Source organism: Chionomys nivalis, chromosome 1 (assembly GCF_950005125.1).
Source record: "Chionomys nivalis chromosome 1, mChiNiv1.1, whole genome shotgun sequence".
In the NCBI taxonomy this organism is placed as follows: Eukaryota; Metazoa; Chordata; class Mammalia; order Rodentia; family Cricetidae; genus Chionomys; species Chionomys nivalis.
The window spans coordinates 97,841,902-97,986,080 of NC_080086.1; the positions used below are offsets into that span (position 1 = coordinate 97,841,902).

Below are 144,179 nucleotides of genomic sequence, written 5' to 3' on the forward strand. Positions count from 1 at the left end.
AGTGAACCAACAATACAGATTAAGTGTGATGTCTCTAAATAGAAACCATGGCTGTTTGCTGGTGTGTGAATGAAACAACTAGAAACTTATAGGCGCCCAATCCCATGTCTCCCCTAGACACTATGGTCCAGTTTGTGCCTCAAGCTCAAATGTGGTGACTTGATAGAACACGGTTATTGTGAATAAGGAGAAATGACAGTTTGATCAACTGCTGCCCCAAGCACAGCTAAGTGGGGGTGACTATGAGGGTATGAGGGCAGCATTATGGAAAAAGTCATTACAGAGGGGTCGCTTTAAACATATGAGCAGAAGGTCAATGGATGATCTTGGATGGCAGGTCATTCAAGGATGGGAGAGCTGTGTGTAAGAAGGGGGGATATGAAAGACCTGACCAATGGAGCAGCTGAAAGAGCGATATGTCAGTAAGCTAAGGTACAGGCAGGGACTTTTAGCCACTACAGTTTCTCTGCATAGTTTAAGCTATAGTTTTTGTATCAGGGAAATATGGAGGATGTCAGCTGTGAAAATTGGCTCAAGATGCATAATCAAATCTATTATGCTCCCTCTGAAGCCTGGCCCATGTTTCCGTAGAAACCCCTAGTTACACAAAGGGATCCTAGTCAGTCATTGGCAAGACAACTCGACTTTCCTGGAGGTCACTAGAGTAATGTCAGAGGGGAAAGTACAATGTACTTCCTGGTGACAGCAATAGCACTGTTAGCTTGTAGCATATAGGACAGAGGAGAGAGAGCACCCTGGGGAAAGGACACAGAATCCTTCAGTCTCCACCTATGGAAGACCCTGCCTAACAGTAAGTCCGAACCTAGAACTCATTTGACATCCAGTACATTTTAGGGCACACAAGAGGATGCCATTCTAAAAAGTTTCTCTTAGCCTGGTAGTGGTGGTGCCTTGGATTCCAGCACTCAGGAAGCAGGAGCAGTCAGAACTCTCTCTGTAGGTTCAAAGCCAGCCTGTCTACACAGTGAAACCCTACCTCAAAAAAGTAATTATTAATTAATTAAAATAAAATAAATAAAAATAAAAAGCTTTTCTTTCACAGTTCCAAAGCAATTGATATATGCCCACATATCAGCCTCCTAAAAAAGGGGCTTCCTAAATCCCACCTTGTAGAAAACAATTCAAACGACAGAGTAACCTATTTTAAGTTTACACTGCTTGTCCCAAGGACTCTTAAGGAATCATTAGTTTCTCTATTAAGGCTTGCAGGTGGGGAACCCTCCTCAGTTCGCCCTTCTGGGTCTCCATTCGGCTTCAGTTTGCGTAGGGCGCTGTCCTGTGGCATCTGCCTTGTTCCTCAGTGTGAACTGTTCTTGGCCTATTCACTGCCTGTTGAAAGCTAGGTCACCTCCGTTTAGCAAGACCCCCAGAAGCTTCTTCTCCCATGATAAATTCCTTCTATTCCGGGTCTAGATGGGCAACATCTTTGTTCTAACCTCTTTTCGGTTCCTACTCGTCCTGGCCTGGGCTGGCAGCTTTTCTATGTCATCAAAGGTCTGTGACAAGTTCTCATTCCATCTTTTGGTAAAGTTCCTAGCATTCCATTGGTGTGGTCCAGCAAAACAAAAACTCCACCACCCAAAGAGGATGTCCTTGAAGTTAATTGAATTGAGATAGTAAGGTTCACGTAAACAAGCATGTGCTGTAAATGAATACCATCGGGAATACAATCTGAACTTACCTGCCCCTAATTGACAGTTTAATTTCACTGTAATCTTTATTATGATAACTTCTGAACTTGTCATTAGCGTTACTGATAAAGTTGAAAGACTATTCCATCTGATTATTGTGTCTTAGGAAACACTTAATTATTAAATTTCATACCGATAATTAGAAAACCTTATTATTTCACAATGGGCTCAGCAATACTTACACCGGTACCCCTCAGTGACTGAGACAGAAACCACCGCCAAACACGCTGAAGTGAAATCCCAAACATCCAGTCATCTCTTCTCACCAATATGAGCTGTACTACTAGAGATGGAGGGTGTAAAATATAAAGTCTGCTCAGCTTAGAAAATGCTAGTGCTCCGGGTGTGAGTGACAGCAGGGTCTGATTCATTCATGACCTTCCCTATGGTGGCTGGCCCAAGGTGAAGGTAGACAGAATAAGTAAAAGAAAAAAGAAGCTGGGATAGAGGTGTGTGTGTGTGTGTGTGTGTGTGTGTGTGTGTACGTGCATGTGTGCGTGCATGTACGTGTCTGGGAGAAACAAGCCAAGGCTAAGGTCATAGCGAGGAAAATATATCTAATAGAACCATAACAAAATAAATTGTTGGATTAACAATAGAGGTTAGTGCAGGACAGGGGAACTTGTCCTAGTAACCCAAGGACCATTTCCAACTGAGTCTGTTATTCTAGCTAGACCATGCCTGCCCAGACCCTGACTGAATTCTTGCCAAAACTGACCCCCAAACTCCACGAAGCAGTCCCTGGAGTCTGTCAGAGACACTTGCGGTCAGAGCCTCAGGGAGACTTAGGCAGAGGAAATTTCTTCTTGGGGACTCATACTGACCTCAGGAAGATGACAGTGCCCGAGGACACTCTCCCTGAAGCTCCTTGTTTTGTGGACCCCAGGCTTTTCCTCCTGTCCACAGCCCACAAGCCCACTATCCAAAGAAGCTATGGCGGACAGCACAGAGCCTGACACACTGTGAAGGTTTAATATTACATGAATTTCAGAACCATCTTCCCTGGTTGACTGAAAAGAGCAGTCGAAGGGGGAGGGAGGTCTGCAAGGCACAGACACTATTAACAGGGGCTCTGACTCACAACCTGTTCAGCATGGCTCTGTCCTCTGGGCTTCCGGAAGCTCCCTTTCGTTAATGCACAGAGCCTCCTCCAATGATAGATGTTTTGAAACAATAATCCCATAATTATTAATATAGCATAATAGTTTAAGCTACTTTCTCCTTTCGCTGGAAAATTTTAGACTTACTGTTTAGAAGACCATTGCATTTCAAAGGCTAAGCATTTGGGAAGACGTTTTAGGAGATCCAATAACAGCGACCCTTGAGGCTGGGTCCGTGTCACTAGGATAGACGGGGAAGTGGAAGGTTCGTAATCCAAAGTAATTTGACAGCGGGGACTAGAGCTTTGGGGTGATCTGGCGTGGGCACTAGTTTCAGTGTGAGTGTATGCCTGTAACTTGTGGGGATTGTGTCTTTGGAGGATCTTTTTGTTTGAAGTGGAAAGGTGGGTATGGAGGAATTCAAGCTTTCTAGTGAGTAACAAGGCAAGTGGCCCAGGCCGAGGAAACGGCAGGGTTACTATGAGCCCAGGGACAATGTTAGCTCCTGGGTTCAACTCCTAGTTAGTGCCTAGCCTGCCTATAAGAAGGGCATCAGGCTGCCTGGTGACAGCGGGGTGGGATTCCCGGGCCAGAGATGGGCGGGGCGGGGGCGGGGCGGGGCGGGGCGGGGCTGGAAGCAGACTCTCGGGCTGCGGCTGCCGCGGGAGAGGCTTCCACAGCTGTGGAGCGAGCGGCCAGCGCGAGCAAGGCGGCGGCGGCGGCGGCGGCCGTGGGGACAGCAGCGGCAGCGGAGGCGGCGACTCCGGTGAGCGTGAGGCGGACGCGGCTGGGGCGCGGCAGGGAGCGCGGGTGGGGACCCGCCGGGAAAGGCACTGTGGAGGCGCGGGGGCCTCCCGGGCTCGGGGCATGGTGGAGCGGGGCGATCATGGCCCTCCTCGCCTAGCTCGGAATGCCCCACAGCCCTGGGCAAGGGAGGCAGGCAGCTCAGACTCGGTCTTGAACCCTTCATCTTGATTCCCGAGCCAAAGGTCTGTGGGTCCGTCCGGTGCTCGCGCTCGCTGGGACTCTCTCCTAATTTTATTTCTTTTCCTGACGGCTCCCTTCACCCCCCAACCACTCCCACCCCCAAGAACCTTCATCCCCAGAGCTATTCTTCAGGAGATCCCAATCTTACCCTCTTGGGGTTCCTTTGCGAGGGCCTCTGCTCCCCATATTTCTGCAGACCCAAGGCGTGGATGAAGCCCGCCCCAGGCCCATGCACCCCTGGCCCCCTCTGCTGCCACCTGCCACACAAGTGCTTAGCCAGCACACAAACTGCTGTGCCCAGGACCTCGCCTCTGCTGTATCCACTCCTCCTCACACCAGAACTCCTACCTGGAGTCCAACAGGAGGAGACTTTTCCAAGCTGGAGCTTTGGGAACAATTTGACACACTTCCCAAGGCGCTGGTCTCAGGCCAGCCGTCCTTTTTGGTAGACACACCTGTCTTGTTTGCCAGCTGAGGGACTGACAGGAACACCTCCTGTCAAAATGTACCAGCCCATCCTGAGTCCTTCTCCAAGCTGCTAAACTTTCTGGCCTCTGGCCTCAGAGACAAGATCCAGGGCCTTTGCCATTTACATCTGCTAAAGCTCCAACCCCCAGCCCTGTAAAGATCCCAGAATTCTGTCAGCCATCCTTGGAAAGGAAGGGTCCAGTATTGTTAGGGCCACCATTCTGGGTTCTGGGCAGATTTCTTCTCCTCTGTGGGTGATTCCCTGCCTGCTCCATAGAGAACCCCAATCACAGTCACAGGCTCCCACAAACTCAGTGGTTTCCCTATTAGAAACTTTCCCTGTGGGCAGCAGTCACCACCTCCTCTGGATTGGCCCAGGCCATCTGCAGTGTTGAGTCCCTGGGGCATGGAAAGCTGGGCTGGGACCATGCATGGCTAGGACCCGTGCTGGGCAGCAAGAGGAGGGTGTTGCCTGGCCAGGCCTCTACTTGGGAAGACCAGCCTGTTTAGGTTGTTCGCAGTTGGACTGAATTTCACATAGCTCCTAGGGAGGGTTGAGGATTTCTTGTCAAGAGAGGAGGCAGAACAGGGGCTGTTTTCCCTGCCTGTTTCTGACTGTCTTGTGTTGCTATGGTGACACTTTTGCCTCTTCCTCCCCCTGACTCTTCTGGGAGCTGGTTTTTATTGGTCTGTTGTCCTGTCTTTTATGGCTCTAATTTCTTCTTTCTACTTGCTCTGAAATAAACAGTCATAAACATGGGCACTGGGCCCAGGCTGGGGGCTGGCAGAACTTTACCTCCTGCAGGCCCCAGGCTCCTGAAAGGAGAGAAGACTGAATGGGGAAGGGTGGGATGGAACTACCATGCTCCTTCTGCCTCTCAGACAGTAGCATCCCAGGTTGGGTGCATAGTTGGTAGCACACTGCTGGAGGTGCCAAACACTTGTAGTAGCTCACTGGGGGTACCGTTCATGTTCAGGACAGCGTTCTAGGGCAGGAAGAGCCCCCACCCCACTTTGCAGATGTAGCAACTAAGCTCAGAGCAAGTTGTTTTCCATGGGCTCCCGGTGCTGGAAGCACACAGTCAGGCCTCAGGGCTGATGAATGAAGAGATGTCATGGAGCTGACATATGGGTCTCCTACCTCCCATTCTGTTGTACCCCCTGCTGTCTCCTGGAGGACTTCTGTGCATCGGGAAGTTAATTAGAAAGGGTTCCAGTCCCTTAACCTGCTTGAGCCACTGCACCCCCCTGGGGACACAAGCTGCCTTCCATGCCCTTTGTGCATCTTGAACCCTAAGTGCTGGAGACCCAAGTTGACAGCAGAGTGAAGCCACTTGTGACTTCCTGTTTTTACTCAGCATTGAGAAGAATTCAATTTGCTTGTGTTCCCAGAGCCTAGATGCAACCGGATGAGTCAAGGACACAGAGCCAGCCCTGAGTGAGGAGTTCCCAGAGAGCTAACCCACCCGGGGCCAGAGTATCACCCACTGTCTCTTGTCAGTGACACTCCTGGTTCCTTTTCTCTTCCTTGCATTTTCTATCTCCTCTTTTGTATGGCAATGCTCTGAACTTGTCGTGTTAGAGCAGCATGAGAAGACAAGGGCGTGAATGGCCTGCCTCGCTGCTGTCGGCCGTTGAGCCAGAGGAAGTCCGTTCACTCACACGGATCTCATTCTGTCTTTAAAGTGGACTTGACAGCATCTTTATCTTCCCTGCTTGATATTGCTCCTTCTTTCATGATGGCATGGATTAGCCTATCAGGTACGTTTTGATTGGTTGGAAGGCCTTTACTTCCCTAGTTTATGTCGGGAGATCTCAGATTAAAGAGATGCCTTGAGCCACTATTGGCAGGTTGAAAAATTTAGGATTTTAAGCCATAATCTCTCAAGGCTAGTGGCATTTTCACAAGTTATTTGGTGGCGTGTTCACGGAATGCACGTCTTCATTTCTCCACCTTATGTTTATATACCAAATACAGTGTGGGTGTCTTGGAGCCACTACTCCCATTTGTAAACAATGTGGTCGGTAGAAGAGGGAGACCTCGGGATAGAGGCTTGTCATGCGGTAGGAGGAATGATTTGACAAAGGGGACAGGTGATGTGGGTTCTAGAGATTGCTCTTGGTCAGGTAATTCCTTAGGGTTGACTCGGGCAGTCTGGGCTTTGTGGCTGGAGAGCAGCTACTGTTCTCTTGGGAAGCCCTCACTTAGCCTTCACAGAATGGGATTATTATCGAAGAGAGCACCTCCTTTAGTTCTGGTGAGCACACATCTAGGAGCCTGCCCTGCATACCTCCGGGACTTTTGACTCGTTCATAGTAGCCTCTGGTTCCTACTTCATCTTAGTTAAAAAAAAATCCTGGCTGTGGTGTCACAAGAACTCCAAGATTAGGTCTTAGGATGGTCGGAAATAGGGAGGATGTTGGCAGTCAGATGTGAGTTGAAGCTCCGTTCTGGTGTGCTCTGGCTCCTGTGACAGTTAAACTCCAATACTTACACTTGCCTTCTTTGGGATTCAATGGTCTTATGTGTTTACAGGGCCTGGCGGGGTGCCAATCTAACAATAAACTAGCTGTTATGTAGTTGTATTGATTAGAAAGGGGGTTCTCTCATTACTGGGCCTCTGGGACCTCTTAAAATCCCAGGAGGTGGCTGTCTGGATGGGTTCAGGCCCTTGGACATCTATCTATTCATTATTTAGGAAAGTTAATGATTGCCCACCCTCAGACTCTTAACATTGCCGGTTAATCGAGTTGTATGTCCCCAGATAAGCCATGTCCTCCACCACCAGGGCAAGTGCCAGTCTCTAACAGTTTTTGAAATGCAAACAAACTTCCAGAGTTGCAGGAATGCGTTTTTATCTATGAGAATCCTTTAAAATAAATATTTGCAAAAAAAAAAAAAAATCCTGAACCTATCTAGCTGCCCCCTTATTTTTTTTTTTTAAGGGAGAATATGTTTATGTATTTGCTTGTCTCTATTCTGTAGTTAAAGAAACGGGGGCAGGGAGGCAGAATCGCTTGCATGGTGTTGTCAGCTAGTAAGAGGCAGGGCCAGAATTTAAAACTAAGTTCCGCTTACTCTTGGTGCCATGGCATACAATTTTGTCATTTTCTTGGCTGGCATGTCAGTGACCTAAAATAAGTGTGTTTGGAGACTACGAGTGGATTTTAGTGCGGGTGGAACTTGTCTGTGCCCTAACTCAGACTCATAGTAAATATTTAGAGAGTTTATTAGGGTTTTGCTCTCAGTGCAGCATTAACGAGGCTTTCTGCTGCTGGCTGCGGGCTGCTTTCTACAAGTGGTGAATAGAAGAGGAGGTTGACATGTCTTAGTTAAAAAAGAAGGGTTGATGGAATTCAAAGTAGTTTTGTTCGCACAAGAATGGATCGTCAGTTTGTTATTAAAATAGCCCAAATCATTGGGCAGGCCAGGATTTTATCACCAGACATATGAATGGAAAACCTCACAAGTGTTTCCCTGGAATGTAGATCTAGGGACAGATTATCCGACAGAGTTCGAATAGTTGATGGCAGGCATGGGGACAGGGAGCTTTTCAAAGGCGAAGGTGATGCGGATGTAGTCTGCAGGTACAGCTCATGTCTAGGAAGATAAGAGTGAGAAGTAGTTTGAGAATTGCTCCCTAGCCTTCCCTAGGTGAGATAGAAGCCAGCATTTCCTTAGGACCGCTGCTGCCCCAGCTGCCCCAAGTGCTGAAGACAGGGACCACATTTCCCAGCAGTCTGCTTACCAGGTCCAGCTGAGCACTGTAGACAGATGTGTTTCTATTTGCAATTATCTCAGGGCCTGAGCCTAGTGTCTGCTTCTTTAATGACTTCACTTTCTAATAAAAATTCTGTATGGCATAGATAATTAGATTTTTAAAATGAAACTGGGAAATAGAGTGCCCCAAAGAGTTTAATTGCAGTTTTATGATGGATCAAGCATAAAAATGGGACCATTCATTCCTATAACAAATGCATACCATATGGGTCCTTGCCCTTTGCTTGCACAGGGTTGAGAGCATACAGATCAGTATGGTATCATCCCTGCCCACATGTAGCCCTCTCTCCAAAGGCAAAAGCCCCTGCGTAAGCATGGCTAGAGTCAAAAAACAGTTATCTAGAGGAAGAGGCAAAATGACGCAACAGAGCCCATTCTCCTCTGCCAGTTAGGTGCCATCTGAGGGCATACCAGTTCTCTCTTGAATGCTGAAACACAAAAGCATGTGTCCAGGAATAACAGCTGGGTTCAGCAGTCAGCATCCAGTCTAACGTCCAGGATAAGGGAGGAGCAAACCCATGGGCTTCTATAAAACAGGAAGGATTTGATGGCTTGAAAGGACTTTTCCACATCTAGTCTGATGGTCTTCAAACCCGTGTTTGTTTTGCCCAGTGACCAGTGAGGAAGGGAGACCTAGAAGCCTTAGTGAGCCAGCTTTGTTGAGAGAGATCTGGAACTGGGGAGAGTCAAGAGTGCTCCCAGGAGTGCTCTTACACCAAAGAAACCTGCTCCTTCCAAGAAGGGAGCCATTTCTAATGGAGCACCGCCCCTACCAAGCAATTGAAAGTCAAAGCTGATGAGAGCAGAATATCAAGTGTGGTCACTGGAGCGGAGCTGAGCTAATACCATATTCCATAGCTTCCATTACGGTGAGTGGAGAAGGGAGTGGGTCTCACAGATGCCTTACCCCTTAGAGTTGTTTTCTATTATAGTTAATGCCCTTAAAACCTTTGGTGGGGAAGCTCGATGAGTCTCACCTTTTTAACTAAATTAGAAGGCACACGAGGAGCAATGTCAATATACTTACCCCAGGGCCTTCAACTTCTTTTAAGGTCATTGGCAACTAGGTCTTGGTCCATGCAGGAGCAGTGATACAGGTGATTCCTAGCCAGCCAAAGTGGAGAGGCAGGTGACAGGGGCATCAATAGAGAGTCAGAAAATAACAAGAATCTTATGTCTGCACCTCTATTCATTCACGTGCAACCTGGGCTTTGACAAGTTGCGCCCTCTCCCCCAGTCTTCTGTTGCCTTTGGTACTATGTGGGCAGCAGCATTTACGGAGCAATAGAAGATCTTGTTAGCAAGATAATACCAAGCATTTGATAACCATCTGTGCAAAGTTCTGAAGAACATACACAGCAGATATTAGCTCTGCCTCGTGGCTGGGGAAGCTGATATCCAGAGGTATCTATGGGAACTTCCATAATGTTACCTCACTAGGAAGATGACTGATTTCAGAGCCATTTTCTTACCATCACCAAATGGTAAATAAGGACCACATATGTGTGAGGAATGTGGTACTCGTTAGGAAGTGTCTTGGTAAAATACTTACCTCACAAAAGTAGCAATTCCATGCTAGCCAGAAATGTAGCCATACTTTAAAACTGCAGTACAGCTAATCAAGCTTGTGTTTTAAGTATTTCCCTAGGACTGACTGGTATCTTTCAGGGTATCCCTTGCTCAGCCTGCCTTGTCAAAGGATGTGATCTGATAGCAATGAGCTGAGCCTGAGGCTGAACTCAGCCTTGCTGAGTGGCAGGGGCGCTTCCCCTCTGGGGCACGTGCTGTGCAGTGGAGTTCTTCATCCTCTTCCCTGGGACAGCTGGCGACCCTGGGAATACAACAGAACCATGTTCTCAGCTTACAGAATGACAGGGTCTCATGTGCATGAATACCTCTGGTGTCTTTCTTTATTCTGGTTTGAGGGGGTATGGATGGATGATGGATGAATGGATGGATGATAGATGGGTAGGAGATATTAGAATGGGGGAGATGCAGAGGAGAAAGAAAGTAGTGAAAGTTGAAAGAGGAGATGGGCAGAGAGAGGGAGAGGCGGCAGGACACTCAACAGCTCTGAAATCCAGAGTCATGCCGTGTGCATGTACCTGGGAGTCCTTGAGCTGCTGCTGCTGCTGCTGCTGCTGCTTCCTCTTCTTCTTTTTAGCAAACAGATATGATTTGGAATCTGGGCATTTCCCTTGGTCAGATTCCTTAAGTCTGTAACGTTTTCCACCTTGTAAATGGCAGCTGATGATGTTTGTGTCTCATGGATGGTACGGGAATACGTGGATTAAATATTTATCAGGTTCTCTTTTTGCTCTGGCTTTGAATAGAATTTGTTTGAAAAGTTTTGGTAGCTCTTGTAGGTTCCTCTTCAGGGCTCTGAGGTGACGAGCAGCCACAAAACTCCCCAGGCCACAACCCATCAGTGAATGTCCCTTGAAAAGTCCCTTCCAACTGGCTCATCATGTCTGTAGCCTTTAAGCCTTCATTCCCTAGCACACACACAATAATAATAATAACTTTGTGGTACTGATGAATCCTAACAAGGAAAACTGAGATTTGGTCTATGCACATTTTATTACCACCCTCCTTGCTCATTTCCTTGTTTCTCAAACATGTCCCTCCCACTCCTGCCCCCCCTCGTGTATTGAGATTTCAAACCCGTGTTCCTGAATACTTTTCACAAGTAATAAAAAGGGTCAAAAGCGATTTTCCGAAATATCCACATCCTCTTATTATTGAGTCCAAAAATCTAAAACCAGGGTTATTTTTCCATCATTCTTTTGGAAGTAAAAGCTAGTCCAATTTTACATGAGACTATTTATAACTCTTATTAGTCTTTCTTGGGATAAATGAGTTTTTTTGGTGGAAAGATGAGTGCTTTAGACCGTCCTGGGGGGGGGGGGTGCACATAATAGGTAGCTATGTACTTTGTTCCTTTCTGAAGTATAGAGAACTCTGAAGTCAGAGGCAACATCTGATCTGAGAAAAGCATTTTAGTGAGGACTGGTGGGGCTCTACTACAAAATGCCTGCAGGAGCTCACAGTATAGGCCACATGTCCACCTCGAGGAGAGTGTGGTGTGCCAGTTAGGTTTATGGCGTCTTGACACAAGCTAGAGTCGCGGCAAGATAATCGTCCAGGAATAGGGACCCTTGGTTGAGAAAATGCTTTTGTCAGATGGACAGGTAGGCAATTCTATTAGGGTATTTTCTTGATTAACGATTGGTGTTGGAAGTACTATTCACTGTGGGCACTGCTACCCCAGGGTTGGTGGCCCTGGGTGGTATAAGGAAGCAGGTTGAACCATCTAGTACGTGGTGTTCCTCAATGGTTTCAGCATCAGTTCCTGACTCCAGGTTCGTGCCTGAGTCCCTGCCCCTGACTTTCCTCAATGATCGGCTGTGATTGGGACATGTAAGCCAAACAAACCCTCTCTTCCCCACATTGCTTTAGGTCATGGTGTCGGTCACAGCAATGGAAAGCAAATTAGAATAGATAGAATGGTCACACAGTTCATTTCATTCTAATCGAAAACATCGATGGACGCTCTCATTTTTTTCCACTTTAAATAATTAGAAATGTATATATGAACTTACCATCGGAATAAAGGAGTAATGGCAATTTGTTCAAATATGGCTTCCAAAAGTTTCAAAAGGACTCAGTAGTTTTCAAGGAGAACTTTCTTAGAAGTATAAATAAGTTGGAATTTTGTTGTTGTTTTCTTACCAAGTGTGGCATTAGGGGAAGATAGAAGGGACTTTTTTTGTCTGACTCATCACTTTAGCCTTGTGAGGAGGAACCAGACTTGACAAGGAGCATGAGGAAGTGAAAAGCCCCAAGCCGTGCGAGCGTGAGAAGGTCTCCGCTCTCACTTTGGGCTGCTCTTAACTCTCTGAGTGACCTTGGCCTTGTTACTTCCCTCCTCTGCCTCCTAGGAACCAAGTTGAAGTAAATCCCCGTTATCTCCTTGAGCCTGGGTGTGGATGTCAGGGTCCCAAAGGATAGGGATAGAAGATGTAAGCCCTAACTGCCTGCCATTTGTCTCTTGTGGCCTCCTTTCAGATAGAGGGACACAAGGCTTCCAGAGTGTTGTCTCAGTATCTTCTGGAACTTTCCTTTTCTCTTAACAGTGATCATTCCATGCTTTTCTGATGCAGTTTGTCCCCAGAGCCTCCATTGTCATTCACTGTCATTCCTTGGGACAGTACTATCAAGGTCTTGCTGGCTGGTGGACCAAGGAAACAGTGACCATAGCCTCAATGCGGTCATTGTCAGTGTTGCCTTGTTCTCTATAATAACAAGTTAAAACACACGGGGCACTGGGGTGCCAAAGAGGGTTGCAACAGTCCCCTGTTATGGAACGGAGCTAGGTCTGCTCAGGAAAGTGAAAAGCTGTAAAGTCTATGTTTGTAGTCCATATCTGTGTGGGGGACAGTTAGGCAAAGAGATTGTGTAACTGATGCCCAGGGAATCCCTCAGCCTCTCTCTTTCTTTGTCTTTTGAGTTTATGCTTAGTGTGTATCATAATTCTGACCTTTGCCCTGTTGGAAGTTGAACCTTATTCCAGGGTCCACGAGGTGTGACAAGCTGTAGTTCTCCATTCTTGGGGGGCCTCACCTGATCATCTGGAGGGAATTGTTCCCCAGCACGAATTGTGACAGGATCTGGGGCTACAACATAGCAGGGTGTTTTCACGGGACAGAAATGACAGTAGGGTCAGGGGTCTTCAAAGCCTTTGACTGGTACCGACTATGGAGTCTCAGGGGGGCTATAAACAAGGCCCATTTCGGAGCACAGTCTAGCGTGTTAGACTTAATGTGTCACAGAAGCCTGTGTGTGTGTGTGTGTGTGTGTTATTATATACAAGTTTGTTTGCTTCTTTAGAGTGTGAGCTGTGTGTGTTACTCATATATAAGTGTATTTATTGTTTGCTTATTTTGTGTGTGTCACTCATATATAATTTTATTGTCTACTTATTTACTATATGAGTATGTATGTCTTACTTATATACGAGTTTATTTACTTATTTAGTGTGTGAGTGTATGTGTGTATGGGGGGTGGAGAGAGAGAGTGATATGTGTATGTGTCTGCCATGACACTTCGGTGGTGGAATTGACAGGAGACCCTATGGGAATTGAATGTAAACCATGTGGTTTACAGGGATCAAGCTTAGGCCACTGGACTCAGTAGCAAGAGCCTTAGCCTACTGAACCCTCTCACCAAGCCTGTAATGCTCATGTAATGTGGTATATGTGGGAGGTGGATAAGTGTGTAGTGAGTGTGTGTTTAAGCGTGGTTACTTGAGTGTGTCATTTACACAATTGTAATTACAATGTGTGCTCACATTCAGTTAATGGATGTCCTGTAATGGGTGTGTGCAGGCTGGGAGCACACATGCCATGTGATGGGTGTGTGAATGTATGAGAGATGAGAGTATGGATGCACTGCACGGGTGTGCTTTATGTGTGCTGGGTGTGAACACAGGAGTGCATATTGGGGGTGTATGTGGTGTGCACGGGCACGTGTGTGTTCATTCAGATCTACGGCAGTCCTGCTTCAGGCAGGGTCCTCCTAGGTTTTATAGGCGTGACTTTGGCTCAAGCCAAACCCTTGCTTCTGTGTGGCTGATGAATGGAACTGACTTCTCAAGAGCTCCTGCAGCTGAAGCAGAGAGACCTTCTGGGACCTTTCAGGCACCAGTGACTACAGCAAAAGGCAAATGAAGTGGCAGAATGTAGTTAAATCAAACTTCCTGGGAGACATTTCTAAATCCTTCTGCGAAAGAGACAGACCCTTGTAAGAATTCATTCTAAATGTATTTAAAAATTCAAAGCATTTTGAGTATTGCTTTAAAAAATAAAGAAACTCGAACACAGGCTTTCAAAGAATAGGGGACTAAGTTTCTATTCCATTTCGGGGAACACAGACTATTGGCAGAAGTGGGAAAGAAAGGGGTAAGGGACACGCAGAGGAGAAACTGTTGAGTTGTCTCTGCCCTATGGAGTTTTGACTTACTCTATCTTTGTCTCCTGCATGTTCTCACAGGTCAAACCAGCCAGGGCTGGGTGGGGGAGCTTAGCAGAGTCTGTGGACCAGCTGTGATGGAGACGGAACAGACAATGATAAACCCTAGCTACACAGTTCTGCTCACTGAGCTGCTGGTGATAGGGAGGGGTTGTGGGCAAAGAAAGGCCTGTGTGGATATTGACCCAGAATGCTGAGCCTGATTCTGCTGATGGTCTGGCCCCGCCTCGTGTGGTCCACTTCCCTCTTTGAACCTCAGCTCTTCCTCCTCTAATGAGAGAGTTTGATACTCTGTCTCTTGAAGCTGGACAAGCCTAGCCCTGCCCACCAGTCCCAGAGGCTCCTGAGATGGGGGGTGGAGGATGAGGCGCCGGAGGCAGATCTCTCTCTAGCCTGAAGCTATTCTTCTAGAGAGCCTCTTTGTGTGGGGGTAGAAACTGAGGTTCCCTTTGAATGTGAATGTGGGGATGGATGTCAACATTCCAGTATGGATACCGCATTATATGTTATCTCCTGCTTGCTTCCCACTTTAACCCATTGTGTGCTGGAGCCTTCTCCTCCCCTCCCCTCCCCTCCCCTCCCCTCCCCTCCCTCCCTTTCCTTCCCCTTCCTTCCCTCACTGTACTTTCTGTAACTTTCCAGTAAGGTAGTAAGTTTTGTAACTTTATCTGTTAACCTCAAATTCAGCAACTAGTTTGATTAACCCATATAAACTAAGATAGCTACCATGTGCTCACTGTTATGTGGTGTATACACATGAGTTATTTATTTTTCTTCTGGGCTAATAATTTTCAGGTTATCCAGACCCAAGCTGGCCCCTGAGTTTTCAAAGAACTCTTAAATCTCCTATTGTATTAATTAAGTTATGTTCTTCAGCAACCATTAGTGACTGTTTATTGTCCTGCGGGCAGTCGTTTGTATATTCCTCTCAAGCAGCAGATACTTGCAAGGCATGTCTCTATCTGTTTTTTAAAAATCAAGACCCCGAGCCTTAGAAGGCATTTTTTTTTTCTGAAATCTCATGAGGACGTAATACCCAAAGTGAGCAGCATGATTGGGGTACAATCTATCTGTCTCTGAATATTATCTGCATTGCCATACCCCACAATTCACAATGGTTCTAGGTCACAGAATTTTTTTCTTCTCAACAAAAGAAAATCCTGTGTGCCATCCATGACTAGTCCCTTAAGCTTCAGAAAAATCCATCCACAGCTTGATTTCCTTGCCTTTCTTCCAAATGGAGTTTCATGGTCCCCCCTACCTTAATATATGTAAATTTCATGCAAATAGTATCTTCTGTTTGCCATGTGCTTCCAAAGTGCCAGACGCTGCTCTGGAAACTTTCACATGTGTCAAGTACTGGGAGAAGATGCTAGGCGCTCATTATATAGAGAGCAGAGCTTAGATGCAGAGTGTTGCCCTTGCTTTAGATGCAGAGTGTTGCCCTTGCTTTAGATGCAGAGTGTTGCCCTTGCTTTAGATGCAGAGTGTTGCCCTTACTTTTGATGCAGAGGGTTGCGCTGACTTACTGGAAGGCGGATCACATAGCAAATACTTGGCTTGTTTTATGCAGGGGTCATTCACAGAGCCCTGTTTAGAGAACAGTTGATATTTTGCTCTGACCTGGAGTGCAGGGACCCTTATTAAATCCTGGGATCAGGTCCTGATGACTCTTCAGTTCCCAATCTCACGGTACTGGGCTTCCCCAGCTTCTTTCTGTGGTCAAAACTGAGGCCCCAGATGTGGAGAAAGAATGATTCCCTTTCGCTTTCCCCATGTTTCTTCAGCCCACATGGTGGTTGGCACTTCTTTTTTTGCTAGCCAGAACTCCTCTTTTTAGTTTTATGGCTCATCATAGACTTGCATATATTTTCTGTTAGCTTCATCTTACAGAAGAAAAAGATGGAATATGATTTGCCCCAAACCACACAGGAGTTGCATCCTCTTTCCAAGGTTCTGTCTTTACCTCCACACATCCTTGGGGGTTCACTTCTTATAGACGTTTCTTCTGAAAACCTTCCCATTCCTCACCATAGTCATCTACCCATTCATCCATCCACTTGTTTAATAGATAGTCATTGAGTATATATAACCAGGTATATTCTGGGGATTAAACCATGAGCCAGACAGATGCAGCTCCCTGGCCTCCCAGATAACTATATTCTGATGGGGAAAGATAGACCGTGGCACATAAGCAAGTAAAATAAGGGTAGTAAGTTCCGGGAAGAAAAGTAAAGCTGAGATGGATGTAGACCAGTGGATCTCAACCTTCCTAATGCTGCACCCCCTTTAATACAGTTCCTCATGTTGTGGTGACCCCAATCATAAAATCATTTTCATGACTACTTCATAACTGTAATCTTGCCACTTTTATGAATCTTAATGTAAATATTTGTGCTTTCTGGTGGTCTTAGGTGAACCCTCTGAAAGGGTCATTCAGCCCCAGAGGAGACACAGTCTACAAGTTGAGGTGCTCGTGTCAAGGCTGAGACTTAGCTGGGAGGAAGTGTAGTCACTATTTTGAGCAAGATGGTCAGGGAAGGTCTCACCAGAAGGTGGGGACTGTGTGAAGACCTGAAGGAAGTGAGAAAGTGAACCTCAGGTGGAGAGTCATGGGAAACTATTGTCTATATCGAGCCCCAGCTGATACCAAAGCAGTGACCCTGGCCTGAAGGTAACCATAGCTGAGTGAACAGGACGGTTTCAGTTGTGAGGTTGCCAGGCAGCCTGTGATTTTAGTACCTGCTGACTCCCTCTGACCAGGAACGTAGACTTCACATTCACCGTCTCTGCTTCACTGCTATGTCTATGCACTAGACTATGCACCCAGAGGGCAAGCCTGGGCTGGCTTATAATCGCATCTCTAGCACACCACGGAGGCCTGGGGCTGGGGGAGAGTTCAGCTTTTGTGACTTTTTTTTTTCAAAGCCCAACGTCCCAGTTAAAGATGATTTGAAGCCTGGGAGTTTTGGTGGTGTGTTGGCTGCATACCCCACTTGTCTAGAGTTTTGCTTAAAGAAAAAAGAAAAGAAAAAGAAAGAAAGAAAGAAAGAAAGAAAAGAAAAGAAAAAGAAAAAAGAAAAGAGAAACCATCATTAAACAGTATTGCGGAGAGTCTAGAAGTGAAGTCTGGCGGGGAGAGTGTTAACTGGAGTCCTGAGGCTGGGGAAGAGCCCCCAGGAATTCACAGCACAGGAGGTCCCTGCTGGGGACTGGTGTTTATAAAGTGTGACCACAGGACTGGACAGAGAAAGTTCTCCAGAAACGCTCAAGTGTGTTTGGATTTCATCCAGAACTCCCATTCACCATTGGGGTGACTCAGAGCATAGCAGGGGAGACCTTTCCTGAAAGAAAAGAATCTTCTCTGACGGTGGGACCCTTCTTCTCCCAAGCGGAGCACTGGTATTGGAGAGGCCTGGCTTTATTGTTGGGTGGGAAGCAACTGGGAATGCAGGCGAGCTGGCTGGAGAGAAGAGAGCTGTGGACAGCATCATAGGGGGAGGGTGCCGCTCTGCGGTCTCTTCCACCTCCCTGTGCCTCCCATCTGAGGCCTGCATCCTTAGGGCAGAAAGCTGTGTTAACAACTCTTGCCAGTGCGAGCCAGTTAGAAGGTAGTGATGAGGTGAAATCGAAGAGAAAGGACATCAGGAAGTGCCAGGGAGGCCATTATGGTGTTTGTACAAGGGGATGATGAGCTTGGGGTTTCAACCAAAGTGTGTGTGTATATGTGTGTGTGTGTGTCTGTGTGTGTGCGCATAGACATATATGAACATGCATACATGTTTGTGTATCGGTTATTACATTGCTGGAACATAGACAAGCGAGGAAAGGTTTCTTCTGGCTCATGTGCCAGAGAGTTCCAGTCTTCATGAGGGAAGGCACAACATCGCAGTTCAGCTTGTGGTAGCAGTGAGAGCACGTGACTAAGGCATCACACAAGGTTTTCATACACTGAAGGACTCGTCCCGGTGACCCATCTTCTCCGAACGGGCCATAGCTTCTACAGTTTCCCTCACCTCCCCGAGTAGTACCATCTGCTGGGGACCAAGCTTTGGGGAAACAAGCTTACATGGGGCATATTTCAGATCCAAATAACAGCGGTGTGTATGCCGTGAGTGTAAAACGGTAGCGTATTCTCTCATGCATGTTAGGGAGAAAGTAGTTCTTTTTTAACCGGTGGAAGGCTGACTTAAGTAAAACAGAAAGGGAAAAGGCAAAGTGTTCCTATTTTTAGTTAAATAGCTGTTTTTGAGGGATGAACTGACTCTACAGGCACCTTAAGAAGCCTGGGGTGTGGCAAGACTGGAGAGATGGTTCCCTGATTCAAAGCATACACTGTTCTCGCAGAGGATCCAAGTTCGGTTCCTAGTGAACAGATTGGTGCCTCACAACTGCCGGGTGCTCCACATCCTGGGGGTCCGGCGTCATCTCCTGTCCTCTGTAGTCACAGGCAGTCAGTTACACATACCTCCCCCACAGACACAGACACACCCGCACATACTTGCACACACCCACAACTCACACCTGCATACACACACCTGTACACACACACTCACACACATACCTGCCCACACACTGCACACATACATTGCACACATTCACACAGACACACATACACACACACTTGCATGACACACACAGACATGGATACATCTGCACATACTTACACAGACACACAGACACACCCACACTCACACATACACAGATGCAGACACACACAAACACCCTGGCACATACACACACACATTAAAAATAAAATAGATCTCGAAGAAGCCTGGGTAGGTTGTATAAGCCCTGGCCTAGGGAGACTGGATTCTTCTGGACTCCAACACTTTTGATAAATAGTTTCAATTTTCTGATTCAAATGCACCTTTCAAGTTTTTGAAGTGAAGATGTTATAAAAAAAAAACTATTTCTGGTACCTGATATTAAAGAAGGCGAGTTAATTCTGTGTCTGCTGGTGATGTTCCATGGGCTTCCTCCCCTCATGCTCCAGTGGGGTTGACCTGTCCTGCTTTCCTCCCTCTCTAGGGCACTTTACAGTTACAAACAAGCTTTGACATAGGTCAACGTTCCTCACAAAGGGCGGTATGTGAGTCGCATGCCTGTCAGGGACCTCTGTTCACCATGTGATGCCTGGCTTCAGATGAAGTCTTCACATTTGTTCTGAACTCAATTTGTGTCAACTTTGCTCCTCTCGGTATGTCTCCAGCTGCCTGTTTGGGCTTTCTTCCAGCCTTCAGAATGACTTCTCGTGATTTATATTAGTATTTGGTCTCTGTAGTTGAATGTAATGCTTTAATAACACACACATGGGCACACTTAGCTGATTACCAGGAGGTGACTGTTTGATTGTTTTTTTCTTCAGTTGCTATTACAGTAATGAGGGGGGTGGGGGAAAGCTCAGAGGAGGCGGGCCTGGTACTGCATGGAAACATCATCTGTGGGCAGAAGGGGAGGGCGGTGTCAAAACTCAGCCCAGCCTGGGTTAGCATTGGAAACCAGTGATGTGAACTGTGGTGGGAAACCGCATGCAAGGTGCCAGTGCCCCTAGAAATGTCTGCTGAGAACCAAGTTTGCACGCAGAGAGCTGAACTGCTGCAGAATGCCTTCCCTGGCTGCTAGCAAGCTCAATTGGGAAACCTGGGGGTCAGGGTGAAGGGTGTCTAAACTGAACAAACTGACTCACCCCTGTTGAATAGGTTGTCTGTGTGGGTTTTTTTTTTTTTAAATTGAAAGTAAAAGGGAAAGGAGAATTAAGAAAGAAAAAAGAACAGTGAGTTTTGAATCAACAGGAACAAGAGAACCTTGTGTGAGGCACTGGAGTCAGACAGGGTCTGCGAACTTCTGTCCTGACTGAGCGCCTCCTTGAAGAGACGCAAAGGTCAATGCTCTTCACGTCCTGCTGAAATCACACGCTCTATTACCGTTCTCTATCCTCACTCCAGGCATGTGGTAGGCATCCTGGGAACTTTTGTCAAGGAATCTTAGAGCACCCCCCATCCTGAGCTCAGGGAGCTTTCCCAGGGCGTCAGAGGAGCAGCACCAGTCTTCCCTTCTCTCAGTGTGGCCACACGGCACCATTCAGCACTAGGGTGAGAGCGGTGGAGCTGGCTCAGAGTGCCTAGTGGGACAAGGAGCTCTGCACTTTGACTTTGGTCTCTTCCATTGCAGGCTTCTTACTCTCTTGCTAGAGCACCTGATGCTGGGAAATATCACAAAGGCCAACGAAAACTATGGGTTTGCTGGAGCTTTAGTTATCTGCAATTTGTACAGGATTTACTTAATACAGGCAAGACAGTCTTTTCCTTGCACTTGGTTATTAAAATGAGCATGGGTTTATTTATCCTGCTTTTAAATCCTTCTGGTTTGATTTATCTTCCAGTTGAGCTTTGCTTACTGACTCTCAGGTCTTAGGGACGTTACTCCTAAAGTGGATGTTGTTCTCTTACCTATTCCATTATAACGGTTGTAAACACAAAATGATCTGGGAAAATGGAGTCTATCAGTCAGTTTTGCTGAAGTAAGAAATAAGACCCTCATCCCGATAGTTTATAGCAGCAAATATCCCCATTATGGCACATTTCAGAGGCTGTGATTGGGTTTCTATGGCTCTTCCCACATGTCTTGTTATAGCTGGGTCCTAGGCACAGGGACCAGATGCTTTATGTAATATGTCAGGCTCACTGCAGGGAGAAGAGGGTGAGGAAAGCATCACAAACTTAAGAGGCCTGCACAGGCTTCTGCTGGATTGCAACCTTCCGTGTGCTACTCAACTTCTTTCTGTTAAACAAGGCAAATGGCATAGTATTCTATCAGCTGATCCCCTCCCATGGAAGAGTAGATACGCCATGCAAGGCACACTGCAGCCAGTAAAGCTGTGTGCTCCTTTGGAGTCAGGAAAATAGTATGGACTAACTCCCACAGGGTAAACCTGTTATGTAATATGTTCTTGGTAAGACAGTATTTAATGGTATCCAAGGAATGGAGTGTAGTCTGATGTCAGTATTTTTTGAGGGAAATACCTAGACTGTTGAAGTTCCATGATAGAGGAAACTGTGTTATTTACCCTTAAGTCTTAGGAGCCAGCCTTGCATTCTGCCAGGTAAATCATAAATACAAGTTGTTCTGAATAAATCCATGAGATCACAGCTGCTCCAGTATTCTGTAAACTCAGGAAACTCAAACAGAGTAGGTCTTCTATATATACAGATTCACCGTCTGCAGATCCCGCTTACCAAGTGTAAAACATTTGAAAAGAGGTTGCGTTCTGGCTGGTGTATCCCTCATCAGTGTGCCCGGGAGGCCTAGAGGGTTGCAGGGCAGAAGGGGCACTCATGTTTTTCTTTGTCATTGTTTCCTAAGCAATGCATTACGCAGTGGCTAATATAGCATTTGCATCATGTTAGGTATTATCAGGGTGGTTTAAAGTAACAGAAAGCATATGAGTAGGCTATATATAAATATTAAGCCATTTTGTAGAAGGATTTGAACATCTGTGAATTTGTGTGTCCAGGGAAAACACATCCCCAGTAGATGCTGAAATATGACTATATAATTATGCCTGCTGCAATCTACTTATGATTAGAAAATTTGACAGGGCATGTATGTCAGCTGCACAATAGAAAGATACACATGTTTATCAACTTATTCCTTAAATTAAAGGGTAATCCAATTTCTGAAACATTTTGCCCTGTGCTAGAAATTCATTATCCTGTCCAAGAATATCAGTGCTGTAAACTTAACTCAGTGTCTCAGCATCTTCATGACCAATGTCCTTAGTAGGGACAGCAACCGCATAGTACTTTTGATTATCTCTCGTCTTTTGCTGACCAGGATTAATAGGTATGAGCAAGACCTAAGAATGCCTGTTTTAAATGGTGTGCCCCCTGCCTCTCTAAAAGGAGAAATAGAAAAGAAAGCTGACATGTGCGCAGTAAGCAGTTAGCAGTAAGGAGCTAGAGGCCTTATTTGTACATCAGTTCTTTTTAACTTCTGCTAATGTTAATGAGGAAACACTGCTCCGAAGATATGTGATGTGCTGAGAATCCTACATTGCTACCCTGATCTTCTTGGAAATTCATCTCATTATCATTACTGTCCCCATTTTATGCAAGAGAGCAAAGGAACTCATATATGTACATATGTGGCCCAGGTCACACAGCTGGTAACTGGAGGGTACAGGATTTGAACCCTTAGTGCTGAGTGTGTCCAGTCCATAGTATATGTTCTTGTCTTTGCTTAGGACAGTGGTCAGTGGCCTGATGTCCCCTGCATGGTACTGAGGAAGTTCATCTTTCTAGCTTCACGGGCCAATGTGACTGAGGAATTATGTTGACAAAAAACTCCATAATATAGCTTTAGGAGATTGTCAGGAGGTTCCTGGTGACCAGGAGAGGCCCCCTCTAGACTCCCCTGCCCTATCCCAGTTACCTGTTGGTATAAGGAACAACGAATGCTCTAACCTGGCCTCCCAGAGGATGACTTCCTCCCATGGACGCCTTGTTATCTTCTACCCACAGCTGAATACCTATCGCGATGCTTCTGGGCATACGCATTGCATCAGGACCATGGTGCTGGGCCTAGTTCAATCATGTGTGTATCTTCTCATTCAGTGAACAGATATTTATTGAGTGCATACTATGTTACTGGTATCTCAAGTAAAGTAAAAACTCTGACCTATCATCTATTTGTTTGTCTGTCTGTCCATCTATTCCAATATCTGCATGGTGTTAGGCAGTGATAAGCGCAATGGAAAGATATAGAAACGTTGGAGGGAGGGAAAAACACTTATAGGGTATTCAGGGAAGACAACTGGATGACTGCATACATGAAAGAAGTTGGCTAGATTGAACCATGTGAATATCTCAAGGGGCAGTGTAGAGTATACGTGGTAGAAGGAAAAGAAATTAGGGAGACCCTCCCCCATCCAAGGAGAATGTGGTTTGTAAATTCAGAGAGCTGCAGTGAAGGGCAGAGTATCTGGGACAGAATTAATGCAACCATCAGAGGTCATGGACAAGGCAGAGGCTGGAGCCCATCTGGAGAACCTCATAGGATGTGTATTGAACAAGAGAAAGCAACCCAACACAGAGGACACATTGTTTGCTCAGCTCTGGGTCAAATCCTTTTTAATGATTTTTCAAGAGAATCTGCTATGGGTAGTATATCTGAGGAAGCAGGACTGAAGGGCATGTCTGTCATCAGATAGCTCACCAATGGCAAAGCCAGCGTGTAGACAGCCTTGGCTTCAAAGACTAGTCTAGACCTACCTCAAAGTTACAAAACATATTTTTGGAAAAGAGAGTGTGGCCAATGTACTTCATTGCCTAAAATACTACTAGCACATTCTGTGTTACTTGGTCTACGTATTTTATCTAGATCCAGGTATAGTTGTAAATCTAGATACAGATTAAATAGATGGCAGATAGATAAATAGGTGATAGATGATGATGCCAGGGCGGGGGGGGGTCGCTCTTATGGAACTAACTCATACAGTTATAGGAACTCAGAAGTTCCAAGATCTGCAGTTGGCACACTGGAGAGCCAGGAGAGCTGATGGTCTGGCTCCGGCCTGCATCTGCAAGGAGAGCTCACAGTGTAATTTCCAGTTCTATTCTAAGTCCAAATGCATTAGCCCCATGTCCTAATTTAAAGGCAGAGAGTACTTGCTACTCAGGCCTTCAATAGACTGGAGCAGACCCACCCATTTGTGGGAGACCAATCTGCTTTACTTCATCTATAGATTCAAAGTTCTCTCTCTCTCTCCTCTCTCTCTCTCTCTTCTCTCTCTCTCTCTCTCTCTCTCTCTCTCTCTCTCTCTCTCTCTCTCCCACCTTTCTTTCTCTCTCTTTCTCTTCCCAACACCCCCTTGCACTCTCTCTCTCTCTCTCTCTCTCTCTCTCTCTCTCTCTCCCCACCTCTCTTTCTCTCTCTTTCTCTTCCCAACACCCCCTTTCTCTCTCTCTCTCTCTCTCTCTCTCTCTCTCTCCACCTCTCTTTCTCTCTCCAAACCCCCCTCTCTTTCTCTCTCTCTCCCCCACCTCTCTTCCTCTTCCCAACACACACACACTCTCTCTCTCTCCCCACCTCTCTTTCTCTCTCCAACACCCCCCTCTCTTTCTCCCCCACCTCTCTTTCTCTCTCTTCCTCTTCCCAACTCTCTCTCTCTCCCCACCTCTCTTTCTCTCTCCAATACATCCCCCCCCTCTCTCTCCCTTTCCCACCTCTCTTTCTCTTCCTCTTCCCAACTCTCTCTCTCTCTCTCCCCACCTCTCTTTCTCTCTCCAACACACCCCCCTCTTTCTCTCTCCCTCCCCCACCTCTTTTTCTCTCTCTTTCTCTCTCCAACACCCCCCCTCTCTCTCTCACACACACACCATAACGATTTCTAATCAACATATGGGCATCCTTGTGGCCTAGGCAAATAGAAACACACAGTTAACCATGATGGAAATTATTTTAAGAAGTATAACAGGATTCAAGAAAGCAGAAATAAGATTCATCTTTTTTTTTTTTTTTCTGGGGCTGCTTTGACCATGCAGGGAGGCCTGAGCTTGTTTGCCCCACAGCCCCATGAACTCTTAGTACTGACTGGCTCCTCTAGATTCCTAACATTCTTTGTTTCACTTATGTGAGCATGCGCCATGTTCAAGGCACCCCTCAAGCTGGAGCCAAGACCTCTGCTACTGGGGACACTTCTCTGCTTCCCTCCAAAAATGTTTGTGGGATAGCTATGCAAACCAAGAAGAGGTGGCTGTGTCCATTTAGAGGCTATCAAATGCCAAACCTAAGTCATTTGCAGTTTTTGTTGGTGGTTATGAAATTGCTGGCAAAAAAAAAAAAAAGCCGGTTCTCATGGATCAGTTCATCTCGCCTGCCAGCTCCCCTGGAACATCTGCAAGCTCGATTGAAATATGACTTTCAGATGAAAAAAGAATGTGATCATGCTCCAAGTATTCTTTCTCCCTCGATTTCTACTACACTGAAAAATAAGAATTAATCCTGTTCCATTTTAATGTTAATTGCTTTGCTAGATAAATCTTTAGGAGCTATATTCCTAATGAGCTCCCGATCTCTCAGAAGCTGAGTTGTGTTGTTGCGCGTGCCTGCATGCGCGTGTATAATATGCACATCCTGCTTTGTGTTTCTGCTCTACTTTCTTCTTATTTCCCATAGCAATAATTGACCCCCTTCCATATTAAAGACCCCCCAAAGGTAGAAGATAGCATACACAGTGATGCCGGAATCATCTTCCATGTGATTATCTGTGTGGCCTCCAAGGAAGTTCCTTCTGGAGCCCAGTTAATTCTTGACTTTAATCAGAGCCCAACAGCCCCTAATCATGTTTCTGCGCTTGGTAAAGGCAAGCCTTTTTACAAACATCTGGGAAGAAAGCATCGTCAGGGACACTTTTGATGGACAGCGGTAGTTGAGCACAGCAGCCGTTGGACAGCTGCCTCTGGAACATGGTGTGCTTCAACTCCCGGAAGACAGAACAAGGACAGTTCACAGAAGAAGTGGTCATCTGAGGCCAGGACATGGGCTCTGGTTCAGAAAGCCTTAAAAATCCTCTGTCAGTGAAGATAGATTCTTCCATGACCCATTCCACTTCAGGAACCGACTTAGATGAGGGACTTTATGACTTGCCTTGTAACCTCCAAATGTTAAAAGTAGACACCGTAATTGCCACAAGGTTGACTCGACTTTGCATTAGCCACTAGGACCCAGTGAGCTGCAAGGGTAAGAGAGTTAAGATGTTAAGATGTTCTCTTGACGACGTTCAGGTGAACAGGGAGATGAACTTTGACATTCAGTCATCAAATGTTGGTCAAGTAATTGCTGGTAGTCAGGCACTGTGCCTGGCACACGGGGTGGGGGAGGGGGATGCATTTCATGGCTTGTGTGCTTTAAAGGTGAGCCTTGTGATGAACTGTCTCTCAGAGCACAGGGGTCCATCATGGAACTGGTCGTGGCGGGAGATAGGTTGCAAGCGTCACACACCTCTTTACCCTTCCTTTATCCACAGAAGACTTTTAAGAACACCGTTTAGTTGAGCACTGGAGCCGTGATGATGAATGAGAGCCACATGGCTGAAAAATGCCTGGAAAGTGTGCGCACTGGAGTTCCAATTGTGGGAGAAGAGAGGGGAATGGAGGATATTGTTATCTTTGTGATATATGGGGAAACTGTGACATGAGCATTGTCGAGGGAGTGTTTATGCACAGTTGTTTATCAGCTTCGGTGTGTTTCATTCACATTTCGATTGAGCATGTTTAGGAGACAACACATAAGTCTGCACAGGAGTCCCTTGAAACTGCACTCCGTCGGACTGCGTACGTCTGAAGCTGCTTAACAGTGCTTCTTTTGTGGCATCTGGTAATCAAGATGTTGTTGCATGTTAAGGTGATGGAGAACTTTATGCCTTTACTACCTTATTTTCAAAGATCTGATGTCTATGAGGCCGCTTCACTGCCTCTCACTGTACCTAAATGCTATGAATTGTCCAAGCTACAGTTCAGATGCAAAAAATAATAACAAATAGTAACTTTAGCTATAGCAACAGCATCAATATAGTAATAAGTAACAGTTGTAAAAATAATTTGTATTGCTTATTATGTATAAAATAATAATGGAGTAATATTAACTTTAGTACAAAGTTAGAAAGTAATATTTTAAAATGGTGAAAGCATGTCCTTAGGTGTAGGAAATGTGTTCCGGGTAGGAAGGAGATATATTTGAGAATCAGCAAGGAATCAGTGATAGAGCGCCCTCCCACCCCACCTCACCTCCACCAAAAAGGGGAGGAAGGGAAAGCAGGGGTGACGTCAGAGAATCTTGGAGGAGGCATGAACCTTTACGTTTGAGCAAAGGGGGATCTACTAGAGAGCCTAGACCAGAGGAGGGCCCTGATGGCATCTTGATGTTACTATGGCTCAGACTGCTGTGTGAAAAGCACACCAGCAGGGAATGAAGATGGGACTCCAAAGGTCTGGTGAGTGGATATTCTAGCTAGACCGAGAATCGCGGAATGGAATTTCCAGAATGGTTGGATGTGGGTCATGAAATAAGTAGGCTAGATGACTCAGTGTTTGTCCTGGGATCTTGAATGTCTGGAATTGCTGTTAGCTGAAATGAGTACATCCGCGGATGAAGAGCTAGGAAGGATAAAGGCTTCTAGCCATTGGATCTAGAGTCACACATGGGAGTCCAGAGTTCACAGAGGCTTTGATTATGACAAACAAGGGACACCTCAAAGCTGGAAGTATAAATTTGGAATTTATCAAACTGTAGATAGTGGTTAAAGCACTAAAACTACAAAAAAAAGACCCCCCAAAAGGGCATGTCCTGGTGAACCTCATGAAGGCTGGAGGTTCCAGAGAATGCCGTCATTCAGAATTGGGAAGAAGAGAAGGAGTCGCTGACCTCAGTAGACTGATGAGAAGCAACCATTAGCTAGCGGACAATAAGAGACTGGGGTTCCTTGGAGACCAAGGAGATGAAGACCATGTAGAAATGGTGATGACCCATGTGTGTCTCACATTGGTGGTACTGTGGGGTTAGTGGAGATGAAGAGCAAGAGCTGGCCTTTCCCTTTGGTCTCCTGGAGCTCGCCGCATGCTCCCCCGGAACTCCTCCTTGCCTCCTCTACCAGCTAATGTGACTTCAGTTTATACAGCTGTGCCTCCTCCAGTCCCACAGACTGTCACTGGCTCACTCACTCATTCACAACTGATATACATGCTAAGTGTCTCCTGGGTATCAGAAAGAGTGCTTGCTAGAGTGGCCACAGAAATATAAACCAACGATTTGGGTGTCTTACAGTCTAGGGCAATGGTTCTCAGCCTGCCTATTGCTTTAAATACAGTTCCTCAAGTTGTGGTGACTGCCAACCATAAAATTATTTCATTGCTACTTCGTAACTGTAATTTTGCTACTGTTATAAATAATAATGTAAATATCTAATATGTCTTGACCCACAGGTTGAGAACCACTGGTCTAGGGACAACAATAAGGTGAATAGAATCCATGGCAGCAGAAAGGAAAGGGATTGAGATGCAGTAATATGATGAGAGCTCAAAGGGAAATATATTTTCTCTGGAGGTCACGATCTACTTCATGCCTGATGCGGCCCAAGTTTGGTCTTGAGGGATGAATAGAATTGGGAACTTAGGAGGCAGAGTGGAACAAAGAATATTTGACACAGAGAGAAGTTGTGGCCAAAAGCATTGTACAGATGAGAGTTGCCAGAGGACTTTTTTGCTTCGGGAGCAGATTCTGGGGAGGAGAACCAGGACTGGAGGTTGAGGATAGAATTTTGATCAGGGACCTAAGGAGAAGATCCTTGGGAAGGGAATGGGAGTCTGCGCCCTATTTCCAGTCAGTCAGGGCATCATTGAAAGGTATAGACCATAGAGATACGCTTTGAAGGTAGTTGGAGTACTCTTTGTTCTTTTTTAAAGCCTCAGAAGAACAATGGGAAAAAAGATAGTTCTCACCCAAAAGGTGACATTTTAGATGAGGGTGTGAAAATTCCTTATGTAGGGGAAATAATATATTCCAGGAAGGGGGGGTCCATGTGACTGATAGATTTGAGGAACCCAGAGAACAAAAGGTGAACATAGGGTGGCTTCAGGGACTCGGGGAAGAGGAGAACTGTTGCTCCTAATTTTGGACCAGAGGAGGGTCACAATGGCTTCTAAATATTAGTGATGCTACTCTAGCGCAGTAGGGGAAGTAGATTGGTCACTGGGTGATGAGGATGGAATGATGACCTAAATCGAGGCTGGAGAAAGATAGCAGGGACACACCACAGAGCCATGAGGTGGAGCCAGGGCTCTGAGACTCCCTGGGAAGCCACCCAAACATTCTGAATGTAGTATACTTGGCTTCTGCCACTAAAGGCTCTTGTACCCTTGCTGCCTCCCCACCTCCTGCCCAGCCTGCTCTTCAGACTCCATCTCACTGATGGCAGGAAGGAAGCCTGTTTATGTGAGGGAACTCTGTGATTAACACCATTTCACTATTAAAGAAACAAAGGATCCCTGTGACTGACTCTCCACCTGTACTCCGCCCACTTCAACAAGGCAAGCCTGGAGCCTGAGAGGCTGGCTGTGTGATCCCATCAGGCCTGACCTCTCTGGGCTTCTCTCACATCTGGCCTGATCAAGTGCTGGCAGGGAGGGGTCAAGAATTCTTGAGCAAAGCACCTCCTGAACCCCAGGGAGGGCAACACACAGCACCCGCAACCAACAGACAGTGCCATTCCGAAAATGATGGCCAACCAACCAGATGGGGCCCTCCACTCTGCCTCTGCTTATAACTCAGCCCAGGCAACCTGCCTGCTCATTCTGCCTAGAAAACCAGACCCAGGAGAACGGCCTGCATGCCAGAGAATGGAACCTACTCAGTCCTTGGCCAGCAGGGAATAGTGGGACATGGTGGGTAGTGGCCCACAAGGGCATCATCAAGGATTTCTGGAGGTTGGAACCCCAGCGTCGTGGGGGAAGGGTCTGGCCTGCAGCCAGCCCTCAGCATCCCCATTCCTGTGGCAGCTCAGGGAAAGAGCCCTTTGTGGCAGGCAGGCAGGCAGGCAGGCAGGCTGGCTTCCTCCTGAATCTGCCCATAAAAGGATAAAAGTGCTGTTATCTGGTCGGCATTGGGTAGGGTGGCTAATAATACATTTTTCCAAAGTGTGGCTCTTTCCCCCTTTGTGTGAAGACGTGTGCTCATGTGTGTGCGGGTGAGCCTGCTCCCGCACAGTTTGCCGTCTCTATGTGCTAACAGATGGATCCAGCCTCATCTTTTATCCGGTGTTACAGAAGATAAAACTGAAACTGAGTGGCTGGCTGCCTCTTCGATTTAAAGGAGGAGGGGGAAAAAAAACTAAAATAAAATAAAAAAGCTTTTCAAGGGAAGCCCTTATGCTACAAAAGAGTGATCCAAAATCTCGCCTGGCTTTGCTTGAACAGCAAAAACGCAGTAGAACCATTTCAAAGTGTGTTTCTTCCCTCCCCCTTCTCGACTGCTCCAAAATATATGATCTCTTGTCAGAAGTAGGCCAAGCTTGAAGGCGGTCATGAATTATATATCAAGGGACATCATTACCCAGGAGCCTTGAACAAATGCCCGACGGTTTAAATTTTACAGATTTTTTTTTTCTACCTAGCAGCAGCAATTTTTGCCCGAGATGGACTCGGAAAGTGTTTTTACAAAATGCACAATGAAACGTTATGTTAATAAAGGTGATTGTGCAATGGCTGGGAACTATTTCTTCCTGAAAGAAGGCTTTTCTCCCACACGCACCGCCTGCACTCCAGGTACTTAGGCCAGCATCCTCCACTTGTCTTGCCTTTATTTCCCGCGGGAGTCAAAGACGTCCAGAATGAAGGCTGATTGAGAGAGGGCAGCTGGAATCATCTGGCTATTCTGGGCCCGCCCTCTGTAGCAAAGACACTGCCATTTCATTTGAATATAAAATACGCTTCATCCACCTATTTATTCACGAAGATTCAAAGAGGCTTTCTGAGAATCGTCTTTCCACCCCAACCTGGAAACACTCATTCGGGTAAATAAGAAAGCAGGATTGGGGGACATTGGCACTGCTCCCTCCTTGCTGTGCAGGTGTTGGAGAATGAGCCCCCCACACAGGTGTAAGCAGTGGTTGGAGGACCCAGCGCTTCTCGACCGAAGCTGCTTTTACTGTCACCTTTAGGATTGTAGAACTGGATGTGGGGGTTCTGAAAAACTTGGAGACACCGAATGATCTGTGAATATGTAGCAACCAAAAGGTACACCTGAATCAGATGCATCATGCAGATGAGGTGTTTCAGTTGGCATGAGCCCATGGCACACTATGAGACCTGATGGCATGCTTGGTTTCCAGCATGTCCCTGAGATGCCAAGGTGAGCTGCTCAGATTGGAACTGCAGTGTTCATCCTGTCCATGCAAAGTTTTCTCATCTTATTGAAGCAAGGGTTCAATTAGGAAAAGCATAGACCTTTAATATTTTCTACCGTTGTCTTTTAGCATGTGTCAAACTAGTATATCTTTGGATTGGATTGTTTTAGAAAAACAGGTATGTCCACCTTTCTAGTGTGTATATTTGCTCTCATCTTTAATAAATGATAAGATTGTATATGTAATAAGATTATGTGTGCATATAAATCAAGGACTTGCTTTTAAAGTTATGTTTATGATTTATTATTGATAAATATTTGATTTGTATAATTATTGGATAACCCTATGTCCCTGGAGCTACATAGTAAAGGGACTGTGAGTAGAAGAAGCTCCAGAGCCCCTGATCTAGACAGAGCCATAGCTGCAGAAGTGGCCTTCTCCTTCTGAGAATCAGGGTTTCTTTCCAGTTTCTCTCTCTCTCTCTCTCTCTCTCTCTCTCTCTCTCTCTCTCTCTCTCTCTCTGTGTATGTGTGTGTGTGTGTGCGTGTGTGCATGCATGCATTATATGTTCATGCACATGAATATGGAGGCCAGAGAAAGAGGACATCAATGGTCTGTCACTCTCCTCCTTTCTTTTTTGAGCCCAGGTCTCTCACAGACCCTAAAGCTCACCATTCAGCTAGACTGTCTGGATAACAAGTTCCCAGGACTTGGCTGCCTCAGCTCCCTAACCTCAGCTGACAGATACCACCCATGCCTGGCTTTTTTTTTTTTTTTTTTTTTTTAACTTGGATACTGGGAAGTTTGAACTATGGTGTCGTCTTGTTTTCCCAGCAAACACTCTTACCCGTTCTCTGTCTCTCCTGCCCCTAGTTTCTCACGTTGTTTTATTCTAACACTGGGGATATGTAGGGTGCATGATGTTTTCCCATTTTAGAGACAGAAGTAATGTTAGAGCAGGGATGTAAATAATAACAAGTTAAACACATATATAAAGCGAAATATAAACCAGGAAGACTCGTCCCATCTAACCTAAAGAAAAGTGCAACCCTGTGTCAGAGTGTAGATTCCTCAAGCTTTCCTAGGGCCCTGTGTTCTCAGTTCCTGCGCCATGCTGCATCCCTGACCTCTCACATCTACCCCCATCATTTTCTCTTACTCCTGTGAGTTCCATTGTTTGTATGCACTGCTAAAACTTAAAGAAAATTAAATTACGTATATGGGGGCAATAGGAGGTATGTGTACATGGGAGGACAAAGGTGCTGGATCCCTCTGGACCTGGAATTAGAGCAGAGTGGCTTTTAACCACCGAGCCGCCTCTCCAGCCCACTTTTGCCTGGGCATCTTCCTCACATCCCTCATCAGCCTGGCAGAAGACTATGTGGCTCAGCTTAGGTTCCTCTAAGAAATCTTTCCCACCGGAGACTCACCACTGTGCAGGTGGAATTTCATGCACATCACTCTGCCTCCCACCTGCTCTGCCTCCCACCATGATGGCTGCCATGCTAGATTTAACTGCCGCGCCATGTATTCTTTTCTGGTAGCCTAACGGCTATTAGCAAAAGAAGGTGGGGTTGCCACATTTTGTTCTCAGAATCTCCCTGCCAGAGATAGAAGAAGCATAGGAAGTTACAATCTGAAGGTGTCTCTCAATGAAATTTATCCTCTTAAACCCCGTGCCTCTATCTAGACATATCTCAGAGAAAGACTCCATGTACTAATGGGACTCCATGATTATCCTATGTGGCTATACCCAGAACCGGAGATAAGGTCATAGTCACCTTGTGTATCCCCCATGACCCTGGTTCTCATTACCATGCTCAGCTGACATCCTGAAGGGGGCACCTTCCGGAGTCCATGGCTTGCAGTCTACCACCAAGTTAATACAATCCCTGGTAAAGAAGGAGATCCCGATATGAGAATGAACCCAGGATGCTGATTCAGACCCCCTCTGCCACTGGCTGGCTATGCACGCACTGATATTTGCCTATTCGCTCTGGGTCTTCATCTCTGCCTCAATAAAAGAAAACAGAAAGATGCTATGAGAAACTACTTTGATAAGGAGGGGACATTATTTTGTAAAGTGCTCAGTTGCGCATAGATATTGGTCAACATGAAGATGAAGAAATCACAGCTTCCAATTGAGTAAATCGTGGTATTAACATACAGCCAGCCAAGTGATTCTCACTGGGACCCATTGTCTTAGTTCAGGATGCTGGAACAGAATGCACAGCCCTGTGGCTTAGACAACAGAAATGTAGTCTTCATAGTTCTGGGGGCTAAAGAATCCAAGCAAGATTTGATGTCTGGTGAGGACCCAATTCCTAATGTTCAGATGGTGACTTCATAGGAGGAATGGGGAGTCCAACCCTTCCGAGTCACCCAGTCAGAGTTCCGGCCTTGTGGCCTGGTTCCTCCTAAGGCCTTATCTCCACAAACATGGCATTGGGAATTAGTGTTCAACATGTGGATTTTAGGAGATGTGATCATTAGTTCCTAGTGCTTCTTTTTTTTGTTGCTTTAGTTATTACAACTTTAAATTAGAGAGGGAGATGAGAGAGAGAGTTAGTTAGGCCTGAGCAGTCAAATCAAAGAAATCCATTTGCTGTTTGGCCAGGATATGTTTGTATTTCTATTGGCCTGGCTATAATAAGACCCACCTTGCTGGAATGTAAACTTGAAGGACAAGTGAGAGACGTGATGTTTGGAAACTGCTCTCTCTGAAGCTTTTACATCTCCATTCAGCGATCCCAAGTCCTGCCTGGGTTACAGCCTGCTCCTTCTGAGCTGTAGGGAAACCTTAGGGAGGGAAGGACGGAGGGAGGGAGGGAGTGTAGAGAATTTAAAAGCCACTCTCTCTGGCAAAGTGTGGTAATCAGGGTTGAATGCATTGAAGCCTGTGTTTAAGAGCCAGCAGGGAAGGCAGCCAAGTCTGCCAGGCCTGGGGCATCTGCAACCTCTCCCACCCCCACCTTGATCAAGCCACAGGCCTCATCCACAAGGGAAAGGGAGGGAAAGGTCCTTGCTCAGGTGACTTCAAGCTCTGGCGGTCAGGAAGTGTGTTTTATAGCTGAGCCAGCTGTCATTCATAGACCAGGAAGGGCAAAATCCTCTTCATTACCTCGCTCGCAGTGCTAGTGCCTGCTAAGCCACTGGATCCTACCCGGTCTAGAATTAGCTCTGAGCCCTTGGACTTTTAATTAAAGGGCTGCGAGAGTCGGGTGGTTTATGGTTGGCCTTAACTTCTTCAGGGAGACACGGAGGGAGGTCCTTGTTCTGTCATCTTCTTCTTTAGAAATCTACGCCTCTCGGAGTGAGGATGTGGATGAGTGTCCCAGAGACTTCCAGGAAGGGCCTGTGGCTAGGCTTCTCCCCCAGCTCTGCAGACGCCAAGCCCTGGAGGCTCGGTGACAGTAGGTTTGTAGCCTGCTATTGGTCTTTTCCTTGGGAGGGCCAGAGTTGAGCCAGCCCCAGGGGATTCTCTTGTGGTTCCCTAGGCTGGCTCAGCTTGTTAGTGTTTCTTAACCTAACACTGTGCTCCACTTTGGGTGGTTGGCGCTAAATGCGTTTTTTTTCAATCCTCAGCGGTGCCAAGAATAAAAGGATTGTCTTTTAAAACGTGGTTTTGAATGTGTTGAAAAGAAGCCTGCCTGCTGAGTGTCTCTGACAATTGCCTCCCTGGAGGAGGGCTGAGAAACCTTATCTTCCCAGATATCTCAACTCCTGTTTGAAAGGGGCTTAAATAAAATTGCCTTTCTGACCAACGCTGACAGGGTCAGCTGGGTGGTGATTATTTATCTAAGCTGAGTCTCAGGCTGCAACTTTATATCACGCTTCCCACTTCCTGACGCCTTCCAGAGGAAGAGACAATCTGATCGATCGTACTGGATGGAGAGTTGTTCAGTGCTAGGGTGTATGTCATGACTCGATTGGACCCATTCACCCTTTCCATAAGCATCTGTGGTGTGCCCGGCACTGTGGATACGGTGAGAGCTCTGCCTTCCGTGGGCATTCTCCATCCCTGGCCCACATCCCTGCTCTGCCCCTTTGGCTAACCTTCCAGGACTCCTGCCAAGAGACCTGGATCCTTTCTTTTCATTCTAGAGGCCAATGCTTGCGCAGACTTGCTTTACCTCCTGAGCGTGAATATCCTCACACCGAGATCCTGAGATCCCTCGGTGTGGTGGCTTGAATGAGAAATACCCCCCAGAGACTTACATATTTGAACACGTGGTCCTTGGTTGATATTTGGGAAGTTTGCAGAACTTCGAGCCTTGCTAGAGGAAGTGTGTCGCTGGGGCCTGGCTCTGGGAGTTTATAGCCACGCTCACTGTTGGTTCTCTGCTTTCTGAGTGTGGTTGGGGATGGGATTTCTCAGTTTCCTGCTCCGGCTGCCTGTGGTTATGCTTTCCCACCCTTATAGACTCAATCCCTCTGGAACTGTAAGGCAAAATAAATTCCTCCATAAGTCACTTTTGGCCATGGTGTGCTATCGCAGCAACAAAATATGTTATTAATATACTCAGCCTAATTATTGCTGGCATTCGGTGCAAAATATGCTCTTCATTGTAGGGCACTTAGCAGTTTTATAGCCAGTAGCACCACACACACACTTCAGTTTTGATGACCAAATATGTTTGTAAACATTGATTAATGTCTGGTCTGTATTGCTACCAAAGTACCTTTCTATTCTTTTCTTATTAAAAAAAAAAAAGAAAGAAACTTATGGCCAGAAGAGTAGGCATTTCAAATGGTTAATTGGGGAATAGATGTAGCTGTAATTAAAATGGCTTATGTTTGGGCTGGAGTGATGGATGGTTCAGTGGTTAGGTGCACTTGTTGATCTTCCAGAGGATGCAGGTTATGTTCCCAGCATCCCACATGGTGGCTAACAACTATCTGTAACTCTAGGTCCATTCGTAATGCAGACGTACATGTAGGCAAAGCAGCCTGCATGTGCATATAAAATAAAAATAAATAAGTTTAAAAGCAAAGAGAGAGAGAGACAGAGAGAGAGAGACAGAGAGAGACAGAGAGAGACAGAGAGAGACAGAGAGAGAGAGAGAATAAGAAACATCCCATCATCTCATGAAATATTCTGTACCATGGTAAATCAATGTTTCGTTAATTCTGTGGGATAATGAAAATAAAATTGATGAGCATATGTCCATTTCCATTGTGGGAACACTCGTATCATGGTTGATTTCTAGGTGCTTATATGACCTCATTGAACATAAAGTTGGGAAGAGATACAATTGACTTTGGTGACCTAGTCCTAGCGCTTCAGAGTGCCGTAGTCATATATGCTGCCATATGGTGACCAGCACTGTGCTCTTTACTCTCTTTTGTACCTTATTCTTCTCTTCCAAAGGCAGGCTCTTCACTATTGTGATGCTCTGTGAAGAACACGCCTGTCCTTTGACTTTGATCACCTCTCTGTTAAGTATGAAACAGCTAGGCTGGGCTGTTCTCCTTTGCCTGTAAAGTGACTGTCTCATTCTAGTCCTTGTAGCATTATGATGGCCCCGGTCATGGGTCATGGACAGAAGCCTTGGAATGTTCACCCCAGGGCAAGAGCTCCTAAAAAGAATGCACTCTGATCAGGGACATAGTGGTGTTTCCAGGTAGTCACTGTGCTGGGTGTAAGGTACTTGGGAGGGACCGTGTGGAATCTGACAGACAAGAAAGACAGCAACCGCTTTCACTATTATAAAGTGAACTCTTATACTTAAACTGCAAATGCCTCTTGCCCCCTTGTTCCTTGGTGGAAGTGGTTGGTTATCACATAAAGGTAAGCTAACTGATCCCGAGGACGTAGCTGGTTTTAGCTTTTTCACCGGGACCATGGCCCAGTGCCAAGTGCTCCCTGGGAACCTCTGTGCTTTGTTAACTAGGAGAATGAGAAGAACCATAGTTGGCCATCCAGAAGTGGCTGGTCTCCCCCTGTCTTTGATGTCATGCCAATGTGTAACCTTTGGGAGTAGCCTGTGACTGGAATGTGGATAGTGTCGGAGGAGATAGGTGCCCTGCGCATTCGGATTTTATCCCCGAAGGTGGCGGGAGATCCTTGAAAAGGGCCTAAGTCGGGAAGACACATCACCAGATCCATGCTTTGCCAGTTCCCTTTATGGGGTCACAGCCCAGGAGGGACAAAACTGGTCATGAGCTTGGAGGGACGGGCCCGTGGAAAATTGATGAGGCACTTGTGAGCACTAAATGCCAAAAGTTCAAAAGGGTAGAGACCAGTGTGAGCTGCAGTGTCAGTGGGAATCAGAGAAGACTTCCTGGAGGAAGTGACCATGGCCTGCTGCCTTTCAAAGGTGACATAAAAGGCAGAAGGAACACCTAGCCTGAGAGAGCGCAAAGCCTTGCTGATCTTTCAGGCTGATTGTTCACGAGCCACACTCTGTATGGGTTCCTTTATGGAGGGATGTGAATGATTGGCTGAGGAACTTGGATTCTTCTAGAAGATGATGAGTCTAGAGAACCGGTAAGAATGGAAGCTGTGTTTGGCTCTTGTCAGGAGACTTTATACCTGTCTCTTCTCTTATCTCTCTGCTTCCTCTTTCTTTCTCTCTACCACAAGGTGTGAGCTGCCAAGGGATCTTGTTCCCTGTTCTTCAGGAACAGAATACTCCCTTGGCTTCTTGGGGTGAGTGAAAGCCTGGATGCTGATCACGTGACTTGGGATTTTCCTCACAGCTGGAAGCCCAGAGCCCAGAGCAGCTGTGCGTTTGTCTAGAGCAAGAGCCAGTTTTGTCTGGGAGGCCAGGGCTGACTGTGTCAGTACCACAGGAAAACTGGCTCCCAGCTGTTCTGGGTAGGTGAGGCCTCTTTCTGTCTGCCCTTACCAGGAGTGATGTGATGGCCCTGTGTCCTGGTGCCTCCTTTGGGGCAAGCCCATACTGCCTCACCTGCATGAACTCTAACCTGGACCCGTGCTACAGAAGAGATTGACACAAAGCACCGGGAACAGCTTCCAGATGCCAATTTTTTGTAGTGGCACTGAGGCCAGGGCCTTCGCAGTTCCAGCATGGCTTATAGGATTCAAGTGGTGTTTACCATGTGGGACCCATGTGGTTTGGGGTTCCTGAGTGCTGGAACCTCTGCAAGAGATACTGGAACTTGGAGTCGCTGGTCTAGCTGGACCTTCAATAGCAGATGCCTCTCACCACACACTTTCAGCTGTGCTCAGTATAACACAAGCATGTGCTCTCTCTGACTTCTGCGCTTGAAAGTGGCACTGCCTTGAAATGCCCAAAACCTTTGTTTATACCAAATGGTCCAAGGTAGCTTTGCCTCAATAATCTAGGCCAAACCTGAAGTTTGCTGAAGTTCAATTGGTTGCTTGTTAAATGCCCTGATAACCCTGGAATGGAACTAGTAGTTCTAGTGTGGAAAAAAGGCCAACAAGGCTCAAAGGATAGATATTTGCATGGAGCTAGGGTTGATGTCTACAACTGTTTGCCCTGCTTGTACTGCATATAGTAGCTTCCCACTCTGTTACCTTTAAGTTTTCTCCAGGAGTCATTGAATGCTCCTTTCCCTCAGTGAAACTGTGTTTCATGAATGAAGACATCCACACTCCTCTTTTGTATAGACCTGTTGATCAGTCACAGTAAAGAGGTATAGGATGCTGAATCTTTAAGTAAGAACTGCCTATCTATCCCACAATGGGTGTAAAGAATGAACATAGATGGCTATGACTTTTGGAAAAGAAAACTCACTGGATTTTCAAAGTTACCCAAAGAGGCTTGCTGGAATGCCATTGCTCTGTGAACTGCATTCAGCTGGGGTTTTATTTTAATATCAGAAAATAATGACTAAGTACTGTCTGGTCAAGACCATGTTCAGGTATAGACCCAAGTCTCCGGTGGTATAATCATATCATCATCCGGGCTTGGATGTCTAGGAAGTAGTCAAGTATAGATGATTCTAGACTGTTCCTGTGTGTCTAACTGCTTACCTTCCCTGTGGAGACAGGATAGGATATCATCTGTTGACATCTCTGACTTACTGAAGTGGTATCTCTTACTGTTTCTGAAAGTTGACACTCTTGGAGTTTCTTCCCTAGGGAGAAAAGGGGCAGGCAAAAAAAATGTCTGATACCTGGCATTTAATTGTCTTATTACTCAGAGCTGCCAGAGAAAAAAAACCAGCTGCTTTGTCATGTGCCTCCCTTCCCCCTAAAACACCTGGAGTAAAGAACACTCTAGAAACTGTCTCCAGGACAAGGATTCATTCTGTCCTTTTGTTCAGGGAATGAGTTGTGGCCTTTCGACTCACTGAAAGGTCGAGTGGAGAGTTCTGAAGGTTCTAGCCTCGACAATAGGGGCATTCACTTTAATGGCAGCATAGAGATGACAAAGATCACAGGCCACATCAGAACCTATAATCAAACATGTGGTTCTTGTTCTGTTACCACAGGCCAATAGCCTCTCCTTCACCTGAGACTTGGATGACCAACCATGAACAACTCTTGGCTTGGCCTCCTCTTTCTGGAGCCCGGGGACAGGGGCTCCAAATGCACACTTCTCTACTCCAATATTAACACATAATATCAATCTCAGTCTTTCTCAGCTGCTCCCATCTGTATGGTGTGGTGGTATAGATAACAAATGTTATCTATTGCCAGGAAGGCCGATCTGAGTCTTGGAAAAGGACCCAGAGAAATAGTCATGAGGTTCCCACCATAGAGCAGTGGTGACAGGTGATGAGTTTTGGTAAATAGGACAGACTTCTCTGAATTAGGGAGTGTGCACATAGTATGTCCCTTTGCAAGTAGGGAAGAGTCACACTATGTGGTATCTTGGTATCTCAGGTGGAACCTGGAGCCCTGTACAGAGATGGGGGCTGCTCAGAGCTACAGACTTTCTTTGGGTCTCAGCCAGTCCCTGTCTGTAACTAGAAACTCGAGTCCTTCAGAGCATGCACGGATGGCTGTTGCTCCTTGGTTTCACCTGTATTGGTATGTGGGTTGAATTCATGACTGACTTCCTGGTATCAGAAGAAAAGCAGATGTCTTTCTCCTCTTGGCCTAACATCCTTAAGAAGGGGGGTTCTTGGGGAAGATGTGAAAACAGAATTGCTCCTTAAGTGATGGCTCCTTCCTCCACTGGCCCAGGGTGGACAGGAAAACTACAGTTTCTAACCCTCCAGGCGTGGTTGGACACTGCTTGCGGAGGGGAAAGGCTAGGATCTGTGGAGTTATATACTGATCTCAAACGAAGCTCGGACCCACATCCCTATGTAGGCTCCACTCTATCTAGTGGTCTTAGGCAGCATAGCCACATCTACTATCCCAGCAACTCATCCAATGGCCAAGTCTGTCTGATGTCGTAGAGCCACTACCAGGCCCCACTTCTAGAGGAATAGTTTATCAAGGAACACAAAACAAAACAAGAAGTGGTTCAATTTGTGGATGGCTGGGATACAAGGAACCTACCAGCCCTCCTTGGGTAGCTTGCCAAATCTAGTCCCATCTTACTTCTCCAATCACACGGCTACCTTGAGCTCATGCTACATACATGGCCTTATCAACTCAAGGAACAAAGGGAGGAACAATTGTTACAGAGGAAGGTTTGTGTGGATTGGGGAGTGGAGTTGTACAGCAGAATTCATGTAACTAGACACGAGAATGACCGGCCCATTGCAAGTATGAATTGCATGTGGGGGTCCATGTGTCTTCATGTGTCTGGGTCAGTTCTGGCTTCTGTCATTTGTCCCAGCCGTGTTACTAGCAAGACTACCTTTTGTTCACAGAAACATCAAAGTTTTGATGACAGATCATAAGCACACCTTAATTCCATGTGACCTATCTATGCAGAAGTGGTTAATAGGACAATAACACAAAGCGTAGTTGTGCAGGGTGGGCCACAACTTCAGTGAAGTCCTGGGCAGGGTCCCTTAACAGCTAAGAAGTGGGCTATAGTTTATCACATGGGCAGTTCTCTGAACCATGTGTTACTAATGTGGCTTCAAAGTGAGCCGGTATGCTGAAATGTCACACAAACAGTGGCTCCCAACCTTTCTCACAGCCTGCTACCTTTGACCTTTATGAAATTATTTAGTCACCTCAACTGCAAAGTAGGGCTATGCATACAGACCTTCAAGAGTTTAAATGGTGATCTCCTTAAAAGCATCTGGCTTGCATCCTGATGTAGGACAGACCACCAACTAACGGCAGCTGCTGTTACTGTCATTATGACTGTTAGTTGTCCCGGGGTTGGCAATGTTTGGGCTTTATTCTCAGCAACTGTGAAACAGTAAGAGATGACTTCTGTCCTGCCTTGTCCCTTCTTTCTTGTGAGATTGAAACCAGGCAGCCAGGAATCCTTGGGAGAATATGTGCCATTAGCCTGGGGACTGCGAGCAGAGAGTTGCCCACCTGCCAGCCCCAGCTGTTCCATTCTCTGGGCCTTGGGAACTGATTTCCCAATACATCGTCATCGCCCCTTCCACCCACCCAGATGATCCCTCTCAGGCCTCCAGGGTCCAGCCACTTCCTTCTCCTATGAGTGGGGCCATGTAAACAACGAGACCAGGATGCCATTTACTGGTGGTGGCTGACCCCAGCGGGCTGCTGGCCAAAAGGGATCAGGGACTAAATCCTCCAGTCAGCTGTGAGCACTTCATGCCATTCCCTGCCCGGAGAGCTTTACTGCCTCCTTCTCTGCTGAATGAAGAGTCCTCTGTTCCTAGGGGATTTGTTTTTATTCAGCTCTTTCCAGTGTCTTGCCCTTTAATATAGCTGCTTTGAGAGGGAGTTTTAGGAAGTGCTTAACAGCAAGAATTCCAGTCAGAGTGGCTGAGTTCATAAACTGACTCTCTCTCTCAAACACCAAATCTCTTAGACCAGAGGCTAAGCCCTGATGTATCTCAATTTTCTTAACTGTGAAAGGGACAGCAGCAGTGCCAAGCCGACAGGATTTCTGTGGGACTTTAGGGGGTGACAAGATGAACAACTGACGCTTGATTCACAGTTAGTCCCTGCTCTGACTCTGTTTTGTCCCCACTCCTGCCGCTTTGGGGAAAATGTCACATGAAGCACTCTGCACTAAAGGCCTCACTCTGCTTCAGAGAATGGGGAATTTTGAAGGAGCCCACTCCTGGATTGGCCTTTGGCTTCCCTATCTATCCGGTATGGAGTCACAAACGTGTTTTCTCAGGCCTTTGATCTTACCCTCTTTCTCCCCTTTGCTTCTGTTGGTCCCTACTCTGCCCCTCTGCCACCATAGACTCTCGGAGTGGAAGACCCACAGCTGTCAGCAGCTCCTTCTCTGGCTGGGAGGAGGAGGGATGATGTGAGAAGGTCACTGCACTGGATGTCACCAGTTAGATGCTGCCTGTCGCGCCTTAATTCTGTCCCATGGCCCTGGCTGAAATTTTTCCCATTTCTGGATTTTGGCTTCTCCAGTTTGTTCAACAGTCTTTGTAGCTCTTTGCAAGCTGAGCAAAGGTTATGGTACCGAAAACCACATTTTTTAGTCACCATGTGCTATGGAGGGCTAGAACCTCCTGCTGATCACAGCACCATAGGCTGTGGTGGCATTCGCAGAAGGATGGGTCTCAGAAGCAGATCAGGACAGTGGGATGCTAGGTTGTGTCGCCGTGGAGACAGAGACGGGCTGATGTTGCTTTCCTCGTTTCATCTCTGCTCTCCCTTGGATATGAGGTTCTCACAGTCAGCTATGAGCTACTACCTGAAAGAGCTTGGATTCCCCACAAAGATATGCTTATACCATGTTTGTTTGGATATTAACAAAATGAGTTACAGAATCTGGGACAGATCCCCAGAAGGCCATTTAATGTCAGACCTTGAGAAAATCCTCACTGGGGGCTTGTGATCCTGTCTAGGAAACAAGAGGAGATGGGACCACCCTGAGAGCCAAACCAATCCCCCTTGTGACTCAAACGCTAGCCCAGGGAGCCAAGCCACGTTGATGCCAACAAAAGCCGCCTAGACGCGAGCTTACCACTTCCTTCTCTGGGTTTGAACTATACTTTCTATTAGCTTCTCTGATGCGCAGTTTTGGGGAACCACTGGAGTGGTGGACTTGTGGACTAGTTAAGGATTCTACATTCTCTGCTCCTTCCTCGTGCCTGTGGTAGCATGAAGAGTAGTGCTAAGTACTATTGGGGTCTCCTCTCCCCCAGTCAAACAGTGATAATGTTAATAATCTTCCTACAAATGTCTCATCATTAAACCTTCACATTCAATTCTTCTGTTTTTCTTCTCTGACAGTTTCATATATGTGTATGGTGAACCCTAGTAACTTTCTACCCCACCCCCTGTGACTTTCTCTCCTCTTCCTTGGTCTTCCATGGAAATCCTCTCCCCAATAAGCCCCTCCCACACTTTCATGTATTTGTGTGTGTGAGAGAGAAACAGAGACATTCTGGGACAGGAAGACCTGCTGATTGGAATTTGGGTTCCTTATAAAGAGCATGGGTGAGTGTTTATTGACTAAGTCCTGGACCACTTGACCAATGACTAGACTCCACAAGAAAATGATGCTCGCTCAACAATAACCATTAACTGCCAACAGTGGCTGAGGGAGCAGAGGGTCCCACTGACCCTTTCCCTTAGAGTAAGACTGTATCTGTGAGGTTGTTGAGCTCACCAGGAGATGCCATGCTAAATGATGTGTATTTGAAGATGGGCAACTTCTGGAAGCATCTCTGGGTGAACAAAATAGACGGAAAGCATCAGGGCAGGATCTTAGCCATGCCATGAAGGCTTAGTGTTCTGAACCTCTGTGTTATCCGGTTGAAGGTAGCTGGTCCGGTTTTGGTAAATGAGATTCATGTATGCCTCCCAAACCACGAACAATCTGAAAGTGGCTGAGAAAGAAAGCAGATGGTGGGGGCCTGGGAAAGCTCTCCAGATGTCTAGTCACCTCAAGAGTTCCATCACCTCAAGAGTTCCTCTCTTATTTCTAGAACCTTCTTGGCTCACCTGCTCTCTCAGGCTTTGCCAAGAGGTGTGGGGGGAAGGGCCTTCCCCCACCAGCCCTTTGAAAATTCACTTTCTTTGGTGCTTACACCCAGCCTTGTATTGGACAGACCAGGCTCTAGGGCTGGAAATAGAATTTATAGGTACCCACCCACAGGACCCCCTTCCTCATCTGCGCCACACCCTATTTTCCAAAAACACAGCTCCACAGTCTGCTCTGGTGGAGGACGTTCCAAAGCGGCTGTTTTCTCTAGTGTTTCCTCCCCCACTTCACTTCCTGTTTTTTTTTTCTTCCTCTTTCTCCGCCCCCGCCCCATCTCTCCTGGCATGTCCAGGCTGTCTGAGAACAGGAACAAAGCCCGGAGCATTGATAATCATGATTTCCTGTGGTGCCCTCTGCCTGCAGCTGCACAGAGCCCAGGCCAGTCCAACCTCCCAGAGGCAAGCAGAGAGCTGGGCAGTAAGCTCTGGCTTCCAAAGGCCTCCTCCACCCTGCCCTAGGGGAGGAATAGGTTAGAGCTGGTGTTTTACTTGAACTCCCTCCTGCCTTTTCTAGCTAAGCATATTTAGACCAGCAGAAGTCCTCTGGTAGGCAGCCTCCCGAGGTGGGTCCCATTGACATTGGACAGCGTTTCTTTTCCTATGGGCAGTGCATGGCCACATCTATTTGAATTTCTTCCTTGAATTTGCATATGACGCAGGCTGACCCCTCCCTGTCTCTCGAACACTGACAGCTTCCAAAGCACTTTGTCCTGCATTTGAGGAGGACAATGGATGCATAGACAACTTCTGATTTTTGACCCCAATAAATGTAACCCAACTGATACGCACAGAAGGTTCTGAGAGTCAGTTGTGGCCTTGTTTTTTTTTTCTGTTTTATATTTTCACTTTTGACCAGTTTTATCTGGCTACTTTCTCTTAACCCCTCCCTCTGCTGGTGAACTCCCTTTTCTCTTTCCAATTAGTCTACCGCCTCTTTCTTTGAGGGCATGCACACCTGTGTGTGTGTGTGCGCGCGCGCGCTTGCGTATGTGTGTGCACGTGCGCGTGTGCAAGGAAGCTCTTTGCAGGTTGGGCTTGTCGGTGCACTTTCTTCACGCCTCAGCAAACAGTCTAGCTGTATGAAGTTTGGGGTTCTAGTTGTGGGGAAAATTGAAATTAGCAGTGCCTGACAAGACAGAGCTTAGGCCAAGTTGGGGAAATATGGGCACAGAGGTCACATGATGAGCCTGGGAACTATGATTTGGTTAAGCAATGTTAGATACGTGTGTTTCTTCTTTCAGTTCATTTTCTGTGTTGAAGTGTGGTTATTCAAATACACAGGAGAGCCAGAAAATCCCTGTAAGAGTTAGTACTCACCAGAAGAGTCTATATCTTTTCCTATTTTTCTGCAACAAGGAGAAAGAGGAGGAGGGAGAGAGGGAGGGGACAGAGGGATTAAGGGGGTTGGAGAGAGAGAAAGACTTGTTGCCACTAAAAAGCAAAGCCCACCTATGCTGTGTCCGTGGTTCACAGTCTTCTATAACAATGTTTTCCTAATGAGGGAAACATGGACACCATCCGAGTCACATGTCTGAGACGGACTGTTTTACCAATTTAGTTCCCTCGTGGCAAACCCATAAAAACTACAAAAACAGAAGCCTGGGGAAAATTTCACCTCTCTGTGAAATGTTTTTAAAAGGGAGAGGAGCTGCGACTTGCTTCAGTGTGTGTGCTTGCTGGGCAATTTCGTAAGGACCTACATTCCGATCTCCAGTACCCATATACATGCTGCACACATGTGGTGACCTGCTGAATCCCAGTGCTCAGGAGGCAAAGATGGACAGATCCCTGGGGCAAGCTGACTAGTGAGCTCTGGGCTCAGTGACAAACCCTGCCTTACTGTATAAAGGGGAGACTGACGGAAGATTCCCCTTGTCAACCTCTGGCCTCCACGCACATATACACACACACCCGTGTGCACAGGGCCCATACGTATATGAACACACGTACATGTATATATGCACACATACAGAAGAAGCCTTCTGTTCCGGGTCAGCAGCTACTCTTCGGTCAGCCTGACCACAAGGCTGCATTCTAAAGTTCCCCTTGCCAGAGAGTCCAAAGCCAATCTGGACCACCTCCCAAACGGATGGTCTCAAGGATGCTGTTTTCTTCTTCAAGCCTTAGTTTCCCCAACTACAGGATGAAGGAAGTGGACAAGTCTATCTCCTGGAAGTCTTTCTCTATTGGTGGTCCCTCATCCTGTAATTGTCTGCACATGGCTTAGAAACTCCAGTGTGGTAGGAGAAGTCCTAGAGATGGCCTGTCATCGTAACATGACTTTCGTTTCCTTTCCGCAGGGTACCACTCCCGTAAGGACAGGGACTCTCGAGGACCACAGACCGGATTTGGGGAGCTCCTTCCTGTGGCCTCATTGCTGCGCCCACTGGTTTGTCCCTTCAGCCTGGATTGGTGACACACAACCACTGGAGATATTTCCAGGTAACGACCTGCTGAGTTTGAGGACGGCGGAAGTCGGTGACTAGCATTTTGGTAGGAAGGGTGTAATGTGCACATTCGGAGACCGCACGGAATCACAGGGCTCACTCACCTCCCTAGGTCTGTCGTCTTTCATTAGCAGCTGTGCCTCCCAACGCTGTGTCTAAGGAAGGACTCAATGAAAGAGGACACAAATGAGAACTGTCGCGTTTTCCAGGAAAACTATGGTTAGGAGGTGGGCCAAGGCCCCTGGGCATGTTTAGCTGTATTCTCAATGGTGTCTGGGTCGCTCTGGGTGTCTGGAATATTTAGGCCTGAAGCAGTAGATTAGCATGACACTTAGGGGAGGAATAGGTTAGAGCTGGTGTTTTACTTGAACTCCCTCCTGCCTTTTCTAGCTAAGCATATTTAGACCAGCAGAATTCCTCTGGTAGGCAGCCTCCCGAGGTGAGGTTTAGGTGTCCTGGAAGAGGCCTGGTTTGCATCCTGTTTGCAGTATCTTCAGGGAGAAATGCAGTTTACAGTCATCCAGGGGCTCGTGTGTACCTCTCTCATCGCCCCTTTCCAGACTGCACATCTGTTTCTCTCACACCCCCTCCCTTCCTGGGTCCCATTGACATTGGACAGCGTTTCTTTTCCTATGGGCAGTGCATGGCCACATCTATTTGAATTTCTTCCTTGAATTTGCATATGACGCAGGCTGACAAGCCTCCCCATTTGACTAAAGGTCTATGGGGCTTCAGCTTCCTGGGCTCGCACTTATGAGTACATATCCCTTAGGCTGACCTGGGACACAGCAGGACAAGGTTAGGGAGGACGGAGGCAGCATTCCTTACCCTGAAATGATCACCCATGTCACTCTCAATAGTCAGTGGAGTTACCTGTCTCTACCTCCTACGCTCAGGGTCTTTCTTCTTCATAGAGCTTATGTCATTCCCTTAAGAGCTAATGCCAGAAGTGCTTCATGAGCGTTCGGCAGCCGATAGAGCCCAGCTGGGGGACCACTAAGGTATTTACCCACCTCGGTTCCCAGAATCTTCAGCCCCACACTTTCTCATTTGTTCTGTTGGTGGATAGCCTAGGCTGGGGTGCCCTTCCTTTCTTCTTCCTGTCTTTTTCCTCTAGCATGCTCCCTGAGCTGTGGGACCATCCAGAGGAGGGAGAAAAGCACCGTGAATTAGAACGACCCCAGGGTGTATTTGGCTCTGTATACTGACTCTGCTAAGGCCATTGCTAAATTGCTGAGCCTGTGTCTCTCCCTGTCGCATGGGGACGGTGATTATTTCCAAAGCTGCCCGTGAGGCCTGAAAGACTTAATCCATTGACATAGTTTCTTGCTCCCAGTGAGCCATGGCAAAGGTTAGCTCCTTTCCCCACCCAACGTTTGTAGAGCTACTTAATCACAGCTCTAGCCCCATAATGGATTCCATGAACTGTGTGACTATAATCTGTGGGCAGACGCTGTCCCCGACACCAGCAAGTCCCCAGCAGTTAAAGAAGGAGAGGCTGTCATCAGGCTTTATAGCCCAACGCTTTGACTTCGGCCAGGGCACCCCTCCCCAGTCTAGCCATTTGGAAGGTTTGCTCTCTCCACTGCCATAAGCAACTTCAGGACCCGCCCCTCTCCCAACCCCTTGACCAGATCCCCAGGTCCCTGAACTATCAATGATAAATTCTCTTCCTTCCAGAAGCTTCTTCCCTTTAGATCAGCACATTCCCGGGGTATAGAAGTACGTTCATGTGATTTGGGGCAGGCGTTCAGATCTGAGACTCAGAGAAAAAGTTCAGTTCCAGCTACAGTCTCCTCCAGACATTTTCCCTTGACTTAGCTGGTAGAGGCATTTGCCAATCCTCTCCCCTCCTCCCCCTGCCCTGGCCGTCCATTCCTTCAGCAAATATTTGTAATGCTTGTGTTATGTGGCATGCAGCAGGTGTTTCTTAGTGCTACGGCTAGCAGTGCAGAAGGAAACAAAGTCTCCATTTTCAGGGAGTTGCCATCTGGGTAAGGCCAGGGGTCAGGAACAATTAGCGCATGTGCAAGTATTAGAGGGCGCATTCAGCACAATGGGGAAAATACAGCAAACAAAAATCAGTAAATAAATCTGAGTAAGAGGGCCTGACTGTCCGGGAACCTGTATTGCTACAACAAGGGCTGGACTGGAGACTCCTGATGATTATCTCAGGAGGAAAATGAGGGACGGAGAAGTGAGAAGGAATTGCTGAGACAAAAGCTCCAGGGGACTGGGCTGGGCCTTCAGGGAGCTAAAAGTAGCCAGTGGGGTCTGAGCAGAGGAATGCAGGGAGAGCAGGAGGGGGTCAAAGCAGGAAAGTGTGGGCTGGGAATAGGATCCTTGAAGGCCACTGTCTGGAGGCCACTGGTGTTTCTGTCCTGGCTAACTTTCCCTGGTTCCTTTACTGTCCCTCTCTCCTCCCCAGTACTTCCCAAAAACCTCATCTCGAAAACATCCACACATAGACACAAAGGTAAGTGCTCTTACCCAATAGAGTGTCAATCATTCATTCAAAGAACCTTTTCTGGGCTCTGGCTCCTAAGACTTGAAGTCTCCCTGGTGCTGTGTTCAAGGCTCTGTGGAAAACCTCAGTGAGCGGTTAGGTGGAAATGAAAAGTTGCCCTACTATGATCAGAGTAGAACCAACTTGCTAGAGTAGGGATTTTTTTTTCTCCCAGAACCACCCAAAGGTCAGTTCCACTCATGCATCTGGAGTTCATTTGAATAATAGGCTTTCGCCAGGGCTTGCCTTCAGGCTAAGCGGAGGAGGAGGGGGGGGATCAATTTCATTCCTTAAATGTTTGGATCTTCTTCTCATCAGCACCTACACGCAGTCCTCAGCAGAAGTGCTGATTAGAGTCCACGCCCACGCTGAGGTTGCTTATGGTTTTATCAGACCCTGTAGCCTGCAACACTAGTTACCAGCACTAAGGCCCAAAGGGTGTCAGGGAACCTAAGGAGAGGTCACTGACTCAGACCCTGTGCAGCCAAAGGCCAGAGTAAAGGAACTCCCTGGGGGTGTTTCTCCTCTCAGACCCAGCCAGGAAGTCTACAGGTAAAATTGAGGGTAGGCCAAGAAACTTCAGGGCAGGGTGTGAGGAATCTCCGTGAAGCTGCTGGAGCAGAGGCCTAGGCTGCTGGTGTGGACTCAACCTTCCTGGTGGCTGTGACTGGAATCTGAGCGATGCTAAGCCGAGGTGTCAGATAGAGTCTCAGATGTGGGGCTAGGTGGTTGGAGTTTATGGGACTGTGAAGTACTCTTGACTGACGTTAACTAAAGATGGCTGCCCAGGGCTGAGGAGGTGTGTCTCAGCTGTGAAAGTGCTGGCCATGCAAATACAAGGACTTGAGTTTGACCCTCAGAACCCGTGTGAAGCAGATTCGGGTGTGGTGGCCCACATTTAATAACCCCAGCACTATGGCGTCAGAGACAGATAGCCCATAGACCCAGGTGTGGTGGCCCACACTTAATCTGAACACAGTGGGGTCAGAGACACATAGTCTGTAGGGCTTGCTGACCGGGAAGCTTCATCTACTTGGTGAGTTCCAGGCCAGGGGTAAATCCTGCCTCAGGAAAGTAAAAACGGAAAAGTAGGGTGGTCATTTATTGAGGAGTAGAACCCTCTGTCCTACACAGACCACACCCCCCTGACACACACATACACTCATACACACACACACAGAGGCACATGCGCACACATCCATAGATATGTGTACCCAAATATACGTGAACATGAATATACACACACAAACACAAATATATGTGCACCCAAATATGCATGATTATCCACATATTCATTCTCTCTCTCTCACACACACACATGCATACATACACTCACACTCACACACACTTAGAGACACACATGCACACACCCATAAAATATGTGCACCCAAATATACATGAACATCCACACTCTCATTCTCACTCTATCTCTCTTTTTCTCACACACACATACACACAGACACAGACAAACACACTCATACACACTTAGAAGCACACATACACACACAAATTTGTATACCCAGGTATGCATGAATGCAAATATACACACACACGCAAGCATATACATACAAACACAAATATATGTGAATTCAAACACCCAAATATGCATGAACATCCACACACGTTTGTCTGTCTGTCTGTCTGTCTGTCTGTCTGTCTCTTTCTCTGTCACACACACAGAGTCACACACTGGATGCCCTGATAGAATTGGGGTTTCAGAAAAGAAAAGCCTGCTTTCCTCTGTATCCCTCTCCCTACCACCACCACCCAGTTCCTTTGACTGCCGACTGCTCCTCTTTCTGTTACTGGGAGACACAGTCTTCTCAGCTCTAAAGGAGATTCTCTTGTCAGCCCCACACAGGTGTCACGGTGGTCGATGGTCACAAGGGCCCCTCCACCCCTGTGTGTAGTAGTGCTGCAATAAGGTTTTGCACACTGTCTTGGTGCACCACTTGCGGTGGGAGATGGGTGGACCTGAATCCCTCTTTCTGGTGGGCAGGCTGCCTGGCTAAGCAGAGACTAGAACTCTGGTCCTTTACATTTCCTTCAGTTAGAAAGCAAATGGATTGTTTCCACCTCTTAACCCTTTATCCACTCACACTAAAATAGAAGTTTCCTTTTTATCATTTCATGAAAAATGTACTGTGTTTTTAACTTTGGCAATGTCCTGAGCTCAGCCTGCGAGTGCCAATAACTGGACCCATTCTAGAAGTTTGCAGGTGATTGACAGAGACAACACAGCCAATAGTGAGAAGAGCAACCATAGACAAGAACCCCGGTGTGGACCAAGTGATGCGGGCAGGATGAGGGAAGGGCTTAGAGGGTCTGTATGAGCCAGGCATTGAAGAGGAGCTGGAAGAGACGTTCTCTCGGTACAGAAGCACCTATAAACCGGGACTGACTCTCAGAGCTCTATGCTAGGAGTCAGGAGAGCAGCAAGAGAGCTTGTCATATACAGATCATGCCTCGACTTGCTTTTTAAAAATCCATTAGGAGCTGCCTCCTCATCCTCCCACCTGTTCCCGACAGTGACTAACAAGCAGCAAACTGAATAATTTGCCTTGATCTCCTCTCTGGCCCTATGGAGGCATCCGTGAGCATAATGAGATAAGAGGCACCAAGAAGTAGAAAGTGGATGAGGAAAAGGAGGAGGAGGAGAGAGGAACGAGGAGGAGGAGGAAGAGGAAGAAGAGGGAGTGGCAGCAGCTGCATTGGCCATCTCTGTATTTCAGGCTGCACTGTAGTTCCCTGGTGGTAAAATGCAGCTTCCCAGAGGGAGGAATCTGCTGTTGCCTTGTGAGTGCACAAAGCAATCCTTCTCCCTTTCTCTAGGAGAGAGACAGAAAGAGAGAAACACAGATAGAGACAGAAACAGACTGAACCAGACAGACAGAGGCAGAGACTGAGAGAGACATACATATATCTGTATATGTGCATGTACATGAGAGGTGTGTGCATGTCCATTCTATATACATGTGTGTATATGAGTATATATGGGTGTTTATACACATCATATTAAATATATTCTAGAACCTAGCACAGAGCCTGGTTTAATCAACCTCCCACTGCCTTTGCTGGCTGGAGGATGAATAGGTGGTTGAGAATTAACCTTGCTACGCACATCCTTGTTTAACTGCGTCAAGGTCAGTGCACTTTGTGCTATTTTTATACCTAGAGAGAGCATTAGGTTGGGACCTGAAAAAGCTGAAGTTCAGAATGTTGAGATGGCTCGCCCAAGGTCAACGTCAGCATCCGAACCCTGGAATCATCTCCTCTTGTGCTGCGTGTCCTCCTTTCTATAACAGTAAGAGTTTCTCAGCAAATGAGGTCTTTTTGTGTCCTTGGGCCTGTCCCACCTCATGCTCTCAAATGCAGAACTGAATAGAGTAATGGCAGATGGAGACTTTTATGGAAACTCTCTGAAGGCAACACCTTGCTCTGCAGGTGTCCGCTCAGGTGCTTCCTGGCCCAGGGAATTCCCTCCCTTACAAGGAGACTGGATCTAGTCCCAGGAGCCCTGCAGCTTCCTATTGTAGAGTCACGATAAACCCAGCCGGGCCTCAGTCCTCAGGACCATAAACAGCTCACCAGAGAGGCTCTGAAGGCTGCCTGTGTTGCTGCCCTCATAGAGTTTCTTGGAAGACCCGTTTCCTTCCTTGTAACCGGGACATGCCTGGCTCTTGCTTCTTGGCATCCAAGTTGTCCTGGTGGGCTGAGCTTGGAGACGGGATACATGGCGTTGTGAATTTTCTTCTCTCAAGGGAAGACGTCAGACCAAAGTTTCTCTCACCCTCTGCTCCAGGGGGAGGGAAGACTTCCCTTGACAAAAGGATTTTGACAAAGAGAAAGAGAAGATGCCAGTAGGAAGGAGTGACCAGGAGAAAGGAGGGGCCAGTGCTCTCATTGGGAGTTCCTATGGAGACCTAGGGGAGACACCCCGCCTCCACCTTCACCACCCTGGCCTCCAAGCACCATGATTCCACACAAGCTCCTCCTGATCTGCCCTGTCTTGGTCCTTTAATCCCCTAAATCCACCCCAGATAGCATACCCCAAGTAACCCTTTCTTGATGACCCAGCTGCAAAGGGCTTCTTTATTTTATTTTTTTTCTAACGGTGCTGTCTCCTCATGATGCTTCTCAGTATTACAGGACACAGGTAGAAAAGAAATTGGAGGTCCCTGTCTTTTAGGGCTCTCAGACATAGTGAGGCTCCAGGTATGTTCCGTCTCTGGAATCGGAACTAGGAGAGGCAGATGGGGGCATTTGGCTAAGCCCTGAGGCTGAGTCAGTGTCTCTTTTGGGTCACCTAAAATGCTAACACTCTGGCCCTATGATGGAGATGTTACCTGACTTGGAATATAAAAAACATTCAGGGGTTGGGAATGGGGACAAGCTGGCAGAGATGCCACCTAGAATTGCTACAGCAGCATCTCAACTAAGGACTCTTGCTTGGCCATCATGGCCTCTCACAGGAGCACCCTGTGAGCACCCCAGCTCTTTGTTACAGGTGTGGAGCCTGAGTATGATGCTCATCTAGGAAGCAAGTGTGTGGCTGTCTAGCACCTGTCTGTGGTTGCAGTCACATGAGATACAGACAGCATGGAAACGGGATGGTGTTAGCCCGGTCATTTGCGCCTACTTTCCAGGATTTCCATATTCCAAATAGTGCGCTTCCTAGAGGCTAGGTAGAATTGGTTCAAATGTCAACCATTAAATAATTCATATGTAACGTGGCCTTCTGAGGAGCCCTCTTGAGTACGTTCTCCAGCCTCTTGAATCCTGAGCTTCTAAAGAGGTCCAATGAGAAAACGGTACTGACCATACATGTGCGCGCACACAGGCTCTGGTCCTTGAATGAGTTAATACCTGCAGATACTCCGAGTGCTGTCTGGATTACGGTAAGGACTCCACTAGCACTTGTTTGGGTTTTGACCTGGAGCCGCTGGGATTTCCTTCCAGAAGTAGGCTTCTGGGCCGCAAAGCCATCCAGCTTTTGAATGCCTGTTCATTCGGCAGCACCTGGGTGTAGGAAACTGAAGTCCTAGGTAGTGAACTCACAGAGGCGAAGTCGGCAACAGTGATGAGCCGGCCCCACAGGTCTCAGTAGCCTGTGACATCCAACCAAGGGAGGACCTTAGGCCACCACAGGCAGGAGTGTTCTTGGATGTAGTGATATTTCATTTGTATTTTAATAAATAAAGCTCGCCTGAAAATCAGAAAGTAACACAGACGCCCTGGTCAATGTTACAGACCAGGCAGTGGTGACACACCTTTAGTCCCAGTAGCCACACTAGTTTGACATAGAAACTGGGCAGTTGTGGGTCACGCCTTACATCCCAGCACTAGGGAGGACTATAAGCCGGGAGGAGACAGCTCTCGCTCACAGTCTCATCCTGAGGATTCTTGGAGGCAGAATCACCATTTCGGACTGAGGTGGGGTAAGAGCCAGCGGCTGGCTGCTTTGCTTTCCTGACCTTCAGGTTGAATCCCATTATCTGTCTCTGGGTTTTTATTAGTCATGCTACACTTGAACAAGGAAGTTCTCAGAGAACAGGGCTGGAGGTTGAGGGTCAGGACAGAATCAGAAGGCGAGGAAAGGGTGGATGAAGGGGGGTGGGCTAAGGGTGACTCAGGCATAGGGTGCTGTTGTGAACGAGAAATATCAGCTCGGAGGAGAAACTCTTCAGTGGAGAATTGTTGTCTCTCTTTGGTTGGTAGGGCAGCTGCCCTGGCTGTGAATCCCCCTTCACGGGGGGAGGAGAACATACCATGTAAAAGTGTGAGGAGAGGGAGTCCCCAGCAGGAGGGACTGCCCCAGAACTGGCCCTGCACAGGCCCCTTTTCTGTGTACAGCCTGAGCCTGGCTGGCCTGGTCCCCTTGCAGTGCTCAACAAAGACTTGCCTGTCCCTTCCTGACATCAGATCTTACCCTCAGGATTTCTCTGTCCTACCAGGGCAGATCTCACACAGTGGTTATAGAAGGAACGGGAAGCGATGAATCAAGCAAAGACTGTCTCAGACATCACCATGCCAACATGCCAGGCCTGCAGGGGGGAGGAAGATGGTGCCTGCTGGGGGCAGTGGACCAGCTCATGCCCGGGCCAGGTTCCAGGGGCTGGGCCACTGGTCTCGGTTCAGATTTTTTCTAGCTGCATGGTCAGTGAGTAGAAGATGCTCGGGTAGGATGAAATGATTGCTTCGTACAATGGGCTGAGTCTTCTCTGCTTTCTTAATTTGTTCTTAAAGTATTGCACTGAACAAATGTACTCGTTTCCTTTGGCTCCCCACCCGAACGTCTGGGGGCACATGATCAAAGCTGGTAGCCCTGACTAGCCCCAAACTTGATTTCTTTCAAGGTGTGTGCCTCCTAAGCAATGTGGTGATGGGCATGTGTTCCCCAGGACAAGCTGAATTTTCTCATATAGCAAAGATTTCAGTAGGGAGTTTTGCCTTGAAAAATCTCATAAAAGTATACTGTGTAGAGGACTGTGGAGATCACCTTGTCCCACTTCTATCTGATACGTACGTGAGTGTGTGCATGCGTGTGTGCATGTGTGTATGTGCATGCGCGTGTGTGCATGCATGCGTGTGTGTATGCATGTGCATGTGTGTATGTGTGCGTGTGCGTGTGTGTGTGTGTGTGTGTAGACACGAGAGTCAGCAGTGTTAGTAATGGGAAGGGTGCCGACTATAGCCATACAAAGCACAGCCCAGAGTGCCCACTCACGGATCTTATCCCCATGAACATTTTAATCTATGCAAAGCAAGATTAATCAATGAGCCTACTTATGAGGCTAGATGCAAACTCAGCCAGCATGGGAGCAGCTACTCTGCAGTCCAGGGAGACAAGGATAGCAAGGCAATTTGATGCTAGATTTCAAGTCCTTAATGGGGTGTAGTGGTCCCTGACTGTGAAGCACCTGCAGACAAACAGAGGCAGGGCTTGCTGTTCTGCTGTGTGGTGAGGAGTCTGGCAGTGGCTGTTGAGGCTGCTACCAGAAGCTCTACAGCAGCAAGAATCCAGAAAATTCTTAGAAGAGTTTTGTATGCATGATTGGAAACATGTTATAGTGAATTTCTGTTCTAAAATTCTTTGTGGACAACAAAAACTGGTTGCGAGCTTGAGGAACTGAGTTTGGAACCCAGAACCCACATGGATATTCTGGGTGCAGTTCTGTGAGCATGGAATCCAGTGGCAAGGGAGGTCCTTGGGGTTCATCAGTCAGCCATTCTAGCCCAGTTGGTGGACTAAAGACGTACTCCTGGGGATGACGCATAACAGAGTCCTCTAAGCTACACTCCTCTCACATACATGAACACCCACACTCATGTACATATACACATACATACACATACACAAAACTTTTTAAAAATCGACTTTTCAGATGGACTTGAGGACTCAGAGTCAGAAGAGAGATCTGTATCCAGCCAGCTTTCAGGTAAAGATGGCCAGAAAGAAAAATGAGAGATGCCCTGTGGTTCCTGGCCATGGCTCTGTGGTGGTAACTGGTAGATATCCCGGACCTTCATTGTCATCTCAGGCTGCAAGTACGTCCCTGTCTGAAAATAACGAGAGAGAGAGGGAGAGAGACAGCTTTAACAGGAAAGCGTCGACGCCTCTCTTGGGTCCATGGGAAGCAGCAAGGTGCCCCAGGCAGGACAGACCACCCCCAAGATGAGAGCATCTGTATATGAGAGTGGTACACTGTGGAGATGACAGTGGTCATAGCTCCCTGGCCTCCTTACAGGACAGCAGCTGAAGGAGTGGTGGCTGTGATGCCACCTTCGCCAGGACTGCTTGACTGTGCGTATTTCTTGTCACTGCTCCCCCCCCACCCGTTCTTCCTCTGTTTAGACCGAGGGCTCCTATCTGTACCCGAAGAGGAATTGCAGCCATTGGCCCGGTGTAGCTTGGTTCTGCTGCAGCCAGAGCTTTGCTCCAGAACTCTGATTACCAGGACGTTCCACCGAGCTTCACTCTCAGATAGGAAGGGCCCAGGGCCAGCTCCACATTTGGGGCTAGGATTTGCTTTTTTTCCAGCAGAATTAAAGAATAGGCCGGATAGCGGCCCATCTGTCTGTGCAGTCCGGAGGCCCTGCAGAGAGTGGAAGGCAAAATATTCCATTCGTACTGACTGAGTGCCCAGTGTGGCCCACAGACACCACCCTGAGAAGCCTCGCGGCTGGGGGTGTTTGTGATGATGGAGCATGACCAGCAAATCCTCAATAGCTGGGCGGGGCCTGAACAGAAATCCGGACATAAACTTTAAGGGTTTGTTTGTGGGTTTCCGTCATGGTCTTGGTTCAGTCATCTAAACAGGGAAGTTCCATGTGGACTATGTTGTTTCTCTTGTGTGTATGGTAAGCTTCCTGCCGAGGAGGCCCCTGGACTTCTGACCACCCTTCAGTGCAGACTTGGGGTAGACCACAAATGCAAAGGTCTCCTCTTCTTCTCATGGTGTTTCCCAGCAGATATTTTAAGTATCAATATTGTGTCTGTGTGTTGCATGCATGTGTGATTACATGTATGTGTGCTCGGGGCAGGGGTTCACATATCCTATGTTGAGGACAGAGATGGATAGCCTGTGTCCTCCTCCATCCACTATCCGTCCACCTTACTCTCTTGAGACGCTAAACTCAGAGCCGTTTTGCAGGTAGCCGGGGCATCTAGCAAGCGTGCAGTCGGCTCCAGCCAGCCACCTGTGGCTACAAGCTTCTGCGACCACGTTGGCCTTTCTGTGGTGCTAGGGATTCGAACTCAGGTCCTCATAATTGCACAGCAAGGGTTCTCACCACTAAGTCTATCTCCCCAGTGCCAGATCCCGATATTTCTCACATGAGTTGTGGAAACAGGCTTTGCTGGGAAGTGTCAGGTTGGCCATAAGACAGATGTTTTCCTACTTGGAAACACGATTTCAAAAATGTATCAAGGAGGCTGAAGAGAGTAGTCACTAGTCCAAATGGCTAAATCTATTCATTTCCCCTCTCAAAAGTCCTGACTCCATTTCTCGCAAGATTCCTGATTCTGAAATTACCTAGGAGCAGGAATCGAGTGTCCACACCAAGTATTGGGTATTATAGCTCTGAGTTCAAACACTTCACTTTAGAAGGAAATGCTATTTAGGAGAATATTGCAGGTGTTGAAGGGGATCCTGCTTTGTTCTCTTGGCAAAGAGCTTTTGTGAGCAAAAAACCGGAACTGTCATTTCTCATGTGAGGCAATGCCTCCCTCTAGTGGACACCGCCTATAATTGCAAGCTCCTCCATCTAAGGGCCTCATTGTAGCAGAACTATCGGGTATAGCCACGCCCACTTGCCTTGGAGGTGATGAGAAAATTAAGTGAGAAGCTTTGTGTGATGAACCTCACGAAGTATTGAGCACAGCGCTGGCAATCTGTGACTGGCCACCTGATCGGGGACACCTGGCTTTGGTGCAGGCCTGGGCGGAAGTAGGAAAATGAAAGAAGGCCTTTGGGCCTCTGGGATTTCAATGGCAAGACACCCGCTGTCATCTCTGATATGAGTTTGGGAAGAGACTGGAGAGTATGTGTTCTTACCTGGAACGGAGCTGTGAGCACTGCCCACTCACCCGAGGTGGGCATTCCTGAAGTGCCCTGGAGTCTCAGCCCGATGCTACCTCCCAGCACAGCTGGAGTGTGGCACCTGTTGACACGGTGCCATGGTGCTGTCATCTACGGAACATTCAGTTGATCTAGTCTGCGTGCAGAGCTGGGATTGCAGGGACCTCGTCTTTCTCCTTTCCTTCCGCTCTCTTGAAATGGTAGTCAGAGCTGAGTGAGCCCTACCCACGTCAAGCAACTCACCAGACACCTGAGGATTATTTTTGTTTAAAGGCAAGCATTAAAATCTGGGTCTCAATGCTGGATTTATATAAAGGAGGAGGTTAGCCCTGCCATGGAGACAACTGATAAGGATGAGGAGGGTACTGAAGTTACTGAGTGGAGGTGAGGGGTGGGTGGAGTTAAATATGAGCTGAAAGGTGTGTAGATCAATTTCAGTTATACTTACAATCTCTACACATCTGGGGAGAGATGGTGACTTCTTCCCAACTAGATGCTGCCACCCCTGGGCAATGTAAGAAGCTTCAAAGTCTCTGAGTCACCATTAAGAATGCTGTGGATGTCATGGCTTTGATACTTAGAAAACCCACCCAAGTTAGTGCCTTGATGTTACAGTTCACTCTTCATGTAAAACGGGGAGGCATGATTTGAGGTCCTGGGGCTGGGACTGTGGTATGTCCTCAATTTCCACAATCCTAAAGGGAGTGTGAGTTAGCCCTTCTATCAGCATTTCTCAACCTGGGGGTCGAACAACCTTTCCACAGGGTTCACCTATCAGATACTCTGCAAAACATATATTCACATTACAATTCCTAACAGTAGCCAAATTGCAGTTACTGAGTAGCAACAAAATAATTTTATGGTTGGGGGTCACCATAATGCAAGGAAACTGCCTTAAAGGGTTGCAGCCTTAGATGAAGCTGCCGGGTAGTGGAGCCTGCTTTATAGAATACATGCAAATGACTTGTGGTTAGCATATCGGTACCTTTGTTGGGTGAGGAGTTCTCCTCCTCCTCCTCCTCCTCCTCCTCCTCCTCCTCCTCCTCCTCCTCCTCCTCCTTTTCCTCCTCCTTCTCTTTCTCCTTCTCCTTTTTATCCTTTCTCCTCCTCCTCATTGGGTAAAGAATGTTAGTATAGGGAAGTGTTTCTGTGGCCACTTGCCACAAGGTTATAGATGATAAAGATTGAGACTCCGTGCAAGAAAATGACCTCCCCCAACATCAACTTGGCCAACAAATAACTGAAGTGAGATTTTTGGCACAGTTGAACTTTTTTTGACTTGGCAGCTGCTTAACTGCTGATGTCTTCCCAGTACCCAAGAGCTGAGCCACATTTCTGCCCTGCTTACTGGCTGAGATTTTCTGTGCAACCAATCCCTGGTCATCTCTCCCTGACTCTCCTTAGCCACCCAAGAATGGACCTTCTGTATTATGGTGATGTATTTATTACCCTCATGAATACCAGGCTCACAAATGACTTCTCTCTCAAATGAGCCTCATGTTACTCTTCTGAAATCCACATCCTAGTCTGGCATCCTGGGAGTTTGGGCAGCACCCTTACATAGGTTTTAATAAGGAACTGTGCTCACTGTCATACAGTTCAGCACACAATTGTTTGGGGCATGGCTTCTGCAGCCTGACCCTCACCAGAAGCAACAAGCCAGGCGTGAAAGCTGGTTTCTGTTTCTCTAAACACTGAGTTGTAGTTCTGGAGTGTCAGATAAGTGGGCTAACACAGTGGCTTAAAATGTGAGTTTTCTGGAATGCCGTGTGCATAAAGCCTGGCTTTGCTGGTTGCTGGCTATAACTATATGAGCTACTCAACACATGTCAGCCTTCCTGCTTCTAAGTCAGACAAGAGCAGTGCCTAGCCTTGTGGATGCGATTTGACAATATCTGTGAAGTATTTAGCACGGGGCCTATCACAGAATATATGCAGAGTGTGGGGCTGGGATCACTAACAAGATCCCTATGTAAGAATAAGTATTCAGTTTCATGTTTTCTTGGCTATAACTCAAGACGCACGAGCCATGCACTCTGACTGCCAAAACTTCCCAGTACCATCCTGGCCTCATCAGTGGAAATGGAGCACCCAGAGGGAGGAAAGATGAGGCCTGAGGCCTGCAGCTTGGACCACACCTGAGGGCCTGCACACTGTTCTGGATACTATAGTGGCAGAATTTTGCTTTGATATAAGAAAGAGAGTGTGTGTGTGTGTGTGTGTGTGTGTGTGTGTGTGTGTAGGGGGCAGTGAATCTCAGGAAGACTTGAGAATTTCTCCTTCCCTGTGATATGAAGGAAAGACCTGTTTTGTTTAAAAGGAGGAATTACAGCAGAATAATGGGTGGTATTTTATTTATTTTATGCTATGTGTGTATATAGCATATAAATAGAGATAGATGATAGATTATAATAGTAGATAGATAGATAGACAAGTAGGTAGATAGGTAGATAGATGTGTATACATGCATATAGACAGACAGATAGGTATTTACAGATAGATACACACATGCTGACAGACAGATAGGTAGGTTGATAGATATAGATAGATTTCCTATTGTGTCACAGGCTCTATTTGAGAAATTTAAGAGCATATAAATTAGTAGAGATAGGTATAAAAATAAAAAAAAAAGAACCCAGGTAGTGGTATATGGCAAAGGACTATTGTAGACATGACAGTTAGGCTGGGGTTCACAGAAAAGCAAACTGAACAGAGACCTGGAGAAAAGCATTTCAAACAGAAAGACCAGCAAGGGCAAAAGAGAGTTGGAACTGGAGGCATGAACTTGAACAAACAGAAGGAATAACATTGAAGACATCAAAGTACCTAACGCAGAATAGAGAAGCTTTAGAAGGCGAGCAAGCTACATAGATCTCTCCTGACTGGGACAAAATCACAGTCCCTTAAGTGGAGGTCACTGAAGGGACATAAGCTGAGGAGAGACCGGGTGTAATTTTTAATGCAAGGCTGTAGTAGCTAGATGGACAGCTAGCTGAGCGGTTGGGACTGGGCAAGAAGAGGGCTTGGGGACCTGTCGAGGAAGACACTGAGGATGTCCTAGCAAGGGATGGTCCATTCAGCTTGGTCTAGAACACTGTTGATGGATACAAAGGATTAAACTCAAGACCTGTCTCAAAGCTGAGCTATGGGATGTGTTGGCTTGAACATGGGGTGCGAGAAAGGGCCAAGTCAGCTCAGCAGCAGCAGCCTTCATACAGAGCAGCTGAAAGCTCATTCAGTTGCTACCTTCTGAGCTAGGTAGCACCTTGCAGGAGCTGATTTCCAAAGGAGAAATGAGCCTTTGAATTCTGGACTTGTTGAGGTTGAGATCCCCCTGAGAAGCTGAGCGTCACCGCTCCATGTGGGCTCTAGGAGATGGGGGCACAGTGAGTTATAAACTGGGGTGGCCGCAGCTCTTGTCCTTTGAGATCTCAGAGTCCTCGTAGATACCAGCCGTGAAGAAACGAGAAGTTCCCTCCTTAACCAGGACAGAACTCAGACTCGCCATTCCTAAGGGAGTGGCAATTGTGGCAAGGGCCACTCGTGTTTGGCAGCAGTTAAAAGTCTGGAATCCTGAGAATCAGTCTTCCAAGAGCTACAGGATCTCAATGTTCCTGGTATGCAGTTCCAGGCATGGCCAGCAGAGGGACGCATGCACCGAATTTCTAGGTCTCACTGCCTGAAGCCATGTTGAATGAGCCAATGTCTGCTCCTTGGACTCTGAGGTCTAAACGTCTCCTTGGCAGGAAATCCTCTAGGAGCAGGACGGGGTTGTGCAAACACCCTTACAATGTCCGTTTGTGTGTGAGCACATGGCTTCTCCTATGTCTCCCACAATGCTCTGTTTTGGGGGAGGATAATGGGCCTCTGTGGACCCCTCCGCCTTGTCATGCGAAGGGAGTGACCTGTGTTTGTCATAAATGGGCTCTTGTATGATTAATAGCCATGTGAATGAGCCCAGTGCAGCCGTTCAGCGCCCGCCGTCCTCTGGCGGTGGTCTGCATCGTCTTTCTTCCCTTGGCTGAAGCAGCTGCTGCGGATTTTCTTACTAAAAAAGAAAATGAGTTGCTTTCTCTGCTGCTGCAGTTCCACAGATGCAAGGCAGGGGGCGCACATAACTAGTGTTTGCTCTGGGGATGAGCAGGGGTCCAAAGGTAAACCTTTACCAACATTCTGTGTTTCAGTACCGAAAGGAAAGTATAATGGTTTGCTTTTTATGGACACGGAAAACCCAAAACTCTAGAGTAGGATGACACCCCCGTGGTCTCCTAACATCACAGTGTTTCCAAGAAATGATTTTTTTTAAAAGGCAGCTGAGATCGCAGGTTCTCTTTCACGCAACCTGTCCATCTGTAAGTTCCATTTCCCCATTTTAACGTAAATGAGGGATTCCATTCTTGGGCTCCAGTGTAGTTACTGCACATCTTGGAAATGTGTCTTTTTATACATGTATACATATTTAGTAGAAGGCTGGTTTTCATTGGATTTTCAAAATAGCCTTCTGAGCTCCCGAAAGGTTCAAACACTCCCCAAAATGTTGAGATCTGGGGGAATGCTGACTTTTTTCACCCATTCATAACAATGACTGTTGGATCTGTTTGTAGTCAATGCTATTGCCTTTATTATCCAGTGACTACTTAGCCAGTACTTGTGGTCCATCTCAGAAAACACCAGGAAAGAGGAATTGTCTGTCTGGACCTGGGCGTGATGCAAGGGCGGAGGTGTAGACAGGGGGCTATTGGAATGAGAAATGCACCTACAAATGAAGAAGAAACAGCCCCTTAAAAATGCATGACAACCAAGGTCGCTAATTCTGCCCTGGGGATCTTTGAAGATGCTTTGAGATCTGGTCCTCAGGTCAGACCTTCGCAGGCATGAGGGAAAAGAAGCAAAAACGGGGCAGAATTTTGTGCCAAGTCCATATTCCCATGAGGTTCTCTGGGTCTGGAATTTGGAAGAAAACTCTGAGCTAATTTTATGGGTTTTCGGGACACCAGAAAAGTCTTGGGGCATTTGTGCTGAAGTAGCCCTCTATGGGTTCTGCTGATTTCTGATCCCGCTTGCCTCATGGGGGTCTCACTCAGGGAGTAGGCCCAGGTGCCAGACTCACTTCTGCCAACTCTGCTCCCACTCCCTCTTCCTCTTCCAGGGTTGGGTTACTGTCCCCACAGCATGCTTGGGGCTCAAGCCAGGGTTTTTACTCTAAGGAGTTAGTTTTGTTTGTGGGAAGGAGCGGTTTCAAAATCAATGATATTACTCCTTTCAAGAACAAAGACATTAATCTTTCTTGGCTCTGAGATTTCATTACTTTGGGCATTCTTTTTTTTTTCTTTTTAAAATTATTTTTAAAAATAATAAAAAAATAAAAACTGTCTTTTTTATTTTACATACCAATCCCAGTTCCCACTCCCTCCTCTCTTCCCATTCTCTGCATCCCTCCACCCCACATCCATTCCTCAGAGAGGGTAAGGCACATTGTTTTGGGGGAAGGTCCAAGGCCCTCCTTACTATATGTAGGCTGAACAAGGTATTCATGCAACGAGACTAGGTTCCAAAAAGCCAGTACATGCAGTAGAGATAAATCCTGCTGCTACTGCCAGTGGCCCCAGCCATGCAACTGTCAGCCACACTCACGGGGATTAGTTTGAACCTATGCTGGAGTTGGTGAGCCCCCATTAGCTCAGGTAAACTGTTTCAGTGGTTGTACCTATCATGGTCTTGACCTCTTTGCTCATATTCTCACTTCTCCCACTCTTCATCTGGACTTTGGGAGCTCAGTCCAGTGTTCTAGTGCAGGTCTCTGCCTCTGTTTCCATCAGTTGCTGGATGAAGGTTCTATGGTGATATTCGTCAGTCTGATTATAGGGCAAGGCCAGTTCTGGCACCCTCTCCTCTATTACTTAGGGTCTTAGCTGGAGTCATCCTTCTGGTTTCCTGGGAATTTCTCTAGTGCCAGGTTTCTTGCTAACCCCATACTGGCTCCCTCAATAAAAATATCTCTTTCCTTGCTCTCATCTCTCTCCCTTCTTCATCTCAACTATCTCATTTCCTCAAGTTCTCCTCATCCTGTCCCCTTCTCCCCTTGTCTTTTCCTTCTACCCCCCCACTCCTCCCACCCCCATGCTCCCAATTTTGTCAAGTGATCTTGTCTATTTCCCCTTTCCAGGTGGATCTATGTATGTTTTTCTTAGGGTTCACCTTGTTACTTAGCTTCTCTAGGATCATGAACTATAGGCTCAATATCCTTTGTTTATAGCTACTATCCACTTATGAATGAGTACATACCATATTCATCTTTTTGGGTCTGGGTTACCTCTCTCAGGATAGGGTTTTCTCGTCCCATCCATTTGCATGCAAAATTCAAGATGTCATTTTTTTTCTGCTGAGTAGTACTATAATGTATAAATGTGTTATATTTTCTTTTTTCGGTTGAGGGGCATCTAGTTTGTTTCCAGATTCTGGCTATTACAAATAGTGCTGCTATGAACATAGCTGAACAAATGTCTTGGTAGTATGACTGAGCATCTTTTGGGTATATGCCCAAGAGTGGTATTACTGGATCCTGAGGTAAGTTGATTCCCAATTGACTGAGAAACCGCCATACTGATTTCCAAAGTAGTTGTACAAGTTTGCATTCCCACCAGCAATGGATGAGTGTTCCCCTTACTCCACATCCTTTCCAGCATAAACTATCATTGGTGTTTTTAATATTAGCCATTCTGACAGATGTAAGATAGTATCTCAAAGTTGTTTTGATTTGCATTTCCCTGATGGCTAAGGATGTTGAGCATAAGGATGTTGAGCATTTCCTTAAGTTTCTTTAAGCCATTTGAGATTCTTCTGTTGAGAATTCTCTGTTTAGTTTTGTGCCCCATTTTTAATTGGGTTATTTAGAATTTTGATGTCTATTTTCTTGAGTTCTTTATATATTTTGTAGATCACTCTTTTGTCTGATGTGGGGTTGGTCAAGATCTTTTCTGATTCAGTAGGCTGCCTTTTTGTCTTATTGACTGTGTTTTTTTGCTTTACAGAAGCTTCTCAGTTTCAGGAGGTCCCATTTATTTATTGTTGCTCTCAGTGTCTGTGCTACTGAGGTTATATTTAGGAAGTGATCTCCTATGCCCATCATTGAAAACTACTTCCCACTTTCTCTTCTGTCTGGTTCAGTGTGGTCGGATTTATATTGAGGTCTTTAATCCATTTGGACTTGAGTTTTGTGCATGGCAATAGATATGGATCTATTTTCATTCTTCTACATGTTGACATCCAGTTATTCCAGCACCATTTATTGAAGATGCTTTCTTTTTTCCATTATATAATTTTAGATTCTTTGTCAAAAATCAGGTGTTCATAGATGTGTGGATTAATATCTGGGTCTTCAATTTGATTCCACTGGTCAACCTCTCTGTTTTTATCCCAATACCAAGCTGTCTTCATTACTGTAGCTCTGTAATAGATTTTGATGTCAGGGATGGTGATGCCTCCAGAAGTTCTTTTATTGTACAGGATTGTTTTCACTATTCTGGTTTTTTTGTTTTTCCATATGAAGTTTTATGCATCTATGTTCGTGAGTGAGATTAGTCCTTAATTCTCTTTCTTGGTTGAGTCTTTGTGTGGTTTTGGTTTTAGGGTTACTGTAGCCTTATAAAGAGTATGGCAATGTTTCTTCTGTTTCTATTATGTGGAACACTTTGAGGAGAATAGCTCTTCTTTCGCGTTCTGGTAGAATTCTGCACTGAAACCATCTGGCCCCTAGGCATTTTTTTGGTTGGGAGGCTTTTGATGACAACTTCTATTTCGTTGCAGGTGATAAGTCTATTTAAATTATCCACCTGGTGTTTATTAATTTCGGTATGTGATACCTGTACAGAAAACTGTCCATTTCTTTTACATTACATTTTCCAATTTTGTGAAGTACAGGTTTTTGTAGTATGACCTAATGATTCTCTGGATTTCCTTAGTGTCTGTTGTTATGTGCCCCTTTTCACTTCTGGTTTTGTTAATTTGGATGTTCTCTCTCTGCCTTTTGATTAGCATGGATAAGGGTTTGTCTGTCTTGTTGAAAACCAGCTCTTTGTTTCATTGGTTGGTGCGAGAGAATTGTCTGTATTCTGTCAATCATGTTTTATATAAACGCTGATTGGCCAGGCAGGAAGTATAGGTGGGAAAACCAGACAGGAAGTAGAAATGATGTAATGAGAACAGGACAATTCTGGGAAGTAGGAAGTTTATTCCTCCCACTCCTGCCCAGATCACCGAAGCAGCAGGATGTGATCTGCCCCACTGAAGAAAGGTACTGAGCCACGTGGCTAACGTAGATCAGAAAAATGGGTTAAGATGTGAGAGATACCCAGTGAGAGGTTAGAGCTAATGGGCCAATCAGCTTATAATTTATGGAGACCTATGTCTGATTTTTTGGGGGGCTAAACAGTTGTGGGGTACCAGGCGGGACAAAAACCCAACAAACAAGCCAGCCCTCCATGTTACAATTGTTTCTTTGTATTGTTTTTTTTTTGTGTGTGTGTGTGTGTGTGTTTCCATTTTATTGATTTCAGTCCTCAATTTGATTATTTCCTGTCTTCTACTCCTGGGTGAGTCTGCTTCTTTTTGTTCTAGAGCTTTCAGGTGTGCTGTTAAGTCACTAGTGTAAACTTTCTTCACTTCCTTTATGTAGGCACTTTGTGCTATGAACTTGCCTCTTAGCACTGCTTTCATAGTATCCCATAGGTTTGGGTATGTTGTGCCTTCATTTTTGTTGAATTTTAGGAAGTTTTTAATTTCTTTTTTTATTTCTTCCTTGACCCAGGGGTGTTTCAATAGAGCACTGTTTAATTCCATGTGTTTGTGGGCTTTTTGAAATTAGTGTTGCTATTGAATTCTAATTGTAAACCATGGTGATCCGATAAGATACAGGGGTTTACTTCAGTTATTTTGTATCTGTTGAGATTTGCCTTGTCACCGAGTATGTGATCAGTTTTAGAGAAGATTCCATGAGGTGCTAAGAAGAAGGTATATTCTTTTGTGTTTGGGTGGAATGTTCGGTAGATGTCTGTTAAGTTCATTTGATTCATAACATCTGTTAGTTACCTAATTTCTCTGTTAATTTTATGTCTGACAGACCTGTCCACTGGTGATAGAGGAGCATAGGGTTTTGCCCCAGTATGGAGGGTCTAGAGAGTGGGGTGTCTCACTGGGTGGTTGGTCACTCACCTCTTGGTCCTCTCCTGTAGTAGCAGGCTGTGTTTCCTACTTTGGACATTCTTAAAACTAAATGAAGCTCTAGTGGTTCTGGGATTTTAGTGTATGCAATGACTTTTGATTAAGTTTTTGATACTTATGTGATGTTTGGGATCTTGGGGACTCTTTCCTGTAGTGCTTTCCTTCCTCAGTCCTTGACTTACTATTTCATGTTTACTTCTTGACGGAAAACTAGAAACTTCAAGAAGAGGTGTGTGTGTGTGTGTTTATCTCTGTGTGTGTCTGTCTGTCTGTCTGTCTGTACGGGGAGTGGTGAAGATAGATCAATTATTAAAGTGCTTGCTTTGCAAGCATGAGAACTTGAGTTTGCTCCTTACACCCCATTTGGAAAAGCTAGACATGATGGTCAATGCTTGTAATCCCCATGTGAGGGAGGCAGCCACAGTTGGATTCTGGGATGAGTTGGCCAATCAACCTAACCTGCAGGTCATTCAGAAACCCTGTCTCATAAAACAAGGTGGGTAGAGTCTGAGAAATGGCATATAGAGCTCATCTGTACACACTTGCATAGGTTTATGCACTAGTACATATACGCACACACACATGCTGTTCACATACATAGACACAGTGTATACACACACACTTGTACACTCGTACACAGATATACCCCACACATGAACACACGCATGCTGCTCATTCATACATAGAGACACTACACACTGCACACACACACACACACACACACACACACACGATACAGCTAATCTTGGATTGAAACCAGAAAAGACAGGGATTTAACTCATCAACTTTCATTTTGCTCATACCATGGACATCTCCTGTGATGTGCTCAGAAATCGATGACTGCTCTGAGGAGCCTTCGCTATCTCATGGGGGAGGCTAGGGAAATGGCGCTGCTACTGGGGCTGATAAAACAAAACAAAACACTGTACAGAGGGAGAGGAAGAGAGAGCAGGAAGCAGTATGGAGGGTAGCCGAGGGAAAATGCAGAGAGAATGGTCCAAGCGATGCGGCAGATTAGGGACAGTTTCTGGCTGATGTAATCAGGTAGATGCCGGAGCTTTAAATACACCAAACACAGGGGTAGGAAACACAGGAACTGAGTGTATTATTGCCAAACCAAGTTGCTATGCCTGCGGGAAGTCCACCCAGATGTTTGGGCCTATAACTGAGGACCAGAATTGAGATGACATTGGTGTATGGATGGAAATTGGAGTCAGAGATATCTTGGCAGAAAGGGTGAGGGAATGTGTGAAGAAAGATTGATTGGAGATGTGGATCCTGCCAGAGAACCCTTCCTAGAGATGAATAAGGATAGACAGGACAGATACTGCTGAATCTTTTGAGGAGTAGTGTAAGCGAAATCCTCCCCTTGTCGGATCAGAGCTGTTATAGGAGGATGGCCAGCAGGACACGTGGTACTCAGCCCCTCGTACAGCCCCTCTCTCCCAATAGAGAGTTCTTTGAGGGAAAGAACTTTGGACAACACTGTGCTAACCTAGAGGACCGGGGATCTGTGCCGTCTCACTAAGTGACTATTGGAGCAGCTAGGTGGCAGGTAACTTCTAGGTGGTCATTTCATTTTCTAGACTGAAGCTGAAGCCAACCAAGGACAGTGGAAGCAGCATTCCCAGCACAGCAGAGATAGTCAAAGGCTTTGCCGAGACTCGGGCCTCTGGGGCTCCTTGCCCCACCCACGGTGTCTCTTTCCACATGAGATTCAGCACGTCCAGCCTGGGTGGGCCGACTCTCTCAGCTTCCTTCGGAAAGGAACAAACTTTTCAAAATGTTTCCTCCTATCCCTGTTCTGGAATCTATGAGAAGACTGAGCGAATGCACTAATACATTCGCAGCGCCGGGTCAGTCCAAAGCCAGGCCCCACTTTGATTGCTTTCGTCCTCACGACAATTTGAAATGCAGGGCGAGGCACGTTGATTCTCATTCCCTAAACAGAGTCTAATTTTGCCCTCATTTCTTGGCCATTTTTTTCCTGCTGTAATATTGGTGTTTATGGGAGAATTAGCCGTGATGAGGTAAAAGTCTATTTTAGAAAGCTGAACTCAGATACTGAAAGGGCTATTTTAGCCTGCACTTAATTGCTCGGCTCCATTATGGGCTCTTGGTGTGGAGTGTGTGTATGTGTTTGTGTGTGTATGTGCGTTGTGTTGTGCATTCCTATGGGTTGGCTTTGAACTGGACTTCAGGAGCTCGGATTCCCCAGAGGATGTCAAAACCTTCAGAGGGACACCTCGGTATTAACTATCATGAGAATATTCAACACATTTTCCCATTTGAGCGACATTACTTGTAGTGTTAAAACGTTTTGAAAACACATTTAAGCCATTAACTCATTTTTATGGTCAGATGAAAGTGCCTAATAGAGTCAGTTCTGCTTTGTTCCTCCTTCATCTTGGAATGAAATTGTCTGTTGGATTCTTGGCAACTCATTCTGCGGCGGAACTAAAAACGTTATGACTTCATCCCCAAGATGGCAAATTGGTGAAGACTCACCACCCACCCCAACTAATTTACACTACTAAACGGCCTGGCAGATTCAGTTTCCTAGAGTTAATAAGCTAAAATACTTCATTCTGTTGATACAATCCTTCCCCAGAAGTATTTGTGGTGTGTGTGTGTGTGTGTGTGTGTGTGTGTGTGTGTGTGTGTGTCAGAGTACAACCTCTGGTGCCACCATGCTTTTATGAGACAGTCTCTTTCATTGGCCTGTAGCTCACCAAGTATGCCGGGCTGATTGGCCAACACTGGCACTACAAATGCATGCCTCCCTGCCCAGATTTTTTTATGTGCATTCTGGGGCATCATTCTCGAGTCTCCATGCCTGCAAGGTGTCTTAGCCAGTATTCTATTGCTATGAAGAGATACCATGACCATGGCAACTCTTAAGCATTTGTTTGGGGCTTGCCTATAGTTTTAGAGCGTTAGTCCATTATCATCATGTCAGGAAGCATGGTGGCAGGCAGACAGACATGATGCTGGAAAAAAAGAGCTGGGAGTTCTACATCTGGATCCACAGACAGCAGGAAAAGAGAACCTCCAGGCCTGGCTTGTGCTTTTGTAATGTCAAAGCTCACCCTTAGTGGCACACTCCCTCCATCAAGGCCACACCTATCCAACAAGGCTACACCGCCATCCTTCTCAAGTAGTGCCACTCACTGATGACTAAGCATTCAAATCATGGGCTTTGGGGGTCATTTATTACTCAGACCAACACACAAGGCAAGCACTTTATCTGGTGAGCTATTGCCTCAACCTAAGAAGCATGATTTTGTGGGCTCTTTTTCTTTCAACCACCCAATTTGTGTCCTATATGGTATAAAACTGAAAAAAATGAAATGTTTGCCCTGGCAATGGTGGAGCATGCATGGGCAGCCCATATATGGCGGTTCTGTTGAACTTGTCCATGTTGGATTTCATGGTCTAAGTTGATGAGGATGACTGACCAGGTCTCTTTCTCAAGAGGGCACCGGATCTCATTACAGATGGTTGTGTGCCACCATGTGGTTGCTGGGAATTGAACTCAGGGCTTTTGGGAGAGTAGACAGTGTGTTCTTAACCACTGAGCCATCTGTCATTTGCTTCACTTGCAGTTCTAAATAGCCAGAACTAGAGTTTACTGCAAGAGTTCTGGTCTACAGAGGATGTTTCTGTGGTGAAAGGAACTTTCTTTTATCTAACTGCTAAAGGTCCCACAATGGAGTTGACTTAAACAAGCAGACAACGGGCAGATTCTCGGGAGATGACACACACATTAACGGAAAGGTGGACCGGTTAGGCCAAGTACTATCTGCCAAGGAGGGTCACGTGGTTGAAGCTTAAGTCCTTTCTTTGTAGGGAGAGAATAAAGTGAAAGCTGTCATACACTTTGGTAGGAAAAAAAATTAAGAGATTTTTCAGGGGAAGATAAATAGTCCAAAGAATAAACAATAGGTGGGAGAGGATACCTAACTTGGGAGGGTGCTGTCAGGTCTAGCCTTCCTTCCTGCAAGTTCATCTTGTGGAGAACATGGCCTGTGGCAGAGAAGAGAACCTCAGCAAAGTTCCTTTTCTGTGCTGCAGGAGAGAGAGAGAGAGAGAGAGAGAGAGAGAGAGAGAGAGAGAGAGAGAGAGAGAGAGAGAGAGGAGCAGGTGGCAAGGGAGCTGGAGAGACCTTGCTTCTCTTCTGGGCCAGATGCTCATTCAGAGACTGGCTCGTAGACCCCAGCAAAATCCGACTCCAGTAATATCAAGTCAGACTCAAGGCAGAGCAAGGTGGTCAGGTAGCAGTGTACCCAAAGGCACTGTCCCGAGAGATGAGAGGCCCACTTGGAGCTTTGCCTCAGTCCTAAGCAAAGTCACTGTCTGTGTGAATAGTTCCCAGTTGTCCATATTTTATAAGCCAGTAAAACTTCAAGATACACGCTGGGCTGGGAAAAGACAGCAGTTGCCTTCAGGCTGTAAAATAAATCAAAACAGAAATACAGAAGTGTGTGGTTAGTGCTAGCCCTCTGAAGAGCTGCTGCTGTAGCATTTGCTTTTCTCATTTGCGTTCAGGGAACTGATGCTTGGGAACCCCTGCACAAAGCGTTGACTGTCTGCCAGGCCCCGCTCTAAGTGCTAGGAATGCAATGAGGTGTGATAACAGCAACTCAGCCCCCAGAACACCTCAGGTTCAGAGACCCATGAGAAAATGTGTAGTTGTGGTCCTGAGTCAAGCCACAGGATGCCTACAGGGAGCAAAGTGAAGCACCTTGCTCAACGTCATAGGGCTTTTTCTTGTGGTTGCAATGAGGTGAATAATCATGATGATATATATCATCAGGATGATATAATATAATCAGGATGATATAATAATGGGGTTCCTTTCCAAGAACCCAGACTCTCACACCCATTCCTTTTCTTTCATAACTCAGAGTGCAATTAGTGCTGCCCATATACACATGGGTATAGGACCAGCCACAGGAACATGGTCAATCTACCAGGAGTCACAGTCCTCAAGAAATTGCCTGTCCTTTTCCTGGAAGCCATCAACTGTCCACAGCTCCTAAATTGGTGGCGGGGCGGGGGGGGGGGGGGTGGTGAGTGTGAATTGAGATCGCAATGTATTGGTTGTGAAAGTTAAACTCCACAAGGTGTGAGGTGCTGTCACCACCTGCAGGTGCTGGTGAGTGTGAGGGAGGAAGAGTCACACATGTAAGGGCCCTGTGGCAATGAGGGAGCCATAACAATGTGGCTAGAATCGGGGTAGCAGGCAGAAGAAAAGAGGGTACAGAGAAAGTGAGCAGAGACCGGGATTTCTCTGGTCGGGGCATGCATTTGGGTGCCCACTGCCCCGCAGGCAGTGGGTATCCATGTGAACTTATAAAGGCTTATCAGCAATGTGGACATAAATGGGGAGAGGGGAGACTAGCCTGAGCTTGGGAATATTGAGATGGATGCTATTCGTAGGACGTAGGTAAGCCCCTGAGGAGCCACAAAGATGACTCTCCGTGGAACGGTGGAACAGTGTGCAAAGATTCTAATTCCCACTGATGATGTCCTTGTTGGGGGAGAACTGAGCCTGCTCTGTCAGCATGCATGGGAGAGGCACTTCTAACAAAGAGTGCAAACCCTTGAGTGATGGAAGCACACTGTACTTTACAAAGTAATGTCTTGCGCTGGGCGGTGGTGGCACACGCCTTTAATCCTAGCACTCAGGAGGCAGAGGAAGGCGGATCTGTGAGTTCACGACCACCCTGGTCTATAAGAACTATTTCCAGGACAGGTTTCAAAGCTACAGAGAAACCCTGCAAAAAACCAAAAACCAAAAACAACAACAACAAAAAAATCTAAAAAGCAAAGTAATGTCTATAAAAGTGGCATCCTGTTACTTTTGTGTTGGTCAACAAAGTGTGAGATTGGGATACATGGCCTCTGGCCCCTCGCTTTAATCCACGGCATCCATCAGCAAAGCCCATTTCTTTTGTTTTGTAAATTAAGATATGAAAGAGAGGACCCCAATGCCAAGTACTTCCTGGAGGAATTTGTGGATGCATTGAGACTGCAGGTCAGGAGGTCCAGGCTCCATCTGGAATGCCTAAGAATGGGACATTCAATATCCCTCCTGTCATGGTATTCTAGTATGTAAAGTGAGTCTCAGAATGCGGGGATGCATGGCTTTACAAGCTTATGCTGATGAGGTGACCGGATAAATTTCTTGATAAAGATGTGATGTCATATGAATACATGCCATTGTATTCTTGATTTATTTATGGTTTATGAACTATGTCACAGAAGAAACAAAAGTTTCATCAACTGTAACTTTTTAATTCCCAAAATAAGGAGCTGCAGTTTTTTTTTTTTGGGGGGGGGGGGGGTTTCGAGACAGGGTTTTGGAGCCTGTCCTAGAACTAGCTCTTGTAGACCAGGCTGGTCTCGAACTCACTGAGATCCGCCTGCCTCTGCCTCCCGAGTGCTGGGATTAAAGGCGTGCGCCACCATCGCCCGGCTATATATATATATATATATATATATATATATATATATATATATATATAATGTATACAATATTCTGTCGGTGTGTATGCCTGAAGGCCAGGAGAGGGCGCCAGACCTCTTTACAGATGGTTGTGAGCCACCATGTGGTTGCTGGTAATTGAACTCAGGACCTTTGGAAGAGCAGGCAATGCTCTTAACCACTGAGCCATAAGAAGCTGCAGTTAATGTGAGTCTTTGATTCTTAAAATCTTTGTACCAAAAGACAAAATACCTTAGACTGGGGAAGATAGTGGCTCCTTCAAAGTGCTAGCAAACTCCACCCTTTCTGATGGGTCACTGACTTAGTTTCTAACTTAAACCTTCAAAAAAAAAATGTTGCAAAACAAACACTGTTAAGACCACCATTTTATTTTCTTCCTCTGCCCTCGATTGTCCTGAATTCCTAGAGATTGATAAATTGCTTTGTGGACAGCAATGAGGGTTTCCTTGCATTTGTTTCTTCTCTGCACTTGGGATAAAAATGCTAGGACCCAAAGCAACTTCTAGATCTAAGGTTCCAGAAGAGTAAGAGTCAGTTGTGATAGCATGGCATTCGGAAGGGAAACCAGGAGATTGGCTCAGCTGCAAACACGAAGGCAGAGGGAGCCAACCAGAATTAGGGCGAAACTATGAACTCTCAAAGCCTATCCCCAGTGACATCCGTCCTCCAGCAAGCCAGTTCTGTCTCCTTAAACAGGGTCATCAACAGGGCACTAAACTTTCAACTATGTGAGCCAATGAGGCACTGACTACATCCCTTAAATTATGGGGCAAAGCTCTTTCTTTCTTTCTTTCTTTCTTTCTTTCTTTCTTTCTTTCTTTCTTCCTTCCTTCCTTCCTTCCTTCCTTCTTTCCTTCCTTTTCTCTCTCTCTCTCTCTCTCTCTTTCTTCTTCTTTTTTTTTTTTTTGTGGGATGGGTAGGGGGAAGTTTCAAGACAAGGTTTGTCTTTGTAGCTCTGGCTGTCTTAGAACTTGCTCTGTATACCAAGCTGGCCTCAAACTCACAGAGATTTGCCTACCTCCATCTCCTGAGTGCTGGAATTAAAGGCGTGTGCCATCACTGCCCAGCTTGTACATAGCTTTTATTTAAAAAAAAAAAAAAAAGACTTGATTGTTTGCATTTGGCTTTATATTCTGGGACAGCTAATGCTGACATTTAAACTTTTTCTTCCAAACCAAAGTAGAATTCTGAGGAGAGAGGGAGAAAAAAAGAGAGATAGTTAATTTATTTTCTACTTTTTTGAAACTGGAAATGTTAGCAGTGAATAATTTCATTTGGAATGTTATGGATTTTACACCAAGTAATAGTAGAGCCAGTTCTATAAATGTCAGTTGAACTGAGAGCCTGGAGAGTGATAATATATGTATAAAAAAAATCATCATTTGTATATCCAAAATTGCCACCCCTTAAAGATGGACGCTTCCCATGTCAAGACCATGCAAGTTGTCTACACAGACACCAGCACGACCAGAGAAGCTCCCTTTGTCTTTACTATTTGGAGGGATCTTGGTCAGTCACCCCCTCTTTCATACCTTTTATTTCCTAACTCCTAATATCCCCCAGATGGAAAAACTCTCGCCTCCACCCATATTCCTCAGACTCTGTGAGTGGCAGCTTCCTTCTTGAGTGAAGCAGACTTGCCCAGGAGATGTTGCCTCATGTGGTTTATCTCTTCTCTGAATTGTTGAAGAACAGCAACTTTCTCTAATATGCCGCAGAGCTGATTCAGAGAAAACCCCTTTCGCATGCAATAGAAGCTATAGAGTCTTTCCACAGAAAAGGGCCTGTGTGCCTGCAGTAACACCACCATATCCTTCACACACTTTAAGAAGACTTTAGATTTTCTGATATCCGGAGACAGGGGCCCCTGGAGTGTCTATTGCGGTACTTTGTCTCCAGTGGAGAAAAGAGTTTGAAGTTTGCATTCTAAAACTTTCAAAGCTAAGGGTGAGTTCATTGGCCAGTTACCCATTTTGAATGCCCTCTTTTGCTGTCAACCAATGTGAACATAAACATAACTTCTTGAAAGTTGTAAGATTTGAACAAATAAAGTATGGGAAAGCTTATAAACACACAGTAAGTACTCCATATAAAATGTGGATGTTCTTCATAAGTACGTGTATGTTCTTTTATTTTCATATATTAATAATCAATGAACATCTTTGAACACTTACTATATATCAGGATGTGTTTATGTCCTTTCGGCTAGAGTCAACTCCTAGGTGGGTGCTAGCTACAAGTAGGCTGTGTATCACCTGCTGTGAGATCGTGGCTTCCCTCACTGCATTCCCCATCTGCACCTGTGCTATGTATGAGGATGCTCAACACAGGCGCAGTCAGTTCTTGAGGGGCAGCTCTGAACAGCGGCATGTTTTCTATAAGACCAAAGAGCAGGAATAAGTTGCGGCCACATTGTTCTCAGATGACATTATTTTAGAGAAAAAGGTTCCTCAGGGGCTCTGAGTACCTTCTGCGTGGCTGTATTCGCTGTGACGTAACTTCTGCAGCTGGGGAGGAATGACAAGCAGCTGACAACTCTTGAAACAGAAGCAGGAGTCATAGAAGGGGGTGACCATGAAGTCACTGGATAGAATGTGCAAGCCAGATTTCCCAGCTCTGCAGAGTACAGCCCTGGACTGCCAGATCAGGCAGCTCTGCCACCCATATGTCTGCTCTGCCATGGGAACTGTGACTCAGTACATGCTCAGATATCCTCTTTGAAGCAGCCACTCTGAGCCAGAGGGGGATTTTTCTTGTCTTCACTTGCTCTTAACCATGATGTCTATATTTACCCACTGTGATCTTCATTTTTTTTTTTTTTTGAATACTGAATCCTGAAAAAGACTATTTTTTCTTTGAGTCTGCAAAAGTTCAGACACGAAATGCCTTCTCTAGTTCCTGGCCCAGTGGCCTCCGCTTTGTGTCCTGGTTGTGACCAGCCCTTTTTATTCTCTTGGCTTCAACTTAATTCTGTCAGTATCTGCATCCTTCAGCAGACTGAAATATTATTCTTTTATTTAATGCCATAAAATGTCTAATCTCAAGTATAAATCTATCTTAATTAAGTTTTCTCCTTAGTACCTTGGTGCATAGCAGTGTGCTCATGTAGGAGCTATGCAAACAGATTGGAGAGGGGCCTTTCTAAGTGGAGTCCAGGGTTCAGTTTAAAAAGTACCATGGTGGGCTAGGGATGTAGCTCAGAGTGAGCATATTCATGGCCCTGGGTTTATTTTTGAATATCTTCAAGATAGATAGATAGATAGATAGATAGATAGATAGATAGATAGATGATATATATAGATGTAGAGAAGATGATAGATATATAGAAGATAGATAGATGATAGAGATGACATATTTATATATAGAGATATAGATGATAGATAGATAGATAGATAGATAGATAGATAGATAGACAGATAGATAGATGATATCTCTATTTGACCATTTTTGTGATGTTTCCATTCACTTGGTAGACTTACCTAAATGAGAATAAAATCTCCTGCATTATTGATCTTGGGAAAAAGTAGCAAGTATCACACCTTTTTTCCCATGAAAACATTGAGATGAAATATTTCTATTTTTCATGTAGGGATCTTGCATTGTGTTTGAAAGACATGCTTCCAAGGTTAACAGAATTAGCCCGTAATAGTGCAGCATGTCCGTAAGTCACTGTTCCAGATGTACCTGGGTTGAAAGCCCACACATCTAGAATTCCAAATGTTCCAAGTAACTGAGCCTGGCTGATGTTAGAATCGTGTTCCAAAATATTTACTGCAGTTGGCCAACCATCTCAAATAACCTTATGAAGAGGTAAAGTTCTACGGGTCACATTTGGAGATATCTCTACATTTATTGGCTTGTGGCTTTTACAAACTTGAAAGGCTTGGCATATTTCCCACGTAGGGATGGATTCTGGCAGGAAAATCATTTATAAAACAGGAGTTTAGAAGGACGTAAATCTGGGACACACTCATAGCAGCAAAACAGGGAAGTTAAGAATATTTAACCATTAAGTTGTTAGGTACGAAGTCCAGCCTACTATTAAATGAATTATCTTCCTCTAAGAAGTGCTTCCAGCTCAGAACTGGAATTGCTCATTAAAATGAGGTCAAGGAGGGCTTGAGAATACCGTCTAGTACAGGATGGACCAGACCCATGCTGAACTCTACTTCTGGCAGAGTTTGGGGCACGTGGAACTTGCTCGGATATGTTTTCACAGAAAATGGTGTGAAGGCAGAGGACGAAAATCAGAGCAGCTGAAAGGATAGGGAAGATGTTTCTTCTGAAGAAAGAAATGGAGTGCATTGTTCCATTGATCTTCTCTGGAGAGCTACATGCTGTCTACCAAACCCATCTTCCAGCAGAAAATCCTAAGCTTATCCAAAGCTGTGGGGATCTAATGTCCTCTGCAACAGAAATCTCTGAGCCTACTATCCACTCCCTGAGGCTGCTGTTTTGTTGAGAATGACTTGATATTATGCCTTTTATTTCTTTGAAAATTACATTTATGTGTATGTGTGTGTCTATGTCTACATGTCTGTCTGTGTGCTCATGCACACCACACACACACACACACACACGCATGCGTGCACGTGCTTGCACTTACACTCATTCATATGTAGACATCAGATGACACATTAGTAGATGGGATTAGAATACGTTCCTGCCTTCTATGTAGGATCCAGGAATTAAACTTGGGTTGACAGGCTTAGAAGCAAGTACCCTTACCTGCCTGAGATATTTCACCAGCCCAAAACTTTACATTTTTGTATTTTATGTAGGAGTGTTTCATCATCAGAACACCAACTGCTGAAAGCCGGTAACTGGACTAGAAGTTACAGTTTGAAAAATCTTGCCTCTTACATGCATCAAGAGAGTCCCTGGGACCCAAAATCTTTGTCCTAAACTCTTTCTCACAAGCTTTAGGAAATTTATGCTGGACAGGCTGGTGTGCACCTGGAGCCTTGGCACTTTGGAGGCCAAGGTGAAAGAAGTGTGAGTTCAAGACCAGGATGGACTACAGCTCAAGACTCTTAGAGATCTAAGCTACCTAGCAGGTCTGAGAGAAATGGGAAGACTAAGCAAAAAGAGGAAGGAAGGGAGAAAAGAAAAAAATAATACAAGAGAGAAGATAAAAGAGAAACCCTTACTATTCCTGGCAGATGTTTTAATGACACCCTGTCTGTTATACCTACCCAGTGATATGGTTTGTTCTACACTGGCAGGAAAGAAAAGCGAGGTAGAGATTCAGCTGTATGGTTACAGGGGCTTGTAATAGGCAAAGGGAAACATTTCATAGAAATAGTCAAAATTCCACTTCAAAGAAGTTTAAGTTTTAAGATGGAACTCATTTGTTGTTGTTGTTTGTTGACAGAGGTTTTCTGTCCTACCTGCTCTTTCAGCTGTTAAGTCCCAAAGAATCATATAGAGGTCTCCATTAGTTATAAACTGATTGGCCCATTAGCTCAGGCTTCTTATTTACTAGTTCTTATAACTTACATTAGCCCATAATTCTTGTCTGAGTTAGCCACTGGCTCAGTACCTTTCTCTGTGAGGCAGTCACATCATGCTTTCTCTGCAGCTGGGTCACGACTGCAGACTGCAGAATCCTCTTCCCAGAATTCTCCTGTTCTCATTGCCCCACCTCTACTTCCTGCATGATAGTCCTGCCTACACTTCCTGCCTAGCTACCGGCCAACCAGCATTTTATTAAACAAGTACAAGAAACAAATGTTTTCAGGGTAAAACCATTGTTCCACAGCAGTTGTTGTTATTATTATTATTATGTGAATGAGATACAGGGTGCAAGTATCTTTTTCAGAGGCCTGTGACACACACATCTGTCACTACTCTGCTTCAGAGAACTCCACCTCAGGGTTACTTAGCTCCCCGCAGCTCAAGGTTGAGCTGTGGGGTTCCAGACCTGATGGAGCTGCTCTCCTCTTGGGCTTAAGGACGTGATGGTGGAACTGTATGCTTCTGAGTCGGCTTTTCACATCTCTGATGGTATTTGCTTTTGTGTTATCTTTTCTAGGTTTGCTGGCATGGGAAACCTGCTCAAAGTCCTGACCCGGGAAATTGAGAATTATCCACACTTTTTCCTGGATTTTGAAAGTAAGTCCTGAGCACTGTACTACAGGAATGGAAACTCAGTACTTGCTCCATAGCTTGTTCGTAGGGAATTATAGAGATTTCCAATGAGACTCAAGTCAAATCCAAGTGGTATCATGTATGTCTTTCTGACGTTTTCCTCCACCTGTTTTGATTTCTAGAAACCTACACAAAGGTTTGGTTTAACTGGTCCATTTTTTTTTTTTTGTTATAAGGATTAGCTTTGGTATGACATACATAAAACTTTATCATGAAACTTTCTTAAGATTCTGTATATAATACTATTACACTTCCAAAGAAAAATAGCAAGCACATTAGCCGACATGGATTAGCACTAAGTACCCTTATACGTACAAGGGGAGCAGTGACGGCCACCAGAAATCAGGCTGACTGTTTGTCATCAGTGCCCTCTATTTTATGTATTATTTAATTGCATAAAATTATTTTGGGATCTTTCAAATCCTGGCCTTGTTCATAAAATTATTGCCCCAGTTTTTATTGTCAGAGTTACCTAGGAAGAGGGAACCATAATTAAACAATTAATCAGATTAACCTGTGACTGTGTCTGGGGTGTTGTCTTGGTTGCCTACTGTAGGCAGCAGCATCCCTAGGTGGCCCCAAACTGGATAAGAAAGCTAGCTGAGTTCTGTGAGCCAGGGAGATAGCGAGAGAGCAAACAAGTAGGGAGGGTTTCCCCAGAATTTCTGCTTCATTTCCTGCCTGGCTTCCTTCAACGATAGATGGTGACCCAGGAGTGTAGCCCAAATAAACCCTTTCTTCCACGTGTTGCTTTTGGTCATAGCAGCAGAAACACTAAATAGAACAGTTACGCCTCCATTACCAAAACAGTATAATCAATTTTTCTTTTCTGGTGTAAAATGGCCTGAAAGTCATTGCTAAATAAACAGAGATTCTGTGTTGTTCATTTGATTGACTGACTGTACTGACTCAAACTAGGTTGGTATTCCCACTCTTTTCCCTTGTGCATGTATGCCTGCGTGTGCCTGTGTGTGAATGTGGTGCACTCATCCTCAGTGAGCCTGAAGCCAGCTTTCAGGCGCTGATTCTCAGTTCACACTTTGAGGAGTTCTTTCTTATGATTTCTGCCTCCACCCAGCATACTGCATACTCTACCCTGCATACTCCAGGCTCTGCCCTGCATACTGCAGCCTCTACCCTGCATATTGCAGTCTCTACCCTGAATACTGCAAACTCTATTCCGTATACTCCAGGCTCTGCCCTGCATACTGCAGCCTCTACCCTGCATATTGCAGTCTCTACCCTGAATACTGCAAACTCTATTCCGTATACTCCAGGCTCTGCCCTGCATACTGCAGCCTCTACCCTGCATATTGCAGTCTCTACCCTGAATACTGCAAACTCTATTCCGTATACTCCAGGCTCTGCCCTGCATACTGCAGCCTCTACCCTGCATATTGCAGTCTCTACCCTGAATACTGCAAACTCTATTCCGTATACTCCAGGCTCTGCCCTGCATACTGCAGCCTCTACCCTGCATATTGCAGTCTCTACCCTGAATACTGCAAACTCTATTCCGTATACTCCAGGCTCTACCCTGCATACTGCAGCCTCTACCCTGCATATTGCAGTTTCTACCCTGAATACTGAAGGTTCTGCCCTGAATACTGCAGACTCTTAACATGCATACTCCAGGGCCCACCCAGCATACCCCAGGCTCTACCCTGCATGCACCAGGCTCACCAGCCAGCAAATTCCTTTGTCTCTGCCTTCTATCTCACTATAGGAGCGCTGGGATTACAGATGCTGGCTATCCTACCCAGTTTTTAAAACATGGGTTCCAGGTCATCAGGCTTGCATCGCTGTTGCTTACCCACTGAGCCATCTCCATGCTCCCCCACACCCCACACGAGCTGGAACACAGCTGGACATTCCTTTTGTATTCATGCCCACTGCCCTCTTTAACTTGCTGGACACTTTAATTTGTCAAGTATTTATATTAAAGAAAATGGCCAGAACGGCTTCACATATAGACGGAATTTTCTAGCACTTTTGTTAATTAAATGCTAGACGACCTTTTCAAGTTGTAGAGCGAAAGCCCTCTAAGGTGTTGCATGGCGTCTTTGACATATTTAAAACAGCTGCTCAAAAAGGAGAGCGACTCCGGAACTCATGAATTCTGATAACAAAACTCTTAATTACATTCACTGAAGGATACTTGGCTTCTGATCTAACCCCATTCCTCCCTGCTGTTATTGGTTGGCTTGACTTGGTTTCATTTACATTTGGTTTGATAAGGATTTCAGCTCGGAACTCAAGATGAATTTGCCTGTGATTCTTCTGAAATCTGTCTGTCTGTCTATATGTACACATGTGCATATATTATTATTATTATAGTAAGATCCATCAATAGCCTTAAATAAGTTGCCTGTAATCTTAACCACTTTGTTACTTTAACTTTAATCGTTCCTGCCATTTTTTTAAGATTCATTCATTTACTATGCGCACAGTGCTCTGCCTGCATACATGCCCGCAGGCCAAAAGAGAGCACCAGATCTCACCACAGATTGCCTTGAGTCAACATGTGGTCATCTGGAACTGAACTCAGGACCCCTGGGAGAGCAGGCAGTGCTTTAAACCTCTGAGCCATCTCTCCAGTCCCTCCCTACCATTGTTATAGCACACATTTTTGCATGATTGCATTCAATGCATGAAGTGGTTAAGAATAATGCTACAGTCTGCATTCATTCACAGTTCCCCAACACCTAGGAGCCCAGAGTAATCCCATGTCCACTCACGCTGGGAAGCCCTAAACACACGAGTCTGCCCTGACTCCCACCTACCTGACAGAATTCGGTGGCCCCCCTTGCTACTCTAATTGTCTTGATTTCTTGGCTTTCTACACTGCTCTGAATGTTGAGTCACTTGTCAGGACTAATCTTCAGAACCTTGAAAGAGTACAGATAAAACCTGTGAGGATTTAAAGCAGTGGTTTCCAACTGGTCTACTCTAGGGCTCTGGGGTTTGCCTTGGAAAGCCTCTCCCCGCTGCATGGCAGGCAAGGTGGCCTGAGAGAGGGCTCAGTTCCTTTTCCCTGTTGTCATTGTGCTCTGATCTGCTCGGTCGGTCATGTGCTGCGGGCATTGTTTACCTCTTTAAGGAGAAGTCCTGGTGGCTAAAGGATACATTTAGAGAAATTTGATGTCCATGATACAAAAACTCCCTTTGCAGATATTATAATTTCTTCAAGATAAGAAAGCAAGCTCTTGATTTCCATGCCTGGTGGCTTTCTGTTAGGACTATAAATAACTGTAATCTATAAAAAAATATGAATTTTGAAAAAAATGTACAAAATTCCGCTTCTTTTTCCAAAGAGAGAATAAAAAGAAACTCCTTTCATAGCCTCCAGAAGTGTAGTTTTATTTCCCCTAAATTCTAGGAGGGAACGGCTGAGCTGAGGTCACACAGGGAATGGTTAGGAGGGGAGATGGGGACCTGAGTCCCTCCAGCTCTCTTCTGCTGCTTTGCTGCCCCCAACTTCCCGTCGCAGCAGCCAGCAGCTTCTCTGAACACCCCCCGCATCGCTCTGTTACTGACCAGGAAGAACATGCTTTATTCCTAAACTAAACACGTCTCATGAAAAAACCAGGGAAAAAAACAACACAGCAAAAACATTCTTTTTATCCTAAATACCATCCCCTTCACCCCTCGCAGGCAAGTTTTCTGTGTGTAGTCTTGATTGTCCTAGAACTCACTCTGTAAACCAGGCTGGCCTCAAACTCCCAGAGTCCCTCCTGCCTCTGCCTCCCAGAGTGCTGGGATTAAAGGTGTGCGCCACCACTGCCCATGGCTTAAATATCGCATTCCTTAAAGAGGTTTCTAAGAAAGACCAATGGTAAGAGAGGTGGAAAATGTGGACTTCAGGAAGATTTTCCCTTGAATCTGTGGCTTGCAGATTAATCAAGAAAATGTATGTTGAGCCTGATATGATTTTTCCATGTCAGCCACACACAAGTAGGATTGGGGACTAAATGAGAATAAGCGTAGTGGGAAAGTGACAGATTAAAGTGGAGAACCGACAGACGTTTACTTGAAGACAAGGTAGGAGACTTGATAAAGGCGTAACTTGCTGCCAGAGAACGGAAGGGAACAGAACTTGCATCCAGGTTCTGGAAATGGGGGTCCACAGGAGGGGTAGGACAGCACATGTTGAACAGCTGGCCCTTTAGTGAGTCTTAAAGAACGGCGAGGTTTCTACGGGCCCAGATGGGATGAGGAGTTCTCCACCAGATGGAAATAGTCAATGAGAGGTGCAGGAATTAGAATAGAGGGGCATGTTTGAAGAACAACAAAAAGTCCAATTTAGACAGACCACCAAAGGCCTGTTGAGAAAACGGGGTGGGGGTGTGTGGAATGGAAGGGCTGGTTTGGTAAAGCTGGCACCAAATAACTTGCCAAGCCAAGACTGGAGGCGCATAATCGGAGCTCACAGCCAGACAGAAGAGCTAAGATCCTCTGGAGAATGGAGAATAAGAGCTGGACAGATGAGCCGCACTTCAGGCACCACACTGAAGAGGGCGCCAGTGGGCAAGGGGTCCTGGAGAGATGCCGCAGTAGAGATGCAAGGATACCCTACTAAGTTGAGATTCTGGGGCTAAAGCCTGAGTGTTGTGACCTAGCGCCTAGCCTTTCGTTGAGCAGGGATTTGAGTACCATATGAGTGTCAAGTGTAGAGAATGAGGTTGTGAAGGAAGAACCATGTAGGTCAAATCTAGGCAGTTAGGAGAACATAGGGAGTCCTCATATCCAGTGGGCAATAAAGAAAACAATTGAAATGGGAGATGATTGCTGAGCATTCTGGTCACCAGTCACCTTGAAAAAGAATATTTGGGGTTTGTTGCTTTCTATCCAGAGGCTGGGTGGTAAAGAGTTAAGGAGCGAGGGGTAGAGAGAGAAAGGAAGGCTGAGCAGCATGTAATAACAGCTTAAATGAATTTAACATGTCTTCTTTTAATGTTGAATATTCTTTCTGAAGTCAGTGATGGGATATAATTGAACTGGGTCAAATAGATATAATTAAGCTGGGTCAAAACATAATACAAAATTAGACACATCTGTCCTTGGGTTCCTCAGTGGCAAAGATCTGATTTAAATTCCTGTTGACCTTTTCAGTGAGTGCTACAATTCATGCTCATATTTTCCCACAGATCCTTAGCTTCTTTTTTTTTGTGTGTGTATGTGATTGCATCTTTTATCTGTTTACTTTTTTTTTCTTTTGTCTCTCTCCGTCTCTTCACTAGGCCTCACTCTTCTCTTTGAAAGTCAGGAGGCAGAGGTATGGTAAGGAAGGTTGATGAATGTCGTTCCAGCCAGGGATGGTTTGAAGGGCATTGCTCAAGAGGTATGGCTGGAACCCTAAGGCAGATTGCTCAGTCGGAGCCTCCACAGTGGCCCCTAAGGTGGGCAGCAGGCGTCAGCCTTCCATACAAAGGGATGCAGTGAGTCCCAGACAGGAGTGATTAGAAACATCTGATGAACTCTCCCTTATAAAAGTAGCTAAGCTTCGCCCAAAAAATCGACTCAATGGTCTGGTCCATAAGGATCTGCTTTTCTGATGCTCAGTCAGAAGTTCTGACTCCTTCTGATGCTCAGCCAGAAGATTGGTAACAATCTCTAGCTAATGCATCCAGTACCTGCCATCATGTTCAGTAACAGGGGAGCTACAGCAAGCAACCGTGTGAGTTTTGAGTAATATTCTTCAAGACAGTAAACATTCAAGTAGCTTAATGGGGATTGGTGGTCACATGACCGTGATCTCAGAGCTCAGGAACTGGAAGGAGTATTGCAAGTTTGGGGCAAGGAGGTGAGTCAGACTTATGGTAAGTTTAGGGACAGCTTAAGTTACATATAATACACACACACACTCTTTCACATACATACACATTCTTGCATGCACAACAAATAATAATAATAAATATCTTTAAAGTACTCAAAAGCACGTCACTTGGAAGGAAGGTTTTGTCTACCAGCAAACAATTTGATCTATCAAAGATTTCTCTGAGATCTGAACAGGCATCTCTCCAACAAAAATAAATAATTGCCTGGTCTACAAGAGCTATTTCCAGGACAGGAACCAAAAAGCTACGGAGAAACCCTGTTTCGACAATCAAATAAATAAATAAATAAATAAATAATTATCCATGGAAAAGGAATATTCAGTATTACCAACTAGGAGGTAGAGCTACCATGAGCCAATGCCCACAAGGGTGGCTGTCATCAAAACGAAGAGGATAAAAGTGCTGTTGAGATTATGAAGACATTGGAATCCACAGGCAAATAGGGAATTAAAATGATCCATCTGCTTCGAGAGACAGTTTGAAATGCTCAAAGGTTAAGGCTCAAGTTACCACATGATAGGGCTGCTCCAGCATATGCCCAATAAAATGAAAACATATATATAAGACTTGTATTTGAGTACTTACATGTGACATCATTCAGAAAGACTGAAAAGCTCATGAACTGGTGAATAGGCAAATAAAATGTGGCACATCCATTCAACGAAATATCACTGATCAATAAAAGATGTGAATTACTGAAACATGCTACAGCGGAGACAGACCTTGAAACCTTGTTAAGCTAAGTGAAAGAAGCCAATGACCAAGACTACATATGGACTCCATTTGAATGGAGGGTTATAGAAGGCAGATCTGTGGATAGAGACAGCCCAGCTGGTCTAAGATGTCTTGTAGATGGCTGTTTCCTGATTTGCTTGACTCAGCTCCATTTCCCCATGTTGGCTCCTGTAGAAACTGTGGCTTGACTGTGCCGCAGAGGCCACGCTCCCAGGGATGGTCCCTGCTTCTGACTCTCATAGGACCCAGAGTGTGGGAATATTTGAAACCTGAGCTCTCTGCTGTCCTTTCAGGTGGACCCAAAGCTCCACGGCCAGAGTATCTTCTTATATTTTTCCTCCTGTTTTAAATTTTTCCTTGTCAGCATCGGGTTCATGGTACCTGATTCCCTTTCTGCCATGAACTCCTAGGGCTTCTCGGCCTCCTGGCCAGGTCCTGCACATGGAGCAGTTGTGAGCATGTAAACGTGAACATTTCCACTATTTTCTTCTTGGGTACATTTGTGGAACCCTCCTTTTCTTACCTCCCCTCTGCCAAGTTTGAAAGCACCCGCTGCCCCCATTGTCCAGGACAGTGGTCTTTCTTTTCAGATTTTATTGCACTTTATACACATCCTCTGTTCCTACAGTAAAAGTAATAGAGGCTTGGTTTGTGTGCTGCGTGACTTGTTCTCTTTGTTAGGAAGAAAGCAATATTCCTTGCAACTTTTATTTGTTTCCACAATAGTATGAAAATTTGCTACAGAGCTATGGATTTATACACAACAAATTAACATTAATTCTTTTGTGTCCTTGAATATATAGTTAGCACATCGAGGCTTTCTTGATCCCCTCAAAATGAAAATGAACAGGTTTTTGACTAATCAGGATTGAAACTGATTCACACACAGAATTAATTACCTTTAATTTTTGATGTTTTCTGTTCTCTCATGAGTTCTATCATCTTAGCAGATTTTTAATTGTACAATACACTGTCGTTAACTAGCCGCATCATTGCGCCCTGCATCTAGAACTTAATTATTTTGCACAACAGAAGCGTCATCTCTGCTAATTATCAACCATGTTGCCCACCCCAGTGCCCCTGACACTACTCTACACACCGCCTCTATTAATTGACATTTTTATGTGCATTGCATAAGTAAGATCACGCAGTGTGCATCTTTTTGTAACTAGTTTATTTCAGCTGATATAATTGTATTATATTGTATTGTCTCCGAGGCTCATCTGTAGTTTTGTGTATTGCACGCTATCTTTATTAAATCTGAACACCATTGTAACTGTACTTATGCTGCCTTTTCATTCTCTGTTCCTTTTCAATCAGTGGTTCTCAACCTTCCAAATGCTATGACCCTTTAATACAGTTCCACAATCATAGTTATTTTCCTTACTACTTCACAGTCGTAAATTAGTTATTGTTATGATTCATAATGTGATATTCATAATGTGATGAGCTGATATTTCCAATGGTCTTAAGCCACCCCTGGGAAAGGGTTTTTCAACCCCCAACAGAGTTGTGACCCCCAGATTGAAAACCATGGGCGTAGGAGGACTGCCTTATGGTTGTTATGATCCAGTTTTTCATGCGATCATGAAGGGTATTCTGGACACCAGGCATTCTGTTTGTCATGGTGTAAACGACTGAAGATCTTGTAGTCTGGTTGGGGAGGCAGACACAGAAGCTGGCATCTAAGATGTATTGTTGATTCGGACGTTGTTTGAGGCGCTGTCAGCAACGTAACAATGCAGTTTTCATCACTAGTGGACACTTCCTTGAGATGAAGACTTAGAGAAAATAATGAGCTTAGATTCTTGTCTCCTCCTGTGTCTGTCACCTTGCTGAGCATGGAGTGCAATTTCGTTGGCTTTTGTGGACACTAATTGAGTGGCTATATGCAAAGACTCCTCCCATTTTTAAGGATGAAACAGCTATGATGGTGGCTTCTTGCCAGAGGCAAAGAGACCTGGAAAGATAAGATATTGGCACATGACGATGAGAGTATTAGAAGGGCTTGGTCTCTTTTTTTAAAAATAATATTTATTTATTTATTTATTTATTTATTTATTTATTTATTTATTATGTATACAATAGTCTGTCTGCAGGCCAGAAGAGGGCACCAGACCTCATTACAGATGGTTGTGAGCCACCATGTGGTTGCCGGGAATTGAACTCAGGACCTTTGGAAGAGCAGGCAATGCTCTTAACCACTGAGCCATCTCTCCAGCCCTTGGTCTCTTCTTGAAAGCCTATTTTTTTATTTCCTTGAGAAAGTAAGATAAGAGCAGAGCAGATCTATGGTACGGGAATTAAGTACACCCAAGCAGAGATCAAATACTACACTAACCAGAAGAACAGATCCCAGACTAGGCTAAAGAACTATTCCTCCGTGGGTAGCGGCTAGAACAGTGCAGGAGCTGGAGACGTGCTTCTGCAACGTAGAGCCCGCCATACTCTTCTCACGCAAGATCCATACTCAGTTACGCACCCATGCTGGGTAGCTCACAGCTGCCTGTAATTCCTTCCTAGAGAAGACCAGTGCCTCTGGCCTCCAAGGGATCCTTCACACATGTGCATACACAATTAAAAATTAAAGATGAATCTTTAAAATGGTAGTGTTCTTATGAGGCAAACCTATATCTCATAAATTAATCCAGGGATAACAGCGATCGGAGTGATAATTAGGGAAATTCTAAAAAAAAAAAAAAATTCCCCTATCAGTGTACTCACAAAAGGCTTCAGTTTCCTGTTCTTGGGAACAGAGGTCTGTATCAGGTTAGCCCATCATCTGGGATGTCTTTGTGGACTCCGGTGCACTTCCCGCCTCAGCTGCTCTCCCCTTGCGCCTGTTACCTGTCAGCCTTGCATCTGCAAAAGTGGTTCAGAGGCCGCTAGAAGACGGATGGGAAACATTTTTGTCTTTGTCTAGTATGCTCACTTGACAAAGGAGAGCAATAAAAATCAAAACAGAACAAACCTGCAAAGTGGTTTCTGGATCCAACACAAAAGGGACAAAATGTGCTCCCCCGGAGCCTAGGAAAGCAGCTCCATGGGTAAAGGAGTTGTCGTGCAGTTGTGAGGACCTGCATTCGGATCCCCCAGACTGGTGTGAAGCCATGTGTGTTGATATATCTCTGTATCCAGTGCTCTTGTACTTGGAGACGCGGGGATCCCTGGGCCCTGAGAGGCGTGGACCTGCCTGTGGGCACAGTGGTGAACAAGAGACTCTCTCTCCAGGTGGAGAGTGAGCGCTGACACCTGGGGTTGTCCTCTGGCCTCTCTACATATGCACCTATACTTATGCATGTGCATTTGCACGTGCGTACACACATGTATACATGTATGCACAAATTCAGAGAGATTTTTTTTTTTTTTTTATATTCCATGATATTCTAGCACTCCAGCTTTCTGAGACCTTTAACCTTGTCTAAACTCCCCATACATTCCTTCAGGTAGGAAGCAGACAGGGCTGTTATTAACTTCCCTTTCTTCACCGAGATCTAATCTGGAGTTTAGCGGGTAGAGAGGGGGGTTAGCTGGTGTGCCCCGAGGGCAGTATTCAGTGAGTGCCAAGGTGACAGAGGGTTTGCTTAGAGCACTAGGTTCACCCAGGAATCCCAGTGAAGCAGATGATATAGACAGCCCTTCACTCGCCCAACCCTGCTCAGTCCCTGGGGTGACTGCTCTGTGGAAAGATCTTTGGGCTCTGGTGTGTGATAACTGATGTCCTGTCCAAACAAATGTGTCAGCCGGGTCCCACTTACATTGTCCAATGGACCCTTGGATTTGACGCTTCTTCTGTAAACAGTATCTCGCTATAGGCCATTACCATTGTACATTCCCCCAAACTAACACCAGGAAATTATTTACGTCTCTTAGTTTATTCGGAACGCAGGAGAGGGTGGGAGAGTATGGAAGTGGGTGGGAAGATGGGTTGGGGATTAAATTTATGGCTTGGGCAAATCCTTTCAGCCGTCCCTCGCTCCAGTGTTTACGCAGCAGTCATGGGGCACAGAGATAGCTATACATCCTGATGATGAAATGCCTCCGCTGCCTTCAAGACCAAAGGCATCTCGTAAATTGTGTCTTCTTCTCAGATTATTTTAGGTTAATTTGCTTCTCTGTCAGGTTCCCCTCACAGGCCTAAGTAGGATGTGGGGGGAAAGGTGTGCTGTCCCTGCTGCCTTTGAAGACAGGATGAGGCCTTGGCTGATTCACAGAGATAAAGCCCTTTTGAATTGACAGCCTCTTTCCAGTTGGAGGCCGGCTGTTGTTCCCTGTGAAATCTTTCTGACAAACAAAGACAACTGCTTTCTTCCCTGTTAGCACAGAGGAATGCCAAGCATTCAGCTTTGAAAAGAAATTATCAAGGGTCCTCCAGAGGGATACCTTCCACCTAGCCTCCAACAACACCCAAAATGTTGGCAGTTGACATGCACCAACCCTCATTAGCAATTGCAGTCCAAGGAGAAGTCCATATATCCCCTGCCTGGAAACAAAATGAATATCCTTTGTCTTAACTGATAAAAGGGTTATTTACCTACTTAACACTGTAGACGCGTGAAATCTTCTTAGTTCTCCACAGCCAAACTGGGGATGTAAGGTCATAATACATATGATGCATTTTCATACTTTCCACAGCAGCGAGTCCAAAAAGGACCCTTAAATCAACGCCTGGATAATGGCTAGGGTACAGATGGTCCAGGCCTTCTCGGAGTATTGGCTTCTGAAATTGCCTGTGTAAATCACAAGGACTTTAACAGCTCTGTCGTCAGACAGGGTGAGCACTCACTTCATGTAGCCATTCCTCTCAATTCACTAAAGTAATTGAAGATGATTAGACGGTCAGGATGAGAGTCGTAGATGAAACATCACTGAAGAAGTCATTGACTACGTATGACTGGAACCAAGGACTCCCATCAGGAGTGGTAGTGTGAAGGCGTGTAAGTGTGTATATGTGTTTATGTGTGTGTATGCATGTGTGTATGTATTTGTTTATATATAAATGTGTGCATGTGTGTAAGTGTATGTGTATAGATGTATGTGTGTATCTGGTATGTGTGTCTGTGTACACCAATGTGACAAATGTGTGTGCATTGTGTGTGTGTGTGTATGTGACATACCACTTCATAAAAAGTCAAGCTTCCTGTTAAAAATAGAAAAGCAAAGACCATAGTTCAGAGTTGCTGGTCACTTAGCCAATGCTCTCAAGGTTACTGGGGAATTAAACACAGTAACCTTTTCCAGCACTAATTCTTCAGGGTCCCTTTTAAGATGTCATTTCTCGATATCTGAAAACTCAATAAACTTTTTAAATCTGGTCAGCAGTTGGGTCTGAATATGGGGAGTGCTGGAAGAGAATCCAAATCCTTTCACAGAGTTGTCCCAGAAAACAAGGCAAGGGCAATGACGGGGATGGAAAAGATAGGGCTTTGCCAGCGTTTTAGTCTCCCAGACAGAGCAAATGTCCCAGTAGCTTGCTAGCCATAATAAGACTCTGGGCAGTGGGAGATTTAAGCACACATGTTGATGAAGCAAGAATCAGTTTGGTCACCATAGAATATGAATGCCGTAGTGGCAGGCACACAACAGGACAGGGATGGAAGCGTTGTTTGTCCCACTGCCTCCTAGAACCCACGTCCGATCAAGACAATCAATAGATTATATAGTGAGTTCAAGCCTGAAACACATGAGACCCTGTCTCAAAAGAAAAAAAATCTAAAATGTGAAAACTATATATAAATCATTACTTCATCTATATCTGACACATTTTCCATGAGCACATACTATATACTAACCAGGCACTGAAAATATGTAATCAGATGAAACAAATATGGTCAGAGCCCTATGTCTAGTGGATAAAATTATTATTAATTAGTTCTGAATTTTTAGTACTGTGGGATGTAAGTGGGATGAATCATTGGATTCCATATGGATTTGGGACAATGGTAACTGTCACTTGGGGTTACGCAGCCCTTTTACCACTTGCATAATGAGACAGACACTAGGAAAGAAACATCCAGTATGCAGCCTGATCCATATGCATTCTGGGATAACTACAAGTGTGACTCAGTACCTTTGTAGATGACAACAGCATGTCACATTGTCAAAAGTTTGAACAGTCCTAAGATTAGAGTCTCTCAGCTGTCCCTGCACTGGGAAAGCTGGGCAACCCGACAGTGGTTTGAGTCCCTTGTGGAATATTCCACCTTCCGGCCCAGAAGGCATGGTGGCCTGTTTGCTGGCATGAGGGACCTAACTGTTGGCTGGAAGAGAAATTGACTTCAATTCCATGACAGGAAAGGTGGGAGAAAATCAACTGTCCCGTGGGAGTAGCAAATTATGGCAGAAAATGAGCCAACACGTCTCTAAGCCTTGATGGGAGAGGAAGTGTCAGATGAGGTGTCTGCACCCTTAACAGGACTGTGCTACAAGCATCCCTAACGGGCAGAACATCTGCCAAAGGAAACAGTTTCCCAGAGAAGGAGGCTGGGCACTGAGGGTCCTGTTTTTATCCTCTAGCTGCTAGGAGAACAGCTCTGTCAAGTAGAAAATGCTCACCCTGCACCCCAAGTCCACCTCCTGTGGCATGCAAAAAATGCCACCCCCTAAGCTGTTCATGCAAATTCTTTGTAGCCAAAAGAATGTCCCTGCCAGTTTATGTAGGAAAGTGTCACTTCACCTGCCATGGAGTCAGGAGCGAGCTGTAGGACCACTTTGAGGCCCCTCTGTAGGATGTTTATTTTTGAAAGCTCTTAGGAAATTTTTCTCTTTTCTATGAAGTGGCGTGGAAGCTTTCTCCTTTTGTGGTCTGTGGCCAACAACAGGATGCTTTTTAGACTTTGTCTGTGCTCTGTGCCACTCAGTTTTAATTCTGTTTCATATGCCACTGTTCCTTAGTGACTTGTTGAGATGAGACCATGTGGCAGGGGTGATGCGACACATCTCTTCGCCTCCCGGGACAACTCTCTTCCACAAACAGTTGTAGAACTCTGAACCCTCAGATTGGGCACACTCTCTATTTTGCTTGTCTCTTCTCTAAATGCTTCATCTGAAAAATTTCTACCTTAGAAACAGTGTGTTCCTGGATTTGAGTGAGGGCTTTTTTGTTTCTTTAGTTTCTTGTTGTGTTGTTTTAATTTCATATGTATGGATGTTTTAACTACACGTTTGTCTGTATGCTGTGTATGTACCTTGTGCCTAAGGAAACCAGAGGAGGGCATCAGATCCCTTGGAACTAGATTACAGATGATAATTAGCCACTCTGTGGGTGCTGGGAACTGAACCCAGGTCCTCTGGAAGAGCAGCCAGTGCTCTGACCCCTGAGCCGTCTCTCCAGCTCCTGAGTGCCTTGTTTTTATTTGCTTTGTAGGCTTTTTGCTTTGCTTTGTTTTGTTCTTCTTGTGTTTTTCTCCTTGCTACTATTGCAGTTCAGAAACTCCTGGCTCCTCCCTTGGATTTTCAACGAAGTGCTGTCCGCAGCGACAGACTTCCTAGCTCATGGATGTGCAGGCTTCCTTTTATGACATCCATATTGCTTTGAGGAAACGGAAAGGGATAACATATGAAGTGATTCATATTGTGGAAAACCTCAGACCTGATACTATTTACGCAATGTTTGTGGGAAGCAAAGGATTCAGGGATAGAGGAGGAATCAGCTGTTCTTTCCCCTTCAATTCCGGGTCAGCTTCTCTGATCTCTTTCCTGACATCTCGGTCCCCTGCTGGTCCAGCTGTGCGCCATCTAGTCACCTGGCCCTAGGCCACTCTGTTCCCTCTCTCTGTGGATATACCTCCTTCTCTCTCCCATGTCTGCTGCCGTGCTTGAGTCCTGACAACTCCAACACCTTCCTAACCACATTACCTGCCTCACCCTGACCTGCAGGCACCTCAGACCCACTTAATCCCCAGTTGACATTGTATCATTTCTAGGAAACATGTTTTCCCAGTGTCTGGGAACCCCATTGAGGGTCTATAATTTTCTGTCTTATTTTTAGGGTTGCCTCTCTTCTTAATTTGTCAGCATCACACATATACACAGTGTATTGTGAGCATCTTCACCTCCGTTACCCTTTCTTATTCCTCTCCCACCCGTTAACCCCCTTGTTCTTCCAAACAATTATGGGTTTTGTTTCTTTTCTTTCTTTCACTTTTTAAAATTTCCTTGGAAGCTACCAATTCCTTTGTTTTTGACAGGACCTAGTGAATAAAGTAGTCCCAAACTCGCCACGGGCATCATTCCTGAGTTTGACAGGAACTTCTCTGGCCTCCTCTGGCCATCAACTCTCCCTGGTTGCCCAGCCTGCTAATGCACCCAGCCAACACTACCGTTACCTGTCTTGTGAATCCATCTCTGACACCCCAGACTCCAACTAGTGATGAAAACACATCACACTTTTGCAGCATCTGCCCTTTGTCCTGTGAAAAAAATTAAATAAAATTGGGGTTGAGTCAGGGGAGTGTCAGACTTCATACAACTCTGTCCTTGTTGCTCTGTTAGTTAAGTCACTGACAGCATCCCTCATCTTGGGATTTAAATACCTAGAAACAAAGTTATGTGGCAGGTTGTCTATTCCTCTCCCTGGGCAGTGGCATCATTTTACAGGAAGAAACTAGCCTGATTCTTAGCACTTATGAGAGCAGTGATAGTCCATGTTTCTCAACTATCGGTCTCCATGAAATGCTTCTGGAGGTAAGAACCTGCAAGGTCTCCAGGGATGTCAGAGAGGAAGAGCTGCCTGGAGAGCTTAGATGGCACCTGTGGCTATCAGAATGCTGCCTTCGTGTATGTGGCCTAAACACATCACATGCTTCCGTGGGTACCACAGTCAAGACTGAAGATAAACAGAACAGGCCTTTAGACAATGATCTCCCAGCGTGTCTCTGCTGAGAAACTGTTGTGTGCACATTTATTAAGGGAGAATAAACACAATAAAAGGGACATTAAAAAGAAATTTGGCTTCCACAAAACCATGTTTACTCCTCCTATTACCCAATGTGAACATAAGGTATACAAAAATGCATTTTATATAAATTAGCAAATGAACACTTAGGACAATTTGTTCATACTAGGTTTAATATGTACAAAAAATTGTTGTTGGATGCTTTGAATTGCGTCATGGGCAGAAGCCGTGTTCATTTTCCTTACCTAACAGCTTCTAATGTTACAGAGTGACTTCCAAAGCTGGAGGAAGAGAAGGGACTGCTGAGCTGGTAGATCTGACTGTTTATGAACTTTTAGAGTTGTTCAGAAACACTAGTCTCAGTTTCTCATGGTTTCTCTGTCACTTAGATGCCCAACCTACAGAAGGAGAACGAGAGATATGGAACCAGATCAGTGCTGTCCTCCAGGACTCCGAGAGCATCCTCACGGACCTGCAGGCTTACAAAGGAGCGGGACCAGAGATCCGAGATGTAAGTCAATGACAGTACTGAACTGACTAAACCCTGCGGGGGGGGGGGGAGTACCTTATACACATGAGCAGGCCTACACACGTGTACACACACACACAAATGCATGCACATTCAATGATTAAGGCATAGCCTTATTACTAACTAGAGTGCACAGTAGAAGAATGTGGGACTCCTGTCTAACCAGTAAGGCCAGTAGATGACCTCATTTAAGGGCAATATTGTCATAAAGCCCAGGAATAGAAGTTGAATCTCTGAGTCATGAGATCTAGGGTGACATGTGCAATCGAACTTTTGGGATTACCTTGGTAGGTTACAACAGTGTCACACACAACAGCTAGAGAACACCCGCTCTAAGGAGAGTGTAGATGTAGTTTGTTTATATTTTCTGAGGTTTTTTATAAAAATTAATACAAATCAGTAGTCAAAAACCTAAGGAATGCTGAATAGGAGAAAGAGTCTTCTTCAAGGAAGAGCACACCAACTGGCCAGGAATAACACTATATGGACTGAGCAGCAGGAATAACACTATATGGACTGAGCAGCAGGAATAACACTATATGGACTGAGCAGCAGGAATAACACTATATGGACTGAACAGGCTGTGTTTATTTAGGAACACACACACACACATCCATATTTTCATAAAAATTACCCTGCCTCTGCCACTGTCCTCATAAGAACATACCGAATGTTACAAAGGAAAAGTCTATTATGACGCAGCATTTCTACTTCAAGGTCACCTTAAGTATAGAGCTTATTACAGACGGGCAGGAACACAATGTGTATCACAGTGAAGGCACAATAGCTACAGCCTCCGTTCTTCATAATAAGCCGTCTTTAGATGAATCAAGTGCTACCAGAGAGTAGTACCAGTGTTTATTTTGTTTGCTTGGGGGAGGAGGGGATTCGAGACAGGGTTTCTCTGTAGCTTTGGTGCCGGTCCTGGAACTAGCTCTTGTAGACCAGGCTGGCCATGAACTCCCAGAGATCCGCCTGCCGCCCGGCTGTTTTTGTTTCTTTTTTTTAACCAAAGAACACAGCAGCAAGTCAGATGAGACAAGATCTACCTGAGACCCATAAGCTTCATGCTTATGGATTGAAACTGCCTTCAGAAATGAGTTCTTTGGGAAATCATCCAGATAATCATTGTCCACCAAGGTGGTTCCAATTCTCAAAGCACACTAGAGATTGCATTTTTAAAAAATAACCTACAATCATTCAAGGTACTTTGGTGTGAGCTTACTACTTTTCTTAAACTTGAAACTCACCATCACCCCATTTTCTCCCATAGGCAATTCAAAATCCCAATGATATTCAACTTCAAGAAAAGGCTTGGAATGCAGTCTGCCCCCTGGTCGTGAGGCTGAAACGGTTTTATGAATTCTCCATCCGCCTTGGTGAGTGACTATTACAGATATCATATCCTACATGGCACTTCTTTTTATCATCATCATCATCATTATTATTTATTGTTATTTTTTGCCTTTTGAGAAGATAGAAGGAGCAGCTCTACATGTTGGAAAAGGTCCCCCACTTGCACACTATGAGGCCATTCATAAGCAACTTCCATCACCTTTGTTTCTTGTGTTCTGCCACATGCATCCTTCACTGAAAGTCATTGATTGGTCTCTTGACACTTTGTCATCATGTTCATCTGGGTCCAGCTCTTCAAAGCCTACTGATCTCTTTGAGATTTCTTTTTTATTGTTATGTATGTACATGTGTGCCCATGTGAATTTACAAGAACTTTTGGAGACCAGAAGAGGGTGTCAGAGCCTTTGAAACTAGAGGTGCAGATGGTTATGAGCTACCATGAGGGTGCTGGAACCAAACTCTGGTCCTCTGTAAGGACAGCAAATGCTCTTAATTGCTAAGCTATCACTCAGCACTAGTCTTGGGCTTGGTTCTCTCTCTCTTTCTCTTTTTCTCTCCATCCTTCTCTCATATATTACATCCCAACTCCAGTATTTACTCCTCATTCTCATACATTGATCCTGACCACAGTTTCCCCTCCCTTCCTCCCTGTTTGCGGAGGCTGCTTATTCATTTCCAAACTGCCCAGACTTAAACTAATCACACAGAAATTATATTATTTGTAATACTATTTGGCCAGTAGCTTAAGCGTATTTTCTAGCTAGCTCTTATATCTTAAATTAACCCATTTCTATTATCTGTGTATCACCATGTGGCTATGGCTTACCAGCAAGGTTCTGGTGCATCTGTTTTCTGCAGGTGGCTACATGGCATTTTTTTTGACTCAGCCTACTTTCTTAATATATTTCTTTCAGCCTGGCTTTACTCTGTTAAACCATTGGCCGAAAGGAGCTTCTTTATTAACTAATGGCAATAAGACATATTCACAGTATACATTACCTCCCACATCACCTCCCCTTTTCTGTCTAAGTAAAAAGGAAAGTTTTAACTTTAACATTGCAAGATTAAATATAACAAAACAGTTATCAAGCAAGAATTATAGTTACAATATTTATATCTATTCTATCTTTTATTGTAACTTGGCCCATAGCATCTGGCAGACGTTTTCATGAAGCAGGAAATTCCAAAGACAGTTCTACCTGTATTGGCAGTTTGCCAGTAACTTTCTTCTGTGTCCTGCAGAATGTCTGGCAGACTCTTTCATGAATTAGGAACCCTGAAGGACAGTCTCACCTTCTTTAGGCAGCTTCAGCAGTCATTTTTCTGTGGGTCCTGCAAGTTCAATCAAACAGTTCAGGCAAGAACAGTTTCTTGCCCAAATGGCTAACAAACTCCATGAGGAGCCTCTTCTATGCCCATATTCCTCTTGAAATAATTGGTGCTGTCAAGAGCAGATGTGTCTCATTGTCATGAAAAGTCTAAGTTCTTAAAACTTAAAATGCCATATTCTGTTGTTAGTCTTTGAGAGTTTTGAAGAATAACTATCCATCTGAAATATACCTTAGATACCTTTAAAATTTATATGTTGGTTTAGCTTAGCAGACTATACAATGAAATGTCTCTCTGTACTTAGCTCCTTCACAGTCAAAAAATTAAAAGAAAGCACAATAATATACATAATCCAGACTCTCTGTGTATATTTCATCTTTACATAGCTTATTTTTCTTTCCTCTAAAAATCTATTACTGTCTGTACTCTGTCTCTTTAAAGACTTTGTTTTATTTTTTTTAAACCATTTACTTTCTTCTATAACTCTCTATACTTTTTTTCTTCTCTCTCCCAAGCTGTGATCCATTTAGAGGTCTTTTTCATCAGAATTTGTTCTTTATTGCATATCTGTAATGCTTTTCTGACCAGAACTGATTCTTAAAATGCTCAGCAGAGTGGCTAGAAATAAGGCTGCTTTGCGTTTTGGCTCTACCCAGTCCAACATGGCCAAGATCCATTTACTGCCTCTGAGACTGCCAGGTAGGAGCCATGCTCACCACCTCAACTCTGGTAACCAGTTGGCCCATACTGCCACCAAGTAATTGCAGCATGCTGCCCACAAATCCCATTCAAGTGCTAAGCCTTCTGAAAGAGCCAGAGTCATTCCTGCTGCCAAACTAGGAAGCCGCCATTTTAAAAGAAGCTGTGTAGTTTTTACCGCTAAAGCTGAGTCAGGAAACCTTAAAGGAACTATGTCTCTGCTTTCCGCCAGCAAAAAGAGCAAGAAGTTGTATTAAACTCTATTTTTTGTGTGTGTATCGAGAATTTATTTTCAAATTCTCTCATGTTTTAAGTGGATTTAGTTGACCACATTGGTGCCAATTTGTTGGTCCCACCATAACTTTACTCAGTAAGCCACAGCCATGTGGCAATACACAGATTAATAGAGATGGGTTAGTTTAGGAAATAAGAGCTAGGTAAAAATATGCTGAAGCTATTGGTCAAACAATATTGCAAATAATATAGTTTCTGTATGATTATTTCAAATCAGGGCAGTTAGGCAATGAACTAACAGCCTCTGACAACACCTCCCTTCCTTTCTCCCTCCTTATGTCCCTTCCTCCCTCCCTCCTTTCTTTTCTTCCTCAGATCCACTCCTCTGTCTCCCTTCAGAAAAGAGCAGGCCTCCCAAGGATATCAATTGAACAATGCATGACAAGTTACAATAAGACTAGGCAAAAATCCTCTTATTAAGGCTGGATGAGGCAACTCAACAGGAGAAAAAGGATCCCAAGAGAAGGCAAGAGAGTAGGAGACACCCCACTCACACTGTCAGGAGTTTCGCAAGAACACCAAGCTATATAACCACAACCTTTATGCAGAAGACCTAGGTCAGACCCATACAAGTCCTGTGATTGTTGCTTCAGTCTCTATGAGCTCCTATGAGCCCTGCTTAGTTGATTTTTGTGAGCTGTGTTCTTATGGTGTTCTCAGACCCTCTGTCTCCCAGAATCTTTCCACCCCTTCTTCCATGGGGTTCCCTGATCTCTGCCTAATGCTTGACTGAGGGTCTCTGCATCTGCTCCCATCCATTGCTGGATGAAGCCTCTCTGATGACAATTGACCTAGACTCTGGTCTATTGGTCTCAGTTCTTAATAAAAACAAAATTGGAGGATAGAATTCATTTGAATCCATAGTCTCCTCTCATGCCCCAAAACACAATTAACTGAATGCAAAATGTAAGAAAATAAAGCTAGCATTCTTACTTTAGCTTTACAATAAAAATAAACTGCACAGAAATAAGATGACTCTGCAGAAGCAAGCGTGGAGGCAAGCGAGGTTGACAAACTGGCTGCATGCCACCAGCAGTGTGGTGTAATTACTGTCAGTGCTTGGGGTATCATCTGTTAATACAGTATATTTAGAATGGAAATGGTAGTCAGCATTTTTTGCTTTAATTTGTCACTAAAATGAGGGCAATATTCTAAGAAGAAAACCAAAGCTGAATCCATGACTTGATATTGAAAAGGACTTGATGCTTGACTAGCTAAGGGAGGGGTTCAAACTGATTTCACAAACAAGGTTGCCCCAGTTTCTCAGGCATAAGATAAATCGAAACTTCTGTTTCCTCAATGGGCATTTGGATGTAGTGAGCTGAAATACCAAGAACCTCAGTTGTATCTCAACAGAAAGGGTTTGCATCTTGCGTGTCCTGTCTTTTCAGTAACAAGATTTTACCGTCATAGTAGCAACACCTATGGTAGCCCTAGTCAATGTAGGAAGTGATGAACATATCTACCTTTTAAATAAAACATTACTCATAAAAACCTCAGTGGGTCCAATTTGGCTTATGGGTCATAGTTTATCAACTCCTGCCATTGAGGATTGGTTAAATGACTTTGCTGTTAAAATGTTTGGGAGCAAAAAGAGTGGAGAATGATCAGAAATAGGCAAATGGGAGGGAGAGATGAGGTTATTGTAAGAACATAACAAGGGTAAATGTGGTAGATTTGTAGAGAAATGTCATGGGGATGTAGAAGGAGAGAAACATGCTAGAAGACCAAAATTTCCACTGTGTTAAAGAGGTGACTTAACCAATGTATTCAGGGCTCTTGGATATGTGTGTGGAGACCAGAGACTGACACTGTTACTCATGGACTGTTGATAAACTACCCAGCCCCAGGGAGCTTTGTCTCTTCTGTCTCTGTTCCCATGCCCATTTTCAAAGCTAGTGTTACATACCTGTACCCCCACACCTGGGGGATTTTTGTGGATACGATAGGTATGAATTGGGTTTGCACAGCATCTTACCGATTGGAGCCCTCTCCTCAGCTCTCACCTCACCTTGAATCATTAGTGCCTCTCATGCACACGAGCTCCGTTCATATATTGTGGTTTTCTACAAGGCTCATAAAGGAGATTGCTAAGTGAACTGGGTTCGGGAAACCCTCGAAAGGGACCGTCCACACAGGTTGCCTCTGAGAGTGTCAACTTGAACTGTTCACTGTGCTTTTAAGGATGTGTCTGGCCTCTCTGAATAGACCTCTGTCTCCCCTTGACTTTCAGAAAAAGCCCTGCAGAGTTTACTGGAATCTCTGACGTGCCCTCCTTACACACCAACCCAGCACCTGGAGCGGGAGCAGGCCCTGGCAAAAGAATTTGCAGAAATCTTACATTTTACCCTTCGATTTGATGAGCTGAAGGTCAGGCCACACACACTGTGGGAGCTGAACGGAGTAGCGCTGCTTTATGGTTTTTTTGCTAAGGCTGTAGGGTCGGGGTGGGAGAGTAAGATGGAATACCTCCCCCAGGAGGATTATAACAGTATCTTCTTCTCACTGGGCAAACATGCTTTCCCAGAAATACATCCCACAGGAAGAACATGACATTTTTCAGAACACCTAGTGATAGGTCCTTATTTTTAATGGTTGCCCCGGTCCTTGAATGACAAAGAGAAGTTGTGCCATATCTGCAAACACTCCTGTCTGGGCTCCTGATGCTGCCCCTTCACCTGTTTCTGGAAGGTGACCTTCTTTCTTCTCTTCCACATTTCAGATGAGGAACCCAGCGATTCAGAATGACTTTAGCTACTACAGGAGAACAATAAGTCGCAACCGCATCAACAACATGCACGTGAGTCCCTGCTTGTCTCTGGCTGGGGCCACCATCTTCCCATGGCTGCTTTGACTTGTGTGTCCGGCCAGGCCCAGAGAGAAGGCCGAGTCCTTGTCTATAACTTGGTTGTGGAGATAAGGATGCTTTCTTTATAACTATTGCTGCTCTTGCTTCCATCAGCTAGACATTGAGAATGAAGTGAATAATGAGATGGCCAACCGAATGTCCCTCTTCTATGCCGAAGCCACACCAATGCTGAAGACTCTCAGCAATGCCACAATGCACTTTGTCTCAGAAGTAAGTGCAGCCAGTGAGCAGCAGAGTTATCTTTCTTTACCATGCATGCATATTGTTAACATGACTAACGTGTGTTTGTGTCTCTCCACTTAGAATAAAACCCTGCCAATAGAGAATACCACAGACTGCCTCAGTACTATGACAAGTGTCTGCAAGGTTATGCTGGAGACACCGTAAGTGAAACCAGAAGTGTGGGCATGGCTAAGTTTCCACCAGGCTGGGGCCTGGTCAGATGTGTTGATAGCGGCATGTCCTCTTTCAGATGCCAGATTAAAGTTTCCCTTGTAGAGTGTTTGCTTCTGTTTCACTGGGAGCTTAGGGTGATCTGTGTCAATGTCAGATCCATCAGATCCATTTCACAACCAAAGTAGCTGACTCACCTGTGGGTTGATTGGCCTCGCAAAGTTTTAGCAGCTTGTCACATGCTCTAAGAAAGTGATTCTCAACTTTCTAGTGTGGGTGACCCTTTTTGATACATTTCCTCACATTGTGGTGACACCCCCAACCAGAAAAGGATTCTCATTGCTACTCTATAACTGTAATTTTGCTATAGTTATGAATTGTGATGTAAATATCTGATATGCAAGCTATCTGTGAAGGGGTTGTAGGACCCCTAGAGGGATGGCAACCCACAGGTTGAGAATCACTGCTATAAGCCATGCTGTGAAATGGTGAGATGGGCTAGATGTGTGAGTGTTATTATCGATATACTGTAGAGATGTAGAACCAAGAGTAGCAATGGTAAGATCGTTATGAAAGTAATTCCCCCACCCCTCTCTTCACCCTCTGTTTCTTTGTTCCTAAACTGTTTGCCAGACACTCAAGGTGAAGGATGGTTAGGGTCATGAAGGATGAAGGACGCAGTTACAGGGGAAGGTTGGGGATGCACTTAGTCTGCACTGTGATTACAAATGAACTCTGGCCTCTCTGAACCTTCTTTGTATTCTGTGTCTAATCAAGTTCCCATAATACCATCCGTTCCATACGGTGCCGGAGCCCAGAAGTGTCATAGGCACCTTATTATAGCAGCTGTCTTCAAATATAAAACGATCTTTTATTATTTTATATGTTTGCATGTGTGTATGTACGTGGTGTTTGTGTGTGTATTCACATGCATGTGAAGATGCACATGTGCTTGCTGATGCATATACGTGTGTGTGTGTGTGTGTGCATGCGCACATGCATGCCTCTGTGTATGTATGTATGTGTGTGTGTGTGTGTAAGCCAGAGATTGACTTTGGGTGTCCCTCTTAACTGCTCTCTGACATGTATATTGAGGCAGGGTCTGTCATTTGAACCCAAATTTTGCTGATAGGACTAAGCTGGGTAGTCAGCTTGCTGCAGGCATGCCCTGTCTCTGCCTCCCAAGAGCCGGGATTGCAGGTGGGACACTGTGTTAGGGTTACTATTGGTGTGGAAACACCATGACCAAAAGTAAGTTGGAGAGGAAAGGGTTTACTGGGCTTATACTTCCACATTGTAGTCCTTCACTGAAGGAAATCAGGACAGGAACTTAACCAGGGCATGATCCTGGAGGCAGGAGCTGATGCAGAGGCCATGGAGGGGTGCTGCTTACTGGCTTGCTCCTCATGACTTGCTCAGTCTGCTTTCTTATAAAACCCAGGATGGCATCACCCACAATGGGCTGGGTCCCTCCACCATCAATTGCTAATGAAAACGCCCTTCGGGTTTGCCTGTCGCCAGATCTTATGAAGGCATCTTTTCAATTGAGGTTTTTATCTTCTCCAGCGATTCTAACTTCTGTCAAGTTGACCTGAGACTAACCAACACAACCACCTGGCATACATATGGGCACTGGGGAGCCAAACTCAGTTCCTCTCCCTTATGCAGCAAGTGCTTTACCCAGGGAGCCATCTCTCCTGCCCCATAAAAGGATATTAATTTTAAATCTTTCTTTCATACCAAAGTTAAGATTTATTTCAAGACAGAAATAGTAATTGTCTGCATTGTGGGGCCAACTCATAATGAAATTGATGCTAAAAACGTCTCTAGCTTTGGCCTAAATTATTGCAATCATCAGGGCCCCTGTCAAAGTAAGTGAGCAAAATTTAACCTCCACAAATAACTCCTAGGTACATAATTTCTTTGAGATATCTGCCAATCCACGCTCTTCCACAGCCTGTGTCTTAACAAAGGAACTGACTCCAGCTGGAGACATGAGCGCTGCTGTGGAGAAATGAGCCTGATTCCTTTTCCCTGTAATGAAGCCATTATTCTCTATAATCTTGGACAGCCAGAGGGGCCGGCTATAAAATATTCAAGATTGATGGGCAGGGGTTGATGTACGTGGTGAGCTAGCTGCTAAAGGGAAGCAGAAAAGGGAATTTACCGCCCTCTAATTTACCAGAGTTTGCCCTGAATTGCTAGTTGGATAGAGTCAAAGAAAATTGTCGTCTTGGGTCTTCTAAAGAGCATATTAACCTGGTCGCTGCAGGTCCTGGGTGAGTTCTGTCGGGGGTTGGCGGGTAGAGGAATGGCCAGTTGTGGGTCTCAGAATGCACGTGTTTGAACCAGGGAGTGATGCCACATCCGTGTCTTCTCTTTCAGGGAGTACAGGAGCAGGTTTACAAGCGAGGAGACACTCATGTTCTGCATGAGGGTGATGGTGGGGGTCATCATCCTCTATGACCACGTGCACCCCGTGGGAGCTTTCTGCAAGACATCCAAAATTGATGTAAGAATTCTCATGTAATGTGCTTTTCTCACAAAAGAATGCCAACTGGTAGACCTTACTTCTCTTCCTGTGGCCTCCATCCTTCACTGAGCAAGACCTCTCTGAGATTTATATTTTAGAGATGCATGGCAAATTTCTCCCCAACAGGTAGTCCACTCTTTCTGACATGGTTAGGAGGAGATGTCTTGCCTCCCACATGTAGCTGGAGTGCTGGGATGCTCATCTCCTAGGCCTTAATGAAGCTGAGCAGAGATGCTCCACCCCCACCTTCACTCCACCCTCTGTACCATCTGTGTGTTATAATATAGAGTTGAGAACTTCTGGATGGCAAGGCACAATGGTCAAAGACCAAATGACCTTCCAAACTCTTCTCTGCTGCCCCACCAACCATCCTGTCTGTTCTTATTGTAGAATCCAAGAGTCTCTCCATCACCTTCTCCTCTGATGGTGGATCTCTTCCAGGCACTCTTTAGATGTAGCTCATCCAGGATCACATTTCCTTTACCCCACATAAGTGAAGCCTTCCTTCTCCGTTGGTCCTCAGATGGTTTACCAAACTGTTTGCTAACATTCCCACAGACTCCAGCTTTTCAAATGTATAGGGACAATGATCAAGGCACCTATGTCCTGGGATATTATGCCTGACACCCACTAGATGACTTGCACAAAGCATCTATTCAGTGTCCAAATGTGAGTGTAAGAAAAAAGGAAAACATGGGGGCATACGCAGAGACCTTTGGAAGCACAGTTGCTCTCCACAGTTGCTTCCCTGTGATTTGCAGAATAAACCACACTCCTTTTAGCCAGTGTTTACCAGTAACTCTGTACTAATTACTTTTTCTATGGCTGTGATTCAAAATCCTGAAAGAAACAACTTAAGGAAGAATTTACTTTGCCTCAGCGTCTCAGGGCATAGCCCATCATGGTGGGAAGTCATGGCAACAGGAACATGAGACAGCCTGGTACAATGCATTCAGATTTAGGAAGCAGAGTAAAATGAAAATGGCTCCTTGTGTTTTAATAGATGGCTGAGCATAACAAATTAGAATCCTGCTGTTTGCACTATTTTAAAATATGTTTAATTTACATAAGAATATATTATGAAAATCTTGCAATAAATATTGCGCTTATTGTGGGGGCTTAAGGATTTGGCAGTATAGACTGAATACAAATAACTGTGAAAAACTCTATCGCTATGAATTGAGTTTAGTGCCTGGTATTCCTATGGCATTTTGGTTGACTGTAGTCATTTCTTAACTTAACACAGAGTCAACAACTAAAATTACGCTGGGTGAAATGAGCCCTTTGTACCCTTAACCTTTTCTTTGTGGTTTTGTGCATGTCTGTGTTTACATGTGTTTGTGGGTTGGTATACCCATGCACACACCTACAGAGGCCAGAAAAGGATATCGGGATTCCTGGGCTATTACCCGGCACATTATTCCTTGGAGACAGGGCCTCTCACTGAACCTACAGCTAGCAGATTTGGCCAGGCTGGCCAGTCTGTCAGTTCCCGGAAATGTTCTGGGATTATGGGCACATGTAACCAGAAATGACATTTGTACATGGATATTGGGGATTTGAATTCAAGTCTTCATGTTTGTACATGTTTTCTTATGTACTGAGCCATCTACCTAGCCCTTGCCACCCTATTTTATAAAAAGCTTGGCTTTCCAAGCCATTTTCGGAATCTGTTAAGTTCCCATACAGGGAATGTGTTGATTTTCTCGGGCATTTTTCAAGTCTGTTTATCAATGGAGATTAAGAAAGGCCAGCTCGTGGTGAACTGTGCATGTGCCTCTAAAGAAGGCTTTCGGCTTGATGAGCACTAGACCTCTCTGAAGAGGGTCCATTCCACCACTCTGCAGCTAAACCAGCAGCTCTAGGCACTGGGTTGATAAGTCCTTAGGATGTTAGGACCAACTGTGAGGAAACGTGTTTATTTGTGAGACCCTGGAAGAGGTACACACAAAGGGTGGGGGGTCTTGTTTGCAGAGGAGACCTGTAAGGAGCGCTAGGGAACAGTTGAGGGAGAGACTGTTCTGTTTAGAGGCAAAGGAGGTGGGATTTGAGGTAGTCTGTCAAGGATTTTTTTCAGATGGATAGAGAGGCAAAGAAGGGTCAGAGCAAAATCACCAAGACTCAGGGAAGAGGAGTTGTTTAGGGACCAGAGGAGAGTCTTGGTGGCAGGAAAGATGTGAGGGGATGAACTGGTGTTCGCAAGGGATTTTCACACCCTCTTAGGAGGTGGCCCCATAAAGAATCACACTTTAACATCTGTCCCCAGCCAAGACATTGCTCATAACTCCAGACAACACTTGTTATGGATACACGAAGCATGGCCAGTCATCAACCAAAGGAGCTCCTTCCCTCATGAACCCTAGTTTGGATATTGACCCATCCTCTCATCCAGTATCTAAGCTAGAAGAAACCCAGCGCTGTCATCCTTCAGATACTAAGCATTGTCTCTGAGCCCCTCTTCCTTATCCTCTTAAGTTGCCAGTGATTGAGCATCCATCCCCCTCTGTGTTTCAGCTCACTGCTGCCCCACCCCTCATATCCCAGGGGATTTTCACATCCTCCTCTTTCTGTCTTTGCCTCCTTCTGCTCCTTTTCTACGGTCACTATATTTATACAATGCTTAACACCTTCCAAGGGTATTTTCTTCAAGCAAAAGCCTCCAAGTTCTATCTGGGTTGTTAAATCCACCCTAGCTCTGGCCCTGAGCGCATTTCTGACAGTTTCTTGTTATTCCCACCCACGGTTTTCATCGTGCTGAAATAGAACTGGAGACTCCTCGAGAGTACCCACTGCACATCCACCTCGTTCAGCATCTATGCTCTCACTGCCCCTTGTGATGTCATCACATGAACACATCACACCGTGATATTGAGCAACCCGTCTCTCTCTTCTCACTAGACTCCCACCTCTGATGGGAGAGGGACAAAATTCTCCATGTTTATGGGCCTGATACCATCACAAATCCAGAGTGGCACATAATGGAGCCCCTCTCCAAACCTGTATCTTTTATAGACGTGTATTTGACTGTGACTTCATTCTTGTGTGATCTTCAAATGCTTCTCAGTCTACCTACAGCAATTGACAGAGTCTATAAAGCTGTTATCATAAAACTTTTGCATATTTGAAATATGACCACAAGCATTGTTGAGAAGTTGCCACTCTGCAAGTAGCCGCTGGTATAATCAAACTCCTCAGATGCCCACACACTGCATGAATGTCTAAGATTAAAAGAAGTGATTGACTTTTTATAGAAAAATCTTTGCTTTTTCCAAAGGATAAGTAAAACAGTATGCATAAAATAACATGATATAAATTTTAATTTTCATGACAGAATTAGATTACTTTAATTCCAAGGCCTCAGAAAACCTAGGAACTTGTGTAAGTTCACACGCCTATAAAGCAGCATGGATAAAAACTAGAAATTTGACCTCTACAAGGTTCACATTCTTTGCAATTGCCCTTTGCCAGTCTTCTCAGAGGTGGTTAAGACCCAGACCTGTACCTCTAGGAGTTACTAGTCTAGTGAGGGAGACAAATTATTGACTTGATGAGGGGCTAGTCTATCCAGAGTTACCTAATAAATACAAAGTCATATTGGGGTCACAAAGAAGTGGTAGTGACTATCTATAGTCCAGATAATGGGATGAAAAGAGCCTTTCTGGGTCATAGCGATATCTCTGTCTGCATAGTGTTTACTTTGAAAGCACTAAGAATAAATTCACGTCCAGGAGTCTTTTTTTTTTTTTTTTTTTTTTTTAAAGAAAGCCATATATGGTTGATGTGCTTACATTCCCAGTCTTGGGGGAGTGGAGATGGGCAGATCTCCAAGGCTTTCTTGTTAGTTAGCCTAGCCTACTTAGCAAGCTCCAGTCAAAAGAGACCCTGTCTAAACATTAGGTGGACAGTACCTTAGGAATGACAGCTGAACTTGTCCTCTGGCCTCCACATGCATGCAACACACATATACCAACATGTACACACACACACACACACACACGCGCGCGCGCGCACACACACACATTTCCTGGAGGCCAGTGAACTTGAGACTTTACAAAATATTATGGGTGTGTCAATCAGTAGCTGACAGAGAAGAAGCATTCTTAGAAGACAAAACATTCAATTATTGAGTGTGTAAAGCACTTAATGAATCTCAACCAAGAGCCAAGGAGAGTGATTTCTGTTCCTGCTCTGGGCTCCAGAGTACAAAGCAAGACATTTATTCCCAAAGTCAAACGGACAGTTGTGGACTAGAACGAAAACCAGTAGAGATTGCAATCATTCCATCGTACAGAACTCTGGAGAAATCCAGAAGCACAATGCACCATCCTGAGAGGATAGGGAAGCTTACTTGTGATTTCCATGTTCTGTGGCTACATAGAGTTGTTAGTATGGACAGATATCACTCTGTACAGGCTTACTGGAGTACTAACGGAACGCTGTGTCTTCTTCCAGATGAAAGGCTGCATCAAAGTGCTGAAGGAGCAGGCCCCAGACAGTGTGGAAGGGCTGCTGAATGCTCTCAGGTGAGCCAGTCTCTGGGGCAGGCGGTACAGCTTCCCTTTCAGACCGATGCAAATGCAGATGCTTTTGGGGGCTAGAAGCCTGGGCACCAGTCTTAGCCCTTGACTGGTTGTCACATGGTTCACCTTCCTAACAGTGCTGGGAGGGCAGCACAGGTTTTATCATTCACTTCTTAAGATGGGGGAATTTGAGGTAAGTTAAGTTTTTGGGTTTTGAGACAAGGTTTATCTGTGCAGTCCTAGCTGCGCTGGAACTTACTTTGTAGTCCTGGCTGGCCTTGAACTCAGGGATCCACCTGTCTCTGCCTACTGAATGCCAGGATTAAAGGCATGCAGCATACCTGTACCTGGCTTTGTGTGCTCAAATAATGTTTCCATTCCACAGAGTAAAAGGCCAAGTTAGGACCTATACCTGGGTCTTGGTGGTCCCGCGAGTCTCACACCTGACTCTTGACCGTGATGCTCTCTATATAGTGGGGTTTCCTTCTCGGTTCTTATGTCTATCTTAACCAGGGGCTCCCAACCCTGGCTGCATGAGAGGAAGATGAAGGGAGTTTCCAGGAACTGAGGTTGCAGGCCAAGTAAATTAGTCGTTGGCCTTGAAACTCAAGCATCCCTCTTGTGTTAGCTTGTTGTTTGTTTCTGTTTGCTTGGTTTGAACTCCCCAAGTGGCTTCCACCTGCAGCTGCCAGAATGGAGGATCTGTTATTCACTGCTTGGTCCCTGAATATTTAGCCAGCTATATCCCACTCCTTAGGTATCTCTCTTTTCCCAAGGATGCATTTGTTTAGTCCACTTCAAGAAAGAGGTTATTATTTTTAGCTGTGCTGCATCCAAAGAAACTTGCTGAACTGCACAAATCATCCCCATGCAGAATTTTAATCTGGAAGACTCATGGATCTTGCTGTCTTAGCCTTTCATTTCCTTCAGTCCCATGCAATACAGTCCATGCAGTCAGCATGGGTAAGTCTAAGAGAAATGGGGCAGCACTCAGTTTTACATGCAATGCTCTACCTCCAGTCACCTGTCCAGTGCAGCTATTGCAATCCATCCACCCCAACCTGATCTATTATCCTCCTTCACTGGATAAAGCCAGCAATCTCAAGACACTAAAGTTACAGGTTTTCTGGCTTGCCAAATCATCTTTAGAGGATATATGAATCAGATGTTTGTTCAAAAGTGACACCCCGGGGCTGGAGAGATGGCTCAGAGGTTAAGAGCACTGACTGTTCTTCCAGAGTTCCTGAGTTCGATTCCCAGCAACCACATGGTGGCTCACAACCATCTGTAATGAGATCTGGTGCCCTCTTCTGGCCTGAGGGCAGACGTGGAGACTGAACACTGTGTACACAATAAATAAATAAATCTTTAAAAAAAAAAACAAAAAAACAAAAAACAAAAGTGACACCCCTATATCCAAGGACTCCGGGATGTTTGATTGAAAGTGAGACCCCAGCCTTCTAACACCCCTATATCCAAAGAGTCTGGAATGTAATATTAAGTTGGAAGTGTCACCCGAGCCCCTGCCTTGGGGCGCCAGTGGAGTGCCAATGGAGCAAAAAGCTCCATCTCAAGCCCCATTCCCTGGGATATTTGGATCAAAGCATCACCCTAGCCCCTCCCCCTGGGAGTTGCCTTGGGCTGGACTCCAGCTCCCAGAAAGTCCACCAAATGCTGATTCCTCCCCAGGGAGGGTCAGGACCACTCCCCCAGTCTATTTAGGCTCCTGTATCAGAAAAAGTGGGCTCCTCTCCTCTCCTCTTTCCCGCCATGCTGCCACGGCCACCCAGGAAAGCACTGCATTTATTAAACGCGGGCATTTTTGATTTGGTCTAATTGGAGTTATTTTGAGTCAGCAAAGAGGCTCTCCTTAAGATTTTTCCTAACATCATTCTCATAAGAGCCTCCCAAATCCGAGGTTTACTCCAAGCAAGACTGTAAGCACACCATGCTGGCTTTCTGTATTCATTAAGAAGACTTTAACTTCTGAATCTCTGGAATTTGGCAGTTTCATTCTAGCTACCAAAAACATGTTGGAGATCAGGACATGGTGTGAAGCCACGAGTCCCATCCCAGTGTGGGAATTTGCGTTTCCTGGAGACACACACTGAAGTGGGAAGATTATAGGCTTTCAAGGCAGCCAGACTTAGGCTCAAGTCAAATGTCACAGATTGTTCACAAGCCAAAACATCTGTTGTGGGATTTGGAGGGAGCCACTGAAGCTCTTTGACCCTCAGCTCTCTTACCTGTGAAATCACGTCACTTACCACATTTGAAAAGTTTTTGTGACCCAGAACACCTAACATGTAGTCAAAGTTGTGTTATGGGTCACTTTTTTTACAATCCTTTGCACATAAGATCGAGTCCGATGCCATTTAAGATTACAGCTTCAGTAGTGTACCTGCGTTTGTGCCCCCTGGTGGCAGCAATGGGGATAAGCACAGCCCCTCTATCAGATAGTCATCAGTTTTTAAATTTTAGGAGTCCTTAATTTGAAGTTCATAACTCATCAGGGTTAGCCTCAATGAACAAGATGTTGAAGTAAGTGCTGTGAAATTTATCTCCTTAAGATGAGATCAGTTATGTCTACTCTTTGTGATTATTTGATGAGGTTAAAAAAAGACTGTAGATGTAATTAAGGAAGCTTATCAGACCACGTGTGCTGGTACCAAAAAGACTATTGGCTGAATGAATTCCCACAACAAAAGACTTAGTTTGATACTTGCCACAGAAGAAAAAGCAAATATCACAGCTACCTGCCTGATAAGCTTGGCGTTGTGGGATGAGTCTATAATCTCAGCAGTAGAGAGGAGGAGCAGCAGGAGGATAGCCATGAGTTTGAGGCCAACCTGGATTACAGAGTGAGTGCAATATCAACCTGGAATACCGAGCAAAACCCAGTCAATGTTAAATCAAAAATAAACTTCCAGGGCTGGAGAGATGGCTCAGTGGTTAAGAACACTGGCTGCTCTTCCAGATGGACTTGAGTTCAATTCCCAGCATTCACATGGCAGTTCACAACTATCTGTAACTCCAGTTCCAGAGGATCTGATGCCGATGCACATAAAAGAAAAGCTAAATAAATTATTTTTTTTAAAAAAAAACTTGCAGAGAATATATGGAACGAACATCAAAATGTGGCTTTTTGTCTAAAGAAGTGAGCCACGGTTCTTATTTACAAATTTCAGTTGAGCGAGCCCTGACATTCAACTCTCTCTCCCCAGGTTCACTACAAAGCACTTGAATGACGAATCGACTTCCAAACAGATTCGGGCGATGCTTCAGTAGAGCCCTGCTTACAGAGGAGGATCTGTGTGCTGACCTCAGAAGATGTATATGTTTACATAATTTAATACAGATTGATGTTAATACTTGTGTATTTACATAACCACTTCCTTCTTGTCTCTGAAATATATGGACCTTAATTTGTATCCTGACTGACTCAACCCAGCAGAGCATAAATTGACTTGAGAGCCTTACCTTTGATGTTCGTAATGAAAATCCTGTCTCCAAGGGCCGAATTTGGAAACTTCAGTCTTGGCTGCTGGAGTCTTGCAGTGACACCTGTAACAAGCAGAAATTCTTAATAGTTTGTGGTATTGTTCTAATTCTAGATGTGCTATCTCTCTGGGAGTATAGTTTATAGAAACACAAAGTACTTGATTTCCTGTGTCGGCTCAGATACAAGAAGCACACACAACTGTTGTCCTGACAGAGAGAGAGCAAGAGAGAAGAATGCAAGATAAGAAAAATGCATGTGGAGGGTGGGACACAACTGTTGTGAGTTCAGCACGCCCCCCTCTTCCTTCAGCCTGAAAACCTCATGTGCAGCTTTTCTGTATGCACGTGTGTTATTAATCCAAACATTCTTCTTCTGTCTCAATCCACGTTCCTTCCATTCCCTTTTAGTTGTTGTCAGAGGAAAATTGCCTGTGTTTTAATCCACTAATGAGTAGGCAATGGGTCGAGAGAGGGGTTCTTACAGGAGGACTGAGGGAAGTGGCTATCTGAAGAGTATTTGAGAGAGGGAACTGGCGTAAGGATAATCATATCTCTGTCAACCATCTGCCTGTGGGGACAGAGAGATGGAACTCTGGTTGTAAATAAGGCCACTCATTCCCCAGGAGCCTGCTGAGTTCTACGTACACCACCCCTCGTGATAAGGCGACACCCCTCCCCTTCTCTGTGAAAATGGACTGTTCATGTCAGAACTGAGAACTAAGGCACTTTGTTATTTCCCAGAGAAGGAGGGATTTAGAGAGAAGATATCTATGTTTCCTGATTGCCTGGTGTCAGCCTCCGCCACTCTGTGTACTTCGACAGATTCACTCTTAGTGCGCTCACCTTCCTCGTGTATAAAATAGACAGTCTTGGGGGCCGGAGAGATGGCTCAGTGGTTAAGAGTACTTGTTGCTGTTGCAGAGGATCTAGATTTGATTCCCAGCACCCGCATGGTGGCTCACAGCTATCCATTATTCCAGTTCCAGGGCATTCAGTGCCCTCTTCCGATCTCCATGGGTACCATGCATACACATAGTGTGTTCCTATACATCAGAAGAAAAAAAAACATTTATACATATAAAATAAATGAACTTTTAAAAAATCTAAAAGAATTTCTAAGAGTCCTGGGAGGCTAGTGGGAGCCATGCTACCAATCTTCCTTCATGCATAAATTCCAAGGAGTACCCTTATAACTATCAATCTCACCAGTGCTGCAGTCATTCTGCCTATAGGTCACAGCTCAGTTAAGGTTGAATCTTGGAAACATACTGTGACATCTAATGGAAAGATGTGGGAACACAAGATGACTCTTACTCTGGACTCGATCCCCAGATGTTTCCTACCTGACTCTTCCCTCTTTGCCATGTGTCCTATGGAGATGTACTGTGGAGTGTATGGAGCCTTCTAGAGAAATCTTGAGGCTAACCTGTGATGTTGCTTGCATGTCTCTCCTGAAAGGAGAGAGTTTTCCAGACAGCTGATGAATAATCACCCTGGAATTCAGGTCTAAGATGATCGGGGTATAGTATGATTTGGTTCGCAACATTCCAAGAGAAGAGCTATGAAATACCTACACTTCCAGACTAGGGAAGTGGTCCTCCAGCATTCCATCAAGTCCTCCATGAAAGGGAATACTTGGTTTGTCCCAACACAGAAATGCAAACACATGGGGAGAACTGCTTCCCTGGTCTGTATATCAGTATAGTCAATGGAGAGGGAAGAACCTTGTCCCTTGGTGCTTTACCGGAAGAGTAAATACAGCCACGTGACTGATGTGGATGTTCTCAGCAGAGCAGAATTACGCTAGATGGCTTCCATGAGCTTCTCAAACCTAGGAATTCCAAGATCCAGAGGAGGCCAGGAAATCTGATCATGTGGGGTGAGACATCCCTCCAACACTCAACTTTAGGGTGTTCCATTTGGCAGTCATGAGTATTGCTTAGTTGGGCAACCGTCAAGCCTACAAGGGCAGTGAGACACACTGTGAGTGAGCTTGTGTCCATTTGCCCTTTCCTCAAAAGACTGAGGAAGACTGAGGAGACTGAGGTGTCAGAGAAGAAAGGACTGCCCAATTTCTCTATGGCTCTTAGACACAGACCTGAACCATGAACCTAAGCCACATTATTTATAACATAGCTGCCTCTCAGCTGGCTACATAAGAAAACATTAGAGATAATCTGTCAAATCACACACACACACACACACACACACACATTCACAGTTGAGGATATTTATAACTTTTAGTTAGACTTTCCATCCAACGGGACCAAATGTGTGTATGGGTGCTGTCAGTCTGCTTCAGTCTAGCCAGTCCATTGTCTCCAAGTTGAGACTCAGCGGGACTTGAACTTTGAGAAGCCCAGGGTCTGAGTAGTTTCCTCAGGTCACCAATAGGACAGGCTGAGTGTGTGTCTGTGATCACTAACAGGGAGTGGATCTTGAGTTCACTCCAGAACTGTTGTGGGAGACCAATTCTCTTAACAGACTGTCCAGTAGTCATCGGGAATCTTTGAACGATTTGGTTTTTCTTTCTTTCTTTTTTTTTTTGTTTGTTTTTTTGTTTTGTTTTGTTTTGTTTTGTTTTTTGTGCTGCATGCATATGTATCCAGCACTCATGGGTGGTTTGGGGGAAAGTACTAGGGACAATACCAATGTTAATAATACTACATAATTGATGTCTCATAGTTTTAAAATAAAGCCTTTTATATTTAATTTGAGGCAAGAAAGAAGGTCAAAATGGTGTTTCCCAGACGTGTTGCTACTTTTGGCATGATAGCACCTCTCATGTTTACCTAGACATTCATAGCAAAAGCTGGGTGGAAATGGGTATTTTTATTGGTAATAAATAGAGCCAGAATATTAGAGCCACAATATAGCCAGAATATTAGCTGAAGACCATGAAGAAGGTCTTAAGTGTATCCTAATATTTAGTTAATGTATTCCTCACCAACATAAATATACATTCTTGGTTATCACAGTTATGTCAAACATGAATGGCAAGCCTAAGTTTTTCGAGACATCATCACAATTAAGTCAAAATTATTCCATGCTTCTTCAAGAGCAAGATGAAACCTACCCAATCTAGGGATCCAGTTGTACAGTCAAGTCCAGACTTCTCATTCAATCTTACATAGTAGGCATCTCGCAAATGTTCTAGATATTAATAACTAACATTGAGATTTTATCTCCACCAGCCCCCGCCTTCAGAACTCCATTGCCATAGTGCCCTGTAAAGATGACTGCACATTAGAAGGGGCTTTGAAGTTGTCATATGTTGTTTGCCGAAGTCATTGTAATTTTTTTTGCCTGCATTGCCTCTTTTTGTACAGAACTTTCGAGTGTGAAATGAAAATTAAAGTTTGGTACATACATAATTTAAAATCATGCTTTTATATGGCGCACAGGGTAAAATGGGTGGTACAACATAGAAGCCTGCTTAGCCTGCTGTGAGGAAATCGCACCATGCCAGCTTCCCGCCCCCGTCCTACGGTAGTTTCTTCAAGCATGACATGCAGTGTCCCAAAGGCCTGCTTTAGGGATCACTGGTCTAATTCTCATTTCAACAAGGACCATCATTATATCAAAGGAGAAGAGGGGAAGAAGCAAGACTGGCATTTTGAGATGCAGGAGTGCTGCTGGCCCAAGGATGCTAGGAAAGTAATAAATGTTCTTTCAAATGCAGTAGCATTTCCTGAATTTGGCAAAATTGGTGGGGGAAAAAACCCTCCTCTGTGTAAATTCGTTTTTATCAGACCACAGAAGCAATAAAATGGTTCTTTTAACGCATCAGTGAGAACACTTGCCTAGAGCGTTACTTCTCATCTGCACTCCTGCAGCCAGAGACCTTATTGTAGGGGTGCACAGTTCATCCGAGTCTCTGAGAGGAACCTCACTGAAGCCTGTGAAAAGACAGGCATGATGCTTAGGTTGACTTGGAGCGTGAAAGGAATGACAATGAGAACTTTTCTGTAAACTGATGAATGGCTAAATTATAAATGAGCAAAGGCTGGAAAGAGCTAAACAGGAAACGGGGTTGATGAAGGTGTATGCACGGATGCGTCTGTTTGTCTTGTCTGTACTTCAGTAAGTTCTGAGAGCCAAGGGGGTGGGGAAAGTATATGGGTGCCTGTTAAGAGCAACACACCTAAATAATGTTGGTGAGGTTGCTTGAACTGTATTCATTACATACGCTGATCCCATGCCCGAGGCCAGGTGAAAACCGGTAAAGAGTCCTGCTCTTCTGTCCCATGTGGTGACTCGTACCCAGTAAATAGAAGGCACTGTGAAGCATCTCCAGGGTAGAGCTCTATTCCTTGGTCACATCCAATACAGAGAGACTGTTTTCCCTGCTATGACTCTTCAGTTGTCTCCTTGTCATTGCCAAAGATCTGGAGATGCAGCAGTTCCTGGACATGGGTTCTGTAAAATGCCATCAAAGGCTATCCATTGAAATTATGCTGTGTAGGATTCTAGGTTAAAAAAAATCTCAGAATTTCTTAAGTGAACAGTTCTTAGAAACCCCTTAAAGTGTTTTCTCTGGGCAAATTCCCAGTTTCCTCATCAAACCTCATGTTTTCTGTAAGTTTCTTCCTCTCCTCCTACCTGTTCTGCTCACTTTTCAATTCTCCTTGTTTGCCCCGCAGCTAGTTTTGTTTCAACGTGTGGCACATTGTTCACCCTGCAGCTTCTATTGGTGGCAGTGGTCTTATTTGAGGAATAAAAAGGCTCAGTAGTGTCTTTCTGCCTTGAAGTTCTCTTTAAAGTAAACATCAGAGTATCTGGGGGAGCCTATTGAAGTACACTTTTCCAGATAACAGTATATTTGAAAAAGGCATGTCTTCCTTTGCTTGAGAAAAGTGCGTTGACCACCATGGGGAAGGGTACATGGTTGATGGTGTTGTTTGTAAATACAGGTGCAGAGAATGACATACACCATGGCGAGGCTCTCATCTCTCAGCAGGATTAGGTATTTCCCATCTCTCAAATGTGCAAGGATGCTGTGCTTCCATGGTGATGACATCAAGCACGCCATCTTTCTGTATGTTTGAAATCTGCCTGATGATCAAGACCAAATCTTTCTTCCATCTTCTCCGTGAAGCTTCCCATGACTACACTCCCCCCCACACCTCTACAGAATGCTAAAATTTCTCTTCTGAACTGTTACTGCATTTAACTTAATTTCTGCTAGATACAGGCCGTTGCGCAGTACTTGGAAATGCATATTTTCTGTATTCACTATGTCTTGAGTTCCTGGGAACAAAAAAAAATGGGCCTCTCAGAAAGCCAAATTCAATATGTGCCATTGGCCAATAGAAGCTTCCTTCTGAGGTGAAACTTGGGTCTGAAAACCCAGGTGTGCTGAAATGAACCTGTGAGAATTAATTTATCCAGCTTAGAAGGTATTCACAGATAGAAATTTTCTGTCCCTTGGGTGATCAATTTTATTTTTGAAAGAAATATTTACTTACTGTTGGGATATTTTAACCTCTCAGGACACAGAGAGCTTGTAACTTATGGCTAATCTTCCAAGGACCCAAATGAGGAAACAGACTGCTCTTGATAGACCTGGCACCACAGGCATTCAGAACACTAAGCATGTGGTGTCTTGCTCCATTTCAAACAAGGCAGCTCTTTAGTGAAAGTGCTGAGTTTGACACAGCTAGAAGATCAAAGGGCAACAGATCAACTCAGCACAGGATAGATCTCCTGACTTGACACAGTCTAGAGTCCTCCGGTAGGAGTCCAAACAATGATAGAGTGTTTACATTGAGTTGGCCTATGGCTGTATCTATGAGGGATTATCTTGATTAATAAAGAAGACACAGAAAAACACAGCCCACTGTGAGTGGCACCATTCTTTAGACGGGGGGTCCTGAATGGTGTGAGAGTGGAGAAATGGAGCCGAGCCCAAGCAAATAAACATACACATACCCGTTTTCCCTGTTTGACCATGGATGTGGTACAGCTAACTGCTTCCTGCTTCAGTCCCTAACACCTTGAATTCCCATGCAAAGGGACTGTGGTTTGGAATTATGAACTAAAATAAACCTGTTCCCCCTAAGCTGCTTTTTAATAGAACCTATTTATTTGTTTATTTCATCACAGCAACAAAAATGAAACTAGGGCATTCAGTAACTACAGAACTTATTTCAGAACCTTGGATAGCAGACCAGGCGACCCTTCCAAAAATGCCTGGCATCTGAATCTGAATTCCCAAGCCTTGTTGGCTGTTTCAAGTTTGTCTCTGGAACTCCAAACATTAAGGGATCTGTAACTTTGAAAGCTAAACTCATCAGGTAACTGCCAAGGCTCTCTTCCTCTTGGGATTTGTGCGCATTACCTAAGCAGGATGGGAAGCGGTTAGGACACACCCAGGAACCACGCTGGCTTTTTATATTTATGGTGTTTTGAAATAAGGTCAGCTTAGCCAGGCGGTAGTGGTGCATGCCTTTCTTTATTCCCAGCACACTGAAAGACAGAGGCAGGCAGATCTCTGTGAGCTCTGGGCCAGCCAACCTGGTCTACAGAGTGAGTCCCAGGAGAGCCAAGGCTACACAAATAAACCCTGTCTCAAAAAACCAAAAGAGAACAAACAATTAAACAAACAAACAAAAAAGGAAGAAAGTAAACTTATAAAGACATCGTTTTCTCCTTCCTCCTCTTCCCTCTTCCTTTCTTTCTTTCCGTTTTGAGACAAAGTCTCTCTGTGCAGTCCAGGATTTATGGGTATCTTAGACTGACCCCAGGCTTGGTCACCCAAAATATTCATTCTTATGCCCTATTTCTTTTATTAATTATGACCACAAAGCATAACATGTATGCTTTCTAAAAAGTCTCAAGACATATCAGGTTCTCCCCAGTCTGTTTTATTTACTCCAACCTTTCTCCCCTTGTCCCGGGGTCACTGGGCTGCACGACCTCTCCTCCAGTTCCCTTCTGCACAGAGCAGGTTCTTTGTTTTGGCATGTATTTGGTTATATTTGTATTTTTAGCAAGTTTCTTGAGCTATGTTGTGAGGGATATTTATTGGCATTGCCCAGGGAGTGAATGATAATTTTCAAATGTTTGTCACACAAAATTAAAGACATTACTTTAGTTACCGATTAATTTTGCTACCCATTTATTTACTGATTAATTTTTCCCATAGATTACAAGTGTCCACAGTTGGGCTGAATAAATAATTGGTAGCAATTCTCAGATGCATTTGTCTATAAAATTCTTGTGTATTTCACAGAGCATCATTCATGTCTCCTGGCCATTATCATTCTTCAGAAACAGTACAAAGGCAAACCCAGGCATTTGAGACACAAGACCTTCCAATAGACAAGCTGTCTAAGTTCCTCCATCCTTCCATTTCATCCACAGTATGTCAAAGATGCTACTCCATTCTCCTATGCTACACAGTCATTTCCAGTGTTCTAGCGCACTACTGATTTTTTTCTATTATATGTGCAGACGATAATGCTGCTTCTTCCTCCCCTTCTATTTCCTTCATCCCTTATACAGAGGCCCAGTCCTCTTGAGGGCATTGCTCAGATGTCTTCTTTGAACCTATATGTGAGCTACCTAAGCAACGTTAGGCTCTCTCTCTCTCTCTCTCTCTCTCTCTCTCTCTCCCTCTCTCTCCCTCTCTCTTCTCCTTTCCTTTTCTCTTCTTCCCCCTCCTCCATTCCCTCCTTTCTGCTGTATATGGAGTCTAAAACTCAAACTCCACCACATATATATTCTTAGTTAGGGTTATTATAGCTGTAATGAAACACCGTGGCCAAAGCAATTTGGAAAGAAAAGAGGTTATTTGTCTTACATTTCCAGATCATAGTCCATCATTGGGGGTCAGGATGTTAACTCAAGCAGACTGGAACCTGGTTCAGAGGCCATGGAGGGTGCTGCTTACTGGCTTGCTCCTCATGGCTTACTCTGCTTTCTTATAGAACCTAAGACTACCAACCTAAATATAGCATCACCACAGTGGTCTGGGCCTCCCTGTTAATCATAAATAAAGAAAATGTCCTACAACTAGAACTTATGGAAGCATTTTCTCAGTTAAGTTTCCTTCTTTCAGATGATTCTAGCTTGTGTCAAGTTGACATAATAGTATCCAGGATATATATACACATATGTATGTATGTATGTGTATACACAAACCTATGTATGTATGTATATATGTATATAAACATATGTATGTTTTGTGTGTATATAAATGTATTTATATTTCAAGCCATTACAGTTTTCTTGGTCCTAGCAAAAGGAAGCTCTACCTGTCTATCATCTATCGATGTGTACATAGCCATATGTACATTGGTATACATATGCGCATGTATACCGATACTGTGCATTGGTATACAATATTTAAAAGATATATTGTTTTACATACCAACATTATTCTGGAGTTTTATACTTATTTATTCTTCACCAAACAAAATGGATTCCTCAAAAGAAATGTCTGCTCATAATTTTATCTTGCCAGATGGAAATCTCTAGATTTGTATCACCCAATCTGTTCTGGGTCATATAAGTATGAACATCTTCATCTCACCCACAACTGAAACCCAGGTCATGCCACTAACAACAAAGTAACTTCCTGTACTTGTGCACGCTGTCTTGCTCCATCTGATTGTGGATTCACTAGCAAGCACTTTGGACCAAGACCTCTATGTACAGTTTGAAAGAGCTGTCAAGGCATTGAGGAGTGTTGCCCAAGTCATGAACCTCATATGGTCTATGTCAGCCTGGGACCAGATTCTCATTGTGTTCTCAGAAGAGAGAGCAATGAATCACAATAGTCATGTTTCAGGCCACTCAGAACCTCTGGCCCATTATAACTCCTAGTATTGGATCTTCTTATCTCTAGTTTCTTAGATACGTTTCCCAGAACCCATAGATGTCGAAAGAACATTCTAATAGAAATATCTATTCCATACATTCAAGGTAAAGCCTCAAATATGAATTATTATTTAATGGCAAATTTAGACAAAAGGAGAATGAGGATTCCCGTCACAGATGTGTACAACTGAATTCTTTAGTGTGACCAAATTCTAAGTATAGGAATGAGGAAACAATCTTTAAATGCTGATGGCTCTCTGGACCACACTGAAGCTCTCAAGATGCCAGAACGACTAACCTCTGCAACTATAATGTATCACAGGATCCCAGTTCAGTTAATCATGCTCACATGACATGGAGACACAGTTGGCAGGGGATATAGCATTTTGATCCCCTAAGAAAGTAGACATTGTCCACAGTAAGGAAGAGAAATATAAACACATTGGAATATAAGGCTATATGCTTTCACTATGGAATGGGCACAGGTTTAGAGAAATAGCTCACAAAGTTTATCATTGACTCACAGAACTCAAACATCTTCAAACTTTCTGGGTCAACTGGGGCTGGGAACCTAGCTCAGTGGGTGGAGTGCATGCTGTGTGTGAGCGTGAGGACTTGAGCTTGATCCCCAGCACCCACAAAAAGGCTAGATGTAGTATTACACACATGTTTTCCCAATACCTATGGCAAAGCCAGGTGGATTCTTAGGGTTCATTGACTCATTGGTCTAATCTAGATAATAGCCCCAGGTCCCAGTGAGAGACCGTGACTTACAAAGCACAGTGACGACTTCTGAGGGACAACACCCAAGGTTGATCTTTAGTTTCCAAATAAGCATGCATACAGTTGATACACATGGTTTTTTTTTCCTACATAGGTTCACCAACATAAATACAAATGCACACACTTACAAAAAAGAATTTCTAGGTCATCCTTTGCTGCTAGCCTGAACTATAAACCCCGCCCTTTCAACTCCCCCAAGGGGAAACAGTTCCTAAATCAGTAAACATAAGTAGGTATTAGCTGAATGAATGAACGCAAGATAGGACTAGCCTCAGAACCAGGGCAGCCATTACTGAAGACTCTCTTGAGGCTCCCCAGTCTAGAATATGTAGCTTTAGGTCTCATTGAAGTGATGTATGGAGAATAGGGGTTTAAAAAATAAAAACTATTTCCCATACTACAAGCCTCTAAACTTTTTACTTTCAATATTTTGGCATGTTTTTAAATGTTATTTTTTTTTGGCTCCATAGAATGGGAAGTTTTTATCTTGTGAAAATAAGGCCATGCTATAAATAATTTATATGTTGTTTTTTTTTTCATGTGAAATACAAACTAAGCACCATTGGAAAAAAGTATAGGTATACATACAGATACAAAAGTATAAAGCTAAGTGCACACACATACAAACAAAATACATAAAGTTGGGGGAAGTTGACATTATTAATTTAACAATTTTAATTCACTCCTCAAACAGATTTCTTTGTGATTTAGTTGGTACACAATAGACTAAACATATTTCCAATGTCTGTGTTCATGTTGACACATACAAACATGCCCATACTGTGAAACACTGTACACAATAGCATTATTTGCAGTGCTGTGCACACTACACATAGTAGCCATATGTATTATCCATGGATCTCCTTGGTTCATCTGTGGTTCCTCTCCCTCCACTCTCACCCCACCATCCTCAGCAGCTTGGATACGTGCTGGTGCTGTACACCCCCTTTCCGTGCCCATAACTGTTCGAAACAGAACTCTACACTGGAGGTGCCTTTTCGTTTGCTTATGTTTAGTTCATCTGCTCACTCAGGTACCAGCAAATTTCTGTATGGCAATATGCCTCTCTTATCTGTGAGTAGTGTAGCTGGATTATTTATTTTGATTTTCTAAGAAACTATCAGACTATTTTCCCAAAGGTATCAGCCCATTTGAAACTTACACCAGCAGTGGGCATACCTATAATTTCTTTTTACGAGAAAACAAATAACTATATTTATTTGACTGATAATTTCTTTTCATTCTGTTTGTTTGTTTGTTTATTATATGTGCATTTTTGAGGTCAGAGGACAACTTATGGGACTCCATTCTCTCCTCCTACCATCTCATTGGCTCTTGGCTAATAATTTCTTTATATTTGACTTGAACTTGAAGAGTAAGTGACTCTTTCTTATATGAAGTTAGATATTAAGAATTAATTGACTAAGACCACATAGGGCAGAGAAATTGGAAATAAGCAGCATTAGTGACTGCGGAGATGTAGCATATCTTTTGCTATTAGTACAAATAATAACACCCACCTCCTATATAAGCCTCAGGTCTTGGCAAACCTTCAGGCCACCCCATAAGAGAATTCGATCTGCGATCTCTGATGAGACAAATTGATGTCCTCTCTTTAATTAACAAACTCCTCACTGTTTGGGTTTTTTTTTTTTTTTTTTTTTTTTTTTTTTGCTTCACTATAAATTGCTATCACACACTATTCTGGTTCTGAAAAAAAAATTCCCAGAAGATTTTGGATAGTCCCATAACTTGATAAAGCCAGCATAAAATTAATTGTGGCAAGCAGAGAGCATATACTCATAAAAACAGAAAAGGGAGCTGAGCTAAATATATAAAGAACATCCAGAAATATCTAAGACAGATGATGGATTAACATGGCTACTGGTAATTGGGGATCTTGTGTAATATAATATGTTACAGATGGTTAGAATTACGAATATGAAAGGTCTCACTTTGACAGACTTTGCTGGTGTTTTTAATAAATATCCCATTCTACCCTTGGATGGAGTTAAGGGACTTGAGAAGCAGCCTTGTGTGGCATGTTGATTTAAACTTCCTACAATTAACTCCCTCCTAGTCTCAAGGTAATGATGTACTTCCAACCTCTGTGGAAGTCTGCACACTTTCTCAGAGGGTGTCAAATAGTATCTCTGAACTCTTGGGCTTGCAAATAAAGATCCTTAACCCTGGACACAGGAAGGAAGCACTCAGGAAAGCATCCCTTCTTGTTCCTCCCCAACTCTGTCCTCTGTGCATGTGTGGTAAAGTAACTGAATCATCTTGCTCACTAGAAAATCATTAACAATATGCTTCTGAAAATCAGAGACCTACCATATTCTGGGGGGGGGCTCTATAAAATATGATTCTATGTGCTAATTGTTATGATAGAGATGAATACAACATCATGTGATCACAAGGATGGAAAACCTGGTCTAGTTAGGGTCAGGCTGTGGTAAAGTCAAGGGATTTATTTCTTGTGTTGGCTGCTGAGCTCTGCAGTGAAGACAAAAGATACCCATTAGTGAAGGATGAAGGGCTACTGTTATTGATAGAGGCATCAGCATGGATAAAGGCAGGGAGGCATGACCCCTGTAGGGACAGCTATGGATGGCACTCTAGTTTCCTTTGGGAATAAGGGAGAGGATAAATGATGATAGGGACTCAGTCAGACTCAAGGCTAGATAAGAATGTAGAGCAATGATTCTCAACCATTCCTCATGCTGAGACCCTTTAATACAGCTCCTCATGTTGTGGTGAGCCCCAGCCATAAAACTATCTTCATTGCTGCTTTATAACTATAATTTTGCTACTGTTATAAATCATATGTAAATATTTGATATGTGACCCCTGTAAAAGACTCATTCAACACCAAAGGGATCAAGACCTACAGGTTGAGAACCATTGATGTAGAAAAAGCTCAGGGTGTGTGGGGGGATGTGGAAAGATTTTTATTGATTAAGTTCTTCTTTATTTTTTGACATTTTCCCATGTGTGTATAATACATTTGGTTACACCAATCTTTTTATCATCTCTTATCCTCTTGCCTCATCCTACCAAGTCCCTATTCTTCTTCCTTCCATCCTTCTTTCCTCCCTCCCTCCCTCCCTTCCTTCCTTGCTTACTTTGTGACCTTCTGGGTTTACCCAGGGCCACTCGCATGGGCATGGGTGTGAAACTACACTGGAAACAGGTAACACTAGTGTTTATATCACTAAAGTCAATGACTTCCTGCCAGTCAACACCCTTTGACTATGAAGAACTCCCCTGAATAGGGTGGGTCCCCATGAGTCCTTCTCCCATCTGTGACAATGTTTCATGCCTTGTTCTTGTGTAAGCCCCCATGCGAACAGCAGTGACTGTCCTGAGTTCATGAGTGTCACCGTCGTGCCATGCCCCTGAGACAGGATTTCATGCTTCACTTCCCTATTGCCTAGCTTTTACATTCATTTTCTGATATCTTCCTTGAGACTTGGAGTAGGTTATAAATGAGGATCCTGCTTAATACTAGGGACCATGACCAGTGATGAATGTTAGGCAGAAAAGGCTCACAGCCAAACTTAGGTTTTCCCTTAGTTTGGCTGGCTGCTGGATTAGTGGGTGCCTTGAAAAGAGGAATCCAGCAGTGAATGACAGGAGAGTGATACAACACCTGCTGGAAGGTACACCCAGTCAGTAAATTATGCGTGTAAGCTTTGCTTTGTGTTCTCTTCCGACACAAGCTCTTCACTGTTTGTACAGAGGAGAAAACTGAGGTACCGACTTAGTCTCTTCCTGATCAAATGTTGCTTACACTCTTTGCCCCTCAGCCTACTGAGGCCTGGTCTTTGGACAGCTGTACTGATCTATGCCTCACCCAATTTCAGCAAGACCCATTCAAACTTGCTTTAATCAAAACTCGCCCTTGTTGCCTAAGCACGATCGACAAATAAGCTTGATCCTGGTTCTAGCCCCTCAGTGATGCCAGATCACGCTGGCCTGTGCTCAGCAAGAATTTAGTAGGTTAGTTTAGCCAGACCCTCTACCTACATTTCCTTTTGGTCATTTCATGGAGCCAATCCCGTCTTGCTCCTTCACTGTGAGTCTTGCTTGCCCTTGCTGTGTTATAACTATTTCTTCGTCAGCCCCAATTTCTCTCCCCTACTGCAACATCTCATTGCAGTGGTCCGTGGATGTCCTGCAACAACCCTCCCCCACTCCTGGAATAAAGTCTTACCCTCTTCAGAAAGGACCACTGAGGTCTTATTAGCTAGATCCTTAGAGCCAGGAGTGACAATTCTGGCATTCTAAAAGAAGCCAGTCTCCAGAGTGTTGGCTCTCAATCACTGTGCCGGGGAAATGAATTGCTATGTCCAATTACCATATCTAGACTCTTATACACGTCACGCATTTTATCCCAGTTACTGTTCAGATCATGACTGCCAGTGGGCAATATGACTCTAGTCATTTGCTGATGAAGCACACAGACAGGTTAGATTTCCCAACAACATGTGGTTGAGGATTTAGACCTTTACTCTCCCAATCTAGAGCCCATGGTTTTAAGAGTTCCACAGTGTCCCTGGCTAGGAAATGAATGCTGTAACCCTACAGTGGTCTTAAATGTTCTAGCATAAAAGTTCCATGATTTTATTGAAAACTCTTGTGGATTCTAGAAACTGAAGGATACAGAGTGAAAGAAAAGTGGTTTGCTATTATCAGAATTTCTATCCTGCCTCTTGGGGGACTAGATGTGGCCCATTTCCTTGATTAGACCATTCTGAAAAGATCCCACGTCTCTTGAAAATTGACTGTGGAGGCCAGGGAGATGACTCAGTGAGGTGCCTGCTATGAAAGCTTGAGGACCTGAGCTCAGGTCCTCAACAGTCACATAGAAAGCCATGTACAGCATCCCTGAGGGAGGAGAACATGGGTGTATCCTAGGGACTCCCAGACCAGCCAGCCTCACCAAATCAGTGACCTCCATATTCAGTAGAGACCCTATCTCAAATGAATGTATACATAGATAGATAGATAGATAGATAGATAGATAGATAGATAATAGATAGATAGATAGATAGATAGATAGATAGATAGATAGATAGATAGATAGATGTGGATACAAAAGATGGCTCTTTTCTGATATGGTCATCAGAAAAGACACCTGACATCAATTGCTGGTATTCACACCCATACCACATATACATACCCACATTCACATACACGTGTGCATATCCACACAAAAATGCACACACACACACACAGGAAACAGGGACCTAGTATTTCTGTATTGTGTATCTACATATTCCCAGATACATGTGAAATAAGAGCATTCACTAGTATCTCCCTTCTTGGGAATGGCCTGGCTCACTTGGAGAGGGCTGTTACTAGGAGGAGATGGGTCTGTCTATCACAAATGCTGCAGATAGACTCTTTCATGGGGCAAATATTATCTTGTACCATCCAGGATAAGAGCCAGTAAAGACACATAACTAAATTTACATTTGATAAAATTAAGTAGTATTTTATATTTAGCTTTGCAGGCATGCCACCCATGAGTAAATGTCCAGGAATTGCATGGAGCAGCTACTTGAGTGGCCAACACTGGATAACATTTTCTCCACAGCTCAGCCTTCTCCTAGAGAAGCCCATATAGCACTGATGACTTGCCATGTCTGTGTGAGAGCCAAGAGGGGCTTTCTACCATATAGATGTCCATGCCCTCTTCCAAGCCTACTAATGGAAATGTCCTTCCAAGAATTCAAGGAATGTACACTTCCAATATCTGTTCATTTATTTTTTTTAAAAAAGATGGTCTAAGACTTTGATGGTCAACACTTTTTGTTTTTGGTCTGAAAACTACTTTGTCTGAGCAAAATTTTATCTGAGACCTGAGACCCCAGAGGACAAAATGAAGGAAAGCAGCAGTAGTGAAGTAGAGGTGGCTGACTGGATATATCTTACCAGGAGCCCAGTCTCCACAGAACACTCAAAAACCAACTTTCTGGATGCTTTGCAAACCCCAAACCAAAGGCTGCAGGAGCATCGCAGACACTCTGCAGCCCTGAACCACTGTGAGAACTACTGAGAAGAAGAGAAGAAAGAGCTATCAGAGCCCTCCCCACAAACCCCAGAATCTACAAACTGAACCCAGAAGTGAGGCTTATATTATGATAACAGTTGGATGCAAGGGTTTACAGCATATGCCTTGTGAGCATGCCGAGCTCCCGTGAAAAACACCATGGAGGTGGTAAGAAGTGACCAAGTTCAATTGTTCCTCAGTAGGCCTCCAGGTTGCTGTGCTCTCTTTATCCACACCCTGGTCTTCTCAACTTGCTAGTTTGGGGCAGCTGCTATAGACCTGAGTAACCTTGAACTTGGGTCTTTGGGCTTCAAATATCAGGCAGCAAAAAAGAAAAGAGAGTCAGATTCCTGGGGTTATGAGGAGATGTGAACAGAAGACTGGGAAACGATGACTTCAATCACTAGTGTTAGATTATTGGATGCTGTGGTGATTCATCCGGATCATGCAGGCAACTATTAGATAGATCTGCTGAAATTCAGACATGCTCCAGTTAATATCGGGGATGCATTCCGAGAATATATCATTAGTTGATCTTGGGGCAAGAACATCACAGCGTGTTCTTAGACAAACCTACACGGTCCAGCATCCCACACACCTAGATTCCATGGATCACTACCATCAAATTTATAGCTACTGGAAAAGCCCTGTGCAAAATATGACTGCAGACTCCCATGATAATGGAAGAGAAAGTGAACTCATGGTCAAAACACTCTGGATAAACAAATTACCACGGCACATCACTGCTATTGCTTGTCTGCTGTGCTCTCCTCTCTCCCGCTCCCCTCCCTCCCTCCCTCCTTCTTTATTTTTCTGGATTCCTGCTTCCGGCTCCTTTTTCCTACAAGAGCCAGTGTTGCCTTCACCTGCTTCAAGAGCTAAGCTGCACTTTCCTCATTAATGAAGTAATGTGTCTAAACTTACCTTGAAATCTGTGAGATATGACTGCAAGGCAGTGATCGTGGGAGAGAGGCATCAAGCCACCTTCGCTCTCACACCCCAGACCCAGACCAACACTGAATCATCGTCAGCTACACAGGACAATCAATCCAAATATGTCAGATCGTATCTATAATGCCACCATATCCTTAGGATGACGTGACTTGCTTTCAATGGGGGAGCCATGGCTGAGCAGTACAGTGGGTTATTAATGTAGGCAATGATGTTGATTGAGTTTCATTATCTCGACGCCTTGGAGCTTTGATGATGCATGTGTGTTATGTTCAACTATGAGAGCACTGGATGGAGGGATAAACGAACGGGTGACTGACGAGTGAATGAGTGAGGAGCGAATGGACAAGAACGCTACTCTTTTATGTATCGCTCTTATTTGGAGGCTTTTATTTGTAACGTCTAAGACATATGGTATTTAGTGATTCTATCACAGTAACACATCATTAAACTGAGAAGTTTTAATTAAGTAATGAAGACATCGTGGGCCATCTTTATCTTTTTATGTTTGTACTATGATAGGTCATTTTGATGACAACTTTTATAGCAGTGATTAAATATTCTGATGACTTAGAAAATTCACAAATAATAAGGAATATTTCATCTTTATTTTATCATCAATGACATATCCAATTTAGCCTTGTGGCAGTCACGCAGGCTTTGTGTGTCTTCTCTTATTTCTTTTCACCTATCTGTACTCCCTAAAAAAGAAGCTTAAAATGCTGGTGGATTATCCCTGAAAGACAGAGGTGGAGCTGTAAGAAAAAAGACCTTGGTTCCCACTTAGATATGTGGAGGAATCGTATCCAAAGTAGCCACCACCCATCTACACCACAGCTTTATCAAGATAAATCCAGATGATGACAGCTTGACATGTACTTCAGAGGAAGAAATCATTTTTATGGCATTTGTCGGGGAAGGTCACCCTGTTGATGTCTGTAACTCTACTGGTATGGAGCCTATTTCTAAAGGAACAACAGTTAATTAAATAACATTGATTTTTTCTATTTTTTTTATTTTTAGTGAGTTTATATTCAAACAAAAAAGTCTTGCTTTTATCTTACACTTGTTTGAGTCTAGATCTGCCTTTCTGGTCTTATTCATCCACCCACTGAAGTGCTAATTCACTGTGATTTCTCATTCCGTGTTGATGTACACATGGTCCCCACTCTGGAAGAGCAGGGCATACTGTAGTCACTGCTACCCCCAGGGGACATTTTCGCATGGCCTGAGATATGAAGGGTATGGAAGACAGACTCCTGTGTCCTCAGAACTAGATGGTACTTCATAGTGCACAACGCCAGTTCATCTGCTTCCATGGAGGAAAGTAAGCTTCTCCAAGGGACGTGGTAGCCAAGGCTAAGACAACTTTCTTGATAAAATTCCTGGCCAAGAGGTGGAGTAATCATGCCAAAATCCTATCATGGTGAGTTTATTTGGCAGGTGTGCTGGCCCTGTCTTAAGGAACTAAAGCCCCTTAAATGGGGTTGACATTTCCACCTTAGCTGCCTCAGACAAGATGGGAGGGTTGACAGAGGGGCTCTGTTAATAAGTAGCTGAGGTGATACCACATCTTCTGAGCCTTAGATTTTGTAAACTCTAAGTTATAATGCAAGGAAGCACGTAGTTGCATGGAGGAAGCAGAGAACAAGGAGCATGCTTGGTCATATCAGTAGCAGAGAGAAGGTCCCACAGTCCTGGGATGACGAGGTTGTGACGAATACATTGGAAGCTCATGTTGGGCACTATGTCAAGCTCCCCAGACACACAGCCTATATATAGGTGCTTGCTTCACTGTGATTCCAAAGCTAACTACTCTTTATCATTGATCCATGCCCCATTGACATTCTCCCTAAAATGATCCATCTTTCCAGCTCCAACCAACGCCCTTTCTTTCCATCTAATTAGCATCTTCTCATTACTCTTGCTCCTAGGAACTCTCCTTTTAGCACCCCAGCTCTGGTTGTTGCTGGAGATGGTTTTTCCCCCAGCTCCAAGCCAGCTGCCTTTCTAGACTGTTTCGGATCTGTTTCGCACCGATATCCAAGTATCTTTCTTCTCAGTAGAACCACAAATGTCTAAGGTAGAAAGAGAAAAAACAAGGTGGAAAGGGAAGACATTCTTACAATGCTCTTACTGTACAGAACCAGTTCTTCCTCTTAGCTCACAGTTCATAGGCTGAGACGGCACCGGTATCTGACAACACAGAATATATCAACTGGGATGGTAATGAGCGCACTATCTGACTACAGTACATGGCTCCTCTGGCTTCTCGTGGTCCTCTCAACCTTCCTGGGCAGGCAGGGAGTTCCTTGAAACTAGAAACCAGGGGGTTTCTTTTCCTTTCTGCATTTGTCCCTTCGTACTTTGTTATAAAAAAAAAAAAAAAAAAAAAAAAAAAAAAAAAAAAAAAAAAAAAAAAAAAAAAAAAACTCCACAATGGATGCTCTTTCCTTGGGAATCCATGTGAAAAACATAACTTCATGATTTTTAGACACCAATTCTTCAGTCCTGTCTCAGCCAAACCATTAGTAGCTGTCCATGAACCCATGCCATTCTCACTTCCAGCATAGTGGACCACAGGAGACACCACTCCTACCAGGGATGTTTCTGTCTCCATCATCCGTCAGGATCCCTCCTGGGTGAGAGGTGTGCTGTCCCAGCCGTCCACTCAAGAGTGGTTTGAATAGAATGCACAGGCACACCTGTAAACTGGACCTAGATTTTCTCTTCTTTAGTCAGCTGCTCATAAGAAATACCCCAGCTGACCAAGGTCACAGGTTGAGGGAAAGAAGCCAACAAGGCATCAGGAGTTTGTTTTTGAGCGTGAGCCTTCCTGTCATGTCCTGCACTCCTAGCGCAAACCTCTTGTGGTTATATGATTTCCTTTCATCATTGCTGTTGTTAGCTTTCCGATGTGCATTGCCCAGATGCCTAGTGATACATAGCTGATCCTGACAGGTTCCGATCTCATGATCACCTAACATCCCTTGGCTAAATAAACCTGGTTTCTACCAGAATCCAGTAGCGAGCCAAAAACTAATTTTCAAAAGGAAAATGACACACAACTGAGACCAAAACCTTGCCCCCAAATTCTGCAGGGCTGCTGTGATCTTGGGGTGGGTGCATTTCAGAAGCTCCATGGAGCTTCCTTCCCATCCACTCACACAGGTGTAGAGGTACAAGTCTTTATTCCCAGCACTGGGAAGGCAGAGACAGGTGGATCTCTGTGTGTCTAAAGCCAGCCTGGTCTACATAGAGAGTTCTGGGACAGCCAGAACTACATGGAGAGACCCTTGCTCAACAAAACAAACAAAATAAATAAATTAATTAAATATTCTTAGATTTGTTGGATCATAAGAAAAAAGTGCTGGAAAAATTGTTTGCTATGGTGTTAATTTGGTGAGGAATCTCCAGTAATTTTCTACCCTCAATCCTATAGCATTACAGGTGACTAAAGAAAGGTCCTCAGAAGAAATGCTGTGTAGGCCCATATTTCTTTATGGTGTGGCAGCCAGGCTCTGAAGCCATAGGCCCACCTGAGGTGGTCATGTAGACCTACAGACAGCCTGTCACTAACCTCAAAAAATAGCCAGGATGTGCTACTCCTTCTTTTGTTATAAATGTAGATCGCCTGGGGAGAGGTGTTTGCTGAAGCTGATGACTTAATTGCAGGTGCTGTCCCTAGCAGCACGTTCCTGGGAAGAGAATATTAATGAGGTATCCACCTCGGTTGAGTGGGGCATTAAGAGATGTTTGATAATAAACGCGGGTAGATCTTTTTTTTTTTATTGAAAAAAAAAAATTTCCGCCACCTCCCAGCCCCCATTTCCCTCCCTCTCCTCCCCCTCCTCTCTCCCTCCCCCCACACCTCTCCCCCTCCCTCTCCAGTCCTAAGAGCAGTCAGGGTTCCCTGCCCTGTGGAAAGTCCAAGGTCCTCCCCCCTCCATCCAGGTCTAGGAAGGTCAGCATCCAAACTGGCTAGGCTCCCACAAAGCCAGAACATGAAGTAGGATCAAAACCCACTGCCATTGTCCTTGGCTTCTCATCAGCCCTCATTGTCTGCCATGTTCAGAGAGTCTGGTTTTATCCCATTCTTTTTCAGTCACAATCCAGCTGGTCTTGGTGAGCTCCCAATAGATCAGCTCCACTGTCTCAGTGGGTGAGTGCGCCCCTCACGGTCCTGACTTCCTTGCTCATGTTCTCCCTCCTTCTGCTCCTCAATGGGACCTTGGGAGCTCGTTCCGGTGCTCCAATGTGGGACTCTGTCTCTATCTCCATCCATCGCCAGATGAAGGTTCTATGGTGATATGCAAGATATTCATAAGTATGGCTATAAGATAGGACCATTTCAGGTTCCCTATCCTCAGCTGCCCAAGGAACTAACTGAGGACAACGCCCTGGGCACCTGGGAGCCACTCTAGGTTCAAGTCTCTTGCCAACCCTAAGATGGCTCCCTTAATTAAGATATATGCTTCCCTGCTCTCCTATCCACCCTTCCTTTATCCCAATCATCCCGTTTCCCCAAGTTCCCTCATCCTCCCCTTCTCACTTTTCTCTCTCCATCTCCCCCTACCCCCATCCCACCCCACCCCCAAGATCCCAATGTTTTGCCCGGCAATCTTGTCTACTTACCATATCCAGGAGGATAACTATATGTTTTTCTTTGGGTTCACCTTCTCATTTAGCTTCTTTAGGATCACAAATTATAGACTCAATGACCTTTATTTATGGCTAGAAACCAATTATGAGTGAATACATCCCATGTTCATCTTTTTGGGTCTGGGTTACCTCACTCAGGATAGTGTTTTCTATTTCCATCCATTTGCATGCAAAATTCGAGAAGTCATTGTTTTTTACCACTGAGTAGTACTCTAATATGTATATCTTCCACACTTTCTTCATCCATTCTTCCATCGAAGGACATCTAGGTTGTTTCCAGGTTCTGGCTATTACAAATAATGCTGCTATGAACATAGTTGAGAATATACTTTTGTTGTATGATAGGGCATCTCTTGGGTATATTCCCAAGAGTGGTATTGCTGGGTCCTGGGGTAGGTTGATCCCGAATTTTCTAAGAAACCGCCACACTGATTTCCAAAGTGATTGCACAAGTTTGCATTCCCACCAGCAATGGATAAGGGTACCTCTTCCTCCACAACCTCTCCAGCAAAGGCTATCGTTGGTGTGTTTGATTTTAGCCATTCTGACAGGTGTAAGGTGATATCTCAAAGTTGTTTTGATTTGCATTTCCCTGATCTCTAAGGAAGTTGAGCATGACCATAAGTGTCTTTTGGCCATTTTAACTTCTTCTGTTGAGAATTCTCTGTTCAGTTCAGAGCCCCATTTTTTAATTGGGTTAATTAGCATTTTAGAGTCTAGTTTCTTGAGTTCTTTATATATTTTGGAGATCAGACCTTTGTCAGTTGCGGGGTTAGTGAAGATCTTCTCCCAGTCAGTAGGTTGCCTTTTTGTCTTAGTGACAGTGTCCTTTGCTTTACAGAAGCTTCTCAGTTTCAGTAGGTCCCATTTATTCAATGTTGCCCTTAATGTCTGTGCTGCTGGGGTTATACATAGGAAACGATCTCCTGTGCCCATATGTTGTAGGGTACTTCCCACTTTGTCTTCTATCAGGTTCAGTGTGTTCAGATTGATATTGAGGTCTTTGATCCATCTGGACTTGAGTTTTGTGCATGGTGATAGATATGGGTCTATTTTCCTTCTTCTACGGGTTGACATCCAGTTGTGCCAGCACCATTTGTTGAAGATACTTTCTTTCTTCCATTGTATACTTTTAGCTCCTTTATCGAAAATGAGGTGTTCATAGGTTTGTGGGTTAAAATCTGGGTCTTCTATACGATTCCATTGGTCGACTTTTCTGTTTTTATGTCAATACCATGCTGTTTTCATTACTGTAGCTCTGTAATAAAGTTTGAAGTCAGGGATGGTAATGCCTTCAGAAGTTCCTTTATTGTATAAGATTGTTTTGGCTATCCTGGGTTTTTTGTTTTTCCATATAAAGTTGATTATTGTCCTCTCAAGATCTGTGAAGAATTTTGATGGGACCTTAATGGGGATTGCATTGAATTTATAAATTGCCTTTGGTAGAATTGCCATTTTTACTATGTTGATCCTCCCAATCCAAGAGCAAGGGAGATCCTTCCATTTTCTGGTATCCTTTTCAATTTCTTTCTTCAATGCCTTAAAGTTCTTTTCAAATAGATCTTTCACTTCCTTGGTTAGAGTTACCCCAAGATATTTTATGCTGTTTGTGGCTATCGTGAATGGTGATGCTTCTCTGATTTCCCTCTCTGCTTCCATATCCTTTGTGTATAGGAGGGCGACTGAATTTTTGGAGTTGATCTTGTGTCCTGCCACATTACTAAAGGTGTTTATCAGCTGTAGGAGTTCTTTGGTGGAGTTTTTGGGGTCGCTTATGTACACTATCATATCATCTTTTTTTAAAAAATATTTTTCTTTTTTTAAAAATATTTATTTATTATGTATACAATGTTCTGTCTGTCTGTGTGTATGCCTACAGGCCAGAAGAGGGCACCAGACCTCATTACAGATGGTTGTGAGCCACCATGTGGTTGCTGGGAATTGAACTCTGCAAATAACGAAAGTTTAACTTCTTCCTTTCCAATTCAAATCCCCTTGATCACCTTATGTTGTCTTATTGCTATTGCTAGAACTTCAAGCACTATATTGAAGAGGTATGGAGAGAGTGGACAGCCTTGTCGTGTTCCTGATTTTAGTGGGATGGCTTTGAGTTTCGCTCCATTTAATTTGATGTTAGCTGTCGACTTGCTGTAAATAGCTTTTATTATATTTATGTATGACCCTTGTATCCCTAATCTCTCCAAGACTTTTATCATAAAGGGATGTTGAATTTTGTCAAATGCTTTTTCAGCATCTAATGAAACAATCATATGGTTTTTTTTTCTTTCAGTTTATTTATATGATGGATTACATTGATAGATTTTCGTATGTTGAACCAGCCCTGCAACTCTGGAATGAAGCCTACTTGATCATAATGGATAATTTTTCTAATGTGTTCTTGGATTTGGTTTGCCAGTATTTTGTTGAGGATTTTTTGCGTCAATGTTCATGAGTGAGATTGGCCTGTAATTCTCTTTCTTGGTTGAGTCTTTGTGTGGTTTTGGTATCAGAGTAACTGTAGCTTCATAAAAGGAATTTGGCAATGACTCTTCTGATTCTATATTGTGAAATACATTAAGGAGTATAGGTATTAGGTCTTCTTGGAAGTTCTGGTAGAATTCCACATTGAAACCATCTGGTCTGGGACTTTTTTTGGAAGGGAGGTTTTTGATAACAGCTTCTAATTCTTCGCGACTAACAGGTCTATTTAGATTGTTCATCTGGTCCTGGTTTAACTTTGGTATATGGTATTTATCTAAAAAAGTGTCCATTTCTTTTACATTTTCTAGTTTTGTGGCATACAGGCTTTTGTAGTAAGATCTAATGATTCTCTGAATTTCCTCTGTGTCTGTAGTTATGTCCCCCTTTTCATTTCTGATCTTATTAATTTGCATATTCTCTCTCTGCCGTTTGATTAGTTTGGATAGGGGTTTATCAATCTTGTTGATTTTTCCAGGAACCAGATTTTTGTTTCATTGATTATTTGGATTGTTTTCTGTGTTTCTATTTTGTTGATTTCAGCCCTCAGTCTGATTATTTCCAGTCTTCTACTCCGGGTAGATCTTTAGGAGAAAGAAGCCTGAGATGCCCTTCCATGATGACCGTGTAAGCTGTGTCTCGTTATTCCTTGTGCCTCCATACCAGTCCAGTTAGGGAAAATAGTTTTCTATGTTGGGGCCCACGGGCCCTAACAATGATGCCTCTGAAATCCATGCTGGCTCACTGAATTTTGCTCCTGATTCGTTAGAGACAGGACAAAGTTCAGCAACTTCTCTTTACTTTCAGTGGGTATTTTCACGTGGCCCCCAGCAGTTAAAGGAAAATCACTTTGTAAAGCCCAAGGCTTTTATGGAGTGTTTTGCTACCTGCTAGTTTTCACACGTCTGACTAACGTGTCCAAAAGACATCTTTCTTATCTCAAGACTGAATCAATAGAGTCATCAATATGATGGACTGACTAAATGTCAAGCGACATCGCAGACGGCAGAGCAGATGGAGTCTTGGCCCAACACTGTGACAGCATACTTTCGGCCGTGCTCAACAAAGGCCAACGGGTGGTAATCATGCTTCCTAGCTGGTTTGGAGATAAAGGAATTGTCTTGATCAATCATTTTATATCATGTCCTCGGACCTGTGTTGAGTGACTACAATCACAAGGCCACAGGAGGGATGGTGACTGAAATGGCAATCTGCTTCTGCCTGAATTTACATAATGAAGCCATTCCCCCAGACCCAGCTGACTTCTGTGGCAGAAAAACTGCTGAGGTAGAGGGATGTGGGAGCTGAGAGTCTGGCTGAGGCAAGCGAACATATGGTGGGCAACACCTCATCTCCTGCTGCAGGTCTTTAGTGGTGACATCAATCTCTGCAATTAGGCAGCACTATTTCTGCTTTCCTATCTTGACAGGTAGAGAAAGTTCCAGAGGTGCTGCCTAGCTTTCCCTAGGAGATTTGTCCTTATGCCTTGGGTTAGAGAGCCAAGGTCAAGATTTTGCCAGCTGTCATTTTTTTTAAAGTACTATATCTATTTTTCATGTGAGTGCTCTGTCTGAATATATATGCACCATCTCTGTGCTTGGTGCCTGTGGAGGTCAGAATAGGGCATTAGTCTCCTGAGACTGAAGTTATGGGTAGTTACCAACCACCATGTGAATACCAGAAATTGAACCTGGTCCTCTACAAGAGCAACAAATGCTCTTAACAATGGAACCAACTCTCCGGCCCCTAGTTGGCAAATTTTAAATTTAACAAAGGAAGAAGAAGGAGAAGAAGAAGGAGAAGAGGAAGAAGAAGGAGAAGGAGAAGGAGAAGGAGAAGGAGAAGGAGAAGGAGAAGGAGAAGGAGAAGGAGAAGGAGAAGGAGAAGAAGAAGAAGAAGAAGAAGAAGAAGAAGAAGAAGAAGAAGAAGAAGAAGAAGAAGAAGAAGAAGAAGAAGAAGAAGAAGAAGAAGAAGAAGAAGAAGAAGAAGAAGAAGAAAGGAATTACCACAAGGCAGTTCCTGAACAAACTGAGTCCGGTGAAGGTGAAACTTAAGCTAAGATTTCACCTGGCACCTGCCGACTAGAAGCTCCATTACAAATGTGAGGATACCACAGCTACTGGGGAGCTCAAAAATCAGCCTCAGTTGAGAGTTAGTGTTTAACACAGTAGTTCTCAACCTGTGGGTCACAACCCCTTAAGGGGATCAAATGATCCTCTCACAGGGGTCCCCTAAGATCATTGGCAAACACGGTTATTTACATTATGATTCACAACAGCAGCAACATTACAGTTATGAAAGAGTTATGAAGTAGCAATGGAAACAATTTTATGGTCGGGGGTCACCACAACATGAGGAACTGTATTAAAAGGTTCATAGCACTACGAAGGTTGAAAACCACTAGTCTAACAATTACCAAGGTGCCTGAACACAGGCCACAGCCCTCTTGGAGATAACCAGCTTGTATCAAGTTGACAAAAAAGGAAATCAACCCGCACAGCATCTTATTCTCCTTAAATCTGTGACCCAGAGGTCAGAAAAATTTTACTTACCAGATAGCAGAGCAGGTGTGTGCCTGCTTCCACTACCCACTCAGCTTGTTGTCGCATTAAAAACAGCCACAGGCAACGCTGCAGTGATGAAGTGTGTGTGTCTTCCAAAAGCAATTAGATGTCCCACTGATTGGAGTTTGTCTACTTCTAGTGCCAATAGAGAAGCCGTTCTAGCCAACTGATCAAGCCTGCTATTAGAGCCACCCAGAAGAGCATGGGCTGATACACTCTGGACTATAGAGCTGTAGCAATAAATTTAGCTCAGAATAGCATTACATTCTACCCTTCTTACTCAAATACTCATAAAGCCCATGGTCACTCATGCCTCCCAAGATTCTAAACAAGTATTTTGATTTTTTTTTTTTTTTGGTGCAAACTTTCTTCCTGAGATTTCACATGTACCTGCATTTCCAGAATGCATGGAGATATGACTGTGATCACTGGTCGGGTGGCAGCAGAAATGGCTGTTGTGGGTTTGAAGAGACTTATTATCCACTATTAAGCCATATAGTAAGGTTAAAATGGATATTCTATGCAGAGGAATACTCTTCTCTTGGACACTGTAGGGCAAGCTGATTTCAGTGATAGGGACCCTCTGGATTATATGGAAATTCAAGCTTTTCAGTCACATGTTCTCATTCACATCTTAGCATAGTAACACTTCCCACAGAATGTCTTAACTTTCCTTTTAGAGACTGGAAAGTCTCTAGACCCAACTGTCATTGTAATTCAACAATGTGCCCAATAAATTTGTGTTGAGTTTTAGCAGTATCAGCCTCATAGCTACAGGAAACAAATATATATTCCAGAGTTGCCTTAGAATCTCTCTGGTCTACAACCAGTAACTTTAGATAATGGTAAATGTCAAAACTTATCATTTTCCTTTAGTAATTATTCAAGGACCAATGCTGTGATCCCCAGTGTCATCATGGCTGGCATAGTGGTCAAGCACACTGGCCAGGTGAGCTCCAAGGCACCTTATCACATTTAACCACAGGTGACAGCTCCTTTCATCTTGATGACATTGTGTACCAGGAGTTGCTGGAGACTCACTTTCTATGGCCAAACAACACCATAGCACCACACCCAAGACGAAAACATCCACCAAACTAACTTTCAAATTCCGTCTTGATATAACTATCTCCTGAGACCTTGTACAGTGGCAATCTGCACAAGCCAGGGACCTCTCGGGAGAGTGGAGCCATACAGGTATTTGAAGAAATTAAAAGTGAGGGATTAGCTATTCGTCTACAAGGGAATAAAGGGCTTTATTTATAAAGGCTACCATAAGGTCAATGAAGCGAAGCTAAAAAAATAATCACTTTCGGAAGCAGAGGAGCCTGTCCAGAGATGGGTGATCTCATTTCAGAATGTGTTCTGCGCTCTGCTGGATGGCAGAGATGGTCACTGGCTTTCTTGGGGTCACAGCTGGGCCACAGTCACCCACCACTTTGACCCTTGAGACCTGAAACTATAGTCGAAAATTAAAAAAAAAAAAAAAAGGAAAGTGTCAAGCGTCTTACCAAATACAGATAGCCTTTGTAGTTCAAAGTCCTCAAGAAGAGAAGACGCGACCGAGACGTCGGAAACGTACTGTGATTTAGGCAAGGCCTGTGGGGCTCCCTGGCAGTCTACCCCAGGGTTACTGCTGGAGAGAAGTAGAAAATTGTCTACATGGGGTCCACCACAACCTAACTGTCGTGAGAACAAGTGGGTGTCCTGCTAAATGGGAACCCGAGACAACACACTAGAACATGGAGGAGGACCAAGCCTCTTGGTGTATTCCACCTGCGCCCTCTACTGGGAGAGCTAAGCGTTGCAGAAGCTGGCAAAGGGAACCCCGCTGAACGTTTCTGCTCCATTATCACAGAGTAAATAACGGAAGACAGATTTGGAGTCCAGGAGCAGTACGTTGATATATGGCACAATAATATCAAATCTTCAACAATTTATACCATCTATTTCTTATCCAATTGCCTTATTTGTTCACCCAACCACTAACTTCATTTAGAAAAATACTGAGGTTCAAGTAAGTTCACTTGTTCGGCATCCCACAGTCGTTAAGTAGAGCTGGAATTCACATGATAATTTTATGTGCATCATGAATTTCCACTACAGAACTTACTGTTGTCAGATCAGGTACAGGGATGCTAGAAGAAATGGAGAACTCATTGCTAGCTTCAGTCACCTAATATTTGTAATTACCACCATACAGCGGGTATGGCATCTTCTGGTGGTGGGGGGAGAGTTACCCCAGGACTCTTTTAAGAAGCCAAAATCCTTACAGGAGCTCAATTTCCTTCTGTAAAATGGTCTGACATTTGCATATAATTTATGCACATCTTCTCGTGCATTTAAATAATCTCTGGATTACTTAAAATATCTTGTAAAATATAAGCATTGTGTAAATACACTGGGAAGAATAAGAAGAAAACTATCTGGGAATGCTTAGTACAGATGCATTTTTTTTAGGTTGGTTGAACCTATAGACGTGAGTGAAGCATGTTGAATGAGCCATATTGAATAGCTTAATTCAGAAATAGTGTGACTGATAACTGATACCCTCCATATATGTGTGTGTGTGTGTGTGTGTGTGTGTGTGTGTGTGTGTATATATATATATATATATATATATGCAAAGCATGAAAGGGGAACAAACCAAACGTTGTGGGAGAGTTTAATTTAGACCAAGAATCTGAGAAGCTCTTAGAGAAAGGGCATTTTCACCAAACCCTGAAGGGTGGGGTGGGCAGAGTACCTTATGGAGTGTTCTGGGAAGCGGCAATAGTCCTGGGAGGACATAATAGGTTCACCGAGAAGCCAAAACACATTAGCAACAACGGTGCACAGGCACACACACACACACACACACACACACACACACACACACCAGACAGGCTGCAGCTTGGAGGGTCGCAGGGAGAACCAGAGTTTAAGATAAAGGGGGAAGGGACAAGGTTTTCTAAGACCTTGGGGGAAAGACCAGGGTAAAGGTAGCAATGCCTGGGAACAATCAGAAGTCAGAGAGGAAACAAGAGGCAGATACAAGGACTGAAGCCTAACCAGTAGTGGGGGCCTCCCCACCTCCAGCCAAGCATGCGTGAAATGCTGTTAAGTGTGTCAACCTGCAGGCTAGGCATTGCCTCTCATGCCCGTGGACCCTCGCTAACACATACTCCTTTCAGGTCTGTTCTTTGATGCGTTCAAAGAGAATTCAAACCATCTTTCCATTTCATAATATAATGGGTGCCGCAGGCCTGACAGAAAGGCCAGGAAAGCAGCCTGATAGCCCCGAATCTCCCCTCACACCCCAGCTCCTCCAGAAGTGGGGACTGACTGGCCCCAGAAAAGGACACAGAAGCTGATGGGAGCACGGTTTCTGTTCTAGCCTGGTCCTGGATCTCACCATTCACCTGCACATATGGGTGCTGTTTTAATTGGTGACAGAAAGTAGATAATACACAGGCTCTGGAATGGGACACTCCAGGTTTAAATCTTCTGCCACTTTGCTGGCAGTGTTGCTCTGAGTGACAGGTGTGTGAAAGTAATGCTTAAGGTAGTGGGCAGCGCATAGGAAGTGCGGGGCAAGTATTTGCCCCACCGTCTGCTTCTTCATGGAATCTTTCTAAAACTGTGTGACTTGGGCAGGGCAGAGAGTATAATCCCGTTTGTAGACTGTAGGCTCAAGGCATCAAAAGATAAAATCTCCTAGAATCATGTGGCTTGGTTGATCCTCACGCCGGCATCTTCCACGTTCCAACGTGTATCCTAGCTTGCACAAAGCTTTTGTAGTTACCTTGAAAGATGAGTCACTGTGCCTTAGTTTACCCAACAGTTCGATAAAAGAGGCGAGAGTAGACATTATCTTTGCGTTCTCTACCCCACGTTACCGCCGCACCTTCTGGTTCTTCCGGCGCAGTGTTTCCAGTCTGCCATAGGGGGCGCTCGAGACCCAGACCCAGCCTCCTAGGCAGCAATACTTTCTCAGGATA

At 44.7% G+C, this 144,179-nt stretch overlaps 1 protein-coding gene across 1 annotated transcript; it reads left to right on the forward strand.

Annotated features, from left to right (window-relative positions):
- Positions 1 to 3,445: 3,445 nt before the first annotated feature.
- Cyria (CYFIP related Rac1 interactor A) lies at positions 3,446 to 118,563 on the forward strand. The gene is made up of 12 exons (XM_057777339.1): positions 3,446 to 3,578; positions 46,276 to 46,417; positions 80,274 to 80,353; positions 96,247 to 96,368; positions 97,660 to 97,765; positions 102,298 to 102,434; positions 102,787 to 102,864; positions 103,027 to 103,143; positions 103,237 to 103,316; positions 105,712 to 105,838; positions 110,312 to 110,382; positions 113,604 to 118,563. Exons 3-12 carry the CDS (start codon positions 80,284 to 80,286, stop codon positions 113,665 to 113,667), a joined length of 972 nt encoding a protein of 323 aa, XP_057633322.1. The 5' UTR covers positions 3,446 to 3,578; positions 46,276 to 46,417; positions 80,274 to 80,283; the 3' UTR covers positions 113,668 to 118,563.
- Positions 118,564 to 144,179: the final 25,616 nt, after the last annotated feature.

Excerpts from the sequence above, each read along its gene's own strand:
- Cyria (XM_057777339.1), top strand. The coding sequence starts at position 80,284 with ATGGGAAACCTGCTCAAAGTCCTGACCCGGGAAATTGAGAATTATCCA. Across the intron at positions 96,369-97,659 it reads CGGGACCAGAGATCCGAGAT|GCAATTCAAAATCCCAATGA; the intron begins GTAAGTCAATGA and ends TTTCTCCCATAG. Across the intron at positions 110,383-113,603 it reads GGGCTGCTGAATGCTCTCAG|GTTCACTACAAAGCACTTGA; the intron begins GTGAGCCAGTCT and ends CTCTCTCCCCAG.